The 134240-nt window shown below is 34.8% G+C and overlaps 8 protein-coding genes and 5 pseudogenes across 8 annotated transcripts; 4 read left to right on the top strand and 9 right to left on the bottom strand.

The window, feature by feature from the left end:
- Window positions 1-2124: 2124 nt before the first annotated feature.
- On the top strand, window positions 2125-4271 carry LOC101715773 (olfactory receptor 52E1-like; annotated as a pseudogene).
- An 8462-nt stretch (window positions 4272-12733) lies between these two features.
- LOC101706217 (olfactory receptor 52A1-like) lies at window positions 12734-13814 on the top strand (annotated as a pseudogene).
- Window positions 13815-20560: 6746 nt separating this feature from the next.
- On the top strand, window positions 20561-21511 carry LOC101706584 (olfactory receptor 52A1-like; annotated as a pseudogene).
- Window positions 21512-27790: 6279 nt separating this feature from the next.
- Window positions 27791-28735, bottom strand: LOC101706953 (olfactory receptor 52B2). Its single transcript, XM_004863466.1, has one exon. It carries the CDS (start codon window positions 28733-28735, stop codon window positions 27791-27793), a length of 945 nt encoding a protein of 314 aa, XP_004863523.1.
- A 7826-nt stretch (window positions 28736-36561) lies between these two features.
- LOC106008022 (olfactory receptor 52M1-like) lies at window positions 36562-37512 on the bottom strand. Its single transcript, XM_087211401.1, has one exon. The coding sequence runs from the start codon at window positions 37510-37512 to the stop codon at window positions 36562-36564; it is 951 nt and encodes a 316-aa protein (XP_087067527.1).
- A 7653-nt stretch (window positions 37513-45165) lies between these two features.
- LOC101707313 (olfactory receptor 52M1-like) lies at window positions 45166-46109 on the bottom strand (annotated as a pseudogene).
- Window positions 46110-59412: 13303 nt separating this feature from the next.
- Window positions 59413-60360, bottom strand: LOC101707675 (olfactory receptor 52D1-like). The gene has a single exon (XM_004863467.2). The coding sequence runs from the start codon at window positions 60352-60354 to the stop codon at window positions 59413-59415; it is 942 nt and encodes a 313-aa protein (XP_004863524.1). The 5' UTR covers window positions 60355-60360.
- A 12969-nt stretch (window positions 60361-73329) lies between these two features.
- Window positions 73330-74289, top strand: LOC101708048 (olfactory receptor 51L1-like). The gene has a single exon (XM_004863468.2). It carries the CDS (start codon window positions 73330-73332, stop codon window positions 74287-74289), a length of 960 nt encoding a protein of 319 aa, XP_004863525.1.
- Window positions 74290-82009: 7720 nt separating this feature from the next.
- On the bottom strand, window positions 82010-82909 carry LOC101708390 (olfactory receptor 52D1). Its single transcript, XM_013064932.3, has one exon. It carries the CDS (start codon window positions 82892-82894, stop codon window positions 82010-82012), a length of 885 nt encoding a protein of 294 aa, XP_012920386.3. The 5' UTR covers window positions 82895-82909.
- A 7975-nt stretch (window positions 82910-90884) lies between these two features.
- LOC101708744 (olfactory receptor 51G2-like) lies at window positions 90885-91894 on the bottom strand (annotated as a pseudogene).
- An 11481-nt stretch (window positions 91895-103375) lies between these two features.
- On the bottom strand, window positions 103376-104750 carry LOC101709111 (olfactory receptor 51G2-like). The gene is made up of 2 exons (XM_004863470.1): window positions 104743-104750; window positions 103376-104381 (listed from the first exon to the last, which is right to left on the bottom strand). Exons 1-2 carry the CDS (start codon window positions 104748-104750, stop codon window positions 103376-103378), a joined length of 1014 nt encoding a protein of 337 aa, XP_004863527.1.
- Window positions 104751-117660: 12910 nt separating this feature from the next.
- On the bottom strand, window positions 117661-118620 carry LOC101709457 (olfactory receptor 51G2). Its single transcript, XM_004863471.2, has one exon. The coding sequence runs from the start codon at window positions 118618-118620 to the stop codon at window positions 117661-117663; it is 960 nt and encodes a 319-aa protein (XP_004863528.2).
- A 9620-nt stretch (window positions 118621-128240) lies between these two features.
- LOC101709812 (olfactory receptor 51G2) lies at window positions 128241-129188 on the bottom strand. Its single transcript, XM_004863472.1, has one exon. The coding sequence runs from the start codon at window positions 129186-129188 to the stop codon at window positions 128241-128243; it is 948 nt and encodes a 315-aa protein (XP_004863529.1).
- Between the last annotated feature and the right edge of the window lie 5052 nt (window positions 129189-134240).

Here is a 134240-nt window from a genome sequence, read left to right as displayed (position 1 = left end):
CCATTAACGTTGATGGTTATAACTGAAACATATTGACTTGTCATTGCCATGACTTTTTCTTTTTGTTGGATTCTCCCCCTTTACATTTAGTTTCTTGTCATGCCAGATGGATTCATTCTGCTTTGTTTCTTGGGATTGTGATCCTCAATGTCTGTTCCTAGGATATTGTGTAAAATTCTTTGGAGTGCTGGTTTGGTATTCACGAAGTTTCTAAGGTGCTCTTTGTCATGAAAGTATCTTATTTCTCCATCAATCTTGAAAGATAATTTTGTAGGGTGCATCAATCTGGGTTGGAGGCTGTTTTCTTTTAGGGCTTAGAATATGTCACTCCACACTCTTCTTGCCTTGATGGTTTGTGTTGAGAAGTCTGCTGTGATTCTGATGGGCTTTCCTTTGTACGTGATTGGTTTCTTTTCTCTAAATGCTTGTAGAACTTTGTTCTTCTGTTGAGTTTCTGGAATCTTAACAATTATACGCCTATGTGTAGATTTTTTTTTTTGATCAAGGCTATTTGGAGTCCTATATGCCTCACTTATCTGTATGTCAAACTCTTTTCCTCTGCTTGGGAAGTTTTCTACCATTAGTTCTGTGAAGAGTTCTTTTATGTCATCTCCACTCTCTCCTGTTTCTTCATTGACTTAAATCAGTCTTATGTTATTCGTCTTTGCATCGTCTAGCAGCTACTGGATTGATTTCTCATGTTCCCTTATAATTTTGAAGCAATATTTCTTTTCCTGGTCATTAATTGCAATCTTATCTTCTATATCTGAAATTCTGTCCTCACATTGGTTCATTCTGCTGGGTAGATTTTCAGTGGATTTTGTCATCTCCTGGAAATGTATTTGCATCTGTTTTATGGATTCCATTTGTTTCCTATGTTGGGATTCCATCGTGTTCTTCAGCTCCTCTCTAGATTTATTAATCATGTCTTGCACTAGGAGCACAATTTCTCCTGTTACCTGAGAAATTATTTCTGATTTCATTTTTTCTAGATCCCCTTTTGTTGCCAGTTCAGTGGGTCCAGGTGGTTGAGTATCAGAGTGTTCCATCTCATTTCCCTTTGGGGTTGCTGTAGGTGATCTGGAAGTCTGGTTTTGAGAGTTATTTACGTGTTTTCCCATTTCAACTTGGGGCTGGGGGGTGCTGTTGGCGCCCACGTGGATCACCTCCTCTGTGCTGGGAGAGGTGGGACAGGGGCTTGGAATGGCAGTAGGGATGGTGGCCCAGAAGACCCTTCCTCTGCACCAGGAGTGGCGGGACAGTATGCAGCCCAGTGGCCTTTTCCTCTGGGCTGGGAGCAGTGAGAGGGATGGTGGCCTGGAAGCCCCTTCCTCTGGGCTGGGAGCATCAGGTGTTTTGAATTTTTATTTGCATTAAAATCTCCCATCACCTTCATGATGAAAACTTAACACCATGTAAAATGATTCAATTTGATTACTTCACACACTCTCCCAGAGTCTTTCTGGAATTGCTATTTCTAATGTTGCCATGACACAAATTATTATAATTTCATCTTTATGCCCTATGCTGTTTTTAACAGAAAACTAAAAAGACTAATACTAATGTTATTTCTACGATGTAAATTTTAGCCTCAAATAGTTAATATTTTCTGTATGATATATGACCTACTTAAAAGGGAATTATGCTGTTTATGATTAAGTGGCATCTCCAAATTGGGTTGGAACTTTTAATCAGATTGTGTGCAAATTCTTCCTCCAAATTGGTTTAATTCAGTACGAGATGGCTCTTGCCTAAAATAGAAAACAAAATATGCATATTAAAATCTTATCAAGATCATGTTTTGTTGTGATTCTTTAAATATTGAAGCTGTACACTACTTATTTAATAAGACTGTGAGTGATTATTCTCTGTATACCAAATATTGCCCTTTGTCTGATATTTTGTTGGTTCTTGCTAATATTTTATTAACCTATGTTTTATATATGAATAGAGTGTAATAATCTGATTAGTTTCATTGACATGAAACAAAATGAAAATGTAGTTGAGTTTTCATAAATGTCATACAGTTATCTCTTGATGGGCTTGCTTATTAGAAATGAAAAAGTATATTTTTATGTAATTTTATGGGATATCAATTGCGTTGATAAGAAGAGCTGGAACATCTTAGTGAATGAGAATTAGATCTATTATTTGTCCAGGTATAAAAGAAGCATAGAAGCATGGTCCCTCCTAATAAAAAACATTTTCATCCCCACATGTTTCTTCTGGGAATTCCAGGCCTTGTACATGTGCATATGTGGGTTGGTTTTCCATTTTGTGTTGTGTATTTGACTGCTCTTCTGGGAAATGTTATCATTATTTTTGTGATTCAGACTGAACGCAGCCTCCCTCAGCCCATGTTCTACTTCTTGGCCATTTTATCATCTATTGACCTGAGTCTGTCCACATCCACCATCCCCAAGATGCTTGGCATCTTCTGGTTCAACCTGAGATAAATCTCTTTTGAGGGATGCCTCATCCAGATGTTCTTCATCCACCAGTGCACTGGCATGGAATCTACTGTGCTTGCGGCCATGGCCTATGACCACTACATGGCCTTTTGTAACCCTCTTCACTACACATTGGTCCTCACAAATAAGGCAAAGACTTTATGAACAAATCTTCAGGAGCACGGAAGCTAGCACAAAGAATCAACAACTGGGATCTCATCATATTAAAAAGATTCTGCACTGCAAGAGAAACTACCGACAGAGCTAAGAGACAACCTATAATGGGGGAGGAAATTTTTAGCAGCTGTACCTCAGACAAAGGTCTACTGTTAAGAATATATAAAGAACTGAAAAAAATCAGACCCCCCCAAATTCAAAGACCCAATTTAAAAATGGCATCTGAAATGAACAGACATTTCTCAGAGAGACAAAGAAGTAAAAGCACCAAATAAATATATGAAAAAATGTTCAACATCACTGGTCACTCAAGAGATGCAGATGAAAACAACATTGAGATTCCACCTCAACCCACAAAGAATGGCTGCTATCAAGAAATCAATCAATAACAAATGCTCGAGGGGGTGTGGAGAGAAAGGAACCCTTCTCCATTGTTGGTGGGAGTGCAGACTGGTGCAATCACTGTGGAAATCAGTATGGAGATACCTCAAAGAACTAGAACTACAGGTCCCATTTGACCTAGCTATTCCCCTACTGGGAATCTTCTCCAAAGAATTAAAAGAATCATACCACAGCGATATATGTGCACCTATGTTTATAGCGGCACAGTTTGTAATAGCTAAAGCTTGGAAACAGCCGAAGTGCCCATCACCTGGAAACTGGATAAAGAAGATGTGCTTTTTTTTAAATAAAATGGAGTACTACTCAGCCATAAAGAGTGAGAAACTAGAGACATTTAGAGCTAAATGGATGCATATTGAGGCCATACTTTTCATTGAAATAATTAGGACACACATGTGTAAATACCGAAGTTCCTCCAGTGTGAGAAACTGAATGTGTAAATAAGGATGAAAATCATTAAAATGAATAATTGATAATTTGAAATAGGAAAAGGTCCAAAGGTGTAGGAGTGGCAGGATGGGAAGGGGAAAGGGAAGAAGGGAAAGGAAAAATTACGAGAAAGAAAAAAAAATGGAAACAAAATCTATGTAAATAGGGAAGGGTGGAGGGGGTGAAGGGTGCACAGGTAATGGGGGAAAAATAAGAACTAAGATACATCATGTTAAGGTACAAGCACCCAATGATAAACGTAAACATATTGTATACCTAACAAGTACCAATAAATATATTTTTAAAAATAAGGTGTTGTCAGTTATAGCTTTAATCATCCTCCTGCGACTTTTGGCCACTGCATTTCCCATTGTGGTGCTTATTCTGAGACTGCCATTCTGTGGTCATCAAATCATTCCCCACACATACTTTGAGCACATGGGTATTGCCTGCCTGTCCTGTGAGAACTTGAAGGTCAACATCATCTATGACTTCTGTGCCATCTCTGTAATGGTGTTTGATATCATAGCAAACATCCTCTCCTACATCCAGATCCTATGTGCTGTCTTTCGCTTTCTATCTAGCGACTCCCAGTTAAAGGCACTCAGCACCTTTGGCTCCCATGTCTGTGTCATGCTGTTCTTCTATACTTTTCTCCTTTATGACCCACCAATTTGGTCGGAGTGTTCCTCAATGCATCCATATTCTTCTTGCCAACTTTTATGTTGTCATCCCACCTGCTCTCAACCCTATGGTGTCAGAACTAAGCAGATCAGAGAGAGGGTAATTAGAACTTTCAGGAATAAATTATGAGATTTGGGCTTCAGAGATCAGAAAGCTAACATAAGACAAAAATGGGTCTTAGTCTTTACTATCAAAATTGCAATGTTAATATATCTGAGGAAGATGGCTTATCTGTGTGGATTTGTACAATTTTTAATTTGCAGTTGTGAGAAATTTTAACCCAAATAAAAAACAATAGACATTCAATATAAGGATAGTTCCATCCACACAACACATATGTCCACAATTAGATGATAACTAAGATACAATGACATGGAAATCACAAGAAGTTAATAATTGACAGGCATAAGGATAACAGTAAGTGTTTATAGCACACATTTTACCAGCCAGGTACAGTTTTAATAACTTTCAGGTTTCAAGCAGCAGGCTTCAGCTGAGGGCCTCAAGCTCTCAGAGAATCTCAGTCCTGCAACAGACTGACCTGGGACACCTTCTCTGGGGACCTTCCTCCTCTTCATAAAGAGCTCCTCCTGGAGAAGCACATGCACAGGAATATGTGGTAGGTAGACCAGGATGACACTACAAGACAAGGTAGGACACTGCCTGTAGGAAGGAAGCCCAGGTCATAGTTCATATTTTGGGTTTCTTTCCCATAAAGTCTCATAGAGGTGGGGCAAACCGGAACAGTGGACATTGAGGAGACATTTTGAAAGTCACATCAGGTATTCTTAAAGATGCACCCAAGATGAAAATGCCACTCTCTCCGTGGCTCATCTACCACTGTAGAGAGGGAATACCTGGGTCCCCAATGAGGCAATGTACCTGCAGATATGGGCTCGGGTGAGCCATAATCATTCAGAACCACATTTAACACTACCGATTTTTTGGAAATAGCTGCTGACTCTAGTTAGCTGGAAGGCCTAGTGAGGCTCTTTGCTCCCTGGGCTGGAGAGAAGAAATAACAATACTTGTTCTACCTGTGTATTGATCTGTGTTCAAGCATCAGAGACAGTGGGGGTCTTTTGTTCATTTTTTTTTGTAATCTAAATGATTAAAATTACAGAATTCTGTTTGGCCCAAACTGTGTGAATTGTACCCAGTTCATGTGCTCCCTTCTAAAGTAATAGATTTGTTGTATATGCTATTAGTAAGATGTTGGGTTTTTAAAGAAATATTAACACCATTAACACCAAGAAGAATACATGTGGATGATAATAAGAAGAAATTATTCAAGGTAAGTATAAAGCCCCATTATCAATGCATTTTACTAGGTATCTCATGTGTAGCATCCTTTTTTATTATTAGTAAAGCCATGTAAATTTGATATTATTATTATCTCAAACTCTACAGATAAATAAAATAAGGCTCAGAGACTCATTTAACTAAGGTCATTAATATGTGGGACAATGAAGACATAAATTAAGGATAGCCAGGATGTAAATCCCCTACTTATTTAGCACGGTGTCTAGTTCATCGTTCAGTTCCACCTCTACCATTGGATAGTAAATGACAGGAATCCTTTGTTGAGATGCTCTGGTTGTTCTGAATCTATTGAGGCTGGTAAAAATGAATATAATTATCTATTATTGATGTTTGCTTTAAACCATAGATTTAGAAATTTATGATTGTTATTCATGCCAAATATGTGTAAGGTCAGAATTACATTCACCACAAAGGAAATATCAAAACATAGTTGTATCCTGATAATAGAGGAACCATAGATGTAGTTCAAAATAATGTTCAGAGATACAAAGAAGGAAAATATCAAGAAGAAAAGCAAAAATCATTCTGAAAAGAAATTACTACAGGGCCTGGGATTTAGCTCAGTGGTTCTGGTGCCTGCCTCACAAGTGCAAGGTCCCGAGTTCAATCCTTGGTACCAAAACAAAAAGAAAGCAGGAAAGAAAGAAAGAAGAAAGAAAGAAAGAAAGAAAGAAAGAAAGAAAGAAAGAAAGAAAGAAATCACTACAGAATTGATGTGTGATCAAAATATACAGTAAATATTTAAATTCTTAAAAATGTGTTAGAGTGAAAGACTCAGTGTCATTAAGTCCCCTCAAATTACTCTCCTTGCTTCTTACATACTTACCTGATCACTCTCAACAAGTTCTGCAGCAGTTTTCAAATTCCTGTTGAATGAGTGTCTTTATGAATTATGAGCAAAGATATGGTGAATTCTGCTGCTTCTAAGTACCACCTAATGGAAAAACAGGCCTATAAAACATTACAGTGTGTTCTTATCCATCTTATTCATCAGATCTGGCACCCTTCAAACCCTGGCTCTTCCGCAAAGTCAAAATGACAAAGAAAAGTAAAGATTCAGGACATCTAAGCAGCTAGGAGGGCATAAGAAAAGACATTCAGGAAAGAGCCCAGAACTGCTTCAGAAATTTTCAAGAACGGTGGGATAAGTGTGTTTCAAGTGGAGGGGCATATTTTGAGGGGGATTAATAGCAATATGTCTCTTATTGTAGCTTATTTTTAACTTAAATATTCACTGTATTTTGTGATCAGACATAATAATGTTAACATAAGTTTCTTGTTTTATGCTCTTTTAATGCATCTATAAAATACTGAAATTTAATTTTAAAATTTTTGTTTCTTTTTTAATTGAATAAAATATTTGTAGTCTATTCAAATAAACTATTCTGTCTAAAATAAGCTCTAACATTGAATATTTTAATAAATTATTTTATATTTTATAAAATATAATTAAACTTATTTTGGCTAGATTTATGTTTTATATCATTTATTTTATAGCATTTGAAATATACAAATTAAAGGAGAATTTAAACTGTCATTGTCCAGTTTGAACAACTATAATCTTTCTGGACTTTTCTCATGTTTGAATTTGATATTTAAGATAAAATTTACATACATTTAATATACAAATCTGATATTTATATAATTGAGAAATGTACACACCTATGTGTTCCACACCACTACAAAGATATGGAATATTTTCTTTACCTTAAAACACCCACTTAGGTGCCTTCCCAGGAAAACCCTTGATAAAACCTTGGCAACAACTCACCTGAAAGTTTGAATTCATAATTATATTTCAAGTTCTAGAAGTTAATATAATAGAGCAATATACTAACTATGTTTTGCTAATTAGTAGGAATCATTAACTCAGCATAATGATTTTAGATTATTTGGTATTTGCATTTTTATTAATTAATGCATCTATTAATGAATAAATATGTTATGTAATTCTGAATTTGAATGTCTTTTCACTTACCAATGGCTATTTGTGTTGTTGCCACATTGGAGAAAATATGAATAAAGCTGCCAGGAACATAATTGTACAAGTTTTGAGGTGGACATGTGTTTTTCTTTCTCTTGAGTAAGCACCTGGCATTCAATTGTTGTGTAATGATTGTCTTGGTGTATTAATAAATGGAGAAGAAACCACTACATTTTGCCAAAATTTTGGTATTTTCCTTTCACACTGTTTGGAACAGAATCCTATGCTCAATCTTCTGGCCAAAATTTGGCGTTGTGCTTTATGATTTTAGTTATTGTGCAGGTTGAGTAGTGCTATGTCACTAATTGTTTACTGTATATTACTTATAACTAGTGATTTTACAAATTTTAAAATAATTTATATATTTCATTTGTCAAGTGTCAATTCAGTTCAAGCCTCTAGCTTTTTCCTTTATTTGCATGCTTGTCTTATATTTTAGTTTTAAGCGTATATATAAACGCATTGTTGATGTAAATTGTATTTTTATAATTGGGGATTGTGAATATTTCCTCCCATATGTGTCTCCTAATTTCCCTTTCTTAAAAATAATTTTATAAAATTTATAACACAATAAATTATTTTATGGTTTTTCCCATTATGCCTTGGAATCCATTTTTCCCAGATGATACCCAAAACTATAAAGATATTAAGAGTTTAATAGTTTAATTTCTGTACTGCTTCAGAGGAGCAATTATTATTTTGGCTATAACATAAAGCTGGAATTAAGGTTCTTTCCAAAATATTTATATGTGGGCCGGGGATTTAGCTCAGTGGTTCCATCGCCTGTCTCACAAGCGCAAGGACCCGAGTTTGATCCCCAGTACCAAAATAAATAAATAAATAATGAAATATATATACTCAGTTTCACTCTGTAATTTTAGAACTGACAGTCCTATCTTCACTTGATTACTACACTGGTCCCTTTACAACAATTATTAAATTAAACATAAAAGGGTGAGAAAATTAAATTAAGTATATATCTATGCCTCCTCCACCCTTTTATTTTTCCAGAATTGCATAAAAAGAACCTGTTCTTGTACTCCAGTTTTGCAGGTCTGAAATCATTTAATATATGTCCCCTACTTCTTATTCTTCTAATGAATATAAGGTACACTCATCACTATTTCAAAATGTTTCTAAGTTTATTAGTATTGGTTGACATTATTATAAATATATTGACCAATCTGGGAATGATTAACATCTTCATCTACTGCAGTCTTCCAAATGAATATGGCACGTGTATGTATATGTGTAAGTACAAACATTTATATATTGGAGTGTAAGTATGTATATATTAACACACAATTTGTACTTGCTTTATGAGGTTCTATAATGCAAATGATTAAAAAACCTTCAAATAATGATAAATTTCTGAAGATACTATAAGAAAAAGAGAAAAGGAAAGTAAGATGGCTGTAGATAAGACTTGAAAATACTTTATCCTTTGCAAGACAAATGAATTTTGGGACCTAAACATAAACCAAATAGTAATGATTTAACAGAAAGCTTGTGAGTTTGGAAAAACTTGTCCCTGAAAATAATGCATTTAAATTTCATTCAAAAGTAAAATTAGTGGTTGGGTTTTAGCTCAGTGGCAGAAAGATTGTTTAAGTATGTGAAAAGCACTTATGACTCAGTCCATGGCACCATAAAAAGCAAAACAGACAAAACCTAAAATTTACTGTAGTATTCTTGGAAACAAGGATAACATTTGTTATGCAATTGTAACAATACTAGCAACACTAGTATTTACAAGGATTGCTCTTTCTCTGCTACTTCATGCTTTTCCAGGTGACACGGGTTAGAAGAGATATTTGCTTTTCATTTCTCTATTGTAGGAAATCTCCATCTCTTAATTTATTCTCACTCCTAGAATAATTCAAAAAGTTCTTGTTCTGAATGTGATCCAAGAAAGATCAAATATTTCCTAGTTCTTCCTGGGAGACTCCTTTGTTGTAAAAATTTTAAAACTTTCTGTTTCCTGTTACAGGGCTGAAGCCACCTGGTAAAAAAAGCCTGGAGTTCAAAAGGGTAATGAAACTCTAGGCGCATGAGAAGGATAATGATGCTCTGGGATAAGCCCAACCTTTAAAGACAGTAGTGATACTAATATACACATGTATTTAGAATTTTGGATGAAAATAAAATGATATAACCAACCTATTCATGCATCAGACCAGTCCTCAGCTCCCTGGATAACTTTCTGTCTCTAAAATCGATAATTGGAATCATGACAGTTATTTTAGGAAAAATTCATAGAAAGGGGATTTTACATCTTACTTTACTCAATGACTTTTTTATTATGCTTTTTCTATGTATTTATTATTGTTTCTTTGCAAAAGATGAAGTAGCCAGACATGGTGGAACACATTAGTAACCCCAACACAAAGGGCACATCACAACTTCAAATACATCAGGGAAATTTAGCAAATTAGAAGTAAGACCATGTCTCAGAATAGAAAATGATTAGAGATATAGCTCACTGTAAAGGTCCTGGGTTCCATCCCCAGTACTGAAAAATAAATGTATGAGGGAATAAGTTAGGGAGCTTTTAGTTCCAATATTTTAGTTATCTTCATATTTCTTGAAAGAGTTGTATTTGTTGGAAGATTTAGTATTTGATCCATTTGTTCTGCACAGCAGTCTTTCCCATTTCAAGAGAAAGGACCGCACAGGTTCCTTCTTTCTTCTTGCCTCTTTTAGAAATCATTTTTTTTCCTTTCCTACCTTTTCAGTAAGAATGAGACAACTAATTCCACGATTGCAGTTAGATTATTTTAAAAATAAGGGCATCAAGCTCATAGCCCCTTGTCTTTCAAAAGAAATGGCTTTGAGGAAAAAATTCCTCCCATTAAATTCCCAATACTCACTAAACCAAGAAAAGACAGGTAATTATTACTAATTATTACAAAAGTTTTTCTTAAGCAATTTGACAGTTTTTATTTGAAAAATTTCTGCAAACTAGTACATCACAATTTTATTTCAACTCTAGTCATTTGATGACTGCTTGGAAGAAGTGTCAATCTTATATATAAAGATGATGGAGGAAAGCTCTTTGTTCTAGAATTTTTCTCCTCATGTGGAGTGTTCTTCATTTCTATCATCAAGAAGTTTTCATTTTTCTGTGGTTATTTTTTTCCTTTCCCCAATATTCCACAGGCTGTCTCTGCTTGGAGAAAATATCAGGTTTTTCTTAAGTTACCATATCAGGGTTTCCATAGCATAACATATATTAAGTATACAAATTTTCTAGATACTGTTCTATAAATTATGTCATTGATGTAAGTGGAGTCAGTGTCTCTATATTACAATGGGTAGACTATGGATAAGGGCTATATTTCAAAAATGGTAAATGGACATCAAGAAACAGTTCTTGTCATCTTTCTGATTTTTAACTCTTGATTTTAAATACTTGTTGAACACCAGGCAAGTGATTTGATAAAGGCATTATAACTGAGTGCATAGATAGTAGTACAATATCTATGTATAGCTTTAAACTATTGGGGATTACTGAATGACTTTTTAGCTTAAGATATCTATCTCCTCAGTTTCTATAATTTCTAGCAAATCAATTAATAATTATTAGAAACATTGTCTACTTACTTCACCATTTCCCACTCCATACACCCAAATATCACATGTAAATATCAAAGAAAATTCTTTTTCACAACACTGTTTATTCCTTAACCCATATTTATTACTATTTGGACCATTATTGCAACAAAATAAGCAAAGAGATCCCAGTGGTCCTCCTTCATTGTTTTCTTTATGTAAAAATTATCACTTAAAACATTTGTATGTTTTTAAAAATCCACTTTATGTAAAAATGAAACAAATGCTTAACTGACATTTTTTTCCAGAAATTGCCATCTAGAGAGAAAGAGAAACAGAGGTTTTCACTGCTATTCACAAAGTGTTTTATTTTCTAGGATGAATAGTTATGACTAGATCAGAGGAAATCTCTTTATTGGAGAGATTGGAATCAGTGTTTGATTAGGGAGATATTGGAGCAAAATTATAAGTGGTTCCAAGAATTACAGACTGATAAATAAAACTGAGACTAAAGGAAAAAAAGTTTTTGTTGGATAAATTTGCATTACTCTTAAAAGAACATGGAGATTGTATTCAAAAGGTCTTCAATATCCAAACGATAGATGATTAGTCACAGTAAAAAGTAATTACAGAGAGAAAGCAGGAAGACCAGCATGCAAGGAGGATATGCCCCAGAGCCCAAGCTCAAAGAGTTTAGTGATCTTCATGGTATGTATAAACTAGCCAGTTTCTGCATTTGACTTTACACTGTACTTCAAAAATTGTCCATTTCTCATGCATTTTATATCTCTGCATTCTTCTTTTAATCTATTAATTTGGATGAAAAAACAGCTTCTCTATTCTACATTTTTTATTCCACTTAGCATAACTACTCTAAGGTCTACAATTCACACTGAGAATAAACTTTTATGGTTGTCTGGAAGAAAACTCTCCTCTTCCAGTCTCCTCTGACTTGAAAAGGAGGGAATTTTTAAATATTTTGATGAAGGAGTGAATGAACTTAAGATCAATAAAATTCTCCTCAAAGAAATTCCATTGAAGAATAAAAAAGTGACTTTGTGCATGCAGGATCGGGGTGGCTAAACGGTAAGTCTGTCATGGCATTACGGAGTAACACACACAGAGTAAGTGGAGTGAGATTTCCTTTGAGACATCAACATTCATACAAAAATTGCTAAGTGTGACTCAGTGTATTTATCCCCTAGAAGGAGAAAGAGGGGGACCAACTAAAGGAAGCTATCTAAACACATCGATCTAGAGGTTAGGGAAGAAATAAAAGGTTAGTACTGTTGGGGTCTTTAACAAGAGTAAAATGGGAGCCTGGTGCAGCAGCAGCATGGGAGACTGAGACAGTAGTGCAAACTGGGTAATTTAGCAATTCAGTGATACCACTAAAAAGGCCTGGAAGTGAAGCACCGTTCATGGCCATGGATTACAACTCAAGTACTGCTGAGGCGGGGGCTGGGGGGAGAATTTTAGAACCTCTGAATTTTTACCTTGTAGATGGCTCTACTACATGACATATATTATAAAACTTTAGGAAACTATGGCCAAACTAGCACCAGAAGCACTGTCCTTCTTTTCTCAATACGTGATACAGTTGATGGTAATTTAAATAAAATAGTTGAATAACATAAAGAGATGAGATGAGACCTTTTCACTTTCCATGGGTATTATCTTTTGCAGGTATCAGAATCAACCACAGGACGACAGAATACCAATTTCTATAAAATGAATGAACATGTCATATTTGAACCCCAGAACTGTAAACTTAACTGGCATTCCTGGACTACAGCATGTGCAGTTTTGGATTGGGTTTCATTTCTTCGCTGTGTGCATAATGGCACTTTTGGGAAACATCATTTTACTGATCACCATCCCTGCAGAACGTAGCTTGTACCAGCCCATGTACATCTTCCTGGTTGTGCTGGCAGCAACTTCCATAGGACTCTGTGCGCCATTGCTCTCAAGATGTTTGCCATCTTCTGTTTCCGATCTTGTTCCGTGGACTTTGATGCTTACCTAGCCCAGCTCTTCTTTAACCATGTCTTGCCGGTGCATGGAGTCTGGCATTCTGTTAGAGATGGCCTTTGACAGATACATTGCCATCTGTGGTCCTCTGAGATACAGGTCCATCCTCATGCCTTCCATCCTGGGGCATATGATGGTAGTGGTGGCAATCCGAGCTATAGTGCTGGTTGGTCTGCTACCCATTCTTATCAAAAGGCTGCATGTTTTCCACTCTGTGCATATTGCCCGCTCTTTTTTGGGGGGGGAGGGGGGTTGTTTTTGGTACCGAGGATCGAACTCTGGTCCTTGCGCTTGCACAGCAGGCGGCGAAACCACTGAGCTAAATCCCCGGCCCAATATTGCCCACTCTTACTGTGAGCACAGGGCTGTGGTCTAGCTGGCTGCAGATGGCATCAGAGTCAATAAGATATGTGGTCTCTTTGTGGGATTCAGCATTCTGGGCTTTGACATGATTTTTCTTCTCATATCCTATGCCCTGATTTTTCAAGGTGTTTTCCATCTACACCAAAAGGAAGCACAACTCAAAGCAGGTCACATGTGCACAGCTCATACTTTTGTTTTTCTTGAATTTTTATATTCATGCCTTCTTTTTCTTCTTCAGTCAGTGTTTTGGGCATGTTGCTCCCTTGACTCACATTCTTCTGTCTGCCATCTACCTCCTGCTGCCACCTGCTCTCAACCATATTGTGTATGGGGTAAAAAATATGGTAATTCATAACCACGTGGCATGCATTTTTCTTCTGAACCTTGGGTCCCAGCAGTGTTCTGTCGCATGTTCCTGACCATGAAGATGGTATTTGCTAGGGACTGTGACAGTTTGGACTGTGTGTGCTTTATTGATGGAGTTTCACATCACCAAACTTAAGCATTTTGAAGAGGATGGCCATCTGTACATGAATAGTACTCAGATAAAAACTGATATTATCTTTTCTAATGAGTTTGACTTCTAATTTACATTATTTTTTAATTTCTTTGTGTTAAATTTTTTTTATTTTTTATTAAAAATCTTTAGTTACTGGTTGCAAAACTAATTCTTTTGGATAATACACATCTTCATCGATGGATTTATTTTAATCATTGGTTTGCTGCATCACACGTTTTATCATTGTTATACTTTTATTCTTACTCAATTAAAATAAAGTCACTGCTCGCTATGATTTGTGGTTTAGCTCACAACTTACTGAGATGTGTCTTACTTGGTTTCCAAAGATTTTTGGTAAACTTTTTGTTATTAATATCTAAATTATTTTTACTGGTATCAGGTCATAGTTTTAGAAGTTTAAATGTTTGAATAATGTTAGGGTTTGCTTTTGGCCAATTAAACATCTATTCTACATGTTCTTGAAATGAATGTGCATTATTTACTGATTTATCCTGATATATATCACATATATGATACATAAAAGATCTATTTACGTCTCAGAATGAGGAAATTATAAATACGTAGGTAAACAGAAATATGAAAAAGGTAATGACTATATAGGAATCAATTAAATATAAGGCAAACTATCAGGAAAAGGAGAGAGAGAATAAGGGAGAGAGAAACACATAATAACATAAATAAACAAGGCATATCACTATTTACTACAAAAATGGAAATAAGTGTGACTATTGTGCATAAACACAGCCAATCAAATCAACAATGTAAATATAATGAAAACAATGCTTGAAGGACATAAATTTCAAACATTGAAAAGAATAAATATAAAATCAGAATCATTGTACTACTATAAGGCAAGTGAATCATTTATGTAAAGTTTACACAGGAGGTCAAGTTATTTTCCCTTGAGAATTGCATCAAACATTAAAAAAAAAATACTATCAAAACCACTGTTTCAGAAAATATAGGAGGTATAGTAGCTCCCAATTTATCAGAAGAGAGCTCTGATTCCAAAACCTGTTAATTAAATTAAAAAAACTATACCCATTATGAAAATAGACATAAAAACACCAACAGAATTTTAGCAAATTAAACCCAAACAATAAAAACATATTAATTAATCATAAATAAAATTTATGTAGAAATAAAATTATTTTGCCTTTTACAGCTAACAATGTTAAGCATGTTTGAAGACATAAAAACCCATGCAAGCATTTTAGTATATTTAAAATATTCACAAATTCAAGAGGGCTTAAGTGAAATTCAAGTCAGAGTCCATGAAAAATCATTTGCTTGACTTCTCTGTTAATGGTGAATATTGAACACTCGTTCCCAAATTAAGAAACAATTCTCAGAAGTATTTTCAAAGCACATCTATACATATTGAGTTTGAGATTTTAGCCAGTACACTAAGACAAAGAGGCAAGTGGTAAAAAGGAAAGAAGAAATAAATTTTTTAAACTGCAAATAATAATTTCCAAAGGTTAAATCTCACATAGTTTCTCTTATATGAGAAATGCCAACTATAACTTATTTAAGGAGTAAAATAAAAGAGAGAGGATCAGAAACAGGGAGGTAGATTTTGTAGATATTGGAAGGAGATCTAGAGTTGGCAATAGGGAGTGGGGAGATGAAGGAGAAGTAAAAATGAAGATGAGATGTGTATATGTGCAAATTTGCTAAAATGAATATAATCATTTTTTATTTCAAATATTTTTTATTTTATGAAAAATGAAACAAAATTTCATAAAAAATAAGATGATAGGGGGGCGGGGATGTAGCTCAGTGGTTTTGCCGCCTGCTGCGCAAGCACAAGGACCTGAGTTCAATCCCCGGTACCACACACACACAAAAAATTGTTAACAGCTATGCACTGCGTGTCATTATTTTCAAAGTAATTACTCAAATACAAGATATAGACCCAAAATTTTCTTACAAAAAAGAAACATAATAACACAAAATTTTCTATGCAGTGGACTAAGATAAACTAGTAATAAAAATTTAAAAATTAGTATGTATATTAAAATATTCTTGAAACAAAGACATAGGCAATTTGAGGAATTATTTGAATTATTCTCTTTTTCCTTTCTCTCTTTCTTCTATTTTGCTCTTTATTTGTGTAGATATACACGTACACATGTTTCATATAAGAGAAACCATGCAGTACTTAAGCTTGTGTGTCTGACTTACTTTACTTAACATTATGTTCTCAAATTGCATCTATTTACATACAAATGCCTCAAGGTTATTTTTATGGCAGAGTACCATATTTAAAAAAAAAGACCAAAGCACCAAGAAAAGTGCACAGAATCTTGCCAATAAGGAGATAAAAGTGATCTTTTCATTTATTTTTACTTTTTCAAGATTCTAAGTACATTAACAGTTTCAAAGTTTAGTTACAGTGGTCACAACAGTGATAGTAGTAATTGCAGTTTCATTAAGTTATAGCAGTAGTAAAATTATATTTACAAAATGAATTATATTTTGTTTCTTTCAACTGTCAACTTGCCATAGGCCTGAAAGTTGAAAAAATAAATAACTGTCTTTTGTTTTTTAAGTATAAAAATTCTCTCTCTCTGATTTTTTTTTATTGGTACATTTTAGGGATATGATATGCTGACATTTATTATTGGGAATTTGCATCTTTACATAATATATCTTATTTTTCCCCATTCCCTTGCCCTCCCTTCAACCTCTCCACGCCTCCCTGTTTACAAAGACTTTCATTTTTTAAATTTTCCCATATTTATTCCTTTCTTTTCTTTCTTTTGCCTTACCCCTCCCACCTCCCCTTCCCCTTTAGACCTTTTCTTCCTATTTCACATTATCTATTAAACATTTTGATCCTCATTTACACTTTCAGTTTCTCACACTATAGAAACTATTTGATATTTATACATGGGTGTACTATTTATTTCACTTAAATAGTATTGCCTAAATGTGCATCCATTTAGCTATAAATGTCTTTAGCTTCTCATTCTTTATGGCTGAGTAGTACTCCATTTTATTTGTTAAAAGCCCACACATCTTCTTTATCCAGTCTTCAGTTGATGAGCACTTGGGCTATTTCCAAGTTTTAGCTATCACAAACTGTGCTGCTATGAACATGGGTGCACATGTATCGCTGTGGTTTGATTCTTTTAATTCTTTTGTGAAAATACCCAGTAGGGGAATAGCTGGTTCAAATGTAACCTCTAATCTTAGTTCTTTGAAGTATATCCATACTGATTTCCACAGTGGATGAACCAGTCTACACTCCCACCAGCAGTGGAGCAGGGTTCCCTTTTCCCCACAGCCCCGTCAGGATTTGTTATTGGCTGATTTCTTGATAGCAGCCATTCTTTCCAGGGTGAGGTGGAATCTCAGGATTGTTTCTCTCTGATTTTCTTTTCACACACTTCAAATGATTTCAAATCATCATGCTCTGAACATGACCCATGACTTAATATTTCCTTGTTCTCATTATTTCCGATGAAGTAACTAAATATTTTCGGGCTTGGAACTGTCAAGCAGTGAGTATATTTTTTCTGCAAAGTACGGACTGGCCTCAGGAGTGTGATGACCACTCCAGGGACTATGTCTGTGATAGTCTCTTGAGATCAGTTCAGATTCTACAAAGAGCCAAGGGAAGAAAGAGCTAAAGGCAGATAATGAGAGGTGCTTAGCTATCAATACCTTTCTGAATCTAAAATCTGTCAGAAAAGATCTTTTTCATCCATTGTGCTTATATTCCAGCTAGGTATTTATTTATCTGGGTGAGTTTCTACTCTATGTGCTGGCAATTCATATAGCTGAGGATTCTTAATTGTAGAAAATTTTAAAAGGGAGCAGAAAAGATAGCTAATTGAATGACATTAATCCTGTGTTAACAAAATTTCCTTTGGCTTGGTCAGCTTCCTTTTCTGGATCTAAGATGTATGTTTGGTTGTTTTATGAAAAATTTGTAAGACATATTAGATTCATGTCATTGAGGGATGGAAGAGAACCAAATGTGATTTAAAACTATCATTCTAATTGAATATGAGGAAAACTTAATGAAAACTTATGATAATTAGTAGCAAAAGCAAGATGAAAACAAGAATTCTTTTCCAATGTAATGTTTATGTACAAGTAATTATAACATTGCTTGGTTTATTAAAATTTTAAGTAAGAAGAGATTCTCTGAGTTTGTGTGTATGGTGTGTTTTCAACAGGAAGGCTTGAAAGATGTGGACAGATGATAAAAACCATAAGTATTCTACTGTCTGTGACAGCTTTGTCATCTGATTCTATTGCTGTAGTGTCTATAGTGACCTAAACTCATAATCCACCCCCAGAAATCCAACCTTTTCTGTATCAGAGACATTAATATCTTCTATTTTTTACTCATTTTTGGCACTTTACTCTGTCTTCATTTACTATACATATCTCATTTTCCACTATGTGACCAGGATAATTTTCTGATCTCATTATTGCGTAAAGCTCAGTGGCACAAAATGCATACTTTATTGTCACAGAAGCAATTTTTAAATTAGTCTTCCCACTCATGCCATTGCTACATCCTGTTCTAAAATTTTAAGAGGGGATATGATTATTTGTCAGGTGAATTGGCCCAATTGTTTCAATATGTTAAATTCATTGACTCCACCAAGGTGTGTACAGGACTGGGACATCATGTATCTGCTTTAATAGTGATCATTGTTTCTGCTTACATGAATGTCACATCTTAAAGGTCTGGCTGATCAAAGTCATTCAGCTCTAGAAAATTCAGTTTATGATGGAGTTTTTAACCAATTCTTTCTTCAGAGTTTTTTTTCTTTATGTATTCTGTTATATGTTTCTGCAAGAAAGCAGTAGTGTCTGCCGTCACAGAAGTCCTCGATATTTCTGACAAGCATTTCCTACCAGGCATGGATTGCTTAATGAAATTATTGAATTTAGCTATTATGGTGATACTAGAGCTGATTTTTACTTTTATTCCTAATGAGATTACCTAGAAAAGTATAAATAATTGTCTCAAATGTACTTTCTTTCTGCAGCTGCAGTAGCTTTTGCATTTAACAGTTTGTGTCACCTTAACAAGATGTATTAATCTATATTAGCAATCACTTTTAGGGAATTCATCACTACTTCCACCTAAATCCATTTCATATTGATATCAAAAGGAATTTATTTATATAAAGTATATTTATTTTGCTCTGTATCTCTTATTTCCCTGGCCTTAGCTTGTTGATGTCTGTAGCTACCGCATCTCATAAAACAAGATCTCCTACTCTCTATCAATTGTTAAAACATTTTATATTTTATTACATTGGTGAATTTCTAATTTTATCCACATAATGTGTTACTACTGACTATGAACCATTCCATTCTTTTCCTGTAGTTTTACAAAAGTGATCCCTCTAGTTTCCCATCAATGAAAAAGAAGTCTCATTCAGAGAAGTTCTCCTTATTCAGTTGATGTATTTGGCTGTGGTACAATTATAGGAAAATAGTATAAAAAATTTTATGTGGTTTTAAGCTTATAGAACTGTTCAGGAAAATCATTTATTTAAATCTGATTATAGATAATGTTGTTTTAAGCTTTATTTGGTGGTTTTTCCAAAGAAAGAAATGAACTAAAATATAAAAATGATCAGAAGTTTTGGGTGGATGTGAAGAGGGGCAGTATATTCAAAGGGATTAGGAGTTATTTTCACTGCCAAGTGGTAAATTAAAATGGAAAGAAGCACGTAGGTTACATCGAGATCCACTAAAGCCAGTATCTTTGCATCTCAGGCACATTGATGGCCTAAATATATTTAATCCATGGAGGTTACCCAACAGACTAGGTTTTGAGGGTAAACTAATCCAGTTTATTGCCCCTTCATATTTCATTAACCTCTTCTCTATCTCCTCAACTTTCCTCTTTTCAGATCTCTGAGTGTTTAGATCATTTTCCATTCCATTCTGTTTATGCTCGTGATACAATAGTAACTGTGATTCCAACATACTCAGCCACTACTGAATAATCAACTACGAAATTCCTACAGGAACCTAAAAAAATTGACTGGTCCATAAATAATTCAATCAATATTGCTTAAAGAAGAAAACTCAAATTGATCTGGCAGTTGATTTCTAAACTGCAAAAGAAAATGTAGTTTACAACCTGAACATGAGAACGTAAGAAGACCGAGCAATGCTTCACAACTGAACATTCTGAACTTTGAGTTAATTGGAAAGGGTTTATGGGATTGGGGCCCTATATTATGACTTCAAGTATCACAGAGGAGTTTATCCTAATCTTTACTGTGTCTGGAGTTTCAAGATAGATATAGACAAAAAATTAACATTGCCACCTCTGATGCCTTATGAGAAGACTACAGAGACTAGCAGAATTGGTGTTCTTAAAAAGCATAGTTTCCATTTAAACAAGTTCTTAGGAATGAACATTTGATTCAATTTCTCATCAACAAATATCAACATTGGATTTTTAAAAAGATAAGTTAGCACTCTATTCTGTTGTTAAAATAAATTGATGCCTAAAGATTAAAGTCCCATGGTCAAATTTCCATCCATATTTAATCTTGTTCTGAGAGGAAATATGAGGACAGTTCCCTTCTCCTTCCCGTTCATAATTTTTCTCTGAATAGCTCAAAGAATAAATAAGTAGTGGACACAACCAGCCTCATGAGATCCACCAACATGTCATATCTAAACCCCAGGACAGTGATCCTGATTGGTATCCCTGAACTAGAGAATGTGCAGTTTTGGATTGGATTTCCTTTTTTTGCCCTGTGCCTGGTGGGTCTGCTAGGGAACATTCTATTACTAATTATTATCCCTATGGAACGCAGTTTACACCAACCCACGTACATCTTCCTGGCAGTATTGGCAGCTACTGACCTAGGTCTTTGTGTAGCTATTGCACCTAAGATGTTGGCCATTTTCTGGTTTGGTTCGCGCTCCATGGCATTTGACACTTGCCTCACCCAGCTCTTCTTTGTTCATGCCTTGCAGGGCATGGAATCTGGCATGCTCTTGGCCATGGCCTTTGACTGTTACATTGCCATCTGTCATCCTTTGAGGCACACATCCATCCTCACACCTTTCTTTCTAGTTCAAGTGGTGCTGATGGCAGCAATCTGGGCAACAGTACTGGTTGGGATTTTACCCATTTTATTGAGACAATTGAAACTTTTCCACTCTTTGGTTATTGTCCATTCTTATTGTGAGCACATGGCTGTAGTCAAGATGGCTGCAGAAGATGTTTATATTAACAAGTCATATGGGCTCTTTGTGGCTTTTGCAATTCTAGGGTTTGACATAATCTTTGTCTTCTTCTCCTACATTCTGATTTTTCAGGCAGTGTTTCATCTTCCCCAGAAAGAAGCATGAATCAAAGCATTCAATACTTGTACTGCTCATATTGTTGTCTTCTTGGAGTTTTACATCCTTGCTTTTTTTTCTTTCTTCAGTCACCGTTTTGGTCATGTGTCACCCTATGTCCACATCCTCTTGTCTACCATCTACTTGCTTGTGCCCCCTGCCTTTAACCCTATTGTCTATGCTGTGAAGACCAAGGATATTCGCATAAAAGTTGCTCAGGTTTTTATGCTGAAACTTGATACCCAGCAGTGACATCACAAGCAATATGTAAGAGGAAAAATACCCATTTGCCTGTTTAAGGTAAAACTTCTTGTATTATTGTAGTGAGATTTTTGCATCACAGTGATCTCCCTTAAAGAATTTCTATTTCCAAAAGATGCAAGTCAGAATAAATTTGCATATAAACTATGCATGTGCCTTATAAATCCTTACCACACCCGCTTCTGTCCCTTTTTACTCTCTTCAATTTTTCCTTTTACTTTTTTCTTTCTATCCTTTTTTCTTCTTTACCATTCACATATTTCTTGCGTCTTTCTGTAAAAACAAACTGAGTTTATTGTTTGGATATGCAGCAGTGCCAGAAACATCCTTTATATTGCTATAATGGTGATATAGAAATAGTAGGAAAATATAATTAATTATTTAGCCTATTGTAAGATTTAAAACAATAGATTTAGTTTCATTTGTAAGAAAGAATAATACTTTAGAAGAAATCATAAAACTTGTTGGAAAGAAAGTCACTCCAAATGAGAGATTTGAATAACAAATTTTATATCAGATAGGGAAATATTACTTACTATAATTTCAATCAAGTTTTAACTATCATAACTCATATATATGTGCAGCTGTGTGTGAATCTTCCTTGACCATGGAAATCACGACTTACTCTGCCTTCAGTGGGGATCAAGCTATATAAATTCTTCCTCAGTAGGGGATTATGTACTAATATTCCAGTCCTTTGACACTTGTTTTTATTTAACTATAAAAATATAGTCTTTTTATTGGATAAGAAAGCGACTCCAATTTTCAGACCGGCACTGCTTTTCATGTCCTTGGAAGGAGCCTGTTATCTGCTGGTGTAATTTAAACTCATAATAAATAAATTCATTTTTTGGGCCATAGTCCATTAGGAGAAAATATGGAGAGTTTTTACATGTAATCTGTTAAATTAATCAGGTTCTGTGATGAGGAGCATGCAACACTGTCTTTTTTTTCTATTCTTGTCACTATAAATCAAAAGGATTTGTAAGCTAGAAAAGAACAAGACACTTAAACTGACATTTAGCTGTATTCTTCTTCATTTCCTTGTCATGTCAGACCTTCTACTCATGGACATCTATTACGAGAGGGCAATACACCATCATAAGTACCACCACATGCACACTAATATTATTAATCCAGTTTTTCCACTCACTGTAGTGGTTTCACGCTCCTCCCCTCTTGAGGGTTAATGATTTATATTTTTTCTAAGAATACAAAAGGAAGATCAAAGTTTACCTTATGAAGGTCTCACATTATAAACAGGAGATTCATAACAAAAATAATAAGAGTTTTCACAAAAGTGAACCAATGTGATAATTTTGTGTAAATAATGTACTTGTAAATTGATCCAAAGAAAGACTTGTTGGGGAGGGAGCAAGTAAGACTGTGAAGGGAAGAAAACCAATAAAATGAGGCAGAACTGAGCAAATTACTGCTGTGTATTTTCAGAACTTTCTCTTTCTAGGTATAGTTAGAAAAGCTGTAAGAGACACAAACCCAAATTCCCTTTGTGAGGGTCTAGAAATATGAGGTATTTATTCAGTTATTCCAACCCTTACTAGAAGGTGGTAACTCCTACAATATCACATTCCCAATATTTCTTGCAAACTGCAATCATGGGTAGCTCTAATGCCCCAAACCAGAGAAAGATCTTACGCTAAAGAGTCAAGGAAGTCTTTGGCATGAACAGGAACTTTACAGGGTACTTCTGGAGCAGCCTTAAGGTAATTAAGCAATCTTTAAAAATGCATTGAAAAAGAAATAATGAATGATTCATTAAGGAAATGTGTAAACATTGAAAGGCAAGAGAAGGTATGTGTGCCCATATTCTCTCTTGGTCTCAAACAGATGATGAGGGGGAAAAGGAAATGCTGGCTATATCAAGGACTGTATTCTGGAATAGAGCCCCTATTTCCTGTGCAATTATATTTTTAAGAGAATTAATATTTTAGCTTCATGTACTAAAATGTTTAGGATTTGGGTAAAGCAATCTGAAGTGCCAGATGTTTCGAAGAGTAATAAGAAGCACAGCCTTTTCAATATATGGAGACGTTGCAGTTCACCTGGCTCAAGAGAAAGCGGTGTTTGGCTTTATATATAAAATACAGAGACAGAGTAGATGACATTTTTATCCTAGATGAAAATGTTTGTATTAAAATTATTTTGTGTATTTCCTGGGAACAGAATTACATTTATGATTATTTTTTAACAGAAGAATTGACCAAAGGACTTAGATTTCCAAACAATATAAAGTAGATGTTTTCAAATGAAATAATATAATACACTAGTGGGGGAAATTTTCAATCCTCCTGCCACTGTCTAGTATATGAGATCTCTTAATCTATGCATTGATTTCTCTATTAATTTTACTTTAAATCAGTACTTGTATTATGCCACATAAAAAGTGTGTGAGTTGGTATAGCCAGAGAAGAGATTTTCAAAGATGTTTATAATATTATCATCCAAACTACATGTCCAGTACAACTCACATGAAATGTTTCCCAAGCACTGAATTTTAGCAGATTTTTCAGTTATTTTGAGCAGGAGAATACTGTGGAAGTGATGCTGTCAATTTTGTGTGTAGACCATATCTGGCTTAGTAATCTCTGCCTTTTACCACTTGAAGCCCTTAATCACAATGAAAGAAAACCATCCTAATGTGGTGGAGACAGACCACAAGGGAGGAGCTCTAAGAAACCAGGCTTAGTGAAGAAGCCACAGGGAATGCCCATCCTTGTGAACCTATTGGAGATAGCTAAGTTAGTTAGAAATTATTGTAAGGCAGTTAAACAAAGCTGGGCCCTAGGGATAGAAAAACAATTGAGGCACATTCACTGGTTATAATTGGGAAAAGAAATGAGGTACTACTTCCCCTAGAGATGAACAGTAGTGATTGATATTCTAAATGGACATCAATCTCCTTAGCCCACTTCATTTCCAGAAATTTCTTGTACATGACTTGTTTTCCCATTTAATCAAAAATTACCTGGGTGACTGTACTTGTAATCTTATTGGTTGGTCATGCTTTTGTCCTACTTCATACCCATCTTGTGATTTTCCATTGGATCTTATACTTTTGTCCCACTTTGAATCCACCTCACCGAATGGCTTTGCTCAATAAAACACCTTAGAAGAGCGAGGTGGACAGGCAACTTACTTTCTGGTCTCCCTCTGTCTCTCTTAGACAGAAGCTATCTTTCTTTCAATAATTTTTTTCCTACTATTAACCTCCATTGTTCCTAGAATTCATTCTTTGATTTTAGAGAATACAAACTCGAATTTTGGATATCTAGTATCTTTGGGAGTTAAATCTTTTCCCCCTATGTCACACTTTCAGATCATTCCAGTCTGCAGCACTTTTTGTAATGAAATCACATATGGGACCATAAGTGAGAACAGTAAGCTAAGTTCAGGCAACCAAAGAGCTAAATTCTTCAGTTATAATTCTGCAAAAGACAACTTTAATAATTGAGAAGCAGAATTTACTTTAGAGAACCCATTGGACCACTGGTGCTGAGAGAGAATGTCATAAATATTATTCAAAAACCGGGGGCCGGGGACTTAGATCAGTGGTTCTGCTGCCTGCCTCGCAAGCACAAGGACCCGAGTTCAATCCCCGGTACCAAAAAAAAATATTATTCAAAAACAGACTTGAAGAGTCTTCACTCTGAACCAAGGCGGTGGAGAGGAAAGTGAGGTTGGAAACAAATACCAGCCTCTCCTTACCCTTTCCCGTGTCTCCTCTGTTCCTATTTCCTACCCTTCTTTCCTTCTCTTGGTTTATTATCCTATTCTTCTATTTTAGTGGGTGGGCCAACTGTGTAAGTACATGCATCATCTCATGATCTTTTTCTCAGGAGACAGATCATTTGAAAATGAGAGTTATCTATTCAAACTATTTATTAAACTCATGCCATGGAAATTCTAGATTCTATGAAAACAAGTATAGACAGTTTCTTCATTTTAGTGTAGAATATTTGAAGGAGTCAATTTCATATTTTGTGATTTCAGTCATGATAGAGGAAAGAGGCCATTAGAAACCATGGAAAAGGAAATATTCGGTGAAGCAAAATAAGAAGCATAACTTCAAGAAAGGTGGAGAAAAGAAAGTATCATATGAATGGATTCTAGAAGCTGAATAACAGCATGTGATGGCACCATTCTGAGATAGGCTGTCAACTTATTTGAGCAAATTTGTTTGAAAATTGGTGTATGAAAACTCTGGAGATTAACAGTAGTTTCACATTATAACATATATATATATATATATATACACACACACACACATATTCTTATGCATGTATGCATATAACAGGGGAAGTGTATGAATATACAGATATGTAAGTATGAAATCATGACAGAGTCAGGGAGACAGTAAGTTGTTTATACATAGATAAAAGGATTAGAAGTATGTATGTGAAAAGTGTATATTTATGCATATTTGTGAGCATAAATATCATCTGTTCTTATGTTTGTTCTACATTCACCTAGGGATATCTAGCTACAGGAATTAGAGGTGGGAGGATAAGTATGAGTTCCCTATATATATCCTTGGGTTTACTATTGCCTAATGATATTTTTAACACTGAGATATTAGTTTAAAGCCTGTGAACAACTGAACTACCTGGCATGAATCCTGCTGTTAACTAAAGGTCATTGTAGAAGGAATGGCAAAGTTTGTAAACAAACAACTGTGATACAGAACAGATCATAGGCAAAGACATCTGGAAGAAGCACAAATTAAAGAAAAGGTTATATTGATATTATTTAAAGATAGTCATTAAGGACAACAACTGAGAGAAATGTCTCTTGATGTGGGAAAATTTTTCACTAAGAAAAACTGAGCTAAGATGCCTTCCAAGTGTCAGGAAGAATAGCTAAAGTGGTAAGGAATATATGGTTCTTTACAAATAAAACAGTCAAGTTTGGCTGAACTGATGGCTCCTAGAAGTTTTGTGGAGAATAGAGTGTCTGGCAAGGCAGGTTGGTGGCCAGCCATGTTATAACTTTAATGTCATACAATGGCATTAACCTTGAGAAACAGAATGTTGAAGATTTTAAGTGGATGAAATGAGATATTTGTTTGAGAAAGACAACTCCAGCTGCAGTGTTAACAACTTTGAATATGAGAGAAATTAGAGACAGATTAGAAAGATTTTACCTTCTATGCATGCAAGTGACAAAAGTATAAGGTAGAAAACAGGTAGTAGAAATGTACAACATAATTATTGTGATCAGTTGTATGATGATACAGAAAAACTAGGCAATTTCGAGTTTCTAAAATTAATTTAACTCAAGTAAAATGAACAATAGAATGAAATATATGGGACCAATATAGTTGGCCAGGAGATCAAGAGTTGATCAACAATGCAATATTTTTCCTCATAGGTTCAATGTTACACAGCAGATCTATATGTTATATTAAGTGATTTTATCACACTAAAATAAAAACTTGAAAAACTTTAGTGTGGAAAGCATTACATGTAAGGTGTATCTAAAAAGTGATTCACAATGCATTTGCAATTTGCTTTCTGGGGCACAGATAGAATTTATAGATTAAGATATAGAGGTAGATATTTACATGTAAAAAAAGTATGAAATCAGCTAGGCAGAAAGTAAAATTGAAGTTAGAAGAAAAAACTAGCTTTCAAGGAATTTTCTTTATTTGTAAATTGCCTATGTCTTAGGTCCAATTTATTGTATATTACCCGAGATGATTTCCCTGTTCTTTCCTTTAGCTTTTTCTAAAGCACTTAGACAGAGAAAGGTAGCTCATTACTCACTTATATACTCATAGATATTTGTGTATATTTATTTTATTGGGATTATTTTAAATGATACATTATTTTCTGCTTGTGAAATAATTAAAATGCAAATATGGAAGAGAAAAATTAAATCAACACACATTTTGATAATTATTTTTATCCAAGAATCTGAATAATATGTGCCTAAATTGTATTTTAACCTCATTTGTAAAGTGTTTCTCATTTATATAAATGACATGATCAAACAATAAAATTTGGAGCAAAACATTATCCTATTTTATTATTTATAAAACTGTTTAAGGAATATTCTGATTTTAAGAATTTCATAACAATTGGATCCTGATAGAAAAAAAATGCTCCGATTACATTCTCAGAGATTCTCTTTTACATTGATTATTTATTTTCCTATGAAACCTCAAACCTGGAATGAATTATCTCTACTTATAACGTAATATGACATCCAGTTCCACATCACCAGATCTCCTGTCCACCAAAGATACCAACCTCATTCTGCTTGAGAGTGGAAGATTTGCAACACCCACTCCCGCATTTGTTTGGTCCTTGCCCCATAAATCAAAGGGTTGACCATGGGAGGGACCAGGAAGTAAAGGTTGTCAATGATGATCTGTAGATAGGGAGCCATATGGTAGCCTAAAACCTGGGCCAGGACAGAAAAGACAACAGGAGAATAAAAGAGACCAATAACACAAAGATGAGAGCCACATGTGCTGAGAGCTTTGCCCCGTGCTTCCCAAGATGGTATCCGAAAGACAGCATGAAGGATAAGTCCATAGGACAGAATGATAAAAAGCAAATCAAATCCTACTGAAGCTACTATAACCATGAGGCCATAAACGATATGGTCAGAGATGTCTCCGCAGGCTGTCATCACCATAGCCATGTAGGCACAGTAGGAGTAAGCAATTATGTGAGTTTGGAACCTTTCTAGTCTTTTTGCCAAGATGGGTGCTGGGGTCAGCACTGCTATTGCTCTTGCTAGGATAGCTAGTGCCATTTTTACAAGTACTTTTATATCAAGGATGGTTACATAGCTCAGAGGATACCAAATAGCCAAAAATCTGTCAAGAGCCATGGCAAGGAGGATCCCCGATTCCATGACATAAAAGGAAGGGATGAAGAACATCTGTGTGAGGCAGGCATCAAAGCTGATTTCCTTGGCATTCATCCAGAATATACCCAGCATGCGGGGCACAGTGACACTGACCAAGCAGAGGTCAACAACTGATAGCATGGCCAGGAGGAGAAACATGGGCTCATGCAGACTCTTCTCCATCCGGATGATACAAACAATGGTGACATTGCCCATGATGGTGATGACAAATATCAAGAAAAAAGGCACAGAGAACCAGCCATGGGAAGATTCCAGGCCAGGTATTCCTGCCAGAACAAATATCAAGGGTCGAGGAATGGAGTTGTTGCAAGTGGACATCCTTAGCCTGGGCTCCTCAAGGTCTGATTCCTAGGGAGAAAGACACAGAAGTGTTTTGGTTACTGTGTTATTTGCCCTTCCGTAAAGTTGGTCATAACAGTATTTTATGGGGATAGTTGTGGTTATGTTATATAAACTAAGCATCAGATAAAGTCTTTAGCTTTTCAGGAGCATAGGAGGATTATTCCGGACAAATTTCTCTGCAAAAGGAAGAAGCATTCTCAGGAACAAACTCTCCATAAATATATAACAAGTCCATAGTGTAGCATTTGCTACAGCCCAGATTCTAACATTCAACATTTGTGGTTCTCCAGCATTATTTCCTGGATACCAGTATGGATATCCTGGATATGGAAGGACAATATTTACCACATTATAGGCAGGAAGTAGCAGTATGAAAGATCCAGAAAGCTGAATTTTGACATCTCAAGAAGCTAATTTAAAGATACAGTACCTGGGTCCTCAGTTTCTGGAACTGGACTTGGTGTTTTGGGATTCTTCCCTGGAATGCTTAGTTACCCAGTGTTGATTTTAGTAAAGAATCTAGGAAATCTATTGGTATTTTATATGAAGAGTATGATGGCTTGGAGGAATAATGCCTGTTTTGGATGACAAAAGTGAAATCTAAAAATGTTTTAATAAAAATTAATCTAGTATTAAATTTCCAGACTATTCAATAAACCTCAGTTGGGAAGTGGAGACAGAGCAAAAGAAATGAATGGTCTTCTGTATATATGCTTTATTTTTGTATGGAGAACATAGTTTGAGAGTTACTGGTAATAATTGTTTTGATATAAATAAGGTTTTCTTTTATGTGTTAAATATTTTAACCTATGTAACTATTTTGAATAGAAAAACACATTCACAAATTTACATGTTCAAGGTAAGCCATAGATTAATAAGCATATTGTCAATATACTTAATAAATATATTAAAATAGAAATAACATAATATATAAATACAAAGATTATAACAAGACTTTAATAATCATATGATTAATTCTCATTATTGATAGACTCCATATTTGTTTAAAAATATTCCACCTGTATCATATTTATAAAAACTATCACAGAAAATGAGAAATGTTTCTAAAAGCTTAAGTGAAAAGTAGAAAAGTATACCACAAGTTACTTAAAAATTAAATATACTAATATTAATATTGTGATGTAGAAAATTGCTTTTACTTATTAATTTGTATTACTGTTCATTTTATTTATATCTGTGTCAATTTAATTTCAGATCTTAATTCAGTATCTCTTAATTTATTCTAATGCCAGTACATTATTTTTAAGTTTCTGCTAATTAATTATGAGTTTATATAAGCCACAACCACAGTAAAGTAAACAAAAAGTTTGGCTTGCATTGTATACACTGTGAATGGAGTTTTTGCTAATTAATCCACTCTGCATATGTAGGAGCCCAAAATAGGATGGCATGTCTATCTAATACACTATTGTAGCATATTTACATCGTAAATTGTCATTCAAACAAAAGAATAAAAGTATTTCTTATTTCAATTCCATTTGGTGAAAAGCACACCAAAGTTTATTGCTAAGCAGTTCTCTTGAAAGCTATCTTGGTACAGTAAAAACAAAATTTTTGGAGTAATACACGGAGTAATGCATGGAGTAATACATTTACTCTATGCAATTCAACTTAAGATTTCAAGATTTTAAGCTTCATTTCCTCACACAAAAAAATTGAAAGAAGCATATATTATAAAGCTTATAAATCTACCATTGAGTTCCAATAGTGTTCACTGCATAGTTCTTTAAATGTTTTAGTTCTCTAGAAATCCAAATTTTCTTGCTTTCCTGTGAAATACAAAGTACAGATAAGATATAATGTAATGCTAGTTTGTTGTTTCCTGAAGTAAACTCTGATTAAGATAATGAATAGAATGATGTCCTAAGAAACAATATTTAATGCTCCTGATAATTTTCTTCCCCTAATTTTTTGATTTACTTTAGGAAAAATATATTTAGTGTCAACAAATAAAAGGTGCTAAAACTTAAAATGTACATTGTAGTTTAATAGATGAAAGGATCCTATTACAAAGACCTGTTTCCAAACAGAAACTCTGCCTGTGAAAGCAAAATTTCACTACTGGAGTTTTCATACAGAAATGGAATAATCATTTATTAAGTATACTACAGATGAAATAATACATGTGACAATGAAATTAGTATATTATTGAAATTTTAAGTAATATATCAAGATTTTCTTTTCCAAGCTATAAGGAGCAAGTACCCGAAAAACTGTATCAACATTATCTATAAGTAAACACATCATCAACTCAACATAAATATTAGGAATATACTTGTTATTTTCTAAAGAATGCCATTGGACATTTTAATAATTACAGAATGCCAACCACAGCCATAAAAGTATTAGTGGTTGTAGTATTTGGCTGAAAATACTTGAGAATTACTTTTTCCTGTATGACTTTTTGAATCTCAGGAGTTCTAGTCGTTTTCCCTTCCTTCATTTATCCATTTTCTTTGAGTTGTACCTGCAGACAGGTCACAATGAGTCTGAGACTAGCAGAGTCCACTTGAAGATAATTTTCTCTCCAGAATTATCTGATATTTAAGCTTGAGGCAGATGCATGGCTGGCTGGTCTCTGCCTTCCTGAGTCCCAAGTGACCTCTCTTCTATTAGGCAGGTGTTCTTAGTTTGGATATTCTGAGGAACAAATCCTAGTGTCACCCTTTGAGAATAGTATCTGAAATGAGAATACAGCTATCCTCAACATGGGGATGTTGTGGGAAGCATGATGGTACAGTTTAAGAACTCTAGAGAGAGAAGTAGAGAGAAAGGAATCACTTAGAATAAAATCAGAGTTCTGGAGCAGCAGGAGGGATTATATTCAATACAGTGCTGCTTATAGTTGCAAAATCAATAGTTCAAATCATTTTGATTTTTAATGAATCTAATGTTCCATAAGAAAATTATAAAAGCATCTTTGATAGTATTAATCCCCCTCCAAAAAAGCTGGAAAATATGTACTAAGTAAAATAATCACTGATTAAATTAAGAACATTTTGGGGTAAATGAGATCTACAAAAATAAACAGAATATAGAAATAAGAGCAAAGAAGAACTCTAGACAATAAATACCATCCAAGTTAAGGTTTAATTGAAACTGAATTTTAGAAAGGCTGTTGTCCAAAAAATGCTAAATTTTTGAGCAGACTTAATGGAGGGAGAGAAAATGTTGACAATGTTTTTATTATAGAAACTGGTCGGATGCAAACATATTGAAGATATTAATTATGGCTCCATTTATTCACCTTAATGCATCCAATGCCTAGTAAATTTTAGGCCTTCAAATAGTTATCTATAAGCAAATGTGCCTGCACATGCACACACACACACACACACACATTTTTTCATCAGTCATCTGCTCTGGACTCTAGGCCTAGAATACTACTCTCAAGGATAAGAATTAGTGTTCACCATGTGATCTGGGGGTGTATTAGAGTCACCAATAATCCAGGTCCCATTACCTAAAATATGTTCAGGATACTCCAATCCATCTAATTCTTTCTACTGTGGACATGACAATCAGGATCAAATAATTATTATATTGTTCCAACACAGTGGTTCCTAAAAGATCTACTTCATTCATTTGGTCCATTTTTCAGCACCATTTATGTCATTGCAGCTGACTTTTCTTTTGTAGACATATGACATATTTGTATTTTATATGCTATAGTGCACGACAGGATATTTTGAGATATGTAGTGAAATGGCTACGCCATTAAGAAAATACCTGTCATCCCACAGAGTAACTCTTTTGTTGTGTGAAGAGCACTTAGTATCTACTAAATTACCAAATCTTCAGTATATGATAACATACTATTAGCTATAGTCCTCATCCTGTACATTAGATATCTAGATTTATCTTTTGTGCTGGGGATTTAACTCAGTGGTTCCACTGCCTGCCTTGAAAGCAGAAGGACCTGAGTTCGATCCCCAGCACCAAAAAAAAAAAAAAGATTTATCTTTTGCACATTTTGACCAACTTCTCTCTATCTCCTCCCATGACTCTTGGCAGCCTTTCTGCTCTCTGTTTTTATGTGTTCCATATTTTATTTGTAGATTCTACAAAATATTATGCAAGCATTTGTCTTTTTGTGTTTGGCTCGTTTCACTTAGTATAATGTCCACCAGGTTCATCCATATTGTCACAAAAGTCAATTATCTTCTTTGTCTTAAGACGGAATAATATCACATAATACTATGAACCTGATCAGACTACTCCCGTGCATACAGTTTCAATTTCCTTGTCTTATTTTTAGGATAAAATTAAATAAGCTTAGCATGCTCTTCCCACTCCTGCCTACTACCCATCTTACTCAGGCGATATTCAGTTTGATATCAGTACTCTAGGCTACAAAGGTAACACCATTTTGAGACTCATATTTGTTCAAACATGTTGTTCTCACTCCATGCATCATCACCACCCCCATTTCCATAACTGCTTTGTCTTTCATCTGCTCTTTAACTCCATTTACCACTCAATCAAATGTCATCTTTAAAGAAATTTTCCTTGATTCTCCAGCCTAGATCAAAGCATTGTTAGTTCCTTTACAAAAACTCTTAACCTAATGCAAAATAGGAAGAAAAGGTCCAACGGGGCACGGGTAGTGGGAGGGGCAGGGGAAAGGAAAGAAGGGAAAGGAAAAATGATGAGAAATGGAAAAAATGGAAGTAAAGTCTTTGTAAAAGGGGAAGGGTGGAGGAGGTAAAGGGAGGGCTAGGAATGGGGAAAAAATAAGAACCAAGATGGATCATGTAAAGGTACAAGTTCTCAATGAGAAATGTAATTGTGTTGTATACCTAAAATGTACCAATAAAAGAATTAAAGAATTAAAAAAACCTCTTAACCATTTATTATCCAGTAAAAATATGCACTTGAGTATCAGTTAAGTTGTATATCCTCCTCCAGATGTAGCCCCCCAGAAGTATACATTTCTATTCCTATCTGTTCACTTTTCTTCAGAGTCTATCACAGCCTGGCAGTTAAATAAATATTGGTAATGAATATACAAAAGGCCTCATATTTCTCTTTCATATAGAATTTATTGGAAAGTTTTTTGAGGATTTAATTTTGTTGTTGTTTTTAATTTTATTGAACAATTTCAACTCAATAGTCAATGGTAGATAACTGTAAATTCTAACTCTGTAGTTTATATTTGCACATCCAATATATGAATGACCTTGGTATTTGTCAAAAAATATAACTGAATTTCACAGTTAATGTCAACTCTACATAAGAAAAACAGTACAACCTGAGGTACAGAGTGGGAAAACCATCATCAGGAAAGAGCCAACATGGTGGCAATAGTACAAAAGTTTTACAACTCTTTCAGTGACACTTTCCTCCTTATCCTATGAGAGAGCTGTCCTAGGGTCCTGTCATTTTTCTTTACCACCTTACCAAATAGCCTTACAATATGGTCAGTGATTTTAATTCACAGGTGTTAATTATAACTTTTACCTGAATAGGAGTTCTAAAACATTACAGCTAAATACTATCATCTTGTGTCTTCATTCAAACATTAAGAAAGCATTCATTGAACAAATATGTGCATGGAAAACAAAGAAGTATTCAGAATAAAAAGAAAATAAAGGGTAGGGGATGTAACTCAGTGGTTCCACTGCCTGCCTCACAAGCACAAGGCACTGAGTTTGATACCCAGTACCAAAAAAAAAAAAAAAAAAAGAGGAAAGAAAGAAAATAAAGAAAGTCCCTAACCATGGGATTAGTATTTTTGTATCTACTCAAACTAGATTTCACCACATAGTTAATATGTGATCTTATGCAAATTATTTAATATCTGTGAGCCTGAATTCCTCATCTCTAAAATCAGACTAATTCTTATTCTGATAATTATTACAACTATATAATTGAAATATGCACATATATATATACATGTGTACAAACTACATAGGATACATGACCCAGATTGTAATGTAGTAAGAATGCAAATTTATATTATCATAATTTTAACTGATTACTATTAAGGGATTGCTATGTGGCAGTGTAAAGACTGTGTTGTTTTCACTCATTTAATTGTTGGGAAGAGATATTATAATCACCATTTTATTGATTGTAGCAAATCCTAGAATATTATATCACCTTGCCTGAGCATATAAAATTAGGAACCTAGTGAATAATGAACTTAAACTCTATATCTTTAGACCAAGTTGGTTTAACTTGTACATTAAAACTTGAATTAGCAAATAAGGCATATTGAGTTAAATAAAATATATCAAGACATTTTTATAATAGCGTCAGGGAGAATTTTTACTTAGTAGGAATTGTGAATAATTTAATTTTCCATATCAGGTAGAGAATTTTAAATAGGAGTTATATCTAAAAATAATCAGTTCTTCCCAGAAAGAAAGAATATGTAAAAGGGGAATTCTAGACAAAGGAAGGATATAAAAAGAGATATTTCTTGAAAACAGGTTTGAATTTTCATGAGTGGGAAAAAGTGTGGAAAGGAAGAAGATGAACAGTAAAAGATACAAAGAAAAAAGAATATATAAACCTTGAATTTGCCATCAAGAGTTCATATATATATATATATATATATATATATATATATATATATATATATGATTTCAATGGTGAGGACATACTCATCATAGTAATTAAAAGTCAATGCTTTGAAAATATCAGTGTAAACTTTACACTGTGAAGTGTGGAAATGTTCCTCATAGGTTGAATACAAAAGCAATTAAAGCAAATAAGATAAAAATTGTAAACTACTCTAAAGATAAGATCAGACTAATGAGATTCAGCATGTATTTATTGAGTCCTTCTGAGGCACATTCAATATAATGTGACCTAAGCATTTGATGGGAAAAATTAGATTTGTTAAGGAATAAGGTCACTGAACTTCCAGTTGATAAATTAATCTTTAATATTTCCTCGAGAATCATCACCCCAAAACGTAAAAAATTAATTACAGTAATAGACCACTACCCTTAGTAAAATGAAAGACATATGTGTTAAGACCTTACTGATGCACAGTGAGCTTAAATAGGCTCTGAGCATAAAGTTACTTTTGTTTTTAAGAGATTGTATAAGAGGGCTGGAGATTTAGCTCAGTAGTGCTGCCTCCTGCCTCACAGCAAGCGCAAGGTCTCGAGGTCCATTCCCGTAGAGATTGTATAACAAATGTCTAAAGAGGCCAACATTTAGTTACAGTTTTAAAAAATACTATTAGGACACTCTTCATGGAGAGTAAATATTCTATAATAATTGATAGTTTAAATCATTATTTTCTTGATTATTGTATGGCTAAAATATTTCACTTTGAAGGTTTACAACATGTACTGTGCATCTTTTTATGAATATATGCAAAAATGTTGATGTACTCAGAGGCTACTAAATCAGTTTTATTATCTCATTTGCAGAATACTGGATGAGATAATTAATTTTTCAATTACAGATTCTTCATGGGCTTTTTAAAGATTTTAATCAATTTTTTTCATTTTTCAAGCATTGCTTATTGCTAAGTTTATTATGATGCCCAATTGCATACCAAGATGGTAACAGCAATGAGCAAGAGATGGTTCATTTTCTATTCATGAAGGTTTAAGTACATGCTCTAAACTTCAGGTGCATAAAAAAACATATTACACTGGGTAATTTCATTAGACATGGGGAATTTATCTTCTACTTAGTCAACCTTCCCATTTAAAGTTAATAAGACTCCTGACTTTCACAAAAAATTATATCATTTATGAGAAAGAGATTAATTCCTTGACCTCTTCTCCTATTCTGTCACTATTTCCAGAGAAATGATATCATAAATCAGCAGTTTTTACCCTTATAAAATCAAGAACATGATCTCTAATTTTCTTTGTCCTCACACCATAAACAATGGGATTCAGAAAGGGTGGTACCAGAAGGTACATATTGGCAATGAAGATATGAACTTGGGGGGCCACGTTGTGGCCAAAGCGGTGGGTCAGGAAGGTAAAGACAGCTGTGGAGTAGAAAACGAGGATGACACAGACATGGGAGCCACATGTGCCAAGAGCTTTCAAACTTGCTTCCCGTGATGGGAGACGAAAGACTGCACGGAGGATAAGAACATAAGACAGTGCAATGAAAAAGCCGTCACTAGAACCAATGACAGAGGCAACACTGAGGCTGTAACGCTTGGTTGCTCTTGTGTCTTCACAAGCCAGCTTCACCACAGCCATGAACTCACAGTAAGTGTGAGCAATGATGTGAGTTCTGCAGTAGGGCAGCTGCTTGAGTAGGATGGGGTGTGGGGAAAAGAAGGCTACTCCCCGCAATAGCACAGCAGCTCCCATTTTGGCAAGGCGACTGTGGGTGAGAATCGTGGCATGATGCAGTGGGTCACAGATGGCCACATAGCGGTCAATGGCCATGGCCAAGAAGAACCCTGATTCCATGGCAGTAAAGCTGTGGATGAAGAACATTTGAGCCAGGCAAGCATCAAAGGCTATTTCATGAGCTCCAAACCAGAAGAGACAGAGCATGCGTGGCAGTGTAGATGTGGAGAGGACCAGGTCAGTGAGTGACAGCATGCACAGAAAGAGGAACATGGGTTCGTGGAGGCTTCTTTCTGCTCTCACCACAGCCAGGATGGTCAAGTTCCCCACCACAGCCACCAGGTACATGGAGCAGAATGGAATCCCGATCCAGACATGCATGTGTTCTAATCCTGGGATGCCCATCAGCAGGAAAGTTGTTGGAGATGCTAGAGAGCTATTGGCTGGTTCCATGTTGCTGTTACTCTTTCTCCTCTACAGATGGAGTTCTCTTGTTTAGGACCAATATTTTCTGCCAAGATCATTCCAACCAAATATGAACACACATTAATACTGAATCTGAAAGAGAACAAATTATCACATTAGGAAACACTCTAAGCTATAATTTAGAGTTTATGAAAACCTTAGTGACAATAGACAAAAACTATACAATAAAACACAAAGTACTTTTCATAATCTAACTCTTAAATTTCATGAATTTGTTAAAATGAACTCATTTAACCATATGACATAAAAGTTCACTATCATTTTCTGAATTCACCATTTGTTTTGTTCTTTAGAAAATTTAAACATCAGATGTCATCATCAGGTAGTTACTCATTTATTCATGGCCTACTGCATGTTTGCTTTCATGATCATTCACACAGATCCTGTTTTCAGGATATTGCAGCAGTAGTGGTCCTGTTTTCTGGAGCTCAAATGACTTAGTGGTTCTTGTGTGGCCATCATTCTCCAAATTTGACAGTAACATTTATGTTTCTACCAACTTATTTCTTTTTCCAGTGAAAAATTCCCAAGTTTTATATATATATATATATATATATATATATATATATATATATATATATCTCCACTTGTTTTAGTAATTTGTACTATTTTATACAATACTTCAAAATAAATTTGGTAGCATTCATCACTATTTCTACCTTGATTTTAACCAGTATTGTCTCCTAATTTGGTATGTATGTATTCTAGATCTACCTAAATGTAAGTGAAATGTAATTTGTAAAGAAGTTAGGTCAATAACAGGTTTCCTTCAGAAATCAGACATATCCTGATAACAACTACTCTACATAATATGGAGGAATTATAAAAATATAAAATTTAATAATAATGAAGATAGAAGAAATAGCCTTGTGTACACTATTATAACTTGTTTAATCTGGCCAAATATGTAATAAATATTATGTTATCTTGTCCTGGAGAAGAAGAGAAAATTACACTAAATGTCAAAATATCGATATTCCTGGTGTTATTTGTAAATTTCCTCAGTTTATCTGGCTTTATACAATAATTGTTTCAATTATTGTATTTTATATGAAATAAAGTTAAATAAACCTTAAAAATCATCAATTTTTATCAATAATGGTACACTACTGTCTCTTTTTTTCCTTTTAATTCTTGTCATTTTCTGAAGTTTCTTACTCTTTCCTTTTGTTAAATGCATTAACAATAAGGTTTAAATCACCTGAGACATAGGAATTACATCTCATTACTCAGTTTCATAATTTCTAGAGCAGGGACAAAAAAAATTGTTGGGAGGATTTCATTAATTAAAATACATTAACAATTTAGAAATCACCTTACACAAAGTAATAAATAAGTCATTGTAATTTGTTCATTATTCTATTATATCATAGGTAATGTGGACCAAGAAAGTGTCTAGGTAAAGACATAATGTAATTGAATTTGTACATTAAATAACAAAACAAAAAATCCTTCCAGCCTTCCAGCTAACTATCTTTCCTAAACCTTTTGTGGGGTAATGCCAGACTTCTATTTTCTGAACATACCATGCTACTTTGAAAAATTGTGCCTCTTAACACACATATTTTTTATGGCAATTAATCTACATCATTCTATTTTCTTTTGCAAACTACTGCTCATCCTGTAGCAGTTACATCTGATGGAATGTCATCTATATCTCTTTTCTGGATGACTTTTAGCAGACATAATTGTTATTTTCTGTGCTCTCACTGAACCCTTTTTTCTCAATTTCTCTAGGTTTATCAAATTGTCACACGTATGCACATGCACACACACACACACACATTTTTCCCAGTGACATCTGAGTCCCTCATAAGAATAAATTGTACAAACTCCAGCATGCCCAAGTCACTATGAACCAGCCTGGAGATGAACAATGGACCCTTCACAGTAGTAGGAAAATACAAGAAACTGCACACTCTGTGTGCCTCCAAAGCCTCTTCCTTCCTTCCTTCCTTCCTTCCTTCCTTCCTTCCTTCCTTCCTTCCTTCCTTCCTTCCTTCCTTTCTTTCTTTCTTTCTTTCCTTTCTTTCCTTCTTTCCTACCTGGATCAAACTCATTGTACTTGCAAAACAGGCTCAGTGCCACTGAACCAAATCCCCAGCCCCTTAACTGCCTTTTTAAGCTGCTTCCTAACACTCTGAGAAGTCAAATGGTATTTGGACTAACATTTACATAATTTAACATAAAACACTTAAATATTTGAGTTAAAGAATTATGCTGCTATGTCTTCCAATGGTGGAATTTTAAAAGGATTTTGTTCTTTGAGTAAATTCTAATCACTTGTTCTGGCACATTTATGAGACAATGCTCCAGCAACAGGGAATCTTTTTGATGATTGATTCCAAATAAACTGAAGTCTTGAAGATCTTGACTATCTAGACCTCCACTTGTAGAGGGACAAATATATTCACAATTTTCTGCAGATTCCCAGATATTTCTTAAATTGGCTCATTAGTTAAGAGAAGAACTTTATTTCCTTGGGAGAAAAAGAGTCAGATTTTATACATCAGATTTTTTTTTAAAATTCTTTTATTGGTACATTTTAGGTGTACAATACATTTACATTTATCATTGGGTGCTTGTACCTGTACATGATGGATCTTAGTTCTTATTTTTCCCCCATTACCTGTGCGCCCTTCATCCCCTCCACCCTTCCCTATTTACATAGACTTTGTTTCCATTTTTTTTCTTTTCTCACAATTTTTCCGTTCCCTTCTTTCCTTTCCCCTTCCCTCCCACCACCCCTACACCTTTGGACCTTTTCCTATTTCAAATTATCAATTATTCACTTTAATTATTTTAATCCTTATTTACACTTTCAGTTTCTCGCACTAGAGAAACTATTTGGTATTTACACATGTGTGTCCTATTTATTTCACTTAAGAGTATGGCTAAATGGATGGATCAGATATTTTTATATGGAGTCAGAAATTATGATACAATGCACCTGAAGTATGATCAAAATATGCAATGAATGCCATTTTCTAAGTCTTTAGTTGTACTATCATTGCTGCCTCAATGTCCTGAATCAAGATATTTACCTTTCATAGTAATTTTGACTTTGGAGAAGAGCCAGGAGTTGCACAGTGAGAGATCAAGCCAGAAGCTGCAAGGTGAGAGATCCAGTGTATAAAGTTCGTGTGGACACATCACAATGTTTTCACAAGCCTGCCTCTTTGCTAGATGGCACATTGTAACAGCTTTCACCAATTTTTTATCACACCTTGTAAAGACATTCACAAAAGAGGACTTCCTGACACGCTTCAGAAAGAGGCAAGAATAGTGGAATAGGTGTGTTTCAAAGGGAATATTTTGAAGGAGATTAATGGCAATATTTTGATTACATCTCATCCAGAGATCTAAGGACACAAGAACGGTTTGATTTTTTCAATAATGTAAGGGCTCCTTCAAGTACATTACATCGAGACTTGAATAAATATTTCAATATGCACACATACATTTAAATAAAATTGTATTTCAAAATACTGACAAAGTTTGTTATACCTGTTATATTGTGCCCTGATATTTTCCAAAGAGTAACTAGTCTTTTTAGATTTTAGACTAGAACTCAAGTTGGAGTGGCAAAGAAGTCAGCAAGGAGATATAAAAACAGTTCTTTTAAAACACACTCAAGAGAAAACTTTGTCTAAAGAGTTTCATGCTTGAATTCTTTCCACACTTTTTATTGTCCCTTATCTCCATTTAAACATGAAATTAACTAGCTTGATTATTAACTATGTCATTAACAAAAATCAATAATAATAAGTTTTAAAATGTATTTAAAACAATTTAGGCCAAAAGGAATTGTACATATTAATGGAGTGATGTGATATCAAAATTGAAAAAAATGTTTAAATTAGGGTAAACATATATATCTTCTCAAACATTTATTGTTTCCTAATGCAATAAACTTTTAACTTCTTTTCTTCTAGTGCTTTAAAAAAATAGTTAATGTAACTGAAAAATGTGTTGGCCTGGTTGCTTTGTAAAGAAAGGAAGTAAATGAAATTGCTGTAGAACTTATTCCTGGCCAACTGATTACCTCAAAAAAATAAGACACTTGCCCACATTATTAGTAAATATTTTTCCTTCTACAGAGTTCTAAGGATTGATTAGCCTCTAAAGTTGAATAGGAAGGAGCTGAGTGCTCTTTCTTCACAGATGTCTTGAGCCTATATCTTGTCTTGGTGAAATAGTTCTAGTGCTATTTTCTTTATAATTGGGAGTATCTAAGACTCTATCATTTAGCAAGTAAAAAAGGTGACTATATTTATTTCAGCTATAGGAAGGTACAGTTCTTAGCATGAATACCAATGGTCTTTGTCCCAAGTGTTTCTATGGATGTTTAAATATTAGAATATTACCTTTTAGAAGATTTCATAATTCTATAAATTTAAATGACTGAAGGTAACTTCCTCCTGTCTTCTCTGTCCTGCTTCTCTGACTTTACTCAGATTAAAAGCTAACAGTCCCCTTGAGAAGTGAGTTCTATAAAGAGCAGTGCAAAGCCTGCTTAGCTAACATGAGCTGGAGTTGTAGTTTTGGGTTCATGTTGCATTGAATTAAATGTTATAGACGGTCTGGGAATTAGTGACCCTCTGGGATAAGTGTTGATTGCCTAAACTACAAGACCTATATTATTTTGAGACAGTGTAATTATCATGAATTATCTTTTAAGATAATGAAGAATGACATTGTCTTCAAAAGTGATTCTGGGTGTTTTTAAATGAAATGTATTTGCTGCATAAGTCAGAAGAAAATAAGATCTTAGTATTTATGAAAGGGTTATAGTTATGTACTTTAAGGCCATCATTTTCTAGTCCTTAGGATTAGTGTTTAAAATTCCATCTTTTAATTGATTTTCAAAGCAGCTTTGGGAAATATAAAATTACAATCCAGCAGATGAGGAAGAGAAAAAATAATGGAATTAAAGTTTTATTCAAGTATTACAGTAACATTATTATGTAATTCTTAGGCTCATAATTCTGTTTGCTTTATCTCTGCCTATGATTCCAAAAATAACGTATTCTTAATTAAAGTCTAGGCTTTTTGCTTAATTTCCATTATTTTAACTGATAACATCCAACCTGAACAGCAAGTACCTGTGCAATCTGACTCTAAATCAGTTTCTAACATGATTTTGTGTCCAACTTTACACTGACAAAGCATAATGAGGAGACAGCCAACAAAGGACAATCATCCTATTTTCTACACATCCCTAAGTGTTGCTTTTCTCTTTAGTCTGGAGATATGTGCCATACCATTGTGTTATTTTCTCCACTATCTTACCAAATAGAATCAAGAAATATCATATGCTTTTAAGTCAGATAGCCCAATTATAACAATCACCTAAAGAGGAATTCTGAAATACATATGAATGAATTCTAACAACTGGATTTATGCATTCCATGAAGAAGGATTCACTGGATGTACATATGATTGGAATACTGAGAGGTGTTCAGAATAAATTAGTGTATAAAAAAACTCCCTAAACATTCAATTAGTATTTTTGTGTTGACTCAAATCCAGTTTTTACAAATTAATTAATATGTCTCCTTGGAGAATTATTTAATCTTTGTCAGCCCTAATACTTCATCTATAAAATCAGAATCATTCCTCATCTGATTAATGTGATAATGGTACATTTTAAATACCTACCTATATATGTAAAATCACACACTATTATGTACAAGCATATAATTTATATATGCAACATATATCATAGTATACAATATATAATATGTATACAAAATGACTCTTTCTTGCTATGATTATTATCCTAAGTGATTCTGTATTAATCAAATCATTACTGTGTTACACTATTATCAATGGCTTATATGGATTCACTCATTAAATCCTTAAAAGCTCACTGGGGAAGGAAATTTAATGATTCCCATTTTATTGATTGTAACAAGCCCTAGAACATTTTAGAAGCTTGCTTGCCCTGGGAAGATAATGAAATGGATGAGTAATGAACTTTGTCTTTAGAACCCATTCATTTAAACTGTAATGACACTAAAATTTAATAGGAAAAAGGCATACTTAACTAGCATATATGAAATACTTTTTAGAATAATGACATGACGAATTTTTAGTCAATGGAATTTCAAGAAATAATTTAGTCTTTCAGATAAGGCGGAAGAGTTAAGCAGGATTTGTTTCTAAAAACCAAGCAATTCTTCCTAAGAAAAAATTACAAATAACAAAGAATTGTGACTTCTGAAGAAAGATATGAAGATGTGAAAAGAATTATTGCATAAATGAAGTTTTCTTTGTAGAATGGAAAAGAATGCAAAGGATGTGGAGAAAAAACAGTAAGAGAAACAGAACAGAGAGAATTCACAAAGATTTAATTTGCAATTCTAAATAAATCTATTTTTTTTTGTTTCATGCACATTCTTTTTTAAAATGATAACTAAGATCTTAATTTGTAAATTAAAAGTGAATAGATTAGAATACATCAGTGGAAACTGTTAAGTACTCCTGTTGTGAAGTAATAGAAGCTTTAATAATGCCATTTAAAAAATGTAAGGAAGAAGGATGTGAAAACCTCAGACATCTACATAAAAGACTGAATCTACAGTAGATTAAATAGACAGCAAAAAGTGAGAGACTAAATAAGGTAAAAATAATCCTTTACAAATTGTAAACTTAGGACAACATCACTTCCATGAAATTAAGCATGTATTTATTGAGAGCTTTTGGAATCATTTAAATCTGTGTGAGCAAAGAAGCGCAGAAAAATATACATTTTAAGAAGTAAAGGCTCATATTTTCCAATAAAATACATATATATTCCTTTTAATAATTTCATTATCAGTATTTCATGTGGCATAGTCAGCAAAACTTTAAAAAGAGTTATGTATACAATAGATTCCTTCTTTAATAAAAGGCAGTAGGCCTGAAGATTAGCATATCTAAACCATGGTCAGTGGCCTAAATAAAGTTTGGAATACTGCAAATATTCAGTGTCGGGAATAGTTAGCTTTGTTTTTAGGCTGATTCTGTAATAAGGCAGTATTTTGCAGGTGGGAAGTAATAGTAATCATAAGTTAACCTTGGTGGAGGGAAAATATTCAATGCAGAATTGAAGGCTAAAGTATTTGTCTTCCTGACAATTTTAATATAGAACCATTCTACAAGTATTGTTTAAGAATTGCCCAGAGTGTCCATTCTTAGGAATGTACACAAATTTTTTTTTTTATATTCAGAGGATATGAAATAAGCTATTTGCTTCTGCTATGGAATATTGACAGTGACCATTCATTTTAAATTGTATATTTCTCATAGGAATTTTTGACATTTCCAAGTATTTCTTTCCTTTCTGATTCAATCATTTTTTAAAATAAGCTACTAACATGGTTGCTATCAGCAAGAACCTGAAAGGGACATAATTACTGTTCATCAAGTGTTAAGAAAGCTCCCCCTCAATTCAAATGCACGCAGAGTGTCACACCTGGATGATATTGTTTCATTAAAATTGCCAAATTTCTATTACCTGTAACCAATATTTGATTTCTCTGAGAATAAGTTTAATGTCAACTATGAGAGTAGGAATAGTTACTTGCTCTTTTCTTTTTCCATTTTGTTATAATCTTTGCAAAAATGTTGTCATAATCAGATGATTTTTACCCTTAGCAAATTAAGAACTTGGTCTCGAATTTTCTTTGTTCTCATACCATAAACAATGGGATTTAAAAAGGGTGGTACCAAAAGGTACACATTGGCCATGAAGATATGAACTTGGGGGTCCACATTGTGGCCAAAGCGGTGGGTCAGGAAGGTAAATCCAGCTGTGGAGTAGAAAACGAAAATGACACAGACATGGGAGCCACACGTTCCTAGAGCTTTCAGACTTGCTTCCCGTGATGGGAGATGAAAGACTGCACGGAGGATAAGAACATAAGACAGTGCAATGAAAAAGCCGTCACTAGAACCAATGACAGAGGCAACACTGAGGCTGTAACGCTTGGTTGCTCTTGTGTCTTCACAAGCCAGCTTCACCACAGCCATGAACTCACAGTAAGTGTGAGCAATGATGTGAGTTCTGCAGTAGGGCAGCTGCTTGAGTAGGATGGGGTGTGGGGAAAAGAAGGCTACTCCCCGCAATAGCACAGCAGCTCCCATTTTGGCAAGGCGACTGTGGGTGAGAATCGTGGCATGATGCAGTGGGTCACAGATGGCCACATAGCGGTCAATGGCCATGGCCAAGAAGAACCCTGATTCCATGGCAGTAAAGCTGTGGATGAAGAACATTTGAGCCAGGCAAGCATCAAAGGCTATTTCATGAGCTCCAAACCAGAAGAGACAGAGCATGCGTGGCAGTGTAGATGTGGAGAGAACCAGGTCAGTGAGTGACAGCATGCACAGAAAGAGGAACATGGGTTGTGGAGGCTTCTTTCTGCTCTCACCACAGCCGGGATGGTCAGGTTCCCCACCACAGCCACCAGGTACATGGAGCAGAATGGAATCCCGATCCAGACGTGCATGTGCTCTAATCCTGGGATGCCCATTAGCCGGAAAGTTGTTGGAGATGCTATGGAGTCATTGGCTGGTTCCATGACTCTTTTTTCCCTTTGATTCTTGGGACAGAATCCTCTTATTTAGAGGAGATAATTTTCTGCCAATGTAATTAAAACCAACTCTGAAAAGAAATTGGATGACAGTCGAATCTTGAAAGGCCCAACATACTGCCTTGGAAAATCTTTAACACTGTAGTTTAGGGTGGATAGATTCTACTGAAACTTACCTAAACTTTGCACCCAGGCAAGAAATTCTACTATTAAATTAGTCACCAATCTTTGTGATTTCTTTTAATGTTAACTATCTACAGTAATATAAAAGTTTAATGTATATTAAATGTTATTAAATTATATAAAACTTTATATTGCCTTCTGAATTTGCAGTTTGTTTCACTTATAAGCAAAATAAACTTGATAGGAACATCAAACTTTATTAATGGAAAGGATTTTGGAATTAATCTTTCTGAAATTTCTTTTAATGTTATCCCAGTATATAATGATCTATCTGATGTGTCTGAGGTTTGTCAGAATAGCTTATTCATTTGCTACACAGTTTATAGCATTTTTTATTACTATCACAGAATCTATTCTTTTACCTCTATGACAAGATATTATGATTTTTTTCTCCTTCAGAACCACTAATATTTTTAAACTTTAGCACACAAATCCAGACTGGGATGGAGAAGTAATAGGGATATTTTTAAAAATATTTTTTTAAATAACATTCATTCAGGAGAAATGTTTATGTCCCAGATCTTTGTGTATGACATTCTATCCACACTTTTAACATTCTCTTACCTACATAGATTTGTTAGTTAGAAGATTAACAATATCAAAAATAATAATGTTCTAAATTTTTAAATTTAGTTTTTAATTGATACCTAAAATTTGAACATAATAAGCTGATCCATAAATCTTTCAATGAATGTACACAAGATATAATGTTTAAGTCAAGGTAAATATAACTGTCTCCTCAAATATTCATTATCACTTTATTATGAAGGGAGGGAAGGAGAATGGGGAAAAAATAAGAATCAAGATACATTATGTAAAGGTACAAATTTCCAAAGATGAATGTCATTATACTGTATACCTAAAATGTACCAATAAAATTAATTTGAAAGTAAAATAAAAATAAAAGCTAATGTAACCAGTTTGTAGTGGTCTGGATTGTTTTGGAAATTAAAATCAAGAGAAAATGTTAGACATAGCTTTTTATTGCCCATTTGATCACCTACTAGATAGAAACACTTCTCCGTTACTCCTAAATGTATTTCCTTTTACATGGATTGTGGTGATTGCTTAACTTCTAATATGGATTGTGAAGAAAGCTGAGTTTCTTTGCTCCTAGCTGTTTCTGAAACCCTGGTCAAATTTTAAAAAGATAGTTCTAGTTAGGAGGATCTAAGAATCTATACTTTAGCAAATAAACAAGTATAGTAACTAATTTGTACCAGTTAAGAGTCCATGCTTTTTAGATAAATATCTACAATATTCATTCTGAACCTTGCGATGAATGTTTAAACAATAAATAATGCCTTTTTGAAGATCTCATAATTCTACCAATGCATATGTTTGGATGCAACACTCTTCCCATTTTTCCTGTCGTTTAACTCTGAGCTCACTCACCCAGGTGAAAAGCTGAGTCTCCTGGAGCAACACCTTCTATCAGCAGCACAGCAAAGCATGCTTCACTGCTGTGAACTGGGTCACAGCTGACTCCAGAGTCCACTGACTTGAGGGTTGTGAGTGGTGGGGTGATCAGTGGCCATCTGGGAAAGGGTCCTTTTCCCAAATTATAAGAACTAAATTACTTTTAGGGGGAATAATTGTTATAAATTTTTCCTTTAGATAATGAAAAAGACTTTATTTCCCAAAGGTATGCTGAGTGTTTTGATGTGGAATATATATAGCTGAATATATCAGAAAAATATAAAACCTTAGAAGTGAAGAAAGGGGTTATGTTTATTTACTGAGGGATTACCAGTTGCTAGATGTTTAAGATTTTAAAATCCCTTCTTAACTGATCATCAAAGCAACTATTGGAATTAGTAAATTAGAACTGAACAGATGAGGAAATGGAAAGATCAAAAGACTTAAAACAGTTGTGACACGGGTAACATCTATGAAGGGTAGCACCAGGATGCAAATCTGGACACCCCTAGCTTTGTATTTCATGTGGATTTCCCACTGTATCACTAAAATTCAAAAAATGATATATGACTCAAAGTATATGCCCTTTCTTACACAAAATGCTTAATATCATGGGTTGTATGCAACTCCACACTACCCAACATAATCATCTAATGCCTTTGCATTCTGCTTCCTTTCCCCCTCTGGCATCTCTCTGTGTCCCAGATCGTCCATGAACTTGTTTGAGTTTCAGTCATTATGTACTTCTTTACTCTCTTCTATTCTGAGATTATTTCATGATTTGTTTTCTTCTTTCTGTAATGTTCTTCCCATCCTCATTGCTCATGCTTTTTATTATCTACATGTTTAATGGTTACAAATGGAATGTCACTGCATCACGGAAGACTTATTAAGAAGGTGCATTGTGTTTCTGATTTTACACTTGAAAATATGACTTCCAAACTTGCGTGAATAAGCATTGCACATTTCTTGTGCATGTTTAGTTTCTGGACCAATTTTTCCTTTGCTGTGATTGTTCATCACAATTCTACATGTCAATAACTTGTTCATTTATTTCAATTGTTTAATCTTTCCAGTAAATGTCTTGCTCACTTTCCTGTTGCCTATCATTTCCTTCATTCTGTATCCTACGTATTGTCACTAAGTAACATAAAATGTTCCCTAAGCTCATATTTAGATCACACGTTCTCTATCTACTATTTCATAGCTTTGCAGTTTGATCCCTTCAGTACTTGCATCTTCAACAACCCATTGCTATTCCTCATCTTCTTGAAATGCTGTTTTAGCCAGCAAAAAATACAAGATCAGACTCTTACATGTGCCTGCATTCCCGCTCACTGTCTCAAGTGATTCTACCCACTTGAGTATGATCATCTTCATTGATTTGACTTGTAATATGTTACCTGGAACACAGCCATATTAGGATAGATTTTGTAATAAATTCTTCACTACGGTAAGGTCATCAGCTCCCTTTTACCCTAGTTTTTAACCGAAAAGTCACTTAATTTTCCTACATAAGCATTTGGACCGCCCATATGAAAATAACTTGAAAAAAAAAAGATTTTTTTCCCTGCTTACAAAGTGAAAGAAGGAAATTATCTCGCAGAACCTCTATACACCTCCTAATGGGTCTCCTTCTCATTCCAGGCCTTTGTTATATAAATATAGGTGATCTTCCTTGAGTGATATACCTGTTTAAGGACTGATCAGATTTATGAGACTGAGGAGCACTGGGCAGATTTGTGATCAGCTGTTCTGAGTTACAAACTGCATTCAGACTTCAGATGCAGGAACATGAGCAACTGTGTGCGCTTGTGTTGGCTTCCTCTACTTCTGTATTTGATTCTATATGCAAAAACTCCATCTAATTCTCAGTGACTATACCTACCGTCTACAGTATACTGTCTACAGCATGTTCTCAAAACTGAATGCAGCTGGGCCTGGGGTTTAGCTCAGTGGTGCCACCACCTGCCTTGCAAGCGCAAGGTCCTGAGTTTGATGCCCGGTACCAAAAAGAAAGTGAAAACAGCTATGTTAGAAATAGAGGCTATGGATCCAAATGTTGAATGGTTGAAGAAAGTGAAACTGCAAATGAGTGAAATTTTATGATGCTATCGTGAAGTTTATGAAGCACAAAATAAAATGACAAAACAGACCATACTAATGAGATTTTTCTTAAAGCTACACCAGGATCCCTACTACAAGTTCTTCCATTTCTATTTTATCTTCTCCCTTTCCTGGGACTTCTACATTTCATGATCGCAATTCTGGTGATGATGCTGATGAGGACTTTGAAGAATTTGATGACCGAATATTAGCTGGAAAGTCTTTTTTTTGTACAGTCCTGCATTTCTTGTTTATAGAGCCTATATATCATTTTTGTACAGTACACCTTGTTTATACAGTATGGTAATTTTTGCTGGTTGTGCTGTATAGTACAATACTGTAGTTTTGTGTTTTTCTATATATTACAGTACTATATGTGAGAGTTAAGCAAATAAAAGCAAAGTTATCGAGTTGGAGTTTCCTTTGACCATTTCTCTGTTCTTATTATTGTAATGCACATACTATATGTGCAATTCCTTATTTAGTGACCACTTCAATCAACAACCTAAGGAGGTCCCCAGTCCCGCGGAAGATGCCGAATCACCCCGCTGCAGACAGGCAGCCACCTGGTTCCACACTACAAAGACGCAGAGGACACCAGACCACCAGACCAAGGTACTGAGTCCCACTGCTCCCGGCCCAGAGGGAGGGACTTCTGAGCCACCATCCCACTGCTCCTGGTCCAGAGGAAGGGACTTCTCCATCACCATTCCTCCCTCTGCTCCCAGCCCAGAGGAAAAGGCTTTTGGGCCACCTTCTGTCACACTGCTCCTGGCCCAGAGGAAGGGGTTTCTGGGCCACCATCCCTCCCACCACTCCCAGCCCAGAGGTAGGGGCTACTGAGCCGCCATCCCACTGCTCCTGGTCCAGAGGAAGGGGCTTCCCTGCCACCATCCCTCCCACTGCTCCCAGGCCACAGGAAAGGGCTTTTGGGTCACCATCCCTACTGCTGCTCCAGGCCCCTGTCCCACCTCTCCCAGCTCAGAGGAGGTAATCCGTGCAGGCACTAACAGCCCCCCACCCCAGTCAAAATGAGAAAACACGTAAATAAGTCTCAAAACCAGACTTCCAGATCACCTACAGCAACCCCAAAGGGAAATGAGATGGAACACTCTGATACTCAACCACCTGGACCCACTGAACTGGCAACAAAAGGGGATCTGGAAAAAATGAAATCAGAAATAATTTCTCAGATAACAGGAGAAATTGTGCCCCTAGTGCAAGACATGATTAATAAATCTAGAGAGGAACTCAGGAACATGATGGAATCCCAACACAAGAAACAAATGGAATCCATAAAACAGATGCAAATAGATTTCCAGGACATGAAAAACTCCATTGAAAGTCTACACAGCAGAATGAGCCAGTGTGAGGACAGAATTTCGGATATAGAAGATAAGATTGCAATTAATGACCAGGAAAAGAAAAATTGCTTGAAAATTATAAGGGACCATGAGAAATCAATCCAACAGCTGCTAGACGATGCAAAGAAGAATAACATAAGACTGATTGGGCTCAATGAAGAAACAGGAGAGAGTGGAGATGACATAAAAAATCTCTTCACAGAAATAATGGTAGAAAACTTCCCAAGCAGGGGAAAAGAGCTTGAAATACAGATATACAGAGGCATATAGGACTCCAAATAGCCTTGATCAAAAAAAATCTACACATAGGCATATAATTGTTAAGATTCCAGAAACACAACAGAAGAACAAAGTTCTATAAACAGTCAGAGAAAAGAAACATATCACATACAAAGGAAAGCCCATCAGAATCACAGCAGACTTCTCAACACAAACCATCAAGGCAAGAAGAGCTTGCAGTGACATATTCCAAGCCCTAAAAGAAAACAGCCTCCAACCCAGATTGACGTACCCTGCAAAACTGTCTTTCAAAAGTGATGGAGAAATAAGATACTTTCATGACAAAGAGCACCTTAGAAACTTCGTGAATACCAAACCAGCACTCCAAAGAATTTGGCACAATAGCCTAGGAACAGACATTGAGGATCACAACCCCAGGAAGCAAAGCAGAATGAACCCATCTGGCATGTCAAGAAATTAAATGTAAAGGAGGAGAACCCAACAAAAAGAAAAAGTCATGGCAATGACAAGTCAATATGTTTCAGTTATAACCATCAACGTTAATGGTCTCAATTCACAAATCAAAAGAAATAGACTGGCAGAATGGGTCAAGAAGCAAAATCCAACAATATGCTGCATACAAGAAACACACTTAATTCAAAATGAAACTCGTAGAATGAAAGTTAAAGGGTGGAAAACAATACTCCATGTGATGGGAACCCCCCAAAAGGCAGGAGTAGCTATCCTCTTTGCAGATCAAGTAGATTATAAACCAACACTGATTAAGAGAGACGAAGAAGGACACTACATCCTTGTAAAGGGAACAATCCAAGAGGAAGAGATGACAATCATAAATATCTATGCACAAAACACTAGTGCACCTGGCAATTAGACAAGAGAAAGAAATAAAAGGAGTAAAGATAGGAAATGAAGAAGTCAAATTATCATTATTTGCAGATGACATGATACTGTCTATAGAAGACCACTAAAACTCCACCAAATGTCTTCTAGACTTAATAACCAGATTCAGTCAAGTAGCTGTTTACAAGGTCAACACACAAAAATCAATAGCTTTCCTCTACACAAATGACAGACTCACTGAGAGAGAAATAGGGTAAACAATTCCTTTCACAATAGCATCCAAAAAATTGAAATACCTAGGAATCAACCTAATGAAAGAAATCAAAGACCTCTTCTCTGAAAACTATGGCACTCTGAAAAGAGAGATTGAAGATGATATCAGAAAATGGACAGACATCCCCTGCTCTTGGGTAGGAAGGATTAATAGAGTGAAAATGGCCATACTTCCAAAACTGCTATATAGATTTAATGCAATTCCAATTGAGATCCCAGCAGCATACTTCATAGACCTTCAGAAAACAATCCAAAAATTCATTTGGAAGAAGAAGAGACCCAGAATAGCAAAAGCAATTCTAGGGAACAGAGACATGCCATGGGGTATCATAATCCCCAACCTACAACTCTACTACAAAGCTACTGTGATAAAAACAGCATGGTACTGGCAAAGAAACAGACTTGAGGACCAGTGGAACAGATTAGAAGATGCAGAAACAATGCCAGACACACTCAGTCATCTCATCTTCTATAAAGGAGCCAAACACCCTCACTGGAGGAAAGATAGCCTCTTTAATAAATGGTGCTGGAAAAATTGGTCTTCAACTTGCCAAAGATTAAAACTAGACCTGTATCTCTCACCATGCACTAAACTAAAATCAAAATGGATTAAAGATCTAAATATTAAAATAGAAACTCTGAACCAGTTGGAACAGAGGTAAGGTAGAACCCTTGAAGACATCGGTGTAGGAAAAGACTTTATGAACAAAACCTCACTCAGTTGCCCGTGAACTAGCACAATCAATAAGTGGGATCTCTTCTTGTTAAAAGGCTTCTGCACAGCAAGAGAAACCACCAGCAGTGTGAAGAGACAACCCACAATGTGGGAAAAAATCTTCACCTGCTCTTCCTCAGACAAAGGTCTACTATCTTGAAACTATAAAGAATTTAAAAAGATCAGACCTCCCAAATTTAAAGACCCAATCTGAAAATGGGCATCTGAAATGAACAGACATTTCTCAAAGAAGTAGAAATAGCAAATAAATACATGAAAAAATGTTCAACATCACTGGTCATTCGAGAGATGCAAATGAAAACAATGCTGAGATTCCACCTCACTCCAGAAAGAATGGCTGCTATCATGAAATCAACCAATATCAAATGCTAGCAGGGCTGTGGGGGAAAGAGGAACCCTGCTCCACTGCTGGTGGGAGTGTAGACTGGTGCAACCACTGTGGAAATCAGTATGGAGATACCTCAAAGAACTAGGACTGGAAGTGCCATTTGACCCTGTTATTCCACTGCTGGGGATCTTCCCCAAAGAATTAAAAGAATCATACCACAATGATATATGTGCACCCATGTTCATAGCAGCACAGTTTGTAATAGCTAAAACTTGGAAACAGCCCAAATGCCCATCAACTGGATAAAGAAAATGTGATTTTTTTTATTAAATGGAGTATTACTCAGTCATAAAAAATGAGAAATTAGAGACATTTATACCTAAGTGGATGCATATTGAGGCAATACTCTTAAGTGAAATAAATAGGACACACATGTATAAGTACTGAATAGTTTCTCTGGTGTGAGAAACTGAAAGTGTAAATAAGGACTAAATATATAATAGGTCATGTGAAATAGGAAGAAAAGGGGCAAAGGGGAAGGAAGTGGGAGGGCTAGGGGAAAGGATAGAAGGGAATAGGATTAATATGAGAAAATGGAAAAATAGGAACAAAATCTTTGTAAATAGGGGAGAATGGAGGGGTTGAAGGGAGGGCTGGGCAAGGGTGAAAAATAAGAACCAAGAGAGACTATGTAAAGGTGCAAATTTCCAGTGATGAATGTCATTATATTGTATACCTAAAATGTACCATTGATTAGAATGATAATGCAAAATAGGAAGAAACGGTCCAAAGGGGTAGGGGTAGTGGGAGGGGCAGGGGAAAGAAAAGAAGAGAAAGGAAAAATGATGAGAAATGGAAAAAATGGAAATAAAGTCTTTGTAAATAGGGAAGGGTGGAGGGGGTGAAGGGAGGGCTAGGAATGGGGAAAAAATAAGAACCAAGATGCATTATGTAAAGGTACAATTCCCAATGAGAAATGTAATTGTGTTGTATACCTACAATGTACCAATAAAAGAATTTTTAAAAACCCCCCAAAACAAGCAACCTAATTGCAGGAATGTATCTTTTTGTTAATGAAGAAAATCTGTACAACACCTAAAAGCCATAAGCCCCGTATTTTTTAACTTTTAAAACCTTGAATGGCTTTCAGTTCTTCCTATTTTTTTACTTAAGCAATGTAACTACATAAGACAATTGCAGCCTCTTTTAGCTATTTCAGGGCTGAATTTAGTAACCAACTATTGGCTATAACATGTTAGAATTTGTGTTAATAATATAGATGTTTTGTTAAACATTCACAACAGATCAATTTAGTAGGAAAGTTGCTAGAGATTCACTTTTCCTGATATTGTAGAAGATTTAAATATTTTCAGGGCTGAGCATATGACAATGTAGGTCCATTATTTGGCAGTAGCACACAGGAGCAGCATTTGGGTGATACACTGACACCTGTGTATAAATTGGCAAAGGGGGCAAGTTCTCCACAGTACAATATCACCTACAAGCTGCAGCCAGCTGAGAGGAAGACAAGGGAACTCGAAGGAGGAAAGGAGGCTTATATACCTCGGTGATGTGGCTTAGATTGTGGGGGAGTCTAGGATGGACAGCTCCAAAGGGCAGCAGAGAAATTGGTTTGCACAGCTGCACATGTTATTTATCTGTGGCTGTAGATGGGTAGAGTGAAGTTTTGCTATGTATTTACTAAGCAGACTCTAAAAGACTCAAAATCTGCTTATTAGAGCTATGTTTTAGAAAATCTTCACAAATGAAATATTAAGAAAAGTCATAAGACAGTAGAGTACCCATATAATCCTCATCTGGTTTCTCCTCTTGACAACATGTTTTATTACTTTACTATGTTTGTCACAGTGAACATCAGCATATTACTATTTAGCCAACCACACTGGGTTTGGAGTAGTTTATTTCGTAACAGCATGTTTCTTTTCCAAGATGACACATCTATGTTTCTCTCTCTCTTTCTTTCTTTCTTTCTTCTTTTCTTTTCTTTTCTTTTCTTTCTTTCTTTCCTTTCTTTCTTTTTCTTTCTTTCTTTCTTTCTGTCTTCTTTGCTTTTCTTTCTTTTGTGGTAGTTTCTAAAATTTCACTTGTTTTAAATTAATATAAAAGTAACAAGCCAAACTATTGGTGAAACAATTAATATAATAAATAATGTAGAAATGAATATATTAGCAAAATATAATAACTCTACTATTACCCCAGATCATAAACCCTTCATTATGGGGGTTTCATTATATTTAGAGTTATCATCAGCATTTGACCAGTATCCAATACATGACTATGGTATTATACCAGCCTATAAATGATTGGACACTTTATCCAATAAAAGATTTGATAGTGTAACAACTAAGGTAAATAAAATAATCAAAACTGTGCTGGAGAAAATTTTGCTGTCATTCTGATTCTATAAGATATCTTTAAATTTTTTAAAAATTATGTTTAAAGTCCATATTTCATTTTTTTTAGCTTTTATCTAATGTCCATTTTTCATTTGATGGTCCATATGAGAATACTTTCTTATAATAAGTTTTCATATCTCCTTCAGCTCCTCTTGACTATAAGCTTGATCTCTGCACTTTTCCAGTGAGGCTGTTTTAGTTTACTCCCTGAATGAGAGGCATAGAAAAAAGCTTTCCTCCTATCTATTGGTGAAGAAATGAGCATGGAAGTTCTGTCAATTATCAATATGTTTATTCCAATTATTTAGTAGGAAACATAACTATTGGAATAGTCTAATCTACTGTGAACCGTGGCTAAGACAAACATTCATTTTTACTTTCTCCCTTCCTTTCTCATTGTAATGTGGGAGGAATGATAATGCTTTGGGTTTATGAATACTGTACAAATTTATATGAGTTCAATTGTTTCTGTAGTGTATATTTATTCTTCTTTACAGTTTCCATAGTGTGTTTTCTGGTGCTATGACAGAATACCTGAGACTGAGATTTATAAAGACTGCAATTTATTTCTTATAGCTTTGAATTTTAGGAAGTCCAAAGGCATGGTAATAGCATTAGGTTTGGTCTTTCCTGCTGTATCATATCATATCTGAGAATATAACATGGTGAGGAAAACACAAACAAGAAGAAAAGAAAAATCCAGCCAAACTCATCCTTTTATGAGAAGTCCACTCCCATGATAACTGATTCATGTCCATAATAAAGTTTTACTCTGTTGTTCTGTCAGAACAACTCAATTCTTAATGCTGTTACAATAGCGTTTAAATTACAATGTGAATTTTAGAGGGGACATAGAAACCATAGTCCTTCTGATTCTCTGGATGTGGTATCTGTATAGAAGGACTGGAAGATTGCTTCCTAAATACACATGGAACATCATTTCAATATTCTGATTCTTAGGGACATGCATTCTCCTTCAGTCAGTGGATTTGGGAATGAGGGACTGTCTCAAGTTGGAAATTTTTTTAAAAAACATTTCTATATTTTTATTGAGATAGTTGCCCTAAGATTTATGATATGTCTTGGTTTGTTTGGAGATATAGTTTGAGAAATAGCTTTGTTGACTGACATTTATCCAGAATTCAGGAAAAACATTTTATTAACCGTCTGTCTTTGTGAATCAGGTGACCATGACACTACAAAAACATCCTCTCAACTTGGTTTAGAAGATAATGCTCTGTAAACTTACCCTTATTATTTTTGAAATGTGTATAATTCTATACAAATGACTGTAATTGTACCTTTACTTCATAAGAGGACTTTGTAACTTTAGCCTAACCTAGCCATCACAGGGCTTATCACTGATTCTGCCTCTTTTCCAGCAGTATACAACTTCTTCCTTCACTTAATAAGACGACCTCTACTTCCTTCCGTGAAACATAATTTGCTAGGAGATATTGGCATTTTACAATATATCCACGATGTCCAGTCCTCTGCAAATTGTGATCTCTTCCTGCATCATGTACCTTGGCATTGCTAGCATTATTATTTCATTGATCATGGATCATTATTTTCGCACAGCTTCCAAGAACTAAGCTATAACATGCTCTGACAAAAATCTGAAGTCTGTGTCAGTGGGAATTATTTTCTTATCAATGAACCTTGTCTATCTACTTTAAAATTTTTTATCACATTGTTGTTGTTGTCATTTTGTGTTTTTGTTTTTAAATGGGCTTTACATTTTTTAGATATGCCAACACAGGTGTCATAATTCAATATCCTATACTTACTCAAACATGACCCTGAATTTGACAAAGAAGTTACAGTAAGTTGGAGAATTTCTCTTCTCTGGTGATGCACTGCCCCTAACATTTCTCTTCTGTGCTAGTATGGTACAAGAGAATCAGTTACATTCTTCCAAGGAGAGTTTCTGACTGATGGTTAAAAATAGTGTTGTTTCATTTTCTTTCTTCAATATACAAATGGTCCTATCAACAGTCATACAATTGTATTATGCAAATAATTATGATTTGTGCAGCTTTCTCTAAATTTACCACTCTTTCCATTACTCATTTTGTTTCTGATGTTTACTTCCATGCATAAATGTTTACATATTCTTTCTTTGCATGGATTTTTATTTCTCTAGCTTTAAAAAATGTTTGGAGTATTTCAAATCTCTGCTGAGAGACAATATGACCATTTTGTCTACAATTGCCCCTGTTATCTATTCTTTCAGAATGATTTACTTCTGACATATCACATTTTCAGAATGAAAAATTATTTGCTCATTATATATGTTACTTTTATGCAGAACTGAAGATTCTCCATCTCTACTAAATATGCATTATATGAAGCACAGGGTAGGTATACTTTGAGGACATTTGTCACGAGTAGGCCATATTAGGCATTCAGTATATATTTGCTGAAACAATCTTTTCTGGTTAAGAAATTGTCTAAACTCTTATAAGATTGATAGACTTGGCTCATGAATATTCCAGGATATGTGTTGCCATTGAGATAGAAATAATTGAAGGTACTTCTTAAATTTTAACTGAAGTTTCCACACAGGAAAATCGCATGTGGGAGTTGGCCCTTAAGCCAAGGGCATCACTTTCTTCTGAAATAGACTGATGTGCAATCAGTATAAACATGGCAGTGAAGATGTTTCTAAGAACGTAGCAGGCCAGTTTTTATAACTTAATTTCTTTCCTCTTTCTTGAAACTTTGTTTTCCATGTTTATAGGGAAATTTTCAGTTTGTCATCAAAACTAATGAAAATAGATCCTTTAATGATTGAACTAACTTCAATTTAAAACACTGGATTCCATTTTAATTTATGCTGCTAGATAATTCTTTTAAAATTTTAAACTTTATTGAGATCATAATAAATTAGCCCTAGTGGCACCAAATCACAAGTTCTTGAGAAATTTTTCTATCACTTTTAATTATATTGATTGCCGTATGACAGACAATATTCTGAAGATACAGAAGCATTGCTTTAAATAAATAACAAATGGAATCTTTTATAAGAACAAGCATTGAAAAGGAAATGTTTTTAAAGTCTCAAAATTATTTTCTGAAACATCAATATCACTATTTACTATTAAGAAAGTAGCCACAGAGAGTTGTCTCGTAAAGATCAACACAAGTAGTACCATAAGAGGCTGTTTTGGAATTCAAAACTAAATAGTACGACTTCAGTGGCAATAGTCTTGAGCACTACCTTTTGTTATTCCATTAAATGTTTTAGAAGCAAAAGTATTACCGTCCAACCAAGACAGTGTCAAACAGTGTATGTTAAAATCACTTAATGTGATCAGAAATATGAGCATACTGCTTTGCTTTCATAAGTCATGGAAACATGTGAAGGGGAGACTTGATTGTTTTAGAATTTGTGAGATGTTAAGATTTGGAGAAAACATTCTCTGATTCTCTTGGTCCTTATGCCATAGATCATTGAGTTCATCATGGGTGGAACAAGGAGACAGATGTTTGCAACAAAGGTGTGAATATGAGGAGCCACATTGTGCCCAAACCTGTGAGTAAGGAAGGAGAAAAAGGCTGGAGTGTAGGCTACTAAGATCACACAAACATGGGATCCACAAGTGCCCAAGGACTTGAGTTGAGCAGCCTTGGATGGAAGATGGAATACAGTGTAAAGGATGACCATGGAACATATGATCAACATGAAATCTAATCCACCAGTTAGGAAAGCAGCAGTTAAGCTGTATATTCTGCAGATCCTAGTTTCTGCACAGGCAAGCTTGACCAAGGCCATGAATTCACAGTATGTATGAGGAATGATATTAGTTCTGCAGTAAGAAAGCCACCGAAGCATGAATGGCTGAGGACTAAAAAGTAAAGCCCCATGAAAAACAATAGCTAACCCCATGTTCTGGATAACTGTATGTTTCAGAATAATGGAATGTCTCAGAGGATTGCAGATTGCTACATAGAGGTCAAAAGTCATAGCCAAAATAAATCCTGAGGCCATGCTGCATAGTGAATGAATGAGAAATACTTGTAAAAGGCAGGCTTCAAAATAGATCTGTCTGTCATGGAACCAAAAAATGCTGAGGATTTTAGGTATAGCAGTAGTTGAGATGATTAGGTCAGCCACACCGAGCATACAGAGGAAAAAGTACATGGGTTTATGCAGGTTGGAATCTGTTTTGATAATAAAGAGAATAGAGAAATTCCCCAAGAGAGCACACAGGTAAACAAGACAGAAGGGGATTGATAGCCAGGTGTGGATGGCTTCCATTCCTGGGATGCCAAGGAGAAGAAAGGTACTGGGATACATATTACTACTGTTTAACAATGGCATGATAAGTACTACTGGGTGTGCTCAGTTGTAGAATCATGGGATTTTTTTCATATTCATCTTTCCCTTAATATATTAACAAATGCATTAATTTATATAGAATACTTGAGAAATAGTTTTTACTTCACAGATAAAACAAATGGGATCTAATGCCTAATTTTTGAACTTTAGAGATCAATATTCTAAGGGAAAAAATGGCACAAACAAATGATTTTATTCCCAAGTGATTATGGCAGTAAAAGATATATGGATAAGTCATTCAAATGACCCAGGAAGTAGAGAAATTATTCCACTTGTGTTAATCAAAGGACCCTTAGAGAAGTTGTTTAATTTTTGTTCCAAAGCATTCTGGACCTTTAAATTAAAAAATTAAAGATAACTATGACATGATCTCACATACATGATATCTATAAAAATTGAATTCATGGAAATACAGAATAGCAGATTATTACTAGGAGCTTGGGTTTGGGAAGATATTTTCATTTATGTCTGCCTTGTGTCATGAAACAAATGAGTCCATGGTGGCAAATTGATAAAAGAAAGTTCCTGTATGTTATGCTTATTTTGATTGTTTAAAAACAACCCTTTTTATGTGTCTTGGCAAAAAGAAAATTTGAAACATTACAAATCAATCTTTGAACAGAAATTGAAAGTTGCCCATAAAAGGAGATGGAAATAATGGATTACTTTTTAACAATAATTCTTGCTTGGAAAAATTTTAATAACATTATAACATTTTACTGAAAAAATAATGTTCTAGTGGTATGTCATGAATTATTATAACCATTCTTTTCATTTTATTCACATCTACTTTCTAATATTCATTTTTATAGACATTTAAAAGCATATTATTTTTCTTATAAACACTGCAATAATCTTTCAAATCTTCAAATATTTCTGAGCTTTACAAGGGATATTTTTGTTGCATTTGAATTTTCATAGTGGAACTCAAGCCTTCAATGAAACACTAATTTAGAATTCATTTAAGAAAACAATTTTTAAAATATGTTAAGGTAGTAAGGACACTATAGAATGAAGAGAATAAATATTTTTCTTAAATTTCTTTAGAATGTACTTTATGTCACAATTAAAATATTCTAGACTGTGAAGAGGCAGCAAAATTTTCTAAACCACTGTATTCTCTTGATTTGTCTCCACAACGTTAATAGTAAGTCAGAAGCCACCCTCTTATAGAGGCAGTCATCCACTCTCAATATCCTTCCTTCTCTAAAGAGTTCCTCTTTCATTCATTTTTCCATCTAATAAAAAATATCAGACTCCAGTTTTCAGGGGTTACAGAAGACTTTTATAGTACTGAAAAGCTGAATTCTACCATGCTCAGAAGTCCCACCAATAATTCTGGGATAGTTTATATGCTAGATATTAAAAAAGCAATGGCAGCACATTGTACCCTTGAAAAGATATAAATCAACACAAGAATTAACAGCTGTACGTACAGGAAGTAGACAGCACTAGAAAATAAGAAATACAGATTTTATCATTATTATTCAAGAATGGCTGAAAGGATAAATAAACAGAAAAGTCTATCTCTATCAGGAAATATACAAAAGTTGCTTATCTTTTCAGAAATGTTGCTCTCAATACTTACTCCAGAGGTCAGGCAAAAAGTGCAGTAGATTTAATGATACCATGGACCAAAAGATGATGAGAGAAGAAATAAACCTATCTCTCAATTTTCAATGACCACTGAGCATGGTCAAATTATTTTCACTTAAAAATGAATAAAATAACATGAAGAGGAAACCCAAAACAACTTTGTAATGAAATGCAACATCTATCTCTATTTATCTATCTATCTATCTATCTATCTATTTATCTATCTATCATCTATCTATCATTGATATTATCTATTTATCTACCTATCTGGCACAAGTGCAAATTTAGGTGACTAAAGGTTTTATTTTCACAAATAAAAGAAATGTTTTCAAACAAGAAAATAATATGCAAAAAATAGGTCTAGTACATCCATGATTTTGCAATTAAAAATACTGCTTAGGATGAATCTTCAATTAAAGGGCAAAGTTGAAAGGAAAAATCCCTACAAAATTATAGAATAGGAGAATGTGTATCATCTCCATTTCATAATTCCAATCTTTCTTTGTAGTACATGTAAAATAATAATACATTTACTTTGTGGTAATAATACATTTTACTTTGTAAAAAGCATAATCAACTTTTAATTAAAAGAACTTATAAAAACACTCACAATAATTCCAAGAAGATGGAAGAGATTTATGGCAGCAATAAAAATCAAGAACCATATACATTTAAAAGAGGACCCAGCCTGACAGAATTCTACCGAGTTTAAGAAAAATTATAAAACTAAATGAAACAAATTTAGAAATGACAGACAACATGTATTTTATTGATTCGTGAAATTCCACATTTAAAAAATTACCTGGTTTATTAACTTCATAAGGGCTATAAACTCTTGTTTGTATAGGTTTTCTGTCCATGCTTCTGAGCCCTGGGTCTCACCTTCCTTTGGTTTTCACTTTCTTTTGACGACTTCATGACTGATGTCTGGATTAGATGGCATCAGAGGTTTTGCAGCATGAGGTGACAACAGGCAGGAGCCAGGCACACCACAGCCTGGCTGGTCCATGCCACTCACATTCCTGGGGAAGCAGAACTGGACACAAGTAAACTCACGAGGTTATTTTCTCTCAGCTCCCAGGGATTTCACCCTCTCATACCCTAGAGCTCTACACTTTCTGCTCCATGAAGAATACCTTAGAAAACCTCATTTACTCTTTAGTCTTTCGTGAATATTAAATGCCAGAAGTTCCCCTTCCAGGTCTAACAAAAAAGGAAGGTGGGGTAAATACTTTCAGGACTCCTATTTTTACTGATACTGCTTATTCTTAGCAAATCTTTACTGCATTGATGGCATATTTTTCCAAAAGGCAAGAACAGAGAGGAAAGATGTAAGATTGCCGGGAAAAAGGAAAACCCTAAACAGAATAAGAACTAGTGGTTTGAGAGTTGACACAGACCATGTATTAACAGATGTAATAAAAATAGTAAATTTTATAAACATTATATGGTTCTTTTTCAGTTTAAATGACAAAAGTTCCATTATAGAAGGCATAAATCATCATCTCATAAATTCTCAGGCCTCTCATCCTAGAAGACTCATTCTAACCCTGAGGTCATTCTGTTTTCTGATTCCCTTGGCCTTGAGAAAGTGCCCAGGTTCACCTCTCTGCTTATTCCTGAATGGAGATATTAAAATGACCCTGTCATATTTAACCATACCTCTCTTGTTATCACCAGAAGCTACAGCTCTGTCTTTTTTATAATCAGCTGCTTTTTCAGGTAATATTAACTCTATTAACAGTTCAAGATCTACAGCCTCCCAGAAACCAAGAAAGTGTCCAGGTGTGGGTTGACTCCCTGGAGAGGCAGGCATGCCACAGTAGAGACTTCTGAGTAGAGGATAGCATCATATCCTCAGAATTTCCCTCTCACCATTTTAAAAATTAAAAATCAAAGGAAAAGGGACAATTTCTTCAATGTAATCTATCTTACTGTATAATTCATTATTTGGAATACACTAGTTGGTCAAAATATTTAGTTTAAAAGCATGATTCTTACAGTAAATTCTTAGAAAGTTACGACCACATTGACATCACATGATTTTGACTTTGTTGATTATACAGAATTCCTATATTCTTAAGAGAAAATGTAATTCAATAAATCCCTTTGTTGTAATGCTATAATTTTCATAATTGTAACTTTAAAGTTGCAGAATGTCTTATTGACTTTATATTTTCTAATTTACCTAAGCATTCTCCAGTACAGAGGTTAATATATTTACTCAAGAAAGGCGGTCAAAAATGCTTTTCATTCTGAGGGGTAGCAACAGATGAATTATATTCATCCATTTAATTCCTGGTGTTTGTTGAGAATCAGCACTGTACAGACTTCAGGCTAAATCTTGAGTATAAAGTTATTATGTTCTGTTGGAAGATCCAGACATTTAGAAAGAAAGGGTTTGGATTCTAATTTTAAATTTTCTTTTTTTAATTGGTACACATTTGTGACCCATAATAAATCAATTTCTTTGAGGAAATTGGTACACACAAACAATGATACAGACAAACAATAGTTAAAACAGCTATCACCACACAAACCAAGCCCTTTGTCTCAAAAAGTTGAAGAATGAAATTGCTGACAGAAAAGAGGTTAAACAAAAGTGTTTATTGGAAATATAGAAGAAAACCATAAAGCTGCCAGTCAGTAGCTGTGGGGATGGGAGTCTCAGGAATTGGGTGCGGATGGACTTTTTCTTCAGAATCTTTTGTGGAGGAGCAGAATATGGGAATCTGCCCAGCATCCAGTAGCCACCTATCTGAGGTGGTCCCATGGGACTCAGACTCTCTAAACCAGTGACTCAGTGTGCAGAGTTAAAAGGAAACCAATTTAAAATCTCCAGGTGTTTTCCATTTCTAAATTCCTGGGAATTTAACCCTGGATGTAAGGAGAGATTGCATTCTCCTTTGGCTGAGAAACTATGAGTCAAAGACTCAGTTTCATAACCTATTCTTGTTTTAATTCTTAACAGTGCAGATGAACATCTCAATTCCATCTCAGCCCTTTCTCTTTGTAGCTTCCCATTCATAAACTAAATAATTATAGTACTTCTTACAATATATTGATCATTTTAGTTGACTTAGTGACATTTCAAACTTCAGAGTGCTTATTTGTAGCATGGTCTCTTTGGCCTCAGATAATATTTATTGATTCAATTACAATGATAAATATATGCACAATTTCCAGAAGTCCAAAATACTCTGACATTATGATATGATTATGGATAATACACAAAATTAGGAGAGTGGGTATTAGAGACAAGGATCAAAACACAGAGGGAAATGTGGGGGAATAGAGGGGAAAAGGATGAGAAAAGAATTAAAATGTGTTATGTACCGACTCCCCCCAAGGAATGTGAACTTTATGTACTGAAAACATGCTAATAAAAACCAAAAATATTTTTTAAAATACTATGTAAAACCTCCATTAAATACTCAGTGATACTATAATGCTATGGTTGTAGTTTTGAGTACTGCATTGATCAGGGGTAGTGAGAGTGGACAACCTTGTCTTGTTCCTGATTTTAGAAGGAATGCTTTCAGGTCTTTCCCACTTATTATGATACTGGCTGTGTATTTGTTATCAGTGGCTTTAATTAGTTTGAAATAGGGTTTTTCTGCAGTTTCTTCAAGTTGTTTCATCATGAATGAATGTTGGATTTCGTCAAAGATTTTTTGGTATCTATTGAAATGATCATGTGATCTTTATCCTTAATTTTATATATGCACTACTATTGATTTATATATTTTAAGATCTTTGCATCCTGGTATGAAGCCAACCTGGTCATGATGTATGATCTATTTTATGATTTGTTGCATCCTACTTGGAAGTATCTTATTGAGGAATTTGGCATCTACCTCCATCAAGGATATTGGTCTGCAGTTTTCTTTTTTGATTAGTTCTTGTCCAGTTTTGGTATTAGTTTACCAGGTTAGAGGAGCTACAGTCCCTTTCCAGAGGTGATTTCTAGATTCTTTCTGTCCTGGACAAAGAATTCATCAAGACAAGTGTGAAAGGTATCAAGGTTTTACATTTATTAAATTTTTTAAAATATAAGTAAAGAAAAGTAACATGCTCTACAGAGTGAGTTTGGGCCCACTAAAAGTAGGAAAAGAAATACCTACTCTTCAAGGTGAGTGTGAACCACTGTGAGAGAGCACAGTGGTCAAGAGCTCAATGGCAGCCATCTTTTCTGTCTCCCACACCTCAGGCTGACATTGGGTCTAGACCATCCTATCAGTAACCTGCTTGGGCCCTCTTGGGAAGAACTGAAGGTAGCACTCTCAGATTGGTTCCAAGTGCAGGGCTATTCTTTGGTTGTGTCCTGGAAATCTGTGATTAAGAGATCATACCCACACCCCCCAGTCAGTTTGCTATGCCCTAATCTCCTGCCTCATTAAGGCAGTGTTGGCATCATAGAATGAGTTTGGCAGTGTTCATTCCCTTTTAATGTTATAGAAGAATTTGAGCAGTATTGGTGTTAGTTCTTCTCTGAAGTTCTCATAAAATTTAATGGTAAATGCATCAGGCCTTGAGATTTTCTTAGTTGATAGTACTAATGCTCCACAAATTTTAATTTTGAAAATTTTGAAAGTTCTACAATTGACTCAAAATCCAGAATTAACTAGCACAAGATTGACAAATGATTGCATAAAAACTATAAATTATTTTAAAGGTTGAACAATAATATAGTAAAGTGAGTCATGATTCTGAATAATTTATGCAAATATTCCACAAAGTATTATTTTCTAATCTATATAGCTAATGTCTGTATAAATCAGCAGGAGTTAAGAAAATATCTAATAAAGAAACATAAATTACTATCTTGTCTGTCTTTGTATTTTTTGTCCTTTTAGTCATCCACATTTTTATGTTAAGTAAATGACTCCTTGATACAGTGTCATCATACAGTTCAGTTCTTGCATTGGATGGTCTGCTTCATTCTCATTCACTGAGATGATTGGCTGCAAGAGTGCTCATCACTTCATCTCCATCCTACTTTGTGTTCTCTGAGTGGAAAAGTGGCTCAATTCATAATCCTTTGCATCATTACAAGAGTCTCCAAGAGCCCATGGACTTGGTGGGCTGTCCCAGTTATGCTTTCCCTCACTGACAAACATATCTATTTCAATCTTCTTTAGAGTATTAAAAGATCCTCTGGTTTGATGCTAGGGAGATTGCTTGTATAATCCAGATCTATCTTGTTCAAAGGATTTACTATGATATAGTCATCTGTGCTCCTAGCTATGGATTTTACTGGCATGTTGCCATATGTGGTCTTTGATGTACTCCAGCAACCTTATCCACAATATTTTAACTACACAGAGTCCTTCATTGTAATCAGATGCTCTGTTGTCTTCATGTTGCTCTTTTTTTGTGTTCTCACATTTTCTTCCCATTACTTCCACTTTTTTTTCTACTCTTTTTGTTCACATCAAGATGTCACTCATTGACCTGTACTGAAAAAACTCAAAATTTTGTATGGCTTGTTTTTTGGAGCATTTTACTGAGATACAGACTCTCTGGGATTCTTTTTATCTGATACTTTTATCTTCCCTTCTACTAGACACTGCATCTTGGGGAAGAATATCAAAACCCTCAATACAGAAGTCTCACATAATTTGTGCTGCTCATTTTGTATGACAATGATGGAATTGTCATTACATCATTGGAATGACATGTTCATTCTGATGTTCATTTCTTTGTAAAACATATCCCTCCTGCCCATTATCCACATAAGTATGGTCAATATACAACCATCAGTATTCCCAGTACTCAACCCAAATATTTATAACATCAAGTTTTCTTAAAAATATGATGACCTACAAAGGTTGCACTTGCTTGTTCTTGATAAGCATATGATTTCCTATAATTTTGAACTTTACATCCATTTTATTTATTCTGAGTATCTCTCATCTAGAACTTTTTGTTCTCATTTATTGTACAATTTTCCTTTGATACTTCGTAACTCCACATGTTCCTTCAATTAAAATACTGAACTTGTGCCTATCATTACTTCCAAGCTTTACAAATTCTGCTACCAAGAAGTTTAATAAGAGGAAATTTATATTAAAATAATTTATGTAGCTATTTTTCTATTCATCTGGAAAAGTAGTCCAATTTTTTCATTTCAAAGCCAAGATTCAGAGAATTTTAACTGTTCAAAGTTAACAGAAATAAAAACAGATTTTAAATTGGTAACCTTATGATTTTCTTCTACATGAGGCAAAGAGGAATTTAACTTCCAGACTTTGATCCAAATAAAAGTCAAATTCAGATTTCAGGCTAGAAATGATATGAATAATAATGTTACATTTCTTCACATCTATTGCAGGGGATGCCAGGAAAAAAATGGGAAATATACGCTCAGATTTAGTTTCTCCAATGAGGAAAACCACAAGGGTAATTAACATTTCACGTCAAAGTGGCTGTATACACATCATAAAGCGGGATGACAAAAATCCTTGCTTAGCATAACTGTTCTTTTGGGAAAAATGCCTCTGTTCAGAACTTGATAAAAATTTATAAATTTATAAAATTTATTAAAAATTTATAAAAAATCATTACCAACTATAACTATCTTGGTGTCTAATTAAACTAAGACCTAAATTACATGGCCAATTTCAGAATAGTAGTAAGGTTGAGGTAATTAGAGAGAAGATCCAAGGAGAACCTAAACAAACTATTTTTTTAAATATAATTTTCCATGACTAAAAAAGACATCCATTGATGAAATAACAAGAAGATGAACAGTGATAATAACTGGATTTTATATTATCCTAACACTTGTGTAACTCGAAATGAAGAAATAATATAGAAAATAATTAAAAAATTAAGAACTTTACAGAATCTAAGTTAAAAAAATTGCTCAGAAAATATACTCATCTCTGGAAAGAGGATAATGGAACAGACAAGAAACCACAGTTCCAAAAGCATTCAGAAAAGCAAGACTTGGTAAAAATATACCAAAGATAAATTGAGTTATATAAGCAGGTTTTAGATTAAAAGGTCTTATGAATCATTAGATTCATAGATAATATTAAAAAGTATGTATTGAAACAATAGCATGAGACAATCCACAATTCAATAACATGATGACTTATTTAAAGGGAATAGAAGTGAAATAGTAAAAAGTAAAACAATTTAAAAGGTAATAATTAATATGTAAGGCACCTTGGAAATTCATAATCTAAATAAATGACATTGTAACAATGAGAAACAATAAAAAATGGAAACTATAAGAAATGCTTTTTTAAATATAAAAAATATTGCTACCAAGGCATATGTTGGTAAGTTTATTAAAGATCATAAAGAAGGGATGATAAAAATACTTTGAAAAAAATGTTCAGATCAACCAAAAGGAAATATATTGAATCAGAGTTTCAAAGCCTAAGTTAACAAAAGTGATGGAGAATAGTAATTAGTTTGAGGTAATAAAAAAAAGATTCAAGGAGACTCCAAACAAGCATAAAAATGTGTGGCACAATATTACGTTTTCAACATACTAAAATATTTGTTTATTAAGTCATTTAGTATATGAAGTATATGTGTAAACAATTTATAAAGAATGAAAATAATAATGGTAAACAAAAGTCAAAACAAAATGTGCATCTTTTGATAACGGTTTATTGTCTTGGTTCCTAAAAGTGTTGGCAGTGGCAGAGTTACAGCTACTGTTTCACATTTATTTCAGGGCCTCATTTCCCTAAGGACTGAAAGAAGACTTTATTAATTCATCCTGCTTGCTGTGAGAATTAAAACGGATCTCTCACACCAACAGGAACTCTTTTACCAGGTATGTGAGACCTGGGAAAAATAGAAGTGGAAGGGAATAGGAAAACTCAGAGTAACTTGAGAAAAGACAGGAAGGACAGGAATCAAAAACATCAGAAGGATCAGGGGTATATTTTTAAAAGGCCTAGCTCTCAGTTCAGGACATAATTTACACCAAAATATATTTATTGTTCATGTGCCTGCTCATAGGTTCGAAGTTAGAGTCAGATTTCTCAGAAATCAGGACTTCCTTAAGATGCTCAAGACTTTCATGGCAGTTGGTATCTGCCCATGAAGTGCTGATTACACAGGTAAAGGATATCTGTTATATCTGTTTTCAGATATAACAGAGAAAAGATTTCACAAAGAGATTGGAAATTCACCAGGTAAAATTCACATCCAATCCTGAGTATGAATTTCTTTTTAACATGATTTTAGTTAACATCTCAGAGATCTCCTCTTACACATCTTTCACAATTTCAAATTTATAACCAAACTCAAAACATTATTCTCCTCTTTTGGAAAATGATGGAAGACATCACATAGTCATGTGGACAAATTTGAAACTATAAGGCCAGGAAAATATGAGGTGGACAGTCAAAAATCAAGTAAGGGGTAGTAAAATAATCTGAGAGCCAGTAACTAGTGAATATATATTTTATATAGAGAAAAGATATGTTGTGGGAACTTCAGATTATCAATGTACCTTCTCTATTTATAGCTCATTGAAGTTCCAAGGATTTCAATCTCTTTTTTTTCATTAAGTTTATTGGTACCTTTAGGTATACAATACAGTTACATTCATCATTGGTATCTTGTACCTTTACATGATGTATCTTGGTTCTCATTTTTTGCCCCTTCCCCTGCCCTCCTTTCACCCCCTCCACCTTTCCCTATTTACAAAGACTTTGTTTCCTTTTTTTTCTTTTCTCATATTTTTTCTTTTCCCTTCTTTCCTTTCCCCTACCCCTCCCACTTCCCCTACTCCTTCAGACCGTTTTTCCTATTTCACAATATCAATTATACATGGTGATCCTTATTTACACTTTCAGTTTTTCACACCAGAGAAACTATTTGGTATTTCACTTTGTGTCCTGGATACATTTTTCTTTCTTTGAAGATTTCACGGAATAGAATGACAAGCACACTGGTGGCCACATCATAATTTTCAAGCGTTATTAAGGGTAGAAAAAAAAATAAGAAGCAAAACATATCTTTGGCTCTGTTGGGTTTTCACTGCATACAAATGAAATGAAGTTGACAATTTTTTCCAAACAGCTATGCACAGCATTTTTGTGAGATGCTATTTTTCTATCTGAGAGGACAGTCCAGAAACTTCCTTTCTCCCACCCTTCTATTGTATATCAAAGGACAGTTGTCTTCATTGCCATTGTTGTCTTTACCAGCCGGAGCATTTTCTGATCAATATGTGTAAAAACTTATTTATGGATTCTGCTTGCACTATATCTTCCTTCTGCTTTATTTTTAATTGACATTTTAAAGTATTTCAGTGCAACACTCTTTGTTAATTTGTTGAGGTGAAAGGCATACTAATTTTTCTAACTTGATTACAATACAATATTTTATTTCTCAGCACAAGTGTGAAATTGTTATTATCTTCAGTTGACAAAAGAAGCAATACAAGTGCAAAAAGAAAAAAAAAAATCATCTGCCCACAACTACAAGGCAACCAACCATTGGAACCACAAAATGAGCAGGGTTGATGTGATTGGAGAGCCAGAGAGACAAGGGAGATCATAGGTAGGCAACTCCTTAACATCTCAGTAAAAAGTCTTTGAGTAATGAACCATGAATTGAATGACCTCTATGTCAGAGGTCTTCCAGCTTTCAAGTTAATTTATTTCTTCTTTTTTGGTGAGGGTGGGGGGAACAAAGATCATAGGATCAGGGAAATGGTCTGCACTAAGTAGTGAGGTGTAGAGAGCTACATGTCCTAGGTCTGATCTTGGATTAAAAAAATGGAAAGGATTCAACAACCCTAAAAAGGGATGAGATCTGAAGACAGTGATAATGAGTGCAATCACATGAAATTGGAGGTTGATCATCAGGCAGATGGGGTGAGGAGGACAGCAGGGCTGTATCAGTTCACACAAGATGTAGACAGAATTTAATTATAATCTGAACAGTAGGAAAAAACTGACTTTATTTCCAGAATTTACTTGCTTGATTTCCTGTTTATGGGTCTTCCATTTCTTACAAAATTGCCATTATTAAACAACCCACTTAAACATCTGCTACATGAGGAGACAGGGATTTGAGAGTCTCAAAGGGTCAAAGTAGATTTTATAATATGAGTAGGTGCCAATTTATTTTCTTACATTGAGAAGTAATCTGTGCCATGCACTGTTCGTTCTCCTGTTAGCATTGTATTAGCACGCATGGTTGGCAAGTAAGCGTAAGTTGGATTTTAAAAGATAACTCATCTTTTTACTTCAGAGATTTATTTTTATCTCAGAGTAAGTGGGGAAAAACATTTTCTCATTCAGTCTGTGTACAAGTGATTTTCTGTCAAGTTCAGATGTCCATAGGGTCATTCAGACTAGCATATAAGTATATTCTGTTATTTTATATTCTCTTGATTGAGTATTAAATTACGGTTTTCTTCTCAATCTTTCCAAATTCACAGTCTACAGTTCAGCATATATTGGTGGGCAGATAAGTATCTATATTTTAAAATAAAGCAGGAAAAAGACTTTTAATTTTTTAAAATCAAAGCCAGAAAAAATTCTATTCATTAAAAAGTACATATTTTAGTTTATTTATTTAGATACTGGGGATCGAACTCAGGACCTTGCGGTTGCACGGCAGGCGCTGGAACCACTGAGCTAAATTCCCGGCCCTATGTTTTATATTTTTAAAGAGAATATATGACTTTAATGTCTACCTTAACCTGAAGTTCACTCAGAAAGATAACGAGCTAAAACAAACTGATGTTATATTTGATTGTTAGAAGAGAGCAAGGTTGTGACACAAATCATATAGTTGACGATAGGTGAGTAAGAACAAGAACCATGCTTACTGATTCTTGTTTGAATTCTGTGAATTCTATAAATATATTTTTCTTGATGTTCTGGCATTGTGAAATAAAATTCTGAACTTTGCCAGTGACATAAATTTAATGTCAATCACTGTTGGAATCTTTTATTTTTCTTTCAGAAAAACGGCTGATGTAAGACCAATCCCTGGCTAACAATGTTTCTGAGAAAATTATGAAGTTAAAAATATGGTGTAGTTTTTCCTCTATACTGTTCCTCTCTGGAATGTATCTTTCAAAAATCATCCATGTTTATATGGGATGATGAATGGGTTTGTCACTGAAAGGCAGAAGTAAAGATCTTGGGGGGTATAAATGAAAATTTCATAGACAAAACCCAGCAATGAAATAGAGAAAGATGAAGTTGATATGTGGAGTTGGTTTAAAAAGAGACTAGTGGTAAACATTAAATTTTGGAAGGTGTTCCCTCTTTCTTTTTTGCTTTCTTTTTGTAATACAGATTCAGGTCTTATCAATACCTTTCCCACTGGAGTGTGACTGTGGAATTGGACTGTGGTTGAACACTGATCCCCATGGCAACCTCAAACTACAGTAGCTCCCTGTCATCCACATTCTATCTCACAGGTATCCCTGGCTATGAGGAATTTCACCACTGGATTTCCATCCCCTTCTGCCTCCTCTACCTTGTTGGAATAATGGGCAACTGCATCATCTTGCATATAGTCCGGACAGACCCCAGGCTGCATGAGCCCATGTACTACTTTCTGGCCATGCTTTCTCTCACTGACATGGGCATGTCCCTGCCCCCAGTGATATCACTTTTCAGGGTGCTGTGGTCCATTTCCAGGGAGATCCAATTCAATATCTGTGTAGTCCAAATGTTTTTGATTCACACTTTCTCCTTCACAGAATCATCTGTGCTTTTGGCCATGGCCCTGGATCGATATATAGCTATCTGCCACCCCCTGCGGTATGCTACCATTCTCACCCCAAAACTGATTGCCAAGATTGGGATTGCAGCCCTGCTCAGGAGTGCTATTCCACTAATCCCACTTCTGGTTCATCTGACCTTCTTTCGCTTCTGTCACTCGCATGTCCTTTCTCATTCCTATTGTCTGCACCAGGACATAATCCGCCTTGCCTGTGCTGACACTAAATTTAACGTAATATATGGATTGGTTGTGATTACTATGCTATGGGGCCTGGACTCTCTGGGTATTTTAGTGTCTTATGCTTTCATCCTTCATTCCGTGTTAAGAATTGCATCCCGTGAAGGGAGACTAAAGGCACTCAACACATGTGCCTCCCACATCTGTGCTGTACTCATCCTCTATGTCCCTATGATAGGGCTATCTATTGTCCATCGTTTTGCCAAGCAGTCCTCTCCCTTCATCCACATTCTCATGGCTCATATCTACTTAATGCTTCCACCAGTGATCAACCCAATCATCTATAGTGTGAGAACCAAGCAGATCCGCCAAGGGGTCCTCCTCTTGTTTTCCCCCACAAAAATTAGTTCTACTTTGATGTAGGCATGTCATAAAGAAAATGAAGATGTCAGTTGTAATGTGAATTGTCTCCTCTAAGTATGTTGGGGTCAGAGTTATCCACGAAATATTACTTAAGAAGCACAATACAGCTGATGGAGCATGATGAAGATGCCCCATAGGACAGAGATGGTGGCCACTCAAACTAGATAGCGTGAGTTAGCATGTGGTTCATATACCACTTTTAACTGTGAATATTTTGCAGAGGAGTGTATTTGGAATCATTTCTTTCCATTCTCTCCTGTATCTACTAAGTGAAGTTATTTCAATGAAGTTTTCCTTAAAAGCCTACATTGCTTTTTTGTTATTCACTACTTGCTATGGAATACTACTAGGTTGTTGTTGTTGTTGTTGTTGTTGTTATTTTATCCTTATGTTTGTAAATCTGCTAGCATCTTATCTTGGTATAAACATATTGTGGTTCAAAGCATAAGTTATCAACCATCACCACACATCATAATCACCTTTGAAATGTCTACATACCTATTTTTTCTTCTTTATCTAAGATGTCTTATTTCTTAAGAAATACAATCATATTATTTTTATTTTATTTTATTTTTGGAAATAACCTTCTAAAAACCTGAGATAAAAACTTAAAATCTGCAGATATTATGATATGAAACTGGTAATTGTGAACCTTTGTGTGTACTATATTTGATAATAATTTAGAATAAACTACACATTTATACACAGGGAAAATAGATCATTGATATGCAATTATTTACATAATTGTGGCAGGCTACAATAGATAAAATTCTATGTAATTTTTGTCTAGAATTCTTTTCCCCATATGAAATTAACTTTTCTTAAATCTATGAAATTGTCAAGCAAATTATTGTATATAAAGTTTTATAATAATAGTTGTAAATTTAGCTGCATTTATCTAGTTCTCATGTCTATATTGGCTCAAATAAAGAAAAAGACTAAGGGCTAAACAAAAACTTTAATAATGCTCTAGGGTTGTCAATATCTGTATAGATCATATTAATAGATAATATGTTTTCATGTATCTTATTCTAACTACCATTATGCGGAAGCTGCAAGAATTAGACAATATTTAGTGTAGAAATGTCCCTTAACAATTACTTGATGTACAAATGTTAGTGAAATAAGTTGGCCTTTAAATATACATGACAAGTTTAGTTTTGTTTTATTTTTCAATCCTAAAACTGTTGTGTCCACATTTCATACAATAAAGAAATCTCAGAAACTTATAATTAATATTTCACTTTTTAAGCATATTAAGTACTCCTGGGAAATCTATGGACTTTTGTTTGCTCTCTGACTTTAATTAAAGTGTGTTTGTTCTCATCACTTTTTACCTTTTGCGTGAATATAATCTGTTACTAATATTTAATCATGCATGATCTTATTTGAAATAAGACATTCAATTACATATTAAACAAACTCTTGGGAGTAACTGTGCTCCAAAAGTAGAATTTTTAATGAATTTTTTGTTTGCCAAAGTACATTTAAACTATTAGACCTTAGATTTTTAAATCTATAAGGCAGTTAAACTATTTTAGTAGATATAAATATGGATTATGGAGAGAAGCTCAGCCGGTCCCAGAACCCAGAAGGAAGCTCCAGGCTCCATCCCAGGCTCCTAGGGCAGAGAAGCTCAGCTGGTCCCAGCACCTGGAAGGAAGCTCCCCCGCTGCCACCCCAAGCTCCTAGGGCAGAGAAGGTGAGCCATGCAGGCTCCAGAAGCACCCCACCCATCCGTGGAAATGAGAAAACACATAACTAAGCCTCAAAAAAAGAGTTCCAGATCACCTACAGCAACCCCAAAGGGAAACGGGATGGAACAATCTGACACTCAACCACCTGGACTCTCTGAACTGGCAACAAAAGAGAACCTGGGAAAAATGAAATCAGAAATAATTTCTCAGATAACAGCAAAGATTTTGCTCATGGTGCAAGCCATGATTAATGAATCTAGAGAGGACACAGATTAAAAAATAGAGGATCTGAGGAACATGATGGAATCCCACCATATGAAACAAATGGAATCCATAAAACAGATACAAACAGGTTTCCAAGAGATTAAAAACTCCATCAAAAGTCTGCGTAGCAGTATGAACCAATGTGAGGATAGAATTTCACATATAGAAGATAAGATTGCAATTAGTGAGGAGGAAAAGAAAAATTGCTTTAAAATTGTAAGGGAACATGAGAAATCAATCCAGCAGCTGCTGGACGATGCAAAGAAGAATAACGTAAGACTGATTGGAGTCAATGAAGAAAGAGGAGAGAGTGCAGATGACATAAAAAAACTCTTCACAGAAGTGATGGCAGAAAACTTCCCAAGCAGGGGAAAAGAACTTGACATACAGATAAGTGAGGCATATAGGACTCCAGCTAGCCTTAATAAAAAAAAAAACAAAAAAATCCAAAAAAACCCTACACATAGGCATGTAATAGTTAGGATTCCAGAAATCCAACAGAAGAACAAAATTCTACAAGCAGTGAGAGAAAAGAAACAAATTACATACAAAGGAAAGCCCATCAGAATCACAGCAGACTTCTCAACACAAACCCTCAAGGCAAGAAGAGCTTGGAGGGATGTATTTCAAGCCCTAAAGGAAAACAGCCTCCAACCCAGATTGATGTACCCTGCAAAACTATCTTTCAAAATGGATGGAGAAATTAGATACTTTCATGATAAAGAGCACCTCAGGAACTTCATGAATACCAAACTGGCACTCCAAAAAATTTTAGACAATACCCTAGGAAAAGAAAATGAGGATCACAACCCCAGGAAACCCAGCAGAATGAATCCACTGAGTGTGACAAATTAAACTCAAAGGGGGAGAATCCAACAAAAAGAAAAAGTCATGACAAGGCTTTTAAAACTTTGAACTTCATCTCCCTAATGACTGCATAATTCAATCTTATTATTGTACTGATTAGTATTTTTCTGATTGTAGAGTTGCACACCATTCCTTGTGCTATACTGGTTATTTATCATCTTCTTATGTCTACATTTTAATTGGGTTGTCTATTAATGAGCTCTAAGAATTCTTTATATATTCTGCTCATAGGTTATATGCATTGTAAATATGATCTGCTTAAGGACTACTTTTCATTTTAATGATGTAATTTAAAGTTCTAAATATTGATGGAATCTCATTTATCATTTTTTTCTTTTATACATCATGTTTTTTGTATCCTAGGTAGTTTTCTTGCCTACCCTGAATTCATAAATATTTTCCCTTATAATTTCTTCTTAAAGTTTTATACTTTTAGGCTTTCTTATTTAGGTTCATAGATCCCTTCAAGTTATTTTCATGTATGGAAATAAAGGGTTGAGGTTAATTTTTTATATACAGATACCAGGTGTTCTAGCGCAGTTTACTGAAAACACCATCTCTTCCTCGGCTCTTGAATTGAGTTTATATTCTATAAAATGCTAATGTTAAATAATCTTTCAAAACTCAGTGGACCATATATGTGTGGTTCTATTTCTAGATTCTCTGTTTTATTCAAATGATCTATATGTCTTTCCTTACACCAACACTGCCTTGATTACTGTAGCTTTACAAGAAGTCTTAAAATTAGGTACTAAACATCTTCCAACACTGTTTTTGTTTTTGTTTTTAACTTTTCTAGGTCCTCTGTACTCCTACATAATTTTTAAATTTCAATATCCAATTCTTCATTTATAGCAAGCATATACAGGCCTGAATTTTTATATATACCTTGTGTTTTCTAATCCTGCTAAATTCAAGTACAAGTTCTAGGGGCTCCTAGAGATTTCTTAGTATTTTCTCTGTAGATGATTATTTCGTCTACATATAAAGATTTTGCTTCTGCCATGCCAATCCTGTCCTAATTGTATCATTTTATTGCCAGACTATTTTGGTGGGGACTAAGTTTCAAAGTTTAATGGACAGATAAAGAGTAAGCATATCTGGCCTTGTTCTCCACCTTAAGGAGAAAGCATTGTATCTTCTCCATTCATATAAGGCGTTCTCACTGGAAGTATGGAGTTCATGTCTTTAATCTGTTGAGAAGGTTCTGTTCTACTTCTAGTCTCCTGATAGCTTTTACCATGAAGAGCCGTAGAATTTAGTCCAATACTTTTTCTCCAACTAGTGACAGAATTATATGGCTTTTTCCTTTCCTCTATTAAAATGATGACTTTTGGGGGTGGATCTTCCAATGCTGAACCAACACTGCTATCCCTATAACAAAACCACTTCCTACATCCTGCCAGATCTGACTTCTAATAGTTTGTTTTGTTAAACAAATTTCTATCTATGTTCATACTTTTTTCTTTTATTATCTTTATCCGGTTTTAGGATTAGCACAATGTTGATTTCCTAAAATGAGGGGAGAAGTGTTCCTTCTTTTTTCTGCTTTAAATGTTTGATATAATTTATCAGTTAAAATGTTTATGAGCCTGCTGTTTTCATAAAGGTAGGTATTCAAGCTAGGAATATACTTTCTTTAATAGGTGCTATTCAAATTTTATATTTCCTCCAGAGTTAGATTCATTAATTTGTCTTCCAAGGTACTTCTTAGAAGTTGTCAAATTTATTTCAAAACAGATTTTTGTAATATGCTTTCTATATCCTTTCAAATTCTGTCAAATCTGTGGTAATGTCTCCTAGATCTTAATATTGTAATTTTAAAAATGTATAACTGATGTTGTGTAACAGGAAGAAAAGGTCTAAAAGAGCAGGGGAATTGGAAGGGGTAGGGGAAGGGAAAAAAGGGGGGAAAAACCCCCCAAAACCAAAAAAAAATATGGATTATGAAAATTCAAGTTTACAAATTATAGTCTATTCTCCTTTAATTCATTGTTAGAATTATGTTATATTCATGAAACATACCTCAACAAAAACATTTAGAAAACATTTATTCTCACAATGAAGGTACTCCTTCCCAGTAACACACATTTGGTAAAGAGAATAGTGATTGAATATATAAACTAATAAGTCAGTGGCAAGGTTGTGGTATTATGGATTGAGAAAAGAAACTTTATCTTGCTTTTGGAACCCTATTAAGCTCTGAAATCCAGTCCTCTGGTAAATAGCAAGTGCTTCTAACACAGGAAGCTCTCCTATTCTTGGCCAGAATTGCAATGATACAATTGAAGTACCTATCTAGTTTGAATGTGAGCTTATAAATTAAGAGATGTTTTGAGTCATATTACCTTGTTAGATAATTTCATGAGTTTATATTTGTCTCCTGAAAGTATTCTCCACATTTCTGTTGAATCTGTAGTTTATCCAGCATCTCAAATAATATTCCTCAATTTTGTATTCTAACTCATTTTACCTAGGCAAAAATATAAGGAGTTTGTTTCACCGTGTTAAATAGCATCCTTTATATGATGTGATGACCATCTTCATACAGCAGAGAATCCTTTTTGGCAAAACACAATGAAGGAAAACTATAATAGTGCTATCCCTTTCACCATCTAAATGTTTCGCCATTCCTTTTTTTTTTTTTTTTTTTGACAGATCAGATGTACAATTTTACTTACATGAGGTATCCACAGTAGTCAAATTCAGAGACAGAAAGTGGGATAGTAGTTTCCAGGGGCTAAGAGAAGGGCAGAATAGGGAAAATTATTGTTTTTTGTTTTTTTTTCCCATTGTTTATTGGTACATTTTCGGTATAAAATACAGTTACATTCATCATTGGGATCTTGTACCATTACATGAGTATCTTGGTTCTTTTTTTCCCTTTCCCTTGCCCTCCCTTCACCCCCTCCAATCTTCTCTATTTGCAAAGACTTTGTTTCCATTTTTTTCCTTTTCTCATATTTTTTCTTTTCCCTTTTTTCCTTTCCCCTACCCCTCCCACTTCCCCTGCACCTTTAGACCTTTTCTTCCTGTTATATAATATCAATAATACATTTTTAAAATTACAATATCAAGATCTAGGAGACATTACCACAAACTTTACAGAATTTAAAAGGATATAGAAAGCATATTTCAAAAATCTGTTTTGAAATAAATTTGACAACTTCTAAGAAGTACCTTGGAAGACAAATTTTTCTGATTCTAGAGTTGCACACTTTCCTTGTGCTGTACTGGCTGTTTATCATCTTCTTATGTCTACTTTTTAATTGGGTTGTCTATTAATGAGCTCTAAGAATTCTTTATATATTCTGCTCATAGGTTATATGCATTGTAAATATGGTCTGTTTAAGGACTACTTTTCATTTTAATGATGTCATTTAAAGTTCTAAATTTTTGTGGAATCTCCTTTATCAATTTTTTTCTTTTATACATCTTTTTTTTTATACTAGGTAGTTCTTGCCTACCGTGAATTCATAAATATTTTCCCTTATAATTTCTTCACCATTCCTTTTATACAAAACACTGTTGCAAAACACTTCATAACTCCACTTAGTCATCCAATTGTTCAATCAAATGACTTAAACTTTAAAGTAATTTATTAAAAAAAAAAGTGTGGACAACCACCTGATTATACACAATCTAGAATCAACTATATGCATTTGTAGAGAGAATGCTACATAAATGCTTTTCATAACGCTCAATTCTATTAAACAATGTGAAGGTCAATATTATATTATTTATACAGTTTGTTCTTATCTATATGGCAGGGAAATATTTCAGATTTTTTAAAAAGAAGATGTGAATATATTCTAGTGAATAAATGGACTATGTTGTAGAGATTACGGCTGATAGGTTTGTAGATTATAAAGTAGGATCCTGGAACCTTAGATGCAATTAGCAAGGAAGGTGAGAGTAGGAAAAGCTAAACTAGAAAAACTACATGAGTTTATATACAAAAGTTAAACTAATCATTGGACAAAGTCCTGATCATTTTCCATGATTTTTTCTTCTCAAAGATGTCCCTAAGACAATTGTAACCCTATTAAATCAGGATATTAAAGGATACTATGGATTTATCCAGGATAACAATCTGAACCAATATGAGGCTAATTTACTTAGCAGCCCAGCAATAATGGCAGCTGAGATAGAGGTTAGCCCTTATTTCAGTGATGTTCTCCTTCAGCTGAGAGTCTACAGCATCCTGGCTTCTGTCCATCCTAAGACTCATCTTATTCTTTGATGTCATGATATAACTCAGGATGTTTCCATAGAATATCTAGCTTTGTAATTTATTTAATCAAATAAAAGTGAATTTATACCATGCATAGCTAAAAGATTCTTTATTACAATAAGTCTTAAAGAAGATAAATAGATATTTTCAGACACTAAGAGAAAATGTGTTTATTTAGAGAAAAGGAATACAAAAATTTTACCTATAGGGTTTAAACATAAGGGAATATCAGATAATTTGTTATATGAAGTTTTTATTATTTATTACTTGATTAATTAAGGTGCTTAAGCAATTATTTATTGCATTACTAGTCTTTTGTAGGTCTTGTTGGAACAGTCAGATTTGGGATCAGAAGTATTTCCGGATACTATAGAGTTCTGGTTTTATCCTTTATCCTTGTCATGGAAATCTGACATAGAAGAGGTATGTATGGTGCAAAAAGCTATTTAAATCCCTCACTTTGTTATACTGACATTTCTCTGAATCTTTGTATGTTGGTAGACTCCTTGATGGTGCTGAAATTTCCTGTTACCTTCTTGTCTACTCCATATCAGTAAGATAGCATTTGGAAATATGAATATTCTATGTTCTATTTAGTGGTTAGGAGTTCTGTGGATAGATTGGCCCAGATTAATTCAGACTTGATATTTGAATCTAATTATCTATCTTGGATTCCCCTGTTCTTTGCTGCTTCATTATTCTTGGATCGTTTTGGTTGGCTAAAGAGCCCAATTACTCGCATTCTTATCTCTTTAGTTTTTATACCATAAACAACGGGGTTCATTGTAGGTGGCACCAGTAAATAGAGGTTGGCCAGGAGAATAAGGATGTGCCTGGGTACCTGGTGCCCAAAGCGATGGGTAAAGAAGGAGAAGAAGGCCAGAGAATAGAATATCAATATGACACATAAATGAGCTCCACAGGTTCCAAAGGCTTTTGTCCGGGCCTCCCTGGAAGGTAGTTGGAAGACTGTTCTTAAGATTAGCCAGTAGGAAAGAGAGATAAGGACAAAGTCCAGCCCAGTGGTGAGCAGAGCAGCAGTGAGCCCGTAAATACTATTCACAGTGATGCTATTGCAGGCCAATTTAGCAATGCCCATGTTCTCACAATAGGTGTGATGGATGATGTGACTTCTACAGAAGTGCAGACGAAGAATGAGGAGGACACCAGGAGTGACAACAGCCACACTCCGAGCCACCAGAGCTAAGCCTACCTTGCCGATGAATGAACCTGTAAGCAGAGTTGCATAATGGAGTGGTGCAGAGATGGCCACATAGCGATCAAAAGCCATGGCCAGGAGAACAGCAGATTCAGAGAGGAACAGAGCATGAACAAAAAACATCTGTGTGAGGCAGGCTGGGAACATTGACAGGGAAGGACCCTTCCAGAAGATGACAAGCATTTTGGGCACCGTGACTGTACAGAGGAGGACGTCGTTGAGTGCCAGCATGGTCAGGAAGAGATACATGGGTGCATGGAGGCTCTTGTCACGGGCCACCACTGCCATAACTAAGCCATTGCCTATCACAGCCAAGAGGTACATGCAGCTGAAAGGGATGGAGATCCAAATTTGGAAACCTTCTAATCCTGGGACACCAGTCAGCAGAAAGGAAGTGAATTGAGCAGATGTATAGTTGAGTGTTGTAACAGAGAGGTAGCCAGAGTCTATTACATGAAAAACAGAGAGAAGATAACTAGAATAAACAACAGTATGAACTTCTTTGGTACTAGTCAAGTCCTAATCATTACTTTTGATATGATGAAATGGAAGGAGTGAGGATCATGAATGACAGTGTCTGAGATACATTATGAAATAACTGAAGTTTTATGGTAAATCCCTTCTTATAAGGCACTGTGTTTTTAAAAATTAATTTTATTGGTACATTTTAGATATTCAATATAAAGACATTCATCATTGGAGATTTGTAGCTTTACATACTATATCTTGATTATTTTTCCCCTTCCCCTGGCCTCCCTTCAACCCCTCCACCCCCTCTGTATTTACAAAGACTTTGTTTCCATTTTTTCATTTTCTCATGTTAATTCCATTCCCTTCTTTCCTTTCCCTGACCCTCACACTTCGCCTTCCCTTTTGCACCTTTTCTTCCTATTGCACATTATTATACATTTTGTTTCTTTATTTTTTAAAGAAGAAAACAGTATGTCCGAAAACTAAACAGCTGAATTCTTTATTTTTTATAATGTCAACTGTTTTAACCAGGCAATCTGTATATATATCTTTTGAACTTTTAACTTTTCTATGTGTAGTTTTCTTGCCTTTAATCACAACAATGGAAAAAGTAACTTTAAAAATAAAATTTTCTTTCTTATTTCACTATAATACTTAATAGAATACGAGGGGAGGGAATGTTCCATTTTTCAACTGTGGACAAATTAATGAGAGAAGTATTTGACATTAATCTGATACATAATTTAAAATAGTATGTTTCCAATTCTTGTTTCCTATGTTAAGGTTGTAAAATATATTCTGTTGTCTTAACTTCTTACCACAAGCAAACAAAAAAAACACTCATGTGTTAGTCATCTAGATCCTTTAAGGTCATAATGGAGTCAACATTAAATTTAAAATGGTACAATATTATCCATAGCCTACTAAGCACTAACTTAGGATTCTAACATGGAGTCAGCAGCACAAGTAAAAATTTAAAGTAAAGCATGTTCTCATTCAGAATAAGAAAATCATTGAAAGAACTCAAGGGCCATAATTATTCAACATCTCACACTGAAATAGTGTTTTATAGAGTAGAGTAATTGTCATTTTCTTTTCTACCAACAAGACAGCTGGATCTAATTTTCGCACCTTTTTCATTGTGGTGGTTCTTATTTTATTTCATTTTTAGTTTGTAGTACATACAGTATTGGAACATACACAGAATGCCTCTTAATTCCCTTTTCCCTTCTCTTTTCTTCCTTCTCCCTCCCTCCATCTCTTGATCTCTTTGCCCTTTGAGAAAGATCTATCTCCCTATTTTCCATTATCTATCTTACAGCATCAAGTTATACTGCATAACTCAAATACTTTCTATAAAATACCTCAAATATAAAAGCATGTTTTCCAATCCTGTAAAACATTAACTTGATTCATCAAGCTGTTAATTAAAATCAGTAATTTTAGCAAAGACAAAATAAATATTTATCAAGACTTATTAACTGCAATTTTTGGGAAGCCTCAGTCATGGACACAGTGCTATGGTATCTAAATGATATAACAAAATCTGAGATTGGCAAAGGGCCCAGTTTCCATGTTGTACTGCCACACCACAGAGCAGACAGAAAACCGCTCTGTCTTTAAAAACACCTACCTTCCCATACATAAATCAAAACCATCCTTTTCAGATAACACCAAACTTTAACAGGATTTAAGGTATATCATTACATTATTAATGCAGATTCTGTATTTATCTTATTCTCCCACATACTTTAGCTCCTTCTGCCTAAACACAGATGAGAAAAAATACAAATTTTTGGACTGATGGGACACAAAAAGGATCAATGTATAGCTTTTAACAGAAAGTCCAGGAGAGAGAATTGTTTGAATGACTTATTAAAAATATAGTGGTATAGCTACAATTGTAATTGGCATTTAGGACAGAATTTGCTTCATTTACCTGATTGTCTTCCAGCAGTATAATGCCACAGAAAATATCATGTATTTAAATATCAGCACATTGAAACAGAAGTTATCACATATCTTCATGGGAATTGCCAATATAGCAGAAATAGTAAGTAATAATAATATTTGGAAATATTTGTCATCGTTTGCAATGTAGTAAATATTTTCCTAAAAACTTCTGAGAATTTTATGCATATTACCAATTTAAAGGTTGTAAATTTATATTACATAGCTATTATTATCCCAGTTTTACACAGACAGCAATTCAGACCATGGAGGATTACTTTACCATGGTTATATCATAATAACAAAATCTGTTTTAAAATCTAGAGATGCTACTACCAAACCTGGGATTTTAAGCACTAAATTATTCTTACTTACCTTTTATATACATTTTTTTAATGCAGTAGGAACATAAACAATAGATCTCAATTTTCCTTTTAACCTCTTCTATAGTAACATTCCTAAGAAGTAGGCAAAACAATCATGTCTAGCTTGTAAGAATTAAGAAAAAATATAGATATATATCCATCTCTATTGTGCATTGATATTTATATGACCCTCCTAGGGAATAACGTCTGGATGAGAAGTCTTTTGAGAATTTTACGTGCTGAGTAATTACTTTTATATCTGAGACCTCACAATTAGTATTTGGATTAGCTTACCAAATCATGCCTTTCACACTTGTGTGATGATATTTTTAAATTCTGAATTGCATTTGTTAAATTTCCCTTCCAAACCAAGTCTTGGAGACATCTATCTGCATGTTTTTGAAAGATCAATATTATTCCTTATTGAACAATTGAAAAATACGGATTCCTACTGTATATATCTCAGACTTGAACATCTTCCACATTAAGTTCTTGAGGTAATTTTACATTATGTTAATAAACTATCCAGTATCTTTTTAGTGTGATGTTTTCAGATTTACAGAAGAAAAATTGATGGGTATTTGTAGGACTCTCACTTTTCAAACGCAGCTTTACAAATAATTAATAGATTTTACTGTATTGAGCAATTTTATTAAATTTTCACATATCCCCTTACTATCACTCTCTTTTCTCTATCATCAATACCTTATGTTAAGGGGCCTGGGATTTAGTTCAGTGGTTTCGCCGCCTGCTGCTCAAGCGCAAGGACCCGAGTTTAATCCCTGGTACCAAAAAAAAAAAATACCTCATGTTAATAGGATACATGGTTACAACCAATGAGTCAGTTTTGACATGTTGGTTTTTGCTAAAGTCTATATTTTACATTAGCCTTCACCTGTTATGTTGTATATTATATGAATTTTAACCTCACATATCCCCCAAAATAATCTGCTTTCTCTCTTAGTTCTGTCTCTTAGTGTATTTTTTTTCTCAGGCTTGCATCGCACACTGGGCAGGTGGGGACTGGAACCTGACTGCAGGGGTCTCTGGCATTAAACTCTACTTGTGGTATTTTGGTTAACACCCTTTCACAAATAGAGGTTAATATTAAAGACAAAAACCTTATGCCAAATTCTGCCTGATTTTGCCTGACTTCTACCCATATTCTGGTTTTAATTTTTAACCATTGTTTATTTAACATAGTTATAAAATAAAGCTAAAGTATAATTGACTGGCTGATGTCCTTTCCAGACTATCAAAAAATGATGGTTCTTCAAACAAGGGAAACTGATATTCATATATATGTTATATGTTCTTTATATTAGTGACAGTGAGACTTTTGATCCCTGGCTTTGCAGGATCAATATTCACACTCAGTCTAAAGCAGCCATAGGAAGACAAACCTTCAGTCCTTTTGCATCCTTTAAGAACAAGGGATCAATTGCAACTTCTCAGGGAGTAAATGTAAGATAGAGGAAATAGAGATAGGTGGAAAGGACACAAGGAAAATTATAACTTAAAAATTGTATTGTGTGAAGACTGCAATTTCAGGACACAATCCTGTTTACCCAACCTTATCCATACTGCCATTCCTTAGTTTTGTTCGTTTCTTTTCTTCTGGGTTCATTGCACCCAAAATCTCTTTAGTTTGTAAAGGGCCAGAACCTGATACTAACATAAAGGGTAAAGAATTCAAAGAATATTTCTGAGCCAAAACAACTTAGGTCACAAATCTTAAAAAAAAAAATAAATAAATAAATAAAAGGACCGGGCTCATACTTTTTATTGATAAAATGAGCCATTGTTTTTCTCCTGGAAACCAAGCCCAAACCAAAACTTTCCAAATATTTACAAATTCCACAGATTTCCACCATTCCAAATGCATAAATATTCTCAGCCTTAGACTATCATGCAAATCCTCTAACGAAATCTCATATTCTATTTTTAAAATGTGTGTACTTTACATTCTGCCTAATAAACTAGTATGTCACTTTAAGAATAGAGGAGAAACTCTTAGACCAAGAAAGGAAAATGCTTTAAATGCAACTGATTGATGCCACCTCCATTATAGATTTATTATGGCCATTTAAGAGTCTGAGAGGCCATTATGTTTTGGAGAAAAGAGCTTATGATTTGAAGAAAATTATGTCATGGCATAGGAAAGAAAGTAATTATTGTAAATTCTTTGTTTTTTTCAAAAACACACCTTTTTAAAGATGTGAATTGTTATATTTTCTATTTTCCTGATGACTCACAGAAAAACAAAAAATATTCAGCCTTGCAGGAAACCTAACTTTGTATTGTTCAATGTACCGACAAAGGATTTCTCCTTCCAATAATAGAGTTATGATATTTCAAATTTTGCCTGAGAATCAACATAGATTCCTGATCCCTATGGAAAAAATAGATACAGACACCTTAAACCATCTTAATATTTTACAATCCAGGCTAATTTTTTTTTTCTTTTTCTTTTTCTTCTTTTTTTTTTAACCAGGGATCAAACTTGGGTCCTTGGGCTTGCGAGGCAGGAGGCAGAACCACTGAGCTAAATTCCCGGCCCCTAGGCTAAATATTTTAAATATCTTCAAAACAAAGATTTTAGATAACAATATCTGTTATCTATTTGAGGAGACTCACATGTAAATATTTGTGCTGCCTTTGTTGCAATTTGGTATAAAAATTCTAAACACTGTGCTTTCAGATGCTTCCATCATGTCTTCATAAGGCCTTACTTGTCCATTCTTCCCTCATCCTTCTTTTACACTTTTCTTTGTTTCTTTTGTTTTTTCAGTCTTAAAAAGAAACTGTGACCATGCCAGGTATATTGGTACATGGTTGTCTGCTCAAACATGTATCCCACAGACCCTACCTGACTAATACATGTAAAGGTCAATACATCTATCAATTTTTATATGCGATTCTCATTATCACTTCATACATATACTTATCTCTTAATTTCTCTACTGACCATCTACAAAGGCAGAGAAAATTCTCACTCAGAGATTTTTCTCCCATATTTCTATATCTAACACTTAGGTATGTGACAGAAATATAGTAATGATTCAATACATACACAATTTTCCATACAAATAATATATAGGCCATTATAACTACCAAATGTACTATTCTTTTGTAGGGAAAATACAGAGCTTTGAACCAAGTCTATTAGCAGAAGGTTTTGCTCTAGAAGAGAAAACAATTACTCATTTAATATTTGAATGTATTAACCCATTTCACTCAAATCATTATTTCAAAACAGATGGCTTTAAAATCAACCAAAAATTTTCACAGAATACAGAAAAGCTAATAGTCAAATACAGTGGTTCAACAACTTAAATCTTCAGGAAAATTCAAATTAATACAATGAGATACTATTTCACATTTATCAGAATGACTATTAAAAGAAGATAGATGATTTGAGGATGTAACAAACCTGGGCACCAATATACAGCTATAAAATAGTAAAGTCAATCTAGAAAACATTTTGACAGTTTGTGACAATATGAAGCATTGAATTAACATATAACCTAGCAAATATAACCTTAGCTATCTAAAAGATATGAAAAATTGTTCATATACACTGATGTACTCATGTTAATAGCAGTTTTATTTAGAGTAGCAAAAAGGGGAAACAACTGGCTAATAGAGCTAAAAAAATAAATTGTGATATTTTCCTCAAAGTAAGTGCTATTTGGCAAAACAAAAGTATGAATACATGTACAACGTGGACGAACTTCAAAAAACATTATCATTGCAGACAAAGTAATACTTATAATACAGTGACACCTTCATTGTCAAATGGCTCCAAGCTCAAACTTTCCACTACTCCATTGAAAAATATTTACTCAGTGTTCATAACTTTTCATGATAGTCAACCAAAAATCTGAAGAAAAGACCTGTAAGGGCTGACAGTGAGTCACATGTCAAGTCTTGCCACAGACATAAAAGAGAGACGCTTCAGCCTAAGTGCTGCTCTCGCCCAGACAACATCATTAAACTATTCATCATTGTGCTTTTTCGTGTGTGCTTTATTTGCATGAAATATCATAAACATGGCTCCAAAGAAAGTTAGTTATACCAGCAGTAAAGGTAAGAAGAAAACTGAAAACTGTGATAGAGTTAAAGAAAGAAATCATGCTATTTAAGTCCTGAAAAAATGAATTTACAAGTGTAATTTTTGGGCTTCAGAACCAATTAGTTGATTTTCTCTTATTTTTTATGGGAAAAATATCTTCAGTTCTCAAACTTTTTGGTGTTCACAAATTTGAAACATACACATGTATGTATGTATATATACATATATATGTACATATGTGTATATATATGTATATGTGATTAACTTTTTCCAGGACTAGTGGTTAAGCAAGAAAAGTTATTGCTAACAAAATGAATTTAACTTACTTTTTGGAGCAAAGGAATTGTCCTAAATTTGAATTGTGGGAATGGTTTAACAACTCTTTATATAATCAAAAATCAACAAAATGCACACTTAAAATAGGTGAATGTTTTTATATATGTTATGTCTCAATAGGGGAAATTTTAAAAACTAGTGATGTAGGTATAAGAAATATTTGAATGTTACCATTATTGATGGGACAAAATAATTTGACCAGGAAATGTGCAAGGTATAAAGCTACTTAAGTAGTAGTCATCAAAGCACAAAGTGCTAAGTAAATAAGGTAAAAAAAATGTGAGATTAGCAACAACACAATGATAAACACAAGAATGGTGTACATATATAGATGATATACATATATATTATCAAACACATATATAAGTATATACAATGATAACAGAAAGAGAAGATGCTATCCTAAAAGAGATTTCAGCCTCAGAGACAGCTTCATTAATTAAAAAAAATCATGCTAGCATGTTTAAAGTGTAATAGGTGACATCTGAGTTATAGAAGACCAATGCTCAACATTTTGCACATTTCTGACATACAAGTGGAATAGGAACATCAATTGTTTGATAGTTATGAAATGTTATGGGCTCCTTTCTATTAACAATCTCAAGATGACACTATCACTTTACATGTAGATTAGATAAAATTGACAAGGCATATAACAATATTTTTTGAATTGTTATGAACATTCTGGTATTGATGTCAACATAAAAGACACTGTGTTTATTGATGTCTGGATGGCTGTCTCATCATAAACAACCTAACTATCATTATTTTCCTCAACTACTTTAGGAATTCCTAAAACACCTTCTCTGATTAGATTAATGTAGATTAGGTGATATGAAAAGTGATATTCAGAGAGTGTATTGGGTGCATAGAATTTTTTAAAAATCCATTAAAATGTATTTGAATTAAAGTTATGTTAACACAAAATTACACAAACTTCAGTGTTAAATATATCTTTTACAGTGGTAAGAAAAAGAAAATACTATTTTTTCATTTCCTTTCCAAACTATAGATAATGATTTTCACAAAGGAAACTTCCATGACTAAGTTGTAGGAGAGCGATAACTGAAAGAGAAAGCTCTTCAAAACTTTAAACATGTAAAAAGTACGTTAGGTGTCACCTTGATTCTCCAAGTATACTTCTGAAGAAAAAGCTGAGTATTTTATCTCTCATCTGCTTGGTTTTTACCACATACACAGTGGGTTTCATCACAGGAGGAATTAGGAAGTACATGTTGGTCATGGTAACATTGACGTAGGAGGGAAGCCTTGGGCCAAAGCAGTGTAGCATAGACAGGCAGATCATGGGGGAGAAGAAGAGGACCATGGCACACAGGTGGGTGATGCAGGTGTTGAGAGCCTTGAGGTGCCCACCATGGGATGCTCAGCAGTTTTCAAAATCAACACATAAGAAAGGAGAATGAGGAGGAAGTCGAGTCCCATGGTGGAGAGCACCACAAACAATTCTAAGCTGCTGTTAATTCTGGTATTGGAGCAGGAGAACTTTATGATGTCAGGATGCAGACAGTAAGAGTAAGAAAGTACATTAGAGCAACAAAAACACAGCCTCTTAAAGAGAATGAGGAGAGGCACCTCTATTGCCATGGTTTGCAAAAGAGCAGCCAAAGCTATCCTGGAGATTGTACTGTGAGTGAGGATCGAGGAATAGTGAAGTTGATAGGAAATGACCACATAGTGGTCAAAGGCCATGGCCAGAATAACGCCAGACTCAAATTACTGAAAGGTGTGGATAAAGAACATTTGGGTGAAGCAAGCAGGGAAGGTCCACTCTTGAGCATCCAGCCAGAATATTCACAGCATGGTGGGGAAGGTGAAGAGGGACAGGCCTAGATCAGAGGCAGCTAGCCTGGCCAGGAAGAGGTACATGGACATATGGAGGGTCTGCTCCCTCCAGATAACTGTCATGATGGTCATGTTACCTACCAAGGTAATGAGGATCATGGCACAGTAGGGTATGGAGATCCTAATGTGTGGTGCTTCCAGCCCCAGGATACCTGTGACCAGGAAGCAGGAGAAGGTGGAGCTAGTGCTGTTGACAGACAGTGTGATCCTAGGATAGAACGAAATGTGTTGTCCTAGAATGAAATGTGTTGTCTGAGCCTCCATTGTTGATAGTTAGGACAGAATTTTAGAATCTGAATATTTAGACTGTAATTGGAATTCTTATCCTAGTAATGCATTTACTTTAACTGATAATGATTGCACCAATGAAAAATGAGATGTAGAAAACTCTAAAACCTTTGATAATCTGAAAATAAGAGGCTCATCCATTCAATATTTAAAATAAAGGACTTATCCTCATTTTATTAACTTCACCAAGTTGATCCATTCATTTCTAATGAATAAATCCAGCAATGCATTCATAGTTCAGTGAAATCCTAAGATACATGCTTTGTACTGACTTTACAATGCTACATTATTTCTGAATCTTCTAATATCTTGTTCTATCTTTAAATATGTTATGCATTAATTTTTATAGTATATGAACACATGTTCTAGTTTTATTGAAAAATGTAGAGAACTAAGAGAAAAAATTATATTAAAATAAGATTAGGAAAAGTGATCACTATGAGTAAACACTTATTCTAAAGCTTAAGATAATATTTATGTCTCTAGTCAAATATTATAGACTTAAAAATCCTTGAATTTATCTTAATAGTTAGATCTTTAATCCACTTCAATCTTAGTTTAGTGCATGGTGATAGATATGGGTCTAGTTTTAATTTCTGGCAGATTGAAATCCAGTTTTTCCAGCACCATTTATTATGAATAAGATCTTTAGGTTTTACATATTTTTGTTTCTTGTATAGTTAATTCATTTGTAATCAAGATTAAAATTGGCACCACCATTTTTGTTGTATGATTTATACATTGGTTGTTATTCTTATCAACCATTTATTTACTTATGCCACAAGTTTGGATATTCAACATCTGAACTGGACTGTAGTGGTACAGGAACTATTCAAAGACTGTTACTTCTTTGCTTGCATTGCTGGTTGTGGAAGGCAGTCTGATAAAGACATGCACAAGTGAAATCTATGACATATCAGTTATGCAAGTATTTTTATGATCAAATTTACCACAACTTCTTTGTTCCCTAAAAACTTCCTGTGAGGAAACTTAAGTCATTTTTGTTTTTGAATGTGATACAAGACCTGGGTCAGAGTAGCACTGGTGGGGACAGGTCCCACCCAGGGCCCAGCCCAGACCCCAGCAGATTGGGCCCACAGGCCCCAGCCAAAGGCCTGCCTGGAAAAGAACAGCACAGGTACACAAACAACAGCCAGAGGCCTGCCCGGATACAATTGGTAACTGTGTGTAGAGTCCAGGCAGAAGCCTGCTCAGACACCAGTGACTTGGGTGCATAGTCCCCAGACAAAGGCCTTCCCAAACAGCAGCTACACAGTGGGCAGGCCCCAGCCAGAGATACACACAAATAGCATTGCAAGTGTACCCAGGCCCCAACCAAAACCCCACCCAGTCAACAGGGAAGTGTAGGGATCCAGAAGGCCTCCATTCTAAACCCAGAAATAAGTACAGTGGTGAGCAGCAGAGAAAAGGCTGCCCTGTGGCTTGCTGAGAATTGAAGCCCACTGTGTGAGCAAAAAGTCACCTCAACAAAGGCACAGCAGGCTGTATCTGTTAAAATAAGAAGACATGTAAACAAATATCAAAACCAGACTTCCAGATCACCTAAGGCAACTTCAAAGGACAAGGAGATAGAACAGTCTGATACTCAATAATCTGGACTCCCTGAACTGGCAAAGAAAGAGGATCTGGAAAAAATGAAATCAGAAGTAATTTCTCAGATAACAACAGAGATTGTGCCCATACTGCAAGTCATGATTAATAAATCTAGAACAGACACTGATAAAAAAAATAGAGGAGTTGAGGAATATGATGGAATCCCAGCATAAGAAATAAATGGAATCCATAAAACAGATGCAAACAGATATTCAAGAGATTAAAAACTCCATTGAACATTTATGCAGCAGAATGAGCCAATATGAGGACAGAATATCAGATATAGAAGAGAGGATTGTAATTAGTGACCAGAAAAAGAAAATTTTTTAAAAAGCAATAAAGGATCATGAGAAATAAATCCAGCAGCTGCTAGATGATGCAAAGAAGAATAACTTAAGACTGATAAGGAGTCAATGGAGAAACAGGAGAGAGTGGAAACAACACAAAAAAACTGTTCACTGAAGTACTGGCAGAAAACTACCTAAGCAGGGGAAAAGAACTTGACATACAGATAAGGGAGGCATGTAGGACTCCAAATAGCCTTGATCAAAAAAATATCTAGACTTAGGCATATAGTAATTAAGATTCCAGAAATGCAACAGAAGAACAAAATTCTACAAGAAGTTAGAGAAAAGAAACAAATCACATACAAAGTAAAGCCCATAAGAATCACAGCAGATTTCTAAACATATACCCTCAAGGCAAGAAGAGCTTGAAGTGAGGTATTTCAAGCCCTAAAGGAAAACAGTCTCCAACCCAGGTTGATGTACCCTGCAAAACTATCTTTTAAAATTGATGGAGAAATAAAATACTTTCATGACAAAGAGCACCTGAGGAGCTTCATGAATTTGAAACCAGCATTCTAGGAACTTGTAAACAATATCCTAGGAAAAGACATTGAGGATCACAACCCCAGGAGGCCAGCAGAATGAATCCATCAGGCACAACAAGAAATTATATGCAAAGGGGGAGAATCCAACAACAGGAAATGGTCATGACAAGGATAAGTCAATACATATAAGTTATAACTATCAATATTAATGGTCTAATGGTCTCAATTCACCAATCAAAAGAAATAGACTGGCGGAATGGGTCAAGAAGCAAGATTCAACAATATGCTGCATACAAGAAACACACTTAATTAAAAAAAATCATAGACTGAGAGTTAAAGGGTGGAAAACACTACTCCATGCAACAGGAACCTGAAAAAAAGCAGGAGTAGCTATCCTATTTGCAGATAAAAATGGATTTCAAACCAACACTGATTAAGAGAGACAAAGAAGGACACTACATCCTTGTAAGGGGAACAATCCAACAGGAAGAGATGACAATCATAAATATATATGCACTGAATATTAGTGCACCCAACTATATAAAACAAATACTAACAGACAAGAAAATTCAAATAAATACTCATGCAATAGTAGTGGGGAACCTCAATACCCCACTGTCACAAATAGATAAAACAACTAGAAAGAAAATAAACAATGAAATACTAGAACTCAATCAAATTCTTGAACGAATGTACTGAACAGATGCTTACAGAGTGTTCCATCCCATAAAAGCAGAATGCAGATTCTTTTCTGCTGCACGCAGGTCATTCTCCAAAGTAGACCACATACTAGTTCATAGGACAGGTTCAAGTAAGTGCAAATGAATTGAAGTTATCTTATGCATATTATCAGACTATAGTGTGATGAAATTGGAGATTAATAGCAATAGAAACCACAAGAATCTCATAAACACATGGAAATTGAACAACACACTTGTGAATGACCAATGGGTCACAGAAGAAATGAATGAAGAAATCAGAGTTTCTCCAATTAAATGACAATGCCAATCCAACATATAAGAATCTATAGGACACAATGAAAGCAGTCTTACGAGGGAAATTCACAGAAGTGAATCTCATGTTATGAAAATAAATTAAACAACCAGATGCTGAACCTCAAGCTTCTAGATAAAGAAGAGCAGGCCAAACCCAAAGCTCATACAAGGGAGGAAATTATAAAGATCAGAGGAGAAATAAATGCAATGGAGACTAAGAGAATGATACAAAAAAATCAATAAAGCAGAGTTGGATATTTGAGAGAATAAACAAAATTGACAAGCCTTTAGCCACACTTATCAGAAAAAAGGAAAGAAAAGGCCCAAATCCATGCCATTAGGAATGAAAAGGGTGAAATTACAACAGACCCAGCAGAAATCCAGAGAATCATCAATACCTACTTTGAGCAACTATACACCAATATTATGGAACCCACAGAAGTAATGGACAGATTCCTAGATACATATAAGTTACCAAAGTTGAACAAAGACCTAAAAATTCTAAACAACTTAATATCTATCAATAAAATTGAAAATGCAATTAAAAATTTACCAGCTAAGAAAAGCCTGGGCCCAGATCGCTTTACTCCTGAATTGTATAAGACATTTAGAAAAGAATTATTGACACTACTGTTTAAAATCCTCAATGAAATTGAAAGGGAAGCAATACTCCCAAGTTGATATCTGGAAGCAAGCATCACCTTGATCCCAAAAGCAGAGAAAGACCCAACCAAAAAAGAGAACTATAGGCCATTATCATAAATGAACATAGATGAAAAAATCCTGAATAAGATACTGGCAAACAGAATGCAGAAGATCATCAAGAAAATCATACACCCTGATCAAATAGGATTCATCCCAAGGATGCAGGGATGGTCCAATTCTGCAAATCAATAAATGTAATACACTATATCAATAGAGCCAAGGACAAAACCATATGATCATCTCAATAGATGCAGAAGAAACATTCAACAAAATGCAGCACACATTCATGATAAAAAAAACCCTACAGAAAATTGGAATAGACAGTCTCTATCTCAACCTGAGGAAAGCCATCTATGAAAAACCAACAGCCAGTATTATACTAAATGGTTAAAAAGAAATCCTCACACTAAAATCAGGAACAAGACAAGGATGTCCACTATCAGCACTCCTGTTCAATATAATTTTGGAAACATTATCCAGAGTAATTAGAGAAGAGTAAGAAATAAAAGGAATAAAGATAGGAAAGGAAGAAGTTAAATTGTCATTATCTGCAGATGACATGATGCTCAAATGGAAGACCCCAAGAACAGCACCACAAGTCTTCTAGACTTAATAACAAAATTCAATAGTGCAACTGGATACAAAGTGAACACACAAAAATCAATAGTTTTCATGTGCACAAACAACAGACTCACTGGAAGAGGAACTGGAGAAACAACTCCCTTCACAATCGCATCCCCCCCCACCAAAAAAATCTAGGAACCAACCTAACAAAGAAATCAAAGACCTCTACTCTGAAAACTATAGCACTCTGAAAAAAGAGATCAAAGAGGATATCAGAAAATGGAAAGACATCCCTTGCTCCTTGGTTGGAAGAACCAATGTAGTGAAAATGGCCGTACTTCCAAAACTGCTATACAGATTCAATGCAATCCCAATTGAATTTCCAATAGCATCCTTCATAGGCCTTGAGAAAACAATCTAAAAATTCATTTGGAGCAAGAAGAGACCTAGAATAGCAAAAGTAATTCTAGGAAACAAAGACAAGGTACCAGGTATCACAATCCCCAACTTGAAACTATACTACAAAGCTACTGTGATAAAAACAGTGTGGTTCTGGCAAAGATACAGACCCAAGGATCAATGGAACAAATTTAAAGATGCAGAAACAACTCTAGACACACTCAGCCACCTTCAGTGAGGCCAAACATCCTCACTGGAGGATAGATAGCCTCTTTAATAAATGACTTCTTTCATGGTGCTGGAAAAATTGGTTTCAACTTGTCAAAGATTAAAACTAGATCTATATCTCTCACCATGCACTAAACTAAAATTGAAATAGATTAAAGATCTAAGTACTAAAACAGAAACACTAAACTGGCCTGAAGAGAGATCTTGAAGACATTGGTTTAGGAAAAGGTTTCACGAACAAAACCTTAGTTGCAAGTGAACTAGCACAAACAATCAATAAGTGGGATCTCTTCTTATTGAAAAGCTTCTTCACATCAAGAGAAACTACCAACAGTGTGAAGAGACAACCCACAATGTGGGGAAAATTTTTACCAGCTGTTCCTCAGACGAAGTCTGCTATCTAGAATATATAAAGAACTTTAAACAAATCAGACCTTCCAAATTTAAAGATCCAATCCAAAAATGGGCATCTGAAATGAACAGACATTTCTCAGACAAATAGGTCGAAATAGCAAATAATATGAAAAAATATTCAACATCCCTGGTCATTTGAGAGATCCAAATGAAAACAATGCTGACATTCCACCTCACCCCAGAATGAATGACTGCTATCATGAAATCAACCAATAACAAATGCTGGTGGGCCTTTGGGGAAAGAGGAACCCAGTTCTACTATTGGTAGGAGTGTAGACTGGCGCGACCACTGTGGAGATCAGTATGGATATACTTCAAAGAACTAGGATTAGAGGTTCCATTTGACCCAGCTATTCTTCTGCTGGGTATCTTAGCAAAAGAATTAAAAGAATCATACCACAGTGATACATGTGTACCTATGTTCATAGCAGCATATTTTGTAATAGCTAAAACTTAGAAACAGCCCAATTGCCCATCAACTGGAGAGTGGATAAAGAAAATGTGGTTTGTTTATAAAATGGAGTACTACTCAGCCATGAAGAATGAGAAATTAGAGACATTTATAGCTAAATGGATGCACACTGAGACAATACTCTTAAGTGAAATTAATGGGACAGACGGGTAAATAACAAATAGTTTGTCTGGTGTGAGAAATTGAAAGTGTAAATAAGGATCAAAATGTATAATAGATAATGTGAAATAGGAAGAAAAGCAGCAAAGGGGAAGGGGAAGTGGGAAGGGTTGGTGAAAGGCAAGAAGGGAATGGAATTGATATGAGAAAATGAAAAAATGCAACCAAAGTCTTTGTAAATAGGGAAGGGTGGAGAGGTTGAAGGGAGGGGAGGGGAATGGGGAAAAAATAAGAACAGAAATAGATTATGTAAAGATACAAATTTTCAATGATGAATGTCACTATATTGTATACCTAAAATGTTCCAATAAAATTAATTAAAAATCATTTTTCTTGGGCCTGAGATTTAGCTTAGTGGTTACAGTGCTTGCCTCAAAAACTCAAGGTCCTGAGTTTGATCCCTGGTACCAAAAACAAAACAAAAAAACCCCTATAAATGACTAGTTATTTAAAAAGGAAACATGAAAATGAGTTTCTTGTGTTGGTTTCTCTTGAGGGAAACCAGAGACCCCGGAAAACATCGACTTTTAAAGAAAGAAAAGGAGACAGCCTGGGGGATGAACAGCAGTTTAATTCCTCTGGCACTATTTGACAATCACAAAGGAAAGAAGCAAGGCTTTTATACATGTAGGAAAGCAGCTTAGTTATTCTGGTTATTGTCTTTCTGATTTTTACATCTGATGATAACCAGTGACTTTGAGTGACTCATAAAAGCTACAGGAGAATTCACAAGTCCCCTGTTTCCATTCACCAATCCTGTACATCAAAGAGTACACAGCAGCCCTCTTATCAGATAGTATGAAGAGCAGGATGACTTTAGCCAAAAATCAAGCCCACTGGCCCACCATAAACATCACAGATGTGCATAGTGAGTCATATCTCTCTTACCACCCACAGAGTCACTGGGTCGCGGTCCTCTGATTCCAGAAAATGGTAAACAAGAAAACTAGAAAAACCTGTTTTTCTCCCATGAGACTTTTACAAGGTCTCTTAAAGTTTTTTGGCATTCTTTTAACAAATAGACTTGTGGAATTTCCCAGAAACGACTTAATTCTCTTAGTTAACAAACTTCGTGTGATCTATTCTCACAACTAGATAGCTGAATTCTACCATTTCCCACATTCTTGAATCAAATTTGTGATTATTTTTCCAATATAAAATTTAGGAATATCTTGCTATTGTCCTCGTCCATTTATCAAGGTGGCCAAACTATATAACAGGCAGGGAAAATTTCTTTATCAATTTATATTTTTGCTGGCTAGGAATAAAAATGAAGAATCACTCACTTTTTAATATCCTGAAAATGGTAAAGTTATAGATTTCTTTTATAAAATGAGATTGGGTGAGAAGGCAAGTTGATTCTGTATTCTTTTTTGAGTGTGATAATGAAGTCTGACTACCCAGAAACATAGCCTAAATAAAGTACTGTCAAAAAAGAAGTACTGTAAACTGGGCCTCATGACCTGTGACACAGACTTGTCCACTATACAAGGACATTAAACAATTTAAATTTCAACCACAGTGATTATTATTTAGGAGAATGTGTGGGAAAATATTGCCTTCTCAGTATTAAAATTATTAATATTGACATTTGAATGGAATTGTAAAGTATTTCTGGGTATAACCAGAATTATTAGTGGTAGAATTCAACCCAAAATTTTAATTGCTATTTGTTAAATAAATGAAAAATATCACTTAAAATTATTACAAGTTTTATTTTGATTTAAGTAGAAGCACACATTTTTATACCTTCACTTTGTTCCTTTTCAATGAATTCTTGCTTTCAATATGCAAACATACTATAATTTTAATTACTTACAAGAAAAGAAAACAATTAAAGATTTTGAAAAAGCATCTTTGATTCTTCACTCTCTAGTTACCAAAGTTTCATTGTACAATTGATTCACTGCTCTTACTTTTTATTTACTCCTTAATATGTCTCAATACAATTTCTATAGCTACCAAAGTGAGCATTTCTAACAAGTGTAGCTACTACTAAGTAGTATAGCTACTACTCTAGCTACTAAAGTGAGTATTTCTAAGAAGTGTACACCCAGATGTTCAATTTGTTTAAAAAAAGAAAATTGGTTCAATATCAGAAATCAATTCATATGATTTATTCTATCAAGAGGCTAAAAACAAAATATCTCATGATCATGTCAATATTTGTGGAAAAAACTTTTGACAAAATACAAAAACCATGAATGATACAAATCCCCAGCAAACAAAAATATACAAGAATTTCCTCAGTTTCAAAAAGCCATTAAGGAAAGTCGGCCAAACAAATATTTATTTATTAGTACATGATTGTAGCACATAATGATTTGTTCCTCATGAGGAGATGGTACATGTACATAACATTTATTAATAATTTCATTCCCCTTCCTCCCCGCTCCCTGTTTCTTTCTTCCTTCAGTTGATCTCCTTCTTTCTTGCAAAACAACTGTCTCCTTATTTCCCATTATTATTTATTTTGCTGCTTATTTATATTTTGTTTTTCTCATTTAAGAGAAAGTTTGAGATAGTCAAGCTTGGGTGTCTGATTTATTTTACTTAATATTATAGTCTCAGGATCCAACCATTTTCCTATAAATGTCTCAACCCTTCTTTATGGCAGAGTAGTACTGCATTGTGTGTAAATACAGGTTGCTTCCAAGGTTTAGCTATAATGAGTGGTGCTGCTGTACATATAGGTGTGCATGTAGTATTGTAATACGATGTCTTTAAAAGTTCTAGAAAGTTACCCAGAAGGAGAATAGTTAGATCAAATGGAATGTCTAGATTAGTTTTCTGAGGAATCTCTATACTTATTTCCATAATGGTTATCCCATTGATGTTTTCATCAAAATGCAGAAGAGTTCTGTTTTCTGAAACCTCACCTGCATTTGTTTTCATTTGATTTCTTGATAATAGCCATTCTTTCTGGAGGAAGGTGGAAAATCAATGTTGTTTTAATTTGTATTGTTCTAATGGCCAGAGATGTTGAAAGGAAAAAGAAAATCTTTGTATTTTTGGATGAATGGTTTCTTTCCAGGATCTGCAGGTTTGGAATCCAGTGCCTAGCTTATGGTCTGTAGGTTTGTGATGTGCCCTCCTGGTCCATAGGCCCCTCTGTCCTTTTACTGCAAGTATGGCCATCGTCCAAGATGAGACGTGTCCTTGCTCACATTGTAGATGGGGAAAGTAATCAGACCTCTCATCTAAGCCACTTGTAGACCACTGTGTAAGGATTCAAGCACCCTGCTTGTCTTAAGAGACACATCCCAGTCTTGGCTTCTCACCATGGAAGGTGAGGCCCCCTGTTTTTACCACCCTGATCTTAAACTTCTCAAGGTTTCTACTGCAGCCATCACCCTCTTGGCAACTGTCTCTCATGGCTGTCTCTCATCCACTGGGAGAGTAACACTGGAACTCTGAAGTCAAATTGTTTTTCAGTCATTCTAAAGCTCCATATTAAATAATACACACAATGTAGCTTCAGCTATTTAAAAAATTTCCCTTTTATTAACTTTATTTTAAAAATTGATCTTTTAAGTAGAATTATGTTTTACTGATCCAGCAGTCAGGCTTTCTTTGAAGTTTAGTAGTAATGACTATATTTATTTATACTATACTTTTGCATGGACATCTTTGGCAATATGCTACACAAAAATATTTTCTAAAATGTATGCTCCATTGAAAACTTGGGAAACATCAGAATTGCTGTGGTGTACTACATTTCAATATTTAGTGACATTGTAGATGTCTACCAGAATGTGAAAAACTGGGCTTGATTATGTACCTCTGTAATCCTAGCATTCTGGGAAGCAGAGGCCAGCCCGGGGAACTTAGTGAGACCTTGTCACAAAATAAAAAAAATAAAGACATGAAAGACAGAACATACCTTATATGAAGATCATAGATTCAATCATCAGTGTCAAAGATAAAAACAAACAAACAAAACCAGTGTAGGCTAAGTATTTCACCATTTCATTTGTATATTTCCTTTAAAAAATGCTATTCTGTTCTTTCCTACCATGGAGAGCTTGAAAGTTATCAGATAACTTCCGTTAATCTATATATTTGCCTGTAATATGACAAATTATTTATAACTGCCATGAAATAAGTCAAATTTTAAAAATATAATATGTATATATATTTATAAACTAAAAACTAGAGAGCAAAAATGTAGAATATTGAATAAATCACTATTATTTCTGAAATAAGGGTGATAGGAAAAAGACACCTTTTATTTTCAAAATAATTATTTTATGGTTTATTTTATAAACAGTATGGATAAGTCAGAATTTTAGCCTCCCATTAGAGATGCAGTAACATGACAATCTTATTATTGTGATTTTTTTATTCATTCTCTCTCTCTCTCTGTCTTTCTCCCCCTCTCTCTGTGTCTCTCTCTCTCTCTCTCTGTCTCTCTCTTTCTTTTTTTTTTTCTATTATAGGAACATCAAAACAATTGGGTGCGTTCAATTAAAATAAGTATTTGGAAGACACTCGGACTTTTATCTTACATTCCCCCATGATTTTTTTTCTCACAAATTGTTCTCAAATGTTGAGATGAAGAAATAGTTTTTCAATTATTTAGCAAATATTCACTGAGAATGTGTTTTATGTGAGAATTTCATGCCATGTGTATACTAAGCTGGCATGTGAACCTTACAAGCTCTCTCACTCTAACTGAACAGGTGTGTAAAGCCAAATTCCTCTTCTCCTTCCAACACAACAGCATTTTAGATTTGTTTAAACTGTTGGACATTTTTCTAAACACTTTGACACAATTCTGAATTCTTTAATCAAAATAGTAGCCTCCATTATGAATAACAAAAATGGTGAAATTCATCTAGCAAACACAGACAATTTAATTTTCTTTTTATCTCAAATATTTAGCAGAGTTGAATATATGATAAAATTTCCTGGGTAGATTTTTGGTATCTTCCCTTTAGGTAGTGGAGTTCTTTAGACTGAAGAATGCCCTCACGTTGACTAGGTATCCTCATAATCTGTTCAGTATAAAATTACAGTTCAAACTACATTTGTGAGTAAAATGTCCTATTATCTTTATTTCATCTGGCTAAGTTTTAATTATGATCTTGTTTCTTACTGCTAGTTCCAGGGCACCTGGAGAGGTGGAGAATCTTCATTCTGATCTGCTTGGTCTTGATAGTATAAACAATGGGGTTGACCAATGGTGGGGTGAGATAGTGGAGGTAAGAGAGCAGCACAGGGCTGGATGGGGAGGCCCTCTTCCCAAATCGGTGGATCATGGAGAGGCCAATGGGTGGGATGCAAAAGAGCAGCACAGCACAGATGTGGGAGACACAGGTGTTGAGGGCTTTGAGGCGCTCAGCCTTGGAGGCGATGGACAGCACTGTTTGGAGGATCAGCACATAAGAGAGGACAATGAGCACCGAGTCCAAGCCCAGCGTGGAGAGAACCACAAAGAGCCCATAGGCACTGTTGACGCGGGTGTCAGCACAGGCCAGCTTCATAACATCCGGGTGCAGGCAGTAGGAATGGGACAGCAGGCGGTGGCGGCAGTAAGGCAGCCTCTTCAGCATGATGGGGGCCGGGATGTGCAGACCAACGCTGCGCAGCACGATGGTCAAGCCCAGGCCAGCAATGCGGGAGCTCGTGAGGATGGGGCCATAGCGCAGGGGGTTGCTGATGGCCACAAAACGGTCAAAGGCCATGGTCAGCAGCACGGAGGACTCCATGATGGAGAATGTATGGATGAAGAAGAGCTGGGCGAGGCACACGTCCAATGGCACCTCCCTGAGCCCCAGCATGTAGATGGGGAGCATGCTGGGGAGGGTGGAGGCAGACAAGCCCAGGTCGGTCACAGCCAGCATGGACAGAAAGTAGTACATGGGCTGGTGCAGGGAGGGCTCTGCCCTCACCACCCACAGGATCAGGCTGTTCCCCGCCAGAGAGGCCACATACATGGCGCACAGAGGTATGGAGATCCAGATGTGCACAGCCTCAAGGCCGGGGAGGCCCGTGAGGAAGAAGGAGGAGCCCGTGTGGTTCGAGTACAGTATGACGGCCTTTGAGGACAGCGGCCAGGCAGGTGTGTAGTCACAGGCCCTGGAAGCAAATGGGTTGATAAGTTAGAGCAGTTAGCCCAATGTAGGGTGCTACAAGAGTTTCCCCACAGTATTTTCTGAACATTTATAAAACAGTGGAAGTAAAGTATCGTAGAGTACATAGAATGGGAATTGAAAGAGGGAATTCAGTAGAAAGGATGCGATGACTTTGCCACAAAAATGAACTCCAGCAAAAGACGAAATTAGAAACATAACACTGAAAAGAGACTGAGTCAGTCTTGTTTCTGAATGTTCTTTGTTCACATTCTGAAAACAAAGGCAAGTTTCTTACATTTTATGTTTTTATTGGTAGTTCAATTTCTGTTTGATTCCTATTACATCCTTTCATAACTTCACCCTACCAGCCCATTGTTATTTTCTGGCATAGCAGAATGAATATGAAATTTATTCAGATGTAGTCAAATAGTAACAAATTTATTCTGACACATTAAAATGTATATTTAAAATTTTAATTTTTAGTAGATCAAACTACAAAAATATATATTTACTTATATTCCATGTTTATATTTATATTTATTTTTAAATTTCTAAATGGAGATATGCATGTAAGTTTATATATAGATCTAAAATGTAAGTGTAAAATAAAAAATGTTAGAATTAGAGTAAAGCTCAAAGGATTTTGTCATTTTTATCTATTGTATTGATAAGAACCCAGTGATTATGAATTAAACTAATTTGTCAGAACTTGATCTTGTATAAACCTCAGTCTCTGATACTGTTTGGAATAGAACTACTGGTTTCCATACTTTCTCTTCCCTGGACCATGAAACTCTCACTGCTAGCAAGCATATATTTTACGTGATGGTATCCTTCCCACAGTACAATAGGCAATGACTTTATTTTAAAATATTTCCCAATCTTTCTTCAATAAGATCAAACCAGGAGCTTGCTGGATTTTGATAATAATCAAATATTTGAATAACAAGATTCTGTAAAAGAAAATGAATTTTGAAAACATTTATAACATTCAATTTTCAGATTATTTCTTCCCATAGAAGCTGACTTCAATTTTCATTGCTACTTTTAGCTGTGTTATGTTCAATGGCTCTCCTCATTACATCATTATTATAGATCCCGACAGATTGAAACACAGGTTGAAACAGGCAGAGATAATCCTTCTGATCGGTGTTCTATTAAAATTGCATTTGCACATTTTATCTCTGATCATCTCAACTCTCTGAGATTGAAAAATCAAAATGTATTATACTTCTCTCTCAGAAAAAGAAACAAAATCTGCAAGAAATGAAATAAAGCGTCATATTTAATACAGTATATTCAAAAATTGGCCAAATTCCTACATACTTAATTATTTTTTCCAGAGGGTTTTGACTTAAACAAGATGGAAAATTTTTATTTATAGAGGCTGGCAATGTAGCTATCTACAAGATAACATTATTGCTACAGTGAGCCATAATGTACAAAATGGATGCACACAGATACATATTGTGGAATAACTGATGTCTCCCAGTAGGAGGGTTGCACAGGATATTTACATAATGTTCTGGGAAGAACTCTTAAAGAAAAAATAGTTGAAATAAGATGGAAAAAAAACCATTTGAAAACGTGTGCTTGTATGTGTTTGACTATGAATGTGTGCATTGTGTGTGTATATGTGTGTTGTGTATGTATGTGAGTGATGGCATGGTTGCATAGAGATACATCAACCAAAGGAAAGAAAAGAATGTTGAATTTATAATTCTTGGCTAGCTGGGAGAAAGAAATCTACAACAGTTATATAAGGATATCAACAAGACAGGCACTAAGCAGAAAGAACCCAGGATCTAAGTAATTACCAAGAAGAAGTTATTCACCTGTCTTCAAAACTTGATTTTTGCATCTGTGTTTACTGCCTATTCAATTCTACTCTTCAAAGATAATACTCCTCATTCTATAAAATACATTATTTTGTTCCAAATTGCAATTGAAGTACCCAAAGTAGGAGACGAAAGGGGTTAAGAACTAATACTAAATGATATTTCATTGTGTCTATATACAATATTTTTGTCCATTCTTTCATCAGTAGAAACTTGGATCATTTACATATCCTTGCTGTTCTGAATAATGCTGCAATAAAGGAAATCCTGCAATTTGCTGCAACATAGATGAACATAGAAGATATTATATTAAGTGAAATAAGCCAGATACAAAAAGACAAATGCTGTATGATCTCATGTGTGTATGATATATAATATAATAATATATTATTTATTATAAGATAAAAATATTCAACTTATTAAAAAAACTAGAATGGCAGTTGCCAGAGGATGAGTGGGGAAAATGAGAGAGATGTGTGTTACAAGAAACAAATTTTCAGTTTTAAGATGAATACATTCTGAGAATATAAGATCCATTGTGGTAATTATAGTTAAGCTTAATGCTCACCTGCCTCTCAAGCACAAGGTCCTGAGTTTGATCCCCAGTACCAAAAAAACCCACTTAATGCTGTATTTTTATTGGAAATTTTCTGAGAGTAAATTATTAGATACAATGATTACTATGTGTAGGGATGGAGGAATTAATTGTAATAATCATTGCATTAAATAAACACATATCAACAACTCACATTGTAGAGTTTGAATACAAAAAACTTTTAAAAACTATTCCTTCATAAAGCTGAAAAATTTTTATTTGTAAAACATTAAGACATAAGGTTGTAAGTAATGTAGGAATCCTTTCTGTCCAATTTTAAGCTTTGAGATGATGGTAGAAAACAGACAAGCAAATATATGTAGTATGCATGCATATTGCAATGATAGAGATTGTTTTTCATGTAATCATTGAGGTGGATCATAATAACCAAAATCACAATGTTATCCACAGTAACACATTCAGAAGATCAAATTGATGTTCAGATAATTTATATCTTAGGCTGGGTTCTTATGTAGCGAGAAACTGGACAACTTTAGCCTTTCAGTATTTGCCTTTATGAATTTCCATAATTTACTGAAAATGGAAAAAGTGTGAGAAATAATCTAACTACAGTGAGGGAGGTGTCTGGGCCTGAGACAGACAAAGTGTATACTTTAAAAATAGCAATCTGAAAGTTATAAACCTGTGAAATTTGCATAGATTTAGAGAGATGACTTTGATCCCAATAACTTGCAGTTTATTGATTCATGCTGTATTTTTATTTTCATTTTGTTGTTTGTTTTTCTTTTTGCAAGAGAAAAGAGAACCAATCTTTTGAAACTCTCTTCATATTACAGCTTTTTACTATGCCATTCTCCTCCATGGACTCTACTCATTTTTAGTTTGGCTTATGTGAGAGGCCTTACGTGGAAGGTAAGTCTACTCCTAGCTTCTAGTATACATAATTTACAAGTATTTTAGAATTACTAAAGTACCAGTGAGTTCCATGTCTCTACTAATTATACATTCTATTTTTGTTCTGTGTTGTAGCAGTACATTTGAGGAGGTCTTAAGTTTCTACACCTGCCAATTTATCCTAGGTGGTATTTTAAAGTATAGTCCTGTATTGTCTCACTAAACAGCCAGTGCACCTAAATTTAAGTCCTTACCACAAAACTTATTGGTACTATATGCAAACATATAGCTTCTTCTCCTTTCCAAGACATACAATTATTATCTCACCTTGAAGAAGGCCAAAGATGGGAATAGGTCTGCCCTCTATAAGTGTTCCATGACAGGGAGCCCTTGAATGGGGAGTAATTGTAGAGCAGCCTGGTGATTCGCTTAAGATCTTTCCCTTGGAGAACAGAGGAGGTATCCTCTGGGAGTTCAGTAAATCTCAGGATTACTAATCTAATATTTAATTAGAATATAATGCTTCCCTTCTCTACATACCATATCTCACCACTAAACCAGGAGATTTCCATAAAAAAAACTTTATTACAGCTAAAAGAGATGCAAAAAGCATATTTTCTTTTTAAAAAATTCTTTTATTGGTACATTTTAGGTATACAATTCATTTACATCTATTATTGGGTGTTTGTACCTGTACATGATGTATCTTGATTCTTCTTTTTTCCCCATTACCTGTGCACCTTTCACCCCCCTAAACCCTTCCCTATTTACATAGACATCATTTCCATTTTTTTTCTTTTCTCATAATTTTTTCTTTCCCTTCTTTCCTTTCCCCTTCCCCTCCCTTCACCCCTACATCTTTGGACCTTTTTTCCTATTTCAAATTATGAATTATTCATTTTAATCATTTTAACCCTTATTTACACTGTCAGTTTCTCACACTAGAGAAACTATTCGGTATTCACACGTGTGTCTTATTTATTTCACTTAAGAGTATGGCCTCAATATGCAACCATTTAGCTATAAATTACTCTAGTTTCTCATTCTTTATGGCTGAGTAGTACTCCATTTTATTAAAAAACCACATCTTCTTCATCCATTTTCCAGTTGATGGACACTTGGGCTGCTTCCAAGCTTTAGCTATTACAAACTGTGTCGCTATAAACATGGGTGCACATATATCGCTGTGGTATGATTCTTTTAAATCTTTTGGGAAGATCCCCAGCAGGGGAATAGCTGGGTCAAATGGGACCTCTAGTCCTAGTTCTGTGAGGTATCTCCATACTGATTTCCACAGTGGCTGCACCAGTCTGCACTCCCACCAACAATAGAGAAGGGTTCCTTTCTCCCCACAACCGCACCAGCATTTGTTATTGGTTGATTTCTTGATAGCAGCCATTCTTTCTGGGGTGAGGTGGAATCTCAGTGTTGTTTTCCTCTGCTTCTCTCAAATGACCAGTGATCTTGAACATTTTTTCATATATTTATTTGCTGCTTTCACTTCTTGTTCTGAGAAATGTCTGTTCATTTCAGCTGCCCATTTTTGAACTGGGTCTTTGAATTTGGGGGTCTGATTTTTTTCAGTTTTTTATATATCCTGGATAGTAGACCTTTGTCTGAGGTACAGCTGCTAAAATTTTTTTCCCCACATTGTAGGTTGTCTCTTAGCTCTGGTGGTGGTTTCTCTTGCAGTGCAGAAGCTTTTTAATAAGATGTGATCCCAGTGGTTCATTGTTTGTGCTAGTTCCCATGATACTAAGGTTTTATTCATAAAGTCTTTTCCTATGCCAATGTCTTCAAGAGTTCTACCTAACTTATCTTCCAGCAAGTTTAGTGTTTCTGTTTTAATATTTAGATCTTTAATCCACTTCTATCTTAGTTTAGGGCATAGTGATAGGTATGGGTCTAGTTTTAATCTTTGGCATGTTGAACTCCAGTTTTTCCAAAACCATTTATTAAATAGGCTATCTTTCCTCCAATGATGGTGATTGGCTTCTTTGTCAAAGATGAGGTGGCTGAGTATGTCTGGAGTTGCCTCTGAATCTTCTAATCTATTCCACTGATATTCAGGTCTGTTTCTTTGCCAGTACCATGCTGTTTTTATCACAGTAGCTTTGTAGTATAGTTTCAAGTTGCAGATTGTGATACCCCCAGCCATGGCTCTTTTGCTTAGAATTGCTTTTGCTATTCTAGGTCTCTTCTGGTTCCAAATGAATTTTTGGATAGTTTTCTCTAGTTCTGTGAACTATATTGTTGGAATTTCAATTGGCATTGCATTGAATCTATATAGTAGTTTTGGAAGTATGGCCATTTTCACTATAGTGGTTCTTCCTAACCAGGAGCAAGGGATGTCTTTCCATTTTCTTTTATCCTCTTCAATCTCTTTTTTCAGAGTGCTGTAGTTTTCAGAGTAGAGGTCTTTTACTTCCTTTGTTAGATTGATTCATAGATATTTCATTGTTTTGGATGCTATTGTAAAAGGAATTGCAGAATGCATATTTTCGTTGAAGAATGATAGCTAGGGAAACTCACAGTCATGAAGGGAGTGAAGAACAAGGACAATAGGGGTGTTTTAAGTTCCTCATATCTATAGATAATACTAATATTAAGTACAAACTAGCTTTTTAGAACAGAAATTCTCAGAATAAAGAAATGTTTACCTCCTGCCTACTACTTAAGAAAAAGTCCTTGGATTTCAATCAAAAATTGCAAAGGATGTGTAAAAGGAAGAAAATCACACTCAAAAGGGATAAAGCAATCCATCATTAAAAGAAACATATATATCAAAGATAATCCAATTATTAAATGAGGAATTTATATATCGGTGAATAATATATAAAAGGGCTTTCATGGAAATTGTACATGTGAAAAGATCAGTATTATAAACAGAAAGATAGAAACTCCAAAAAATAATTCAAAGGAAATGCTAGAGATATAAAAACACTGTAAGAAGCTAAGAATGCTTTTTTAGGAGCCCTTTGCTTGACTCACAAAAGCATTGGAAGAATAAATGAACCTCATTTTCAACAGAAACATACATTGGAAACTAAATGAAAAGTGGGAAAGAAAAAAGTAAACCACAGAAATATGGAAAATCCAAAAACCACGGGACAACATAAAGTTACTTTCACTCTCTCCATATTTATATATATGGAAATATATATGTATAATATATCTCCAGAAGAAGAAGTATTGTATGATGTAATAAAGTTCTAGAATTTTCAAAAATTAATGATTAAAAAAACTATAGATTTAGGAAGCTCATCCAACTCCAAGAAATAATAATAACAAAATAGCCATACTGTTTTATATCTTATTCAACAGAAGAAATTGAAGACAACAGAAAGCTTGAAAAAGTCACAGCTAAGGAGAAAAAAATTGCCAATTCAGGAACATGGGTAAGGATTAGAGGAAAATTCAATTGAAAACCAGCACAATCAAAAGTGAAAAACTCAAAAGTATGAAAATAACACTGACTTAGAACTTTATATCTGGTGTAATGGTCTTCAAGAAGGCAGAGAATTGTAGATTTTATCATTCCAAAACAAAGACAGAAAAGTATAGACAGGAAAATTTCATTCTAAGATAACAAACATGTCTTTCAATAAATTTTTTAAAAGCGTTCTTAAACAGCCATTCTATAGGTCAGAACTTGGTCCTACATTATGAGAGAAGTATCAAGGAATAAACGGAGGTAAACTACAGTCTTCTGTTTCTTCAAATTTAGATAATATAAAGGATAATTTTTAAAGCAATGAAAGGAACACTCTTCTGGATGATTATTGTATATATTTACAGGAAATGAATGTCTCTTGTAGCCCAAAACCTGATAATCTTGAAGCTATTTTCAATCTCTATGAATTTATTGATCCCAAATATTTCATATGAGAAGAATCTAAAATATTTATCATCAAGTTCCTAGATTACTTCACTTAGTGTAATGGTGCTGAGGCATATCTACACTGTAGCATGTATCAGTGTTTTATTGTTTTGTGAAAAAGTAATATCTATGATATTGCAGGTAAGTCACCTTTTATGTATTCACTCATTTATTGATAGACACATGAGTTATTTCCATATTTTGACTTTTGTGAATAATACTACATGTTGTCGTCTGTTTTAATACTTGTTTAATTATTTTGAGTATATCTCTAGGGTAAAATTTCTTTTTTTTTCCCCATTAAGCTTATTGGTACATTTTAGGTATAAAATACATTTACATGCATCATTGGGATCTTTTACCATTACATGAGCATCTTGGTTCTTATTTTCTTCCCCTTTCCCTGTCCTCCCTTTACCCCCTCCACTCTTCCCTATTTGCAAAGATTTTGTTTCCATTATTTTCCTCTTCTCATATTTTTTCTTTTCCCTTCTTTCCTTTTCCCTACCCCTCCCACTTCCCCTGCTCCTTTACACCTTTACCTTCTACTACACAATATCAATTATACATTTTTAAAATTAAAATATCAAGACCTAGGAGACATTACCACACATTTTACAGAATTTAAAAGAATATAGAAAGCATGTTTCAAAAATCTGCTTTGAAATAAATTTGACAACGTCTAAGAAGTACCTTGGAAGATAAATTAATGAAACTAACTCTGGAGGAAATATAAAATTTGAATAGCACCTATTAAAGAAAGTATATTCCTAGCTTGAAAACATACCTATATGACAACAGGCTATACATTTTAACTGATAAATTATATCAAACATTTAAAGCAGAAAAGAAAAGGAACACTTCTCCCCTCATTTTAGGAACTCAACATTGTGCTAATCCTAAAACTGGATAAAGGTGATAGAAGAAAAAAGTATGAACATAAATAGAAATTTGTTTAACAAAACAAACTATTAGAAGTCAGATCTGGCAGTATGTAGAAAGTGGTTTTGGTATAGGGATGGCAGTGTTGGTTAAGCATTGGAAGATTCACCCCCAAAAGTCATCATTTTAACCGAGGAAAGGCAAAAGCCATATGACCCTGTCACAAGTTGGAGAAAAAGTATTGGACTAAATTCCACAGCTGTTCAAGGTAAAAGCTATCAGGAGGCTAGAAGTAGAACAGAATCTTCTCAACAGATCAAAAACACATACTCCATACTTCCAGTGAGAAAGCCTTATACGAATGGAGAAGATACAATGCTTTCTTCTTAAGGTGGGGAACAAGGGCAGATATCCCAACTCCTCATCTGTCTATTAAACTTTGAAACATAAGCCCAAACCAAAATAGTCTGGCAATAAAATGACACAATTGGGATAGGACTGGCAAGGAAGAAGCAAAATCTTTATATGTAGATGACATGATCATCTGCAGAGAAAATTCTAAGAAATCTCTAGGAGGCCCTAGAACTTGTATTTGAATTTAGCAGGATTAGAAAACACAAGGTATATATAAAAATTCAGGTCTATGCATACCTGCTATAAATGAAGAATTGGATATTGAAATTTAAAAGTTATGTAGGAGTACAAAGGACCTAGAAAAGTAAAAAAAACCAAACAAAAAACAGTGTTGGAAGATGTTTAGTACCTAATTTTAAGACTTCTTCTAAAGCTACAGTAATCAAGGCAGTGTTGGTATAAGGAAATACATATAGATTACTGGAATAAAACAGAGAATCTAGAAATAAAACCACACATATATGGTCCACTGAGTTTTGAAAGATTGTTTATCATTAACATTTTATAGAATATAAACTCATTTCAAGAGCAGAGGAAAAGATAGTGTTTTCAGTAAATGGCACTAGAACACCTGGTATCCGTATATAAAATATTAACCTCAACCCTTTATTTCCATACATAAAAATAACTTGAAGGGATCTATGCACCTAAATATGAAAGCCTAAATGTCTAAAACTTTAAGAGATTATCAGGGAAAATATTTATGAATTTAGGGTAGGCAAGAACTACCTAGGATACAAAAAAAAAGAAGTATAAAAGAAAAAAATTGATAAATGAGATTCCATCAAAATTTAGAACTTTAAATGACATTAAAATGAAAAGTAGTCCTTAAACAGACCATATTTCCAATGCATATAACCTATGACCAGAATATATAAAGAACTCTTACAGCTCATTAATAGACAACCCAATTAAAATGTAGACATAAGAAGATGATAAATAGCCAGTACAGCACAAGGAAAGGTGTGCAACTCTAGAATGAGAAAAATATTAATCAGTACAATAACAAGATTGAATTATATACTCATTAGGGAGATGAAGTTAAAAGTTTTAAAAGCCTTGTCATGACTGTTTCTTTTTGTTGGATTCTCCCGCTTTGGGTTTAATTTGTCACGTCCAAGGGATTCATTCTGCTGGGTTTCCTGGGGTTGTGATTCTCATTTTCTTTTCCTAAGATATTGTCTAAAAGTTTTTGGAGTGCTAGTTTGGTATTCATGAAGTTCCTAAGGTGCTCTTTATCATGAAAGTATCTAATTTCTCCATCAATTTTGAGAGATAGTTTTGCAGTGTACATCAATCTGGGTTGGAGGCTGTTTTCCTTTAGGGCTTGAAATACATCACCCCAAGCTCTTCTTGCTTTGAGGGTTTGCATTAGAAGTCTGCTGTGATTCTGATGGATTTTCCTTTGTATGTGATTTGCTTCTTTTCTCTCACTGCTTGTAGAATTTTGTTCTTCTATTGGATTTCTGGAATCCTAACTATTATATGCCTATGTGTAGATTTTTTTTGATCAAGGCTAGCTGGAGTCCCGTATGCCTCACTTATCTGGATGTCAAGTTCTTTTCCTCTGCTTTGGAAGTTTTCTTCCATCACTCCTGTGAACAGTTTTTTTTATGTCATCTGCACTCTCTCCTGTTTCTTCATTGACTCCAATCAGTCTTATGTTCTTCTTTGTATCGTCCAGCAGCTGCTGGATTGATTTCTCATGGTCCCTTACAATTTTAAAGCAATTTTTTTTCCTAGTCACTAATTGCAATCTTATCTCTTATATCTGAAATTATATCCTCACATTGGTTCATTCTGCTGTGCAGACTTTTGATGGAGTTTTTAATCTCCTGGAAATCTGTTTGTATCTGTTTTATGGATTCCATTTGTTTCCTATGTTTGGATTGCATCATGTTCATCAGATCCTCTATTTTTTTATCTGTGTCCTCTTTAGATTTATTAATCATGTCTTGCACTATGAGCACAATCTTTGCTCTTATCTGAGTAATTATTTCTGATTTCATTTTTCCCAGATTCTCTTTCATTGCCAGTTCAGCGAGTCCAGGTGGTTGAGTATCAGATTGTCCCTTCTTATTTCCCACGGGGCTTTCTTAGGTGATATGGAAGTCTGTTTTTGAGGCTTGTTTAGATGTCTTCTCATTTCCACTGGAAGGGGCGGTGTACTCCTGGCACCTGCACAGTTCTCCTTCTCTGCCCTAGGAGCATGGAATGATGGCAGGGGAGCCTCCTTCTGGGTGCTGGGACTGGCTCACCTTCTCTGCCCTTCTCTGCCCTAGGAGCATGGAATGATGGCAGGGGAGCCTCCTTCTGGGTGCTGGGACTGGCTCACCTTCTCTGCCCTTCTCTGCCCTAGGAGCATGGAATGGTGGTAGGGGACCCTCCTTCCAGGTGCTGGGACTGGCTCACCTTCTCTCGAGTAAAATTTCTTAACCATTTAAAAATCCTATATTTAGCATGTTGAAAAATCACAAGACAGGGCTGTGGATTTAGCTCAGTAATTCTGTGGCCTGCCTTGCTAGCTCAAGGGCCCAAGTTCGATCCCTGGTAGAAAAAAAAAAAAGAAAAGAAAAACCACAAGACTATTTTCAGCATAGACAGCTTATTTTTGTAATGTGATTAACAGTTCACTAAAGTAAAAGTTTCTCTACATCCTCAAAAATGGAGATAATTTTCCATTTAATTTTTATTTTTATCTAGTAAATTTGATTACTATTTCATTCTTATAGTAATCTGAATTTCCCTAATGGCTAATGATCTTCATCATCTTTTTATGTAATGTTGGCCATTTGTACATCTTCTTTGATGAAGTGTTTTATGACACCTTCCTTTGAATTGTTTTGCTGTTGTTGTTGAGTTATATAATTTCCACACATATTCTAGGTAATAAAACATTTTCATAAATATGTTAACAAATATTTCTCCAATTATTTGTGTATTTTCATGTATAAACTTTAGTTTTAATTAACAAATAATAACTACATAAAACTTTATAGGGTTCACTGTGATCTTATTGTATATATTGTGAAATGAAAAACATCAGAATAATTAGTATATCTGTCATCTCACTTAACTCTTTGCAGGGAGAACACTGAAAATTTATCCTTTACCCCCTTCCCCCTTTCACAGTTTTGCTTTCCTTTTGAACAGTTTCTTCCTATTTCGTATTGTCTATTATACATTTTATTCCTTATTTACCCTTTCAGTTTCTCACACTAGAGAGACAATGCAATAGTTACACATATGTGTCTGATTTATTTCACTTAAGAGTATAGTTTCAAGTTGCATCCATTTAGTTATAAAAGGAAAGACATCGGAAAAACAAGGAAAAATGGAAACAAAGCTTTTGTAAATAAGGGGGGTGAGGTTTATGGGAGAGAAAGGGATTGGAAAAAATAGAGGAATCAAGATATATATATCATTTACAGGTACAAACTCCCTTTGATGAATGTGATCCTTATGTATAATTGTACCGATAAAATTAAAGAAAATCTACTCTTCTAGCAATTTTGAAATATATGATATATTATAATTAAGTATAGTCATCCTGCTGTATAGTGGATTACTAGGAAATGTTCTTCTTGCCTAACCTAAAGTGTGTAACTTTTAAGTAAAAGCCCTTCTTCTCCTGCCCTGGTCCCATTAATCATTCTTTAAATTTTGTGTTCACTGATTTGGTGATGGTCTCTAATCCACAATACTATCCCATTAATTCTATTCCAATACTCACTATATGCATAGTTCTCCTATGATACCGCCACACCATTTTTGATTAGTGTAGGTTTGGAATATATTTGGAAATTAAGAAGTTTCAATTTTCCATTTTTAATAAAAAATGTTCACAGCTTGTATAGTTTTATATGAATTGAAGATTGGATTTCCATTTATGAAATTTTATAAATGTTATTGGAATTTTGATAAAATTATCCTGAATCTGTATATTGTTTTGGGTAATACTGACATTTTAAGAATATTGAGTCTTCTTATTCAAGGACTTAGAATGATTTCCTATTTTCTTAGCCTTGTTAAATACTCTTCAGAAGTGTTTTATAGTTTTCTGTACACAAATGCCTCACCTCTTTAGGTAAACTTATTCCTAGGTATTTTGTCATTTTAAATTACAAGGTCTCATATACATTTTACCACTGCCAACAGCCTTCTCCAAATGAGTAACCCAATCACCCATTCATTCTTTCATCCAGTAACTAAATCACATGTGTAATATATGGAGAATGCCATATTCAGGAGAGAAAATGCAACTTGAAAAAGAGAGAACAATAGCTGACCTCACGAGTATTATATTTTTCAATATACTTCTATTATATTTTTCAAAATACCTCTAATATCACTGAATTCTAAACTGTTTCATAATTCCATTGCCAAAAAATAATTTTATATATTCTAGGACAACATATTATTTGTGTTTCTACAACTATAACATTTTTTAGAACTGTAACATTTTAAAATTGATTTTAGAGTCTTTCCCATTACAATTACATTTCCCCTCATGAGTCTTAAATTTTATGTACCTTTCTTAAAAACAGAGACAACATCTTTATATTTCTATTTCCAGACAGTTTAATAGTATGGTGAATATGGTTGGTGTTCAGTTCAATTTATTTAATGAAAGGTAAGTAAAGTACAATGTGGATCATTTTTTTTCCCATGACAAGATTTCATATGGAAGACACATGACAACTGATCCTGCCTCTTTCTTACATTATTCTCCTCACTGTGAGACTCCTCGTGTGTTCAATGCCCATGAAACAACACCGTGACTATAATCTCTTCCTCCTTCTCTTTCTCCACCAAAGTTTTAATGACCTTGGGTGTCTCTGATGGCAGATCCACTTGACCAGAAGACGCGTACCATCCTCAGTCGGATCTGCTTTGTCTTGATGGTGTAAACAACTGGATTGAGCACTGGAGGTATAAGAAAATGGAGATAAGAGAGCAAAACCCGGCTGCAGGGGGAGCCCCACTGCCCAAATCGGTGGATCATGGAGAGGCCAATCATGGGAGTGTAAAAGAGCAGCACAGCACAGATGTGGGAGACACAGGTGTTGAGGGCTTTGAGGCGCTCAGCCTTGGAGGCGATGGACAGCACTGTTTGGAGGATCAGCACATAAGAGAGGACAATGAGCACCGAGTCCAAGCCCAGCGTGGAGAGAACCACAAAGAGCCCATAGGCACTGTTGACGCGGGTGTCAGCACAGGCCAGCTTCATAACATCCGGGTGCAGGCAGTAGGAATGGGACAGCAGGCGGTGGCGGCAGTAAGGCAGCCTCTTCAGCATGATGGGGGCCGGGATGTGCAGACCAACGCTGCGCAGCACGATGGTCAAGCCCAGGCCAGCAATGCGGGAGCTCGTGAGGATGGGGCCATAGCGCAGGGGGTTGCTGATGGCCACAAAACGGTCAAAGGCCATGGTCAGCAGCACGGAGGACTCCATGATGGAGAATGTATGGATGAAGAAGAGCTGGGCGAGGCACACGTCCAATGGCACCTCCCTGAGCCCCAGCATGTAGATGGGGAGCATGCTGGGGAGGGTGGAGGCAGACAAGCCCAGGTCGGTCACAGCCAGCATGGACAGAAAGTAGTACATGGGCTGGTGCAGGGAGGGCTCTGCCCTCACCACCCACAGGATCAGGCTGTTCCCCGTCAGAGAGGCCACATACATGGCACACAGAGGTATGGAGATCCAGATGTGCACAGCCTCAAGGCCGGGGAGGCCCGTGAGGAAGAAGGAGGAGTCAGTGTGGTTCAAGTATGGCATGATGGCCCCGAGGGTCTCTGTTCCCTGCAGAAGTACAAACACAAACCCTGTCATCAAGTGGGCTGCTGAATTAGAACAGTTGTAAACCATCATTGTACAAAATTGCAAAGGCTTCAGTATGGCTTCCAAAATGTTTTTCTATGTTTGTTTGTTTGTTTTTAGTACCAAGGATTTAACCCAGTGCCTTCATGTGGAGCTACACCCTCAGCTTTGTCCTGCCTTTCTTTTTGAAAATTTTTGACAGGGTTTCACTAATTTACCAAATTGCATAGATTGGGCTTGACTTTGTGATCCTTTTGCCTCAACCTCCCACAGTGCTGGGATCAGAGGAATTTACCATCAAAATGATTTCCTAGGCTCAAATTTAACCAAGTATTTCTCTGAGTTCATGAATAATGGTTCTTTAAAAATGGTTCTTTAAATGGTTCTTTAAAAAATGGTTCTTTAAAAATGGTTCTTTAAAAATGGTTCTTTCTGTAATGATTCAAAGTAATCTTATATACACATCAAGTCTGGCTCAAGAGCTACAAGATGAACTTTAACCTAAAATCAATATTTGAAATATTGATGTAGAAAGGGACTAAGGCAATATCGTTCCAACTTTTCATTACCCACATCAAAAAATTAACCCTGGATACTCTATATTCAGTACATATTGGTTATTCAAACTACTAGGTTTATGTTAGCATATTCCTACAGACATTTAACATAGTTTGATCATTCTCCTACTACAGTTTCTAATACAGTCAGCTGTCAGATTTGGGGCCAGTGTTCTCCTTTCTCATCAATATTTTCACACTGCCCTGCAGTACAGCTTCTCCAACTCAGTAAATATGAGGATTTACCAGAGATACCTTTTTTCATAAGAAAATAATGCAGAACCAATTCCCTTACCATTTCAGCTCACTGTGTGTGTACTTAAATAAAATGTGTTCATATATGCAATTTAAAATGCCATGCTATGACAAATTTAATTTAGGGTTTTATCCAAATATAATTCATTCTCTAAGTAGCTATGTGAGTGTGACCTGCTGGTTAAAAAAAAAAAATATTATTAACTCATAGGTTAATAAACATATACCTTAGAGCTTTTCTGTAATTATTCAATCTTACAGCAATAAGGATAAAAAAAGTATAAAGTACCCTTTATATGCCAAGCAACAAGGATACGTAAATTCACTTACAAATTAATTTTCCTATGGGTATAGTGCTTTTGTTTTTCATTCAGTCTTTCCCTTGTACTTCAGTCACTGTTTTAACCTTTTGCTGTTTTAGCTGAATTTAATCCATTATTAGTTCTATGTTTTGAGAACACAGTAAAAGATAACTCAGTCTGAAATCTTTTCCCCTTTCCTTCCAATCATAAACAAAAACTAGAGATTTCTGGAGTGTTTTTAAAAATGCAAATATTATAGAACCACAGCACCAAACCATTTAAATTTGAGAGATCTTACTTATTCAGATACTCAGAGTTTAGTGGAAGGATTTTGGTGGTTATTGTTTGTACTTCTTAACTCAGTGTTTTTCTTAAACAACTCTGAATTTTTTTTTTAGTTATTTGTCTTAGGATATATAATTTGGTATTCATCTCTCTTTGAAAAGTTAGTTCTTGTAGTAAATTCTGTACTTTTTCTTCTTCAAGTAAAAAGGTACAACTGCAACTCATTGCATTTTTATTTCATTTAAAATGATTTAGCAAGCATTTTTCACATGTACTACTCTAAAACATTTTAAGCTGCTGAAAGATCATTTATTCCAGATTAAGAAATTTAATCAATTGGAATTCAAGTCTGTAACTTCATCACTGGAATTGTAAAAGGAAGACCCAAGACTGGAAACAAAATTTGCTAACTTCTTATTTTGTGGTCTGACTAATGTTACTTGTAGCCAAAGACAAATATTTGTTTATGAACAAATTCTAGATATTAATGAAACTTATTTTTACATCAAAGAAACAAAAACTCCTGGTATCCTTTTTTTCATTTCCTGCATTGTAGCCACTTCTGGTTTTCCTCTTTATATCTACCTTACTACCTTTGAATTAGATGTTTACAATTATGTTCAATAATGAACTTGTTGCATGCACTATTTTAGATGAACAATTAAAAGATCCCAATAATAAATGAAACATCACAGTCTGTATTATTTGACATATATGAAGAAATAAAACCATTGTGGAAAATAAGTGAACATTATACTAGATTGAAAATTAGGGAGTCATTGTCTGGGGAAGGATGTTTGGGTTAAGAAAACAGGCACCAGAGTGAACACAGTCACTTAAGAACTGTGTTTCACATAGCAGGGTGGAGGTCAACTCCCCACTATGTTGAATATTGGCTCTGAATATGTGGACCCGAGACTAGGGACATAACTGTACATGGGAACTTGCAACAAATAAAATTTATTAGATCCCATTCAAGCCTTGATAAATAAGGATTTCTTGCATGAATCCCAGTATTAAATGTTTCTTCAATCCCTTAAGGAGATTTTTATGCACACAAAAGTCTGAGATCCATGCTATGCCTCATTAAGTATAATTTTGTTCTGTAAACAGCTCACTGCAATACTATTGAAGTCCTGATGAAAATAGAAAATGTGGAAGAAGTGCAAGTTATAAATTACATGGAAGGAGGACTGTATGCAAAGTGCTGGGATGATTGTAGCAAGTATGCTAAGACATAAACACAGATTCTTTGGTATTCTCTGAAAGATTTTATCATAGATCACTACACTGAATAAATCATATAACAATAACAAGTATACTATGGTTTTTCTGTTGATTTATTGTGAAAGTATCAAATTGTTCATAAGGTAACCGGTATGGTTGTTAAACTCTTGTACTGCATGTGGAAAAAGTTGTTTGACTCCTTCTTCATACAGATTTCTGAATTTCTAGCCAGCCACTGACAGGTGGCACAAATATAAAATAAGACAAAAAAAGGTTTTACAACACTGATTGGGAGGAAATGGCTTTTGAATGAAGTATTTGAATACCCTCTATCACTGAATTCTTCATGTTATGGTCACCTTGCACTGTTTTCTTTTCAAAGGAAAATCGGACATTCGTCTTTAATAAACTTAAGTTTCCCTTACTTCACCCATAGGTTTATGATGAATGCAAAACAAATACTCTTGGTGTAAACAGAGTTAGATTCCTGATTTTATTTCACTTAGTAACTGAATAAGTTGCTCATATATGTGTGGAGCCCATTACTTTTGTATAAATTGATTTCAGATGATTGCCTAGAAGAGATATTTGTGTGTGTGTGTGCGTGTGTATGCTGTTTATTCTCAATGTTAACTTTTAAAATATATCTGTTGACTGAAGGAATATAGTGATAAGAATCAGAACAATATATTTGAAAATGCAGGAATTTCTGGTTCTGGCTTTAGCCCTAAAACTTAGGGTAAGAAAAAAATGCTTGGAAAAAGCTTGGACTTAAGCATAAGTTATTTCTCTAAAAATGTTAGGAAGAGTCTATGGGCTCCTCATTTGGGGGAACTATTCCTTTTGCCAAGCTGATAGATTTGTATCACCTGTAGGTCTGTACCCTCATGGAGCAGGAGGAAGAAGCTAGATTGAAATCTTCCAACTCTAGTGTTTATTTTCTCCTAAACCACAACACAATTCAGTAGAGAAAAATTAAGAGCTAATATTTTTCCATGATAGTAATAAAAGGATAATAAGAATATGAATTTCATGTTCACAAAGGATTTTCCTCTCACATTATATACATATTTACACATATAGTTCATGCAGATTTAAGTTTTCCCATATCCAAAAAGGGGAAATTGGTTAATTATACTAATTCTTATGACATATATTTCATATCTGTCTATTTGTTAATAAAATGGTAGAAGGAAAAATTCCTAGTATTTTATGGTTTTTAGAAAGCAAATATTAATGTTAATATTTCTCTATCTTTTAAATTTCCCTTGTGTACTTACCATGAAAAGTGTTAAGAAGCTTTTGGAAAGATGATTATTGAAAGATTTACAGAGTTACAGTTAATCTTGATCACCTAGAGTTTATGATTCAGATAATCTTTCTTTTACTTTCCATTTTATAAGAAGAAAAAGAAGTTGAACTGTCACAATTCAGCAACTCCCCATGTCATTCTAGTCCTTATACCTTTCCACTTATCTCCCTTGAGGGGCCATAGAATCAGTCTTCCTAGAGATTCAAGTAAACATATATGAGGACAAGCCGACTTCGCTGATGAGTTACTAGCCTGACACCTACTTACATATTTTATTGAACATTATTATTTACTTTATGACAGGATATTGCAGCACTCTTCAGAAAATCCATCCGTTAGCTCCCAGGTGATACCTGAAGATGAAGAGTCCCTTTTCTCTCTCTAAATCTTTGCTGTAAAAGGTTTTAATTTTACATATAGATGTGTTGAGTGAAGGGATTTAGTAATAAGCACTGCTTTTAGTAGCAGTCATAACTGAAACATTTTAACACTGTTCTTAAATGATCACTAACAAGAATCTTGACACATGGGTTTATTGCTTTCTTTTGTAAGCCCCATATTATTGACTCACCCACAGCGAGATAAAAGCATAGAACATTTCTCCTCTGGCTCAGGACTCTAGTGGCATGGAGTCTTCAACGAAGACCAATTTTACAGCAAATTAACTAGTCCTGAAACATCAGTCCCTGATGAACACGAGGGGCACCATGGGCTTTGTGGTAGAACCGACTTTAACCATGTCACTGCTGAACATATTCTGCTCTGATTAGATACTCTTTGTCATTGGAATCACTTGGTTCTGTACAGATCTGTTTAAGTTCTTATTTCCCTGACAGCATTGTTTAAAAAGTAATTGGCATGTTTGAGAGTTCTGGCTTCAGCTTCATCAAGACCTGAAATGAAGATAGTTTCTACCGCTTATAACTATATAAGATTCACAAGCTTCTTGAACCACTTTTTCCTGTTTCTGTAATAGTCACTGTGTCACATAATATCACTTTAATATTCAAGAGTGGTATTCAGCCTGTGAAAGATTTTTTCCTCATCTGAACTTGAACAGTTAAATAAATTGTTGTGAGAATATACACCTAATGAAATGCTAGTCAGCCATAAAAATCAAAATCCTTTCACTTGAGACAACATTGATGAAATTAGACATAATTGTGTCAAGTAAAATAACCAGGCACAGAAACACAAGTGCCATGTGATCTCACTAACATGGAACCAAAACAAAACAAAATGACCTCACAGAAGTTGAGGGTAGAAGAGTGATTTCCTGAGGTTGGGAAGAGGAGTGGTGAGAGTGGAATGAATGGGGAAATGGTGATTTATAGTGACTGAATTGCAGTCATATAGGAGCAAGATGTTCTGGTGTGTTCTTGCACTTTAAGATGAGTAGACATAATAGTAATGTACTGTAGAGTTAAAGGAAAAGGAAGAAAGAATTTTCAAAGTTTTTAACATATCAAAATGATAAATGTTTGACAATATAAAATATGCTTAAATTGGTGTAAATATTATAAAATGTATCCCTGTGTAGAAACATAACATGGTAGTTCTTTAGTAAGTACAATTTTTTTGGGGGGGGGATTGTTGAGGCAGGGTCTTGCTATGTAGTTCAGGCTGATTTTGAACTCACTATGTAGCCCAGGCTGACCACAAACTTGTGGTGATCCTCCTGCCTCAGCTTCAGGAGTTCTGGGATTAAAGGATGTGCATCACCACATCCGAATTAATACATACAATTTTTTTCCCGGTACCACGGATTGAATTCAGGACCTTGTTTTTGCTAGGCAGGCACAGTGCCACTGAGTTCAATCCCGGCCCCAATATGTATAATTTAAAAATTATATATATCAACTAACATAATATTAATAGAAAGACTAACACAATACTTAACAATCAAGTGACTAGCTATTATTGATTTAATAGCTAACTAGTAATTCCATAATACTTTGAATATGTATGTAATTATATAAGTGAATTTAGATTCTTTAAAATTACACAATAAACACCTAAATTTTTATTTTTAATAATTTCATATTAAGTGCAACAGAGAAACTTTTGTTGCAACATAAATAATAAAAGTTCAGTAAGATCTTTACGTTTCCTTGTTGAGGACATACTTTTAGTTAATGAGAAATCTCAAAATAAAATTAGCCGCAGCACTGAAAGACTGCCAACTTATAATCCCTTCAAAAATGTTCAGAAAAATTCCCTGTTTCACCATATAAATATAAAACAAAAAAGAAATCTCAGTTTTAATTACGGGGGTACTCCTTTGACAACTCCATGACTATAAAGGGAAGGAAGAAGAGAGGCCTCAAAACTTTGTATCTCATGATGTATATTGTAAAAGTAATGGATATTGAACATATTCTATCAAATGAGCAACTCTAACACTGAGAAAATATATGCAGCATGTCACACATTGAAAAATAGTGCAGAGCTGTATTCCTTGTAATAAAGGAAACAAGAAGCCAACTCCATACCTATGTGTACTTTCTTCCTGGCCACACTTTATAAGCTCAGACAGGAGCCTTCATGCATCCAGACTGAAAGAAGTATTTCCCTTAGCAGAAGGAGAGAAGGCTGTTTGAACAAAGTTTGAACAAAGTCGAGGGTCTTAGAATATCTTTGAATGCTTGGAAATGGATTTGAAAACCCCTAAGTGGATGGAAGGCCATACGGCAAGAGTAGTATTTTTTATATATGACCTAAAATTAAAATTCATTACTATATGCCATCTCAACACCTGAAATTTATCAAGTAGCTTTGGAGAGTGGTGTTCAAAGATTTATATATTTCTCTTTTTTTTTTTTTTTTTTTTTTTTACCAAAACTGAACAGGGAAGCCTGTTTTTTCCTATTTTTAAAGTTTATTAGTACATGTTTACCTCATGTAATGATTATATTCCTTGTGGGAAGTTGATGTAAGCATTGTAAATTTACAGATGAAATGAACTGTACTTTGTACATGAATTGGTAAATTTTTTGCTAGAGAAGTATAGATTAAGAAATTTGAAACTTCTGGGTGTGGTAGTGCAACACTCAGGAGGCTGAGACAGGAGGATCGCTGGAAGTTGGAGACCAACCTGAGGTACAAGACTGGCCTGAACTACATAGTGAGATCCTGTCTCAAAAAACAAAAACAAAAACAAGCAAACAAAATAAATAATTTTGAAAGTAAAAGGATGAACTAATAAGATAACAAATTGTAAAAAGGAGGACTCTGAATTCTCACTGCCTAGCAAAGAAGTTATAAATAAGGAGTAATAAAGTGGTATTGGAAAAATAAATGAAACTACCAGTTTTGTTAATATAACTACAGTAATTATAATGTCTAACTAGTAAGCTTTTACTTTAATTATGAAGAAAAGTAGAGGAAAAAATTAATACAAGTTCTAAAAATGTGAAATAAAAACTTTCAAGGTGAAATAAAATAATATAAAGTCTAAATTTGTACCTATGGTAAAGAACACAAAGTATTACATGAGATAAATTGTGATGGTAAACACATATTGTTATTTAATAATTTATTTACATGAAAACCATGGTTTACCCATAAGTTGAAGTACAATGTTCAAAATTTAAAGAGCACAACCACAATATGGATCACTTAGTCCAGCTGTAAGACTAAAGGCAAAAAAAAGTATAATATATTTATTTAAAGCTCTGGAAAGACATAAATTAATCTGTGTTAACAAAATATTCTCTGAGACAAGTTGAGTGGAAAAAGAGTTAAGGAAAGACTACAAGAGAGCAACAAGAAACATATGGGGTTGATGGATAAGCTCATTATTTTGAGCCTAGTGATGAAGTCGTAGTTATATACATGTATAAAATGTATGAAATTGTACCCTGTAAATGTGTGTGATTTATTGTATGTTAATGGTATTTCAACAAAGATGTTTAAATAAAATGTTAATAGCATAAATGTAGGTGAGATAGTTGATCATGGAGGATAAAATGCCCCAAAACAAAGTGTGGCAAGAAGGTAACAAAGGCATCATCAGTGCACTGATGCTAGGCCTGTAGTATATAAATACATAGTTACCTTTGGTGCATATATATATATGGGGATATATGGATATATTTGGATATATGGATATATTTGGATATATATATATATATATGGGGAGGAGAGGGAGAGGGCCATCGAGGAGGAAGACACTGGAAATCTCTGGCTGACTTCAAGGATGACTCAACAGTCAGATGCCAGAAATTGCAAAGTGGCATGGAACATTCCAATTATTTTTGTGCTTCTGAATGCAAAACCTAAGGCAGAATTTGTTGAAAGATAGTCGGATCAAGGATATCTGTATTCTCCTCCAAAGTTTCTCCTTTTTCTAGTCTCCAATTAAAGGTTGTCACTTCAGTGATGTCTCTTCAAATCACACCCATTAAATGGCCGTATTCTCTGTCTGCCAACAAAACATTTATGAAAAACTAGAGAATTATATATTTAAAGGATGTTTTCCCCTAATATTTTCAACTTTTCACACTGAACATTCTATTTTGTTTTCTTTATATGTTGAATGGAAGCTGGCTCAGTATAATTAAATAAATATATTTTCAATAAATGATTACTAAGCAGGAAATTAAATTTTGGCAATATATTTCTTTCCATTATAATATTCTAAACAATTTTTCAATAAAAATCTGACATAAAGTATTAGCACTTAAGTAACTTACGTGACCAATTAGCAGTCATATTTTTATTAGATCAACTCTATCAGAGAAGTTAACTGAAAATTCATTCCAGAAAAAAAGATACCATAAGAAATGAAGAAATCAATATCTCTAGCTGGTTTCTATGAGGGTTTGTCCAGTTTTCATAAAAATTGCCTTCTAGTTTCTAATATTTTCTTCTCTAAAGGATTCAAAAAATACTAACTCCATAGGAGTTCATGGAGTCTGTCTTCGAAAAAGTATAGCATGACTTTTTTGTTTCTGGTATCACAGAAATATCCATGGATCTATTAGAAAGTAAACAGCAATGATTTCACTTCATTTAGAGAGCAAGAAAACACTGGCTTTTCAACTTTCATGTTATGAAACTTAAGAGAATATCAAGCTGCATAAGTTCTATATTATGAGACACTATGTTGAGGTAATTAATATCTTTGTTTATTTAAACATACCACTTTTGAAATATTTTGTTTACATTCTCATGTGTAATCACATCAACATTTATATAACTTAGAGAAAAATCATATTTTTATTTTACATGTATGTCAAATTTTCTGAAAGCACTACCAAAGGAACATCTTTTGAGTTTAATTTTGTAGAATTATAGGAGTTTTATTAGAACAGATCTGAAATATTACTAAGTCTTACTCTTATAATCTGTCTGCATCTAGACGTTGAAGTATTATCTGGAAAGGTTATGTTTCCCTTAATATCACTGAATTTTTCAAGAATGAGATTGACTTGTAAAGCAAGAAATATAGCTCTTTCCACAAAACAGTGAAAGTTATGATGGTTGAGGAAGCATTACAATGTACTTTAGTCAGTATTTTGAATAATTCATTGACTTATGGATCAGGTCCTGATACTCTACCCCCTCTTTCAGATATCTTCAGTTATCAGACCTTTCTCTAGGAATGAGAAATCAGCAGCAATGTTTCATCCCTGTGATTCAGAACTTTTTAGGGTGGAGCAGCTTTAAAACGCGGACCCGAATCTCTTTGGTTTTGATACTATAGACAATTGGGTTGAGCATTGGAGGCATAAGAAAGTGCATGTAAGAAAGAAGCATGTATACTTGAGCTGGTAGTTTCTTTGTACCAAAGCGATGGATCATGGACAGGCTAACTAATGGGGTATAAAATAGAAGTACAGCACAAATGTGGGAAATGCAAGTGTTGAAAGCTTTGAGCCTCTCAGCATTGGAAGCAATGTTCAATACTGTCTTTAAGATAAGCACATATGAGAGCAGAATGAGAACAGCATCCATCCCCAGTGTGGAGAGCAGGACAAAGAGTCCTAAGCTACTATTGACCAGAGTGTTTGAACGAGACAGCCTTAAAACATCGGGATGAACACAGTAGGAATGAGACAGAGCACTTACAGGCTGGAATTGCAGTCTGCCAAGGAGCACAGGCAGGGGGAAATGTAGGACAGCACTACGGGTCACAACAGTGAGCCCAATGGCCCCGATGTGCTTGGTTGTGAGAATGGTAGCATAGCGTAAAGGCTCCCGGATAGCTACACAGCGGTCAAAAGCCATGGCCAGGAGAACAGCTGATTCAATGACTGAGAAAGTGTGGATGAAGAATAGTTGCGTAAAGCAGGTTGCAGCTCCTATTTTCCTCTGGCCCAGGAGAAAGACAGCTACCATTGAAGGCAGTGTAGAGGCTGAGAGTCCCATGTCAGCTAATGACAGCATGGAGAGGAAGAGGTACATGGGTGTGTGGAGGTTGGGCACCGACTTGACGATGTACATGATGGTGATGTTGCCTAGCGCAGAGAGGACATAGATGGAACAGACAGGAATAGCTGTCCAACAATGAGCATTCTCCAATCCAGGGAGATCCATCAATATGAAGAAGAAGCTGCTTGCATTACTGCTTTTAGAAATTGCCATGACTCTGAGAAGAGATTCCCCTGTAAAAATTTGTAAATACAGTAAAGCCAAAACTTTGGTTAGCATAGCATTTTCCTCTTGTCATGTCCTGTATAGCATCCCATTGCTCTCCCTTGCAAAGGAGTATTACCCTTTGTTTGTTCATACTACTGAATTCCATTCCTTTAGAAGTTTCTATTATGAAATAATGCTGGCTAAATTTGGACCATTAAAATGAACACTGTGGGTCTAATGAGACAGTAAGTAAGGACGGAAAAAGGAGACCATTTCTAAATTTCTTCCTTACTTTGAAGATATTTCAAAATTTGAAAGTTAAGAAGTACAACCCCATGTTGAGAACACAGGACTTGGTGCATAAGCCAGACTGTTTTTAGTACAAGAGGACTTTTCTAAAGGAGAGTTATATTTCATGGTTACATAGTAGAAAGAGTGTAAAGTAAGTAATTACTACTGACTCTTACTGCCTGATACCAGGTATATCTTTTATTCTAAAAGGAGTCCAAAATATCACAAGTAAAAATTGTTCCAGAAAGATATCAGGAGCAGTTGGATTTGATGTATATGTTTGCTTGATTTAAATTCCTTCTCAATATCTCTGTGTGGTACTCTCTAAAAGTATTGGGATAACTACTGTGGTTTTATGAGAGGTAGAATATAAAGATTAGACAATATTTGTAGTTGGAAGCAAAATATATTGTCAATGGCATCAGGCATTTATTGAGCTTCTGGTATATACTAAATGTTAGACAATGGCAGACAATATATAGCCTCGACCTTTGAATGTGTAATAATGCAGAAGTCACTATAGAACACATACATGAAGTAGTTCAAGAAGGCATTGCCCATAAGGTAGACAAAAGATCTCAACTGTGAATCTACATTCTGCTCCTCACAACTCCCATTTCTGAAAATAATCCTGCTTGTTGTCAAAAACACTTACTGAAGAAAGAAAATGTGAAATTTGATTCCATACAGCTCAGAAGAAACCTTGTTCATATATCTAAATTGAATAACGGATATTGATTTCCCATTTCAACATCTAAGAAAAATTTCTTAATATGGAGGTTTTACTATCTTCTTGGGAAGTTCATTATATAGCATGTGTGGCCGTTAGAATAATTTCATCATATTCTAGTTTTTTTCCCCAATCAATTAATTCTTTTTTTTTAAATACCGGGAATCGAACTCAGGTCCTTGCGCTTGCACAGCAGGCAGTGAAACCACTGAGCTAAATTCCCAGCCCCCCAATCAATTAATTATAGTGATTCCTTATAAAGTCAGGAAAGACATCTACAGTACAAAGTCCACATAACAGTGTAAGGAACTCAAAGTAGGGATTCTGTGAAGAGTAGCAAAGATGTCAAAATTGAAATAAATAGATCGAACAGTAAGTAAATATTGCAACAATTATAAAACAAACAGTAGAAGTAAAAACGTAGCTACACATAAAGACAAAAAGCAGTGGCAGGCCTATCCTATTTAAGAAAGGAACAATAATAGAAAGAAGAGAACACAATTTTTGTGAATATTCCCTGTTAGGGGTCATTGGTGATGCTCTGAGAAAATTCTTGAGTATCAGTTACAGAAAAAAGTAGGTGAAAGACTTTTTACTCATGAACTTGCCTCTGACAAGTTTTACTTGCAAGTTGTTAATCACAATGCATTCTCAAAAGCATAGAAAAAGACTTTCCCTTCCAAAAATGTTTGCCAATAAAATGAAATTGCATTTTTTAAAATTAGGTATTAGAGATTCAGCAATCCTGGGAGAGTTTTATTTAGATAGCAAATCCTCTCCTGAAGCATGACAAAAGAGAAGAAATTTATTAAAAGACAAAGTCCCAGAGGCAGGCCTAACCCACATGGCAAGCTGATGGAGGATTTATAAATGGGAAAGACTGGGGCCTGCTTGGATGTCTCTGTTTCAACTTCACCATCTTAGAGCAGAGAACCTGGTGTACTCAGATTCATGTGTGTAAATCCCTGGTATTTTTAACCCCACAGCTCTCCAGAGGGAAAAAGCTCACCCCAAATAAAAGCCTGTGTAGGCGGAAGTAGAGATACAAGAGTCTGCTTCTAGAATTTATCATATAAAAGCAGGAGAGGTGCTGTATACTTTCAATGTGGGCCATCCCATGACTTCCATTCCAGATACAAACAAAGCATAGTTTGAACTAACCTTGCCTAGCATGTCTCCATCACTCAGCAGACTCCAGGACAGGGACAAGGGCTCTGTGGAGGTTGGTGCAGCTGGGGCCTCATGAGGCTCCTGCCTGGAATGTAATGCCAAGTGAGCGGGTTTATAAACCCTTGGCTCTGGATACCCTCGAAGGCCCACATGCAACCTCTATGGGATTGGCTCTCAGAGCAACTGTAAATGTGCATTGCCAAATGAGCTGTTTGTGAGAATCATTACAGGCCTCTTCTAGATATTCAGTTTAATTCCTGATATACACTTAGAACATGAAAGTAGTTGTGCTTCTTTTCCTCTGTCCCCAGGCTAACATCGTCTTTCTTCTCTAGAGAAAGAAATCTCCCCGAAGCCCTAGCTTTATGGCCCAAGAATATCTTGCATCACATTTAGAGACCCAGACATAGAAATCTTCTATAGCCCCTCCCCAATTTGCAAAAGCTCTATTTCCATTTTCTTCTTCAACTCTTTTTAAACCCCCCCACCCCGCCACTCCATGTCTTGTTCCCCTTCCTCTTTGATATATTTTTTTTTTTTTTGGAGATAGAATCTCGCTATACAGTTCAGGCTGGCCTTGAACTCACTGTGGAGCCCAGGCAGGCCTCGAATTCATAGAAATCCTCCTGCTCCAGCCTCCCAAGTCCTGGGATTACAATCATGCACCACCATGCCCAGGTCCTATTCCTATTTGAAAAAGATTTTTCTACTCCCTAATGTAGGAAGAGGAAGGGAAAAACAACAACAACAAAAAATTAAGATGTGTTATGTACATGTACAAGCTCTCCACACTTTCGTGTTTACAAAGTCTAATAGCCTAGTTTTTCCAGGGATTCTGGTTAGAATGTAGATAGTAACATCATTACTCAGTACCTATTTTAATATTCCACCGGTATAGTTCTCAGACTTTGGCCAAAAGGCATTGCCAAGGCTACTAACATTAGTGAGAACTGAGTAAAACACATTTGTGGCACTCATTTCTTCTAAGTCTCTCCTGTAATTTCAGGAATATGTCATGCCCCCACTGAATATATTTTAGAAGTGCATTCATTCGGCATGTTTGAAATATGGTTAGCTTCTAATGTTTCCAGTAAAAGAAAAACAATGATTACTATGTGAACATATAAAAACATAAAGGGGAAGGGGAAAAATGAGGAGGGATGTATCATGCACAGGAGCAAATTCTCTATGATATGTTATCATTATGTATGCTTAAAATGTACCAATAAATGCTTTTCTATTTAAAAAAACAAACAAAAAAAAAGAGTAAGGAAAAGACTAACAACAAACTTAGCTTGTATGTTTACATTTAGGGATTTAGTTTGAGATTTACAATTCAGTGAATTCCACTTAAAAAATTCTGAAGTTAACAGAACAAAAGGAAAAGTATTTTGGTGTTTAATTTATTCTTTTCGGTATATTTTATTTACTTGAAATATTTTATAAGAATACAAATAATAATCAAGAGAATGATACCATAGGTTAGAGTGCAAGGTTGAAATCTCATTTGACTTTAAAAGGCCTTAACTAAATGGCGAACATATTTTGAACTTTAAATAAATGAAATACATTTATCTATTTGACAGTGGAAAGAACTTAGTGCAGAAATAAGTAATTCAATGTATATGAAATTGAAAAAGGGAATATTGTGAAGTACAATTGACTGGATAAGAGTTTCCATGTTTTAAATTGCAGCTGTGGAGTCACAAAGATGAAACTTTCAGTAATTTACTCCTCAGCTTAAAAAAATTAAATGAGTTAGAGATCATTTATTTGTAGTCATTCCAATGTGAAAAATTTCATGTTGCTCTTAATTAGAACTCAAATCTATATGTATAAGAGTAGAATACAATCATACAGACATTTTCAGAATGAGGAAGTGGACCATAGAGAGAGAGAGAATAGGAATGGGGGTCAAAGGGAATGATCAAGATATGTTTTACATACGTACTAATTCCCCAGTATGAATGTAACTGTTACATATACCGAACAAAATGATGATAATGAAGAAGGTAATTATAAAAGTGGTAAAATTAAGGATATTGATCATAATTAAATAAAAAATTAAATCTGTACCAAGAGATTCATCTGGAGTTTGCTTTTGTCTGTGACCTACTTTGCAGTGTAAGCCTTCTTTATTTTCATTATAGCAAAAGAAAAAAAAAATGAAAAAGCACTGAATATTAACTCTGGAGAAGAAAATCTCAAAGAAAAATTTACTAGTAGGTAGCCTGAAGAGGAATCCACTGATAAATAATAAATGAAGTCTTTTGATAAGCATGAGTAAAATGTATGGTAATGCCTCAGTTCACAAATTCTTCTATTCCTCAACAATGAAGTTCCCAAACAGAAGCTTCAAGAAAAATTTTGCCTCCATTCATAAACTCCCCATTTGGTGTCAAACACATCCATGGACATCTTCTCCAGCACGGACACAAAAGTGGCCAACTTCCCCAGAATCATAGAACGAATTAAATTAATAAGCTGAGGTATCACTGTCATAGGAAAATGGTACTAAATGTAGTACATAGGAAAATCAAAACATGGAAAGGTGCAAAGTGCATATATTCAGAATGATATATTGTGTACATATTTTAAGGTGAATTGTATTGACAATTTCATGATTAATAGAGATTTTTTTTTTTTTTTTTTGGTACCGGGGACCGAACTCGGGACCTTGTGCTTGCAAGGCAGGTGGTGGAACCACTGACTTAAATCCCCGGCCCAATAAAGATGTTTTAAATACAGCCACATATCATTGCTCTGAATTAGGCCTAAGGTAACTGCCTAATTATATGTAATCTGAATCATCTAATTTGGGAGATTATCATCAGCATTATATTGTGAAGATGCTTAATCTCAATTAC

Source organism: Heterocephalus glaber, unplaced genomic scaffold (assembly GCF_053883595.1).
Source record: "Heterocephalus glaber isolate CG9 unplaced genomic scaffold, H.glaber_assembly_v1.0 deba00001428, whole genome shotgun sequence".
Classification (NCBI taxonomy): domain Eukaryota; kingdom Metazoa; phylum Chordata; class Mammalia; order Rodentia; family Bathyergidae; genus Heterocephalus; species Heterocephalus glaber.
The sequence above is the reverse complement of the archived record's forward strand: the minus strand, read 5'-3'. Positions and strand labels throughout refer to the sequence as shown.

Coding starts and splice junctions, on each gene's coding strand:
- LOC101706953 (XM_004863466.1), bottom strand. CDS start 28,735: ATGTCCACTTGCAACAACTCCATTCCTCGACCCTTGATATTTGTTCTG.
- LOC106008022 (XM_087211401.1), bottom strand. CDS start 37,512: ATGGAACCAGCCAATAGCTCTCTAGCATCTCCAACAACTTTCCTGCTG.
- LOC101707675 (XM_004863467.2), bottom strand. CDS start 60,354: ATGCCATTGTTAAACAGTAGTAATATGTATCCCAGTACCTTTCTTCTC.
- LOC101708048 (XM_004863468.2), top strand. CDS start 73,330: ATGGCAACCTCAAACTACAGTAGCTCCCTGTCATCCACATTCTATCTC.
- LOC101708390 (XM_013064932.3), bottom strand. CDS start 82,894: ATGTACCTCTTGGCTGTGATAGGCAATGGCTTAGTTATGGCAGTGGTG.
- LOC101709457 (XM_004863471.2), bottom strand. CDS start 118,620: ATGCCATACTTGAACCACACTGACTCCTCCTTCTTCCTCACGGGCCTC.
- LOC101709812 (XM_004863472.1), bottom strand. CDS start 129,188: ATGGCAATTTCTAAAAGCAGTAATGCAAGCAGCTTCTTCTTCATATTG.